This window comes from Anopheles moucheti, chromosome 2 (genome assembly GCF_943734755.1).
Source record: "Anopheles moucheti chromosome 2, idAnoMoucSN_F20_07, whole genome shotgun sequence".
NCBI classification, from domain to species: Eukaryota; Metazoa; Arthropoda; class Insecta; order Diptera; family Culicidae; genus Anopheles; species Anopheles moucheti.
The window spans coordinates 59,203,325-59,330,955 of NC_069140.1; the positions used below are offsets into that span (position 1 = coordinate 59,203,325).

Sequence of the window (127,631 nt, forward strand, 5' to 3'; positions counted from 1 at the left end):
TCTTTTAGGGCCGATTTCGATCCACAACGGGTAATTGAAACTTGGCACTGAATGAGGAACAAAAAAATGAGTTCAACCAAATTTCATTTTCCTAACGTTAAATTCATGTGAGAATATTTGCCTTGCGACCTGATCGGTTTAGCCATGCATCCAACGACTTCCAACGAGATCGTACGGGCGTCGTCGAGTTGCTCATCCCTGTGCTACATGATCACTTCATTACCGAAAAGCAACCAGCGGCACCCGCAGCGACAACGCTCTCCTGCAGTGTTTTGAACTCTCGTTTCTACATTTCGCACCCACACGCACACACATCGGTTGGTTTGCGAGCGCGACTCCCAGATTGTATCGGAATGTGTGCTGCCGCCTCCATGCCGACTTAGCACATTGCCAGTTTGAGCGAACCGAACGCAGTGCGAGCACGAGATTCCGGGAGTGAGCGAACGAATCTCAACTCATCATCAACTGATCGATCGCGTCAATCTTGTATTGTTTAACACAATTAATCGTCATCTGGCAGTGCCATAGTTAGATAGTGCGTCAGTGCGGTGAATTTCGTGTCGTGTCTTTAATTATTCGACGCAACGTCAACTTCTAGATAGCTTTAAGCCTGCCTGTGCTGTTAGTTAATCGGTTCGCCAAGCCATATCCTGGTACTGTTCCTGAATGCACTGCCGTGGTATTAGCAAGTGTTGTACCAAACATAGATTTGTTTTCGCGCATGGTGTAGTCGTACTTTGAGCAAAACCCTGGAGCGAGAGTTTATGTGTTCGGGGTTGCGCATTGCTCTAGGTTACCGTTAGTGATGCCATTTAACCGACGGCTTTCGACCGAGTGTCAAGTGTTGCACATATGTGACATCAACGGTATTTTTTGTGAAAACTACGATCGTGAATGAAACAAGTGAGCACCTCGCTGTATCATAAAGTGCAGAGCATCGCTCAAAAGTTGCTGGCAAAACCTGCCAGTGAAATGTGCCATACTGAGTGGTGCATCCGAATGAGTTGCCATGGTGCTTAAACGACCAAGTTTTGGACAAATCTTCTAGAGAGTGATTGTGTGCAAAAGGTGAAACTAGATTGGTTCTCAAGCGGTTACAATTGTTTTGTTTGACAAACGCTTCGAGATCAGTGCGCGTATTATCAATTATCGATTCTTCATGGGGGCAATAGTATCACAGTGGAAAAGGAAGAAAAAATTGAACCCCAAGTGATTGAGTGCCGACTAGGCTAGAGGGCTGCAAAAGGTTACGAGAAGGCCAGAAAAGTAACGTGAATCTGTCGTGTTACTAGCTGCTGGTACTGCGTACAAAGCAGTACTGATTTACAATGCCGGAAAAAGAAACTTTCCACGAGCATATGCAAGTGCACCCGTTCCACCATCCAGGCCACTCCTTAGCAGCACATCATGCGCACCATCATCCACAGGCAGGACTGGCAGCACACGGGTTAAGTGCAGCTGCTGCAGCAGCGGCGGCCGCGGCAGCAGCCGCAGCCAATGGGGCTGGGCCCGCCGGAAATGGTGCGTATGGGCCGCTGCAAATCCCGTCGGCATTTGTAGCATTCCACACGCAACTGCCTGCTGCAGCTGGGCTCGACCAGCGAGCGCCCCATGATGGTCGTTACCTGTGGGATCCTACAGGATCCCCTTCTGCACCATCTTTTCATCATCCTCATCACACATCTCCGCATGGGTAAGTGGCTAAATCACTCCTGTTGTATCCAACCAATCAATCAATCCCAACATAATCTAAAATCCGTACAGCCATTTTTGCGCTAATGTATTTTTAAAGAACTACACCTAATGAGAACAAACGTTTTACAAGTTTGACATGTTTCTTCTATTGATCGTCGAGTTTGCATCCATCTTTCATAATCCTACGCTGACCCGAAACGCGTGTCGATGCGCACGGTGCGGCGCAGTGGCGATAGTGAAGGGCACTGTGATTAGAATGAATTGATCACGAAATGTTAGAATCGATGGAAAGGGCAAAACAACACATGTAAACAAATTTCCTAAACAAGGCGATCGGAGAAAACCGTCGACTGGCAATAGGATGCGAGGGTCTTATATTTATAAATAAAATAGACAGTTTTTATGATGCCCGCTATGCAGCATTGTAACTCCATTTATTTACCATTGACTCTGGTGCATCAGAGCCATTTGTTTTATTAAAGCCGAAGGAAATGTTCCGAGACACCCATTTTTCAAACCGAGAGGAACATTCCGTCTTGCTGGACGGAGCGATGAGTGGTGAGGTTAGGGAAAGTGCATATGCACATGCACATATGCATACTCATTAGCAAAGATGCACCGTTTTTTAACGAGCTTGTATTAAACCTCATTTGTAAGGTTCCCTCTTACCTCGTTACAGAATCGTTAGGTCTTGTAGATAAAGTTTATGTAAACACAGGTTCCACTGACCAGTGCCCATTCAATGCAGTTGATTTCGAAGATTGAGCACGATGAAAGATAACGCAAAAAAGTTATTTAGATCGTAAAATGCCTTTTATATTTAATAAATTCACATTTGTGAACCAAACAAGGAATGCAATTAAATACGATTTTTCGACAAGGTATATGGAGTCTGTTATATATGTTCTGGTGTAGCAGAAAGGCACATCATAACGACCATAACGTTTAAATCATAACAAGTGACCTTTTTCAGTTAAAATGTACAAACTTTTTTCAGCCAAATTTGTTCTATGCTGTGAATCAGATATTGATTAGATTGTGATATTTTTCCAAAAGTGTAGTTGGAAGAAAAGTACCACACATCGAAGGGTTGCATTTGTTTTAACTTCAGCGCAATGCTTTCTGCATGCACTATGGTGATTGCACCATAACAATTTGTGTGAAATAAAATCTTGATTCATCGTCACACCCCGAACTGTCAGTGAGGTGATTATGTTCCAAAAACACTGAAATTGGAGATGTTTCAGCGCTACGGTTCCGTGAAGCGAAAGCGTGGGTGCTTTTAGCGTTTGACATATCTATGAAAGCAGGTAGCTTGCGTAGTAGAATTGAGGGACCAGGAATCATTTCTTTACGCGTGAGCACAAAAAGGCGTCTATCAGAAGAGAAAAAGGTGCTAAGATACTTCCGACAACCCCTGCGTATCTTTGGTTTGTTGCTTTGTCGTTTCGTACCGACGAAAACCGGACCCTATTGTAGGGTCGGTTCGTTTAAAGCGTACAGTGGTAACGCTACGCGTACTGACGTGACAGAAAAACTTGGTTCTAGCTATCCCATCTCCTGCTGATTTTGGAGGAAAGGATCGAAATTTAAAACAGGGAAAAAACATGTTCCGACTCCCTGCAGCGCTGAAAGACCTGCCACACTTTCTTCAACCTTTATTTTTCACTTTATTTTTCCTCCAAGATTATTGTCCATCCACTGTCATTCACTGCGTGATCGGAATAGCAGGATCGTACACACAGAAGTGCACACGTACGAAGCGTTCCGAAGGATTATAGAACAAAATTGAACTTCTCCGATTGGTCCTATTTGCATCGATCCTAACAAGGGTGCGGCTGTAAGCCTGTCTGCTGTCTGAGACGAAGATCCTGGCGCACTGTTTGCTAGTTTTGCTACGTTTTATAATCATTTCCGTTTGGACACAACCCAATTGCACAATCCTCATACACAGTCTATGGATTTCTGAGAAGGATGTCCTTGCCATGGGGTATAATTGTTCTTGTATGTTCCAAGTTTTTTTACCAACTGACGTGATCAAGAACCATCCCAATCTTGCAGAATAGGTTTCGCTGTGGTTCAGGACCTTAATCTGTAGGCAGTGCCATGCACATTTCGGTAAAAGTCTTTTGACATTTGACACCCCATGTCGCGCCTTCAACTGTACGGCGGTAAATGTCCAGAACGAAGTAGGAAAATCATGTCATTAAGTTGCTACAGCCAGAAAAAAATGAAACATTTTTTTTCTGTGACACATAAACGTAGTATAAGTCTACGCGTAAGGCACCACATTACAGTCAGTTTTGGGTCATTTGGATGCAACCGAAATATGATAAATATTGTAAAACGAAGTTTTTTTGGTTTCGCAAACACCGTACGACCGCCATTAGCATCATTTTGTGTTAGTGAGCCCAAAACGCTTTTCGACAATCTATTTTTTTTGAAAATACATTTAGGTGTAGTTTCGGTTTGGCTGTCCGGTGTCCTATAGATGAGAACGACGAAATATAACACTTCGTTCAATGCTTTCTTCTCAGGGGTTTCTCTTCTTTTAGCGTTGTTAAAGACATGTCATCTTGGTTCGTGCCGGAACTGACACATCACTCTCACTCGCTTTACACGCTAATCGCGGCTGTAGAAATCACGCGTTTGTAAATTAATGTTGTAACATTTTCCTTTTCCGGTACCAAAATGGAGACCAACGCACACATCATCCATTCATCCGTAATTCATTTCAAAGAGCACTAGAATATTTGTAAAATACGCTATAAATGGCGTCGTGCACTAGTATATTCCAAAATACACTACGCACACTACGTTGGTACAGCATACACTGATGAATCTCTTGAAATGTCAGAGATATGTGAGAAGAATAATGTGACTGTTGTTTGCTGAATGTGATCTAAAATGGTCACACGATTGGTTTGAAAATGGTCTAATAGAAATTAACACATCTCTGTCAGAGTCAAACAGAACATGCAATGGAAGAATGGTTTTTTTTCGTGATGATACTACAAAAAGCTGTGCGAAGGAACAAGCATGTCCAGTAGGTACTACCTTCATTTTTTCTCGGAATCTATCTATGAAAAGAACAAAGCAACATCGATACTGTTATTGTTTGCACAATTCTAATCTCTTCGTGTATCGGATCCTTTTTCCACTGTGTCGTCGGGATCCTTCTCTTGGACCATGATATAAAGGGCAAATTCAAAAGTCATGTTTCAAATGCTGCTGCATGCTGCCGTGGGTTAACCTTGTCGGTCTTCATAATGATCCGAAATTGCTTGCTGGAAAAAGGTTCAGATGTAAAAAGCACGATTTTAAAAAGAAACTGCAGTCCTTCTATTTTTTTGTTGCCGTATCTTTTCTTTTCGGTCCTTTTCTTCGGCTCTGACCGGTTTAAGAAAATGTATTATCTTGGAAGTATGTGTCGTGCGTTTTACCATTCTGTAGAATGCGGAGTGATCCTTCCAGGAGATGGTATAAGATGCTAAAAGTTTTGCAACGCAAACTTACAAACAGTAAACACAAAGAATATGGCAATACAAAGGCATATTTACAAGAGACGTACTAGTTTGACGAAAAATTGAAACTATCGATACTTGGTGTTATTTGTACAGATAAAAAACAAACCAACAATTTGGTTTGTAGAAGTACAAGTGCAACAAAAAAACCCTACAAGAATAACTCACGAAGAAAAAATTCTTCCAGCAGGAAAAACAACTCTGCATGTTTTAAAACACAGAGCAGCTCAATATACTAAGGATTCGTTTTTGTGTTACTTGTTTTTAACTTTTCACCTAATCTTTGCTTTGCATCTTTGCTTATGTTTGTTTGTATCATTTTTCGGGAACTAAAGTTTTGTAATTTGAATACATGCACAGTTTATAATACAGATGTTTCAACAAAATAAAAGCAAATTATAACGGTAAACTCTACTTCTCCGGTTACGTGTACCGGTGGACATTAAATCAAAATAAAAAAACTGCGTCACAAAGAAGGAGTAGGAAAAAATAACGAATAACAACTTGATTATCATCAGTACCAGCCGGTTTGATAGTTCGTTCCCAGTAAACCTTCCTCTTTTTACCGTCCAAACATAACTAATCTTTCACACCATCGTGAGTAAACTTCTTTTTATGGCTAACAGTGGCACTCCATAATGCACTGTTCTGTTGTAGCCAGTATAGCGCCCAAGAAGTGCGTTCGCTTAGGTTTTTACACAAGAAATAAGAACACCCAGTTGACAAGTTTCAAATATGGCGATCAGTGCGGTCACTGTACCGTATGTTGAAGCAGATAGAAAAACCATGTGCGAGATAAAAAAGCAGAAAAAGCTATAAAAAGTGATGATCGTAACAACGATCGGTTAATTATCCATACTTGTGCAAGATGCAACATTTCAATTACTGCACTTAAAACACCTAAACTACTTCTTTTTGTCCAAGAGTTCGTGCCATCATCGCGAATATGTTACATCCCCACTGTCCCCTGCAGTTGTCGGAATCACAGTGCAATCGCTGTGTTTGTGTGCTGCGAAAATCTCTACAACCTGATACAAAGCCCTGCCCAGTTGGGCGAAACGTGGCGGTGGTATAAAAAAAATCCCCGGTGATTCCACCAGGCTAGTTGATCAACTAATTCAGGTTGCTTGTTTGGGTGCACTGAAAAAGAGCGACCATCCTGCCATCGTCGTATCTTTCCGATATGGACGGAATAGGGTAAAGTCGGGAGCCGTGGTGCACAAAACGTCTTGTTCGCCATCTAAGAAGAGGCTACGTGATCTTGAAGCGCGTGGAAATCGAAATGCCTAAAAAGAAACGATTGAGCCAACAAAAGAATGGACGAACGAACGTGCGAAAGCGAGGATCGAAGAAAACAATCATGGCCGCCAATCCCTTCGACGAGCGCGGCAGCACGACGGAGATGATGGTTTGTAGTGCCTTTCGAAACGGCGTTCCCGCAGTGCTGCAGTGCTCCATCTGAGCAAGAAATGGGAGCTTCTCGAAAGCTTTTGGAGGACCATGTGACGACGGCCACGACGAAAACTGCCACGAAGCGAGATGGAATGCTGGCCGCCTCAAGGCTCCAATGCGCCTATCAAGCGCAGGCTTGGAAGATATCCGCTTTGTGAAAGGCAGGCCAGAGAAATATAACGAGATGAAAATACGCCATGGACGATGACGACGTCTAAGACCAAAATGACAGTGCAAGGAAGTAAGGAGGAAGTGCGCCCAGAGCAGATAGAAGAAATGATGACCGAACGAACAGTGTGTGCAACACACAACCCAAAAAAGGACCGGTACTGAATGGAGAACAGAACGAGAAAGAACTGAAAAAAGTGCTAACCAGTTGCCGAGATCTCACGAGATACGCGATCGTGAAGCTTTTCTGTTTTTCTCGGAACAGACAATTGCAGCCCTTTTTTGTACTTGTCGTCCACGAGGGACGGGTGGTGTGTTTTGGGTCCATTGGGTGTGCTGGACGCTGAAGTATAGAGAACAGTAAACCCTATAAATAAGTCCCTAGTGGAGCCTGGCAACCAACAACAAACAGAACCTTGGAGAGAAAGAGAAAGATGCCGCAATATGACCATCGTAAAAAAGGATCAAATGAAACTACAGAAAAACAAAACAAAAATCACATACAGAGTGTGTGCAGATCAACACATTATACGAAGAAAAACACATTTTACTACACATCAACCGCGATGCGTTTGTGTCGAGTCAGCAAGCGTATGCATTTAAATGTAAACATTGGAGAAAACACCCAATCTTTACACTTTCTTTGTATGATTCAGCTATGATTCGAAAACTGGCGTACTCTATTCATACTAAGCTTTGCAATTGTGCGATTATCTTCGTTCACGGTAAATTATGTTAAACATTTCGTTATTAGATGTAACGTCTAATAAACATAAGGCGTAGCAGTGTTAAGAACCCAACAGAAGGGGCATCTCTAGGCGAGACCAAAGTGAGATAGAAACCCCGAACGAAACCCCAACGCAAATAGGCATAAGGACACAATGTGCCTTTGGTCAAACATTAACAAAGAAAGGCAAAATGGACTGACGAAGGACGTGTTACTTTCTAAATATTGTTTGTGCAAATACGCGACACCATCCTTTGAGGGCAGTCGACGAAATCGGTGAAGCAAAACCGAAAGAATCCAATGCATGCAAGGCATGTATGTGTGTGTGTGTATGCTAGAATGTGTACAAAACTACGCAGGCAGCAAATGACGAAAAAACTGAGGGCAGTGGATGCGCCTGTGCGTTCACATTTCACACATCATACTGTTTGTTTATTGTTATATTTTTGTGTGAGTTAATATTTGATTTCCAGCTGCCTTTCGATTGCTGATCTGGCTTCTGGTAGTGGCTGGTGTTTTTACTACTGGAACTGTTGTATTTGTCACACCCATTCAACACCATTTAGCTCCGAGGGTATGCGGGAGCATTCGGGAATGTGTAGGGGTTTGTTGAGATTTATAGACGAGACGAGCATACCCGAAATCGCGCGTTTTCCAGCGCTTTTGTTTTGTTTGGACGTGCTCATAAGGGTGTTAAATTTGACAACGCATATCACATCGCTGCCTGAAGCCATCCAGCAGAGCGAGTGTTTGGTAGCTTTACTTCACATTTTGACAGCTTTCTCGTGTCTTTTGGGAACAATTAGCATGAGAAAGAATATCGCATCCTTCCAAGCGTTAATATGTTTCGTGCCAACCGAGCACGCTAGCTCGGTCGAAAATGGACAGTGCTGAGATACTGGTTAGCTATTTTTCTAGTTTGAAAACTTTTTTGGTGCCAATTCCATCACTTGTTCACACTTCAACACCCTCAACGCGTTATTGCTTCCAACGGATATTTGACTCGTGTTTTCTTTCGGATGTATCAAATATCACCGCACTAGCGGATAAGCCAGTGGCCAGTGTGTGCATGAGAGTGTGCGTGTGTTTGTTTCTCCCATGCAATAATGTAACCGCAATCGGTGGCAAACCGCCATGGTTGGTGGTATGACGCTGATGCCAAACGAGATGAATGGGGAATAATTCGATTGAAATTGTATCTCCCAGCGGCTTGCACCGAAAGTTCTCTCCATCCCAATGGACTTTGGGCACGCGAAGATTGCGATCGAAGCAAAATGAATGATAACAAGTCAATCACAGTCTGTCAGCTAGCGGGTACGGGGTTGATGCGTCAGGCACGATCTGTCGCTGCCGAAATAATGCAGTCATTCAAGGTGATTAACGCCGCTGTCGTAGCGACCTGCCTTTACTACATAGTCTGCGCTGGTGCGAGAGAACAAATGAATCCACCAAAACGAAAATGTGGCGTGAACACTTATTACGCTACTCAAAGACGAATCAATGCAGACAAATTCGGAAGACTGGCAACCGATAGTCGTTAAATTGAGCATGGAATTCGCGACGGAATGTTGAACGATCATTAATTTGCACCGGTACGAAGTGAATGTTATTTTATTTTTTGTTTTTTGCGTTGGATAATATATGGTGCATGAGTATAAAAACGATTGCTTACAATTTTATATCATTCGAATGTTTTTCAAATGATTTAATGTCCGTATATTCGATTACTTGTTCCTTTCTGCAGAATAGAACTACAAGCTTACAATTGATTGTAACAAAACAATTGCACGAAATGCATTATATTACTATATTCTTGTTTATCATGTTTCATTTTATTTGGCATTATTACAAAATTAAAATAATTATAAACCAAAATCCAATTCAACAAAAAATTGTAGCAAGTTTTACGATAAAATCGTTCGTCATAACACTGCTTTGTTCAATATCGAGTTTTCTAGGTTCGCTTATCTTCCATACCTTTTAAAAAAAAAAATTCTCTACTGATTCAATTCAGTATAGCGTCGGTGATGCTGTGATACAGACATTTGCTTGAGCCTCGTCTAGGGATATTTTTCTCTGTTATCTTTGTTCTCTTTTACCGACCGTTCCAGTCTTGAGATGCGCACCTTTCTGTCATACCCATTCGAACAGGTCTATTCTATTCATTTTTCTTGAATTAAGATGAAATGCACTTCATCCCAACCGAGCGACGGGTCCTACTTAGCAGAGAAACGATGCCGTATACCTGGAACCTTTTTCCGTACGTCTGTGCTTCGTCGGTGCTACGCAGTTGCTTGAGTTTTGTTTGAAACGAACGGCACAAATGTTAGGTTTGGTGTTCAAATTCAGAAAAAATCGAAGCATGCAACGGGAGATAAATTTAAAATTGTAATGTCTTTGTCAGGTCCAAAATAGGAAGAATGTTTTTGAAGCTATTCACGCAGAAAAGTACAGGTAGATCATTCCTTCCTGTCGCTTACGCCTTGTGCTTGCATTGAAGTGTTATTTGCGCCATGTTTATATTCTGAAAATCTGCCCTTGAAGGGTACGAATGCTTTACGTAAACTTTTTTACCATTCGTTCTTTCTTAATTGTGCAACATACCGGTATAATTGTGGACTTAGGATGGACTGATCCAGATCGTGCAGCGTGCAATTCGGTTCGGCCCATCAAATCAATCGACCCATTTTTTTTAAATGAAGACATTACACAGCGCGTCTGTGAGCATCAACATTTAGGTTTGATGAAATCAAACAAGAGTAGATGAAACAAGAATATGGTATTCTGACTGTTCTTAATCGAGTATCTTGCGATGTATGTAAAACAAAAATTACTTGAAACAATTCTATCAACACTGTTGGATTCTTGGATTGGTCCTACGTGGCAATATTGGTATACGAATGAACTGTAAATACGATGTAGTAAGTTTTTAATATGGTTTTGCCTATAGATTACTTACGAACACATTTCGTGACAAGGGCAGCATATATAAACATGATCTTTCAATAATTATTTATGCGATGCTAATCAACAGTGTACATGCCTTCATGCCATGCGTAGAAAAATTGACAAATTATGAAAATTGTGATGAGTTAAGCCAAAGCAATCCTCCTCCGAAATGCAGTGGCCTCACTTTTTCCAGCTAATCGATCGGTTAAACATGAATAACATGTAATTGATGTGGTTAGACTACGATTATCAGGTTCGTCGCTGAACAATGTAATCTTTTGTTATTTCCGTCTTGGTGTCCAAATTGGCTTTAAAGCTCAGCTGAACGCTGAAGGGAAAGACACGAGAGAAGTTACGAGTGGTCCGAGAATGAGTCCGACGAAAGAAGCTATCCGCATAACAATCAACAACCAACAATCGACTATATTCGTCAAGCTGGAAAAGCGCTAACGAAAAGCGACAGCAAGCAAAGCAATATTTCACGATCCATCGAAAACACTAACCACCGAAGTAAACAATAAATGTGTGCATCTGCTGCCGGTGAAGCATACGATGATGGTCGGGGTTTTTCTACTGCTTATACGGATTTCGAACCGAGTATCGAGCAGTGTCCGCAACAACGGCAGACGCCCGTTACGGCTGTTGGCCGTATCGTGTTTATGTTTGCCGTTTTTGTTATCATCGGCAGAGGTTTGAGGTTTATACGCACAACCACGGAAAGAGATTTCATCTGTTAGCTGTATGCTTTCCAGCACGCTAAGCACAGCCGGACAAGCCGGAATGGAGAACAATTTGTTTAATTTATGCTGAAAATACATTTTTCTCATGGACCAATCAGCAAAGCGTGGACGGCATGGAAGGCGGAAGATAGAATGAAAAATGACTCAATTTCTAATCATAACTGCAGGTTCTGTCGGTTCCAAATAGCCTGGTCATTTAGCGACCAGCGTCCTACCTGCCCATGAGAGAGTGTTGGTGAAAGTTTTCGATTGAGTGTATATTGAAATATCGTGTCCACTTCCTCAACGGCTCATTCTTGGGACACCGTAAATCCGATAGAGAACGATCATATAGAATCTTTTCCCCGGATGACGTTTATTCGATTAGGTAAATCGATTGAATTTTATTTCTCAAGTTCGTTTTTCGTGTGCTTCGCGAAGGAAAATGTAATTTATATGTAAATGTCCAAGAGAGGTTTGTGTTTTTATATGTTCGGCGATCTTTTGCTCTTTGTTTGGCTCGTGGATGGTCGGTGAGTGTCAATCGGTTTGGTACAATGACCCGCATGGTTGAAGTTTGAAGATCGAAATATTAGGTTAGTTTACGTGTTCTCCTTTACCGCTTCACACTTATTTCAACACAAAAAACGTTCCTATACAATTGCCATGTGGAACGAGTCTTCAGGTTGCTTGCAAGGCGTTGTGTGATTTGTTCTTTGATTTATGAGAGGAATATCTTGTTCATTCCACTTGGCTGTTTTTAGTGATGCGTATATTTTATGTTGATCTTCTGCTGTGTTGCTGGTCAGGGGAAATTGTATATCTCAAATTTTACAGCTTTATAAATTTATGTTATCCGTAAGAATGCCTGAACGGAAAGGTGAATAGACAAGTGTAAATTATAAAAAATAGGTGTTGCGAAGCCGTTCATGGTGAAACACAAATGATTATTGCCTTGCCACCCTATGAAGATGCTATGAAGGAAAGACGGTTTACAGCAAATCGAAATTTTGCACAAAGCATTATGAGTTTGTGACTTAACAAACTTGATGGTTAGTAACGGAACATGTAATATTTGAATTTGAACCTGTAAATAGTAGAACATGTAAGAACAGTATGAACTTAAGTGGAAATTTATTGTAACCCAGCAATAAATCCATCGTAACAGTTTCAAATTCCATACTGAAAGCAACAGGTGTGATAAGACTGGCGCCAACGACACTCGAAAAGCTTACAGCACATTCCAGTCTCTTACCACTGGACGTTATTCGTAGAGTACGATCGTTCAATATGCTAGACGCAATTAGGCCCTTCCGATAAGGTGTATGATATCTAGGGTATAAAGGTCTAGGATCAGTACATCTTCCAACGAGCGGGACATAAAACAGTTTTATGCTAGAGTTTTCAAGTTTTCAAGGAAGTCCCTCAACCAAAATATAAGATAAGATGAACCAGTAGTTCATGTTGTCGGAACGATCCGTAGAGGTTGCTGTGATCATCTTCAGGTTGGTTTTTCGATGACTTTTGAATTGTAAGTTGATACATGTATTTCTTTGTCCTAATTGGAACGTGTCAATTGCCTGCCTGAGATGCCAAAGACTTTGTCTAACGACTTTATCCCGAGCAATGCGAGCGATGGAGGCTACAGAAGAAACCGCCTCGTACTCCATTCGCCGAGCTTCCGATGCTGAGTAACTTCTGAGTGATTCACGTTTTTCGAGCCTTATTCCGTGCAACGGCAGGTAAAAAAGTAAGGGGAGTAATAAAAAAAACCAATCGTTTGCTTCTTTCCGGTCACATTCCGGTTAAAGCGACGGGCAGTGGTAGAAGTAGTTTTGTTGGCGTTTTTCTCGGGTCGCTCTGAACCTTCCGTTTTGGGGTTGCTAATCATATAAAATAAATTTAACGAATTGGTAGCTTAGGTGCGTGTTAGCTTCTCCTCGCCTATTCCGCGATGTGACAGGAAAGTGGGAAGATCTTTCCCTCGGTGTCTCGACGGAACCGGTCAACAGCGGCAAAGCTAAATCAAATATTAACTGCTCGTAGATAAAACCGTCTTATACTCAGTTCAAAACCCGAACCTTTAGCGGAAAGATGATTGTTTCTGTCGGTCCCAAAGCACCGCGTGTTAGTTAACCTATTCTCAGGACGGTGGATGGGATTCTACGCTGTGACTGTGTGCACGTTATCTGCTTAGCATTGGTTATTATAAAGCTTTTGGTGTCGTGCTATGGATTGGTATGCTTTGACTCGAAAGCAGACCTTTCAAATCCAAAGCCATACTTTAGAAAAAGATAAAACAGTATGTTAATCAGCATTTTTTTTGACACCACACGCGGGAACACATACAAATTGCTTAATTAAAATGTTGAACGCGAGCCCACGTTTCCTACTCTTCCCTAATGGTCGTTTGGTTCTCCTCAAAAAAAGCCGTTTTTTGCTGATTTGAAAACTTGTTTGAAGAATAGCATGAATGATACTGTAACACCCCAAAGTGTAAGCTCCATTGCATGCAACAAAATCATCGGACAGCTTTGTTGCAATAAACAGCGCGTGCTGGTGATTGCTTCATCTATAGAAGTATTTTTATTATTAAACAGTGAACAAGGGTAAGTGTACCAATAGTGGTACAATTTGAAAGCATGCATACTAATGAAAGTATGTTTTAAAATCATAGAACAAACATGTAATGATGTTACCAGCAGATACGTTTTTCTTTTGAAAAACAACGCCGTCCACCATTAAACATAACGAAATCATTAAATAAAAAACATTTTTGATATTGAAGGTAAAGGTACATTTTTTAAAAGTTCTAATTATTGTAGTGCTACATTGTTTACTACTTTTTCAGTAACACTTTTTCAATAGCTCATTGCTATGAAAATTAGCCAGTTATGTCATACATCTTCTGTTAGACCTGTGTGTAGTTCTTTCCCAACTTTGGAGATCAAATTGTCGCTCAGACGGCATTGAACGTTTAATGAGCGTAAAGTTTGTCGCAAGGAAAGAGTCTAAAAAAGTACTCATAATGCTAAACCAGTTCAAAACCAACCTCTAAAGACTAGAACAATGTAAATAAGTTAAATTAATACAAACTAGCAACAGTACATGGATAGAAAAATAATTTCTTGGCAGTTCTATAGTATTTTTTCTGTCATAAGTCATTTTATTAAAAAAATGCCCAACTTGAGATAAATACAATTGATAAGTCATCAGTCTTTCCCATTCTTCCATTGCTAACGTTCACACCTGGATGAATAGGGTACTTTGCCGATTCGACTCAAAATTTAACTCTAAAATTTAATATTTCGATCAGCAGTACCGATATCTAAATCGAATAAATTAAACCAATAGGAAACCCATGAAAATGGAACCACCGACCTTCAAAAACATCTAGTGTACTTAACTTTCTTTCTTCTTAAGTTAACTTATTTTTGGGTATTGGGACTTTGTGAAATGACCTTGTATCGAGAAACAATTTTCCAAAGAAACGTGGTGAAACATGCCTACGTATACCTTAACTTATTTGGTATGTTTCGATAGAAATCCTTCTTTTTTAGCACCACAACCTGCTGCCTTTCTGGCCAATGCAATCAGTTCTGCGTGTGATGAAACGATTACTTTCGAATTTATTACCGATTTTTTTGTGTGAGACAATCCGGTGCCATTAGTACTGTGCCACAAAGTTACCTCAAAATACAAGCTTTACATACACCAAAGTTCTATATACATCAGAATTATATATATGATCGCATGCCCGGGATGAAGTACAAATACCAGTGAATATAGAAATACATACTTTACATTTACTTTACTTTACTAATACATACGGATATACTTTTACTAAGGGACTTTCACTCATGTTAACATTTTTGTTATCACAGCGCAGTTCAATCGACGCTCATGTTGTCAACGGGTAGAAACAAAATTGATTAAAATGGAAAGAAATCTAAACATTACTGCCACTTGTACGAACACTTTGCTGTTACCAAGAATTTGCAACACTGTCCAGATACCTAACCGTTGGGTCAATATGATTTGAAACACCCAACAGGTCTTTAGAGTGCCATTTCTGATTTCAAACTATGGAACTTTCTGATGTTACTTATCCATTTTATTTACTTTACTTATTTATTATTGGAAAACATTTCACCAGTAAGGGCCATTTCTCTATGTAGCGAAACCGTCGAGCCAAACTCAAAATTAAAAGCTAAAGGCTGAGGTTCCACTAATAAAGACATTTTCCGTTTGCTACTGCAACGTTTCCCATGAAGACATCATTGAATCGTTCTCAGTTCGGTAATTGTTGAGTGTGTTGCTAAACAAAGCGTCCAAGTCAATCTTATGATTTGACCAACTGAGTCCAGTTCGGTGCATACTCCGTCATCTCCGCGATATTCATTTCTTGCGTGTTGGGTTCGTTTTCTTTTTATCTGCCCACCGATGTTTTGGTAGGATCGATTGTGAACGAAGATTGCTATCTTTATGTTCCGCCAATTTCTCGTTACTTCCTTTCGAACCGATTCAGTGGTGGATGGTCGAAGTTTGTGCACATTAGCTCTCGCAAAGAGCTGTCTCATGCCAAACCTGTTTTGATTAAAATGTCCCGGACAAGTTGGGAGTATTTTTATGATAATGTGTAAAAGCATGGGTAATAATATGCTGTTGGTGGACAGGGTCCGAAGCACGAGAGGTCCTGTTAAGCGCCCGGGTGCAACCGAACGCATGTCAAACTGATGACATTTGTTCCGGTAGAGTGTTCCGTGTGCCGTGTTCGTTGTCCCCGAAACTCATTCGAGGTAGGGCAACTATCAGTTCCCAAGTCTTGAATCTTCTTCTCGTTCCTGATTCTCCGGTTGAGGATCATTCGAGCGTTCTTCACTTTCGTCTTTGCTTCGATCTAGCGGCGATGATTAATGTTTCGACTTGCGACGGACGGACGAAACCGTCCAAACTACTATTCGTACCGGTTGAAAGCGGGCTTACATCTTTGCCGCTGGTCGAGAATACGCCGCGATCGGAGCGGGGCGAACGGTGCGTCTTTTTCCACCAACAGGTCGACACGGCCCGGTGCCTGTTATTTCTGCGTGTTAGCGCAGCACAAATGGAGCGGCAAAAGTAAAAAAGATCAGCACAAGTTAACGCTTCCCGTGTACCTGGCTGACGAGCGTGTTTTCTTAGATTATTCTTACCGAATACTTCCGAAATCAGCCTCCAGCATTGGTCATATGCGCACGTTAGTGGCGGTAAGCTTAAATTGGCAGGCAAATCATCTACCAATTTCCTTTGACCTTCCACACTGTAAGGATTTTACTACGAAGGAACATGAGGAGGAATCAAGAGGTAACGGATCATCCAGGAAAACGATGATAGGTCAATTTCTCTGTATCCGCGCTATCTTCTAGTTCAATTCGATAGTTCCAATGTGACGGGAGTGTTTGTACACTCTTCGTTGTTTTTTGTTGTTATTGTTTTGTTGGATCGTGGATGCTGGCCTGGGTTGGTATATCATTATTAGACTATGCAGCTGATCCGTAGCAGATGACTCAATCAAATCGAAACATAATTAGACGTTTTCGAGGTGGCAAACTATCCTATGTGACGATTATATGACGTGAACAGGTGGCGTGCTATTAAACAATTGTTCGAAATACTCATTGGGGGAAGTAATTTACTAGTGTGCCTGTATTGCAACTCAAATTTTAATCTGGTTATACCATACCTACAAATTTTAATCAAGTTTGAACGACAAAAGCGTACTGGATTATATAGTTTTCAAACATTAGTCGGTCATACGCATTAGTCACGATTCGCCCAAGATGCTCAAGATGAATGATCGTACGTGTAAATGAACGTATTTATTTATTTACATTTTTTTCGCTAGTTCTACGACTGATACCATACTTTAAAGCAAGCTGTATGGATTAATTGCAACTTAGATTTGAAGACAAGATCGTTCAATCGCTGGATGAACTGTATTACGGCATCGTGGTACCTTGCCAAGTATGCCCGCGGCATGTCCCTCAATTGTAGGGAAGGAGTGAACGATCAATAAATTATTAATTTGACATCTGTTATTCCAGCAATTCGAAGTGATCGATCAAGTTTATCGGCCTCGGCCGTCAAAGCCACCAACGATCCGCCATACCAAGCCAGTTGCTCCACTGGCAATCTCTATTTCTCGACCCTTATGAGGAGTGTTGCCCGGGATTAAGAGCTTTTCCATCCAATCAATCTTCCCTCGGTTTAACCCAGCGAAACACATCAACCATCGACGATTGCGTTGTGATATTGCGCGCTGCGGCTGCAGGGACGACGATCTACAAGATTGTTAAAAACCCTGTTTTCCGTCGTGCTCTTTCCAACGGCATCCTGTCCTTCGGTGCGGATACTTGATTGGTATGTGAGTACGCGCGCACACGCCTTTTTCAACATTCGCTTAGCATCTTGTGCGATTCCTTCAGGTTACTTTTGATTAGGTTGCTACAGTCTCTCCCGCCCGATTAGCCACGGTCGTAGATCATGTTATGTGCCTTGGAAAGCGAGCAGAACCTGCACCTCAGTGATCCCATCATCATACGGTGAAGATAGAAATCGGTACGCCGATAACTTCGTGCTGGATGAACTATTCAAATGAAGCTGAAGAAAATTCTCAAAGCGCGGAAGTTGTCGTGATCGTGAGGGAAGAAACAGATAATCCACTTAACACACACGCCTCGTCAAACGTTCACCGTGCCCCAGGTATGAGGAGTAGTTGGTTCAAATTCAGGTTCTGATCCAGAGAAAAGACTTTCTGTTCAAGATTCAAAAATAAGGTAGATGTCATTTTACTTGATTAAGCACCTAAGGGAAAATTTAAAATATTGGTGCATAATTATCAAATCTGTTACTCGTAGCCACATTAAAAAAAAGTTTCATTCAATAAACTAAATAACATTATAACAATAATATGACAATATGACAAAAAATAACCCGACATGCTAATATAACTGGATTATTAAATGTGTACCACAATACATGAATTATTTTTACACTAGGATATGAAATTTTATTGTCCGGAAGATACATGCGTGTATTCATTATTTATCTACGATACTTAAGACTTGCTTATTTTGGAATTTCAACGCATAATGAACAATCAGGATAACATATCATTTTTTTTTTCGTTAGAACAGCCTGGCCGTATCGACATAACATATCAAATGAATGATTATTATATTTTAATGAGCATTAACCATCCCAAACAGCGCCCAGCATTATACAATTATATATTTAAAGACTATAACTTTTCCGTTACACTTTTAGCACCAGCTCACTCGGGTTTTTTTGTAAAGGTATAAATTTATTCAGTCGTTAGTGAGTAAATAATACCAAGTTATGCTAATGGTTAGGACAAGTACTACATTAATTTGCACAACAGTGGTGATCAAACAGTGCGCGGTCGTTACACAGTGGCAGTTCATACTCATTTTACACAAAATCATAATAAGCAGACGTAAAAGATGAAGTGCGTATACGTGTTGGTGTTGGTACCGAAAAAATTGATAAAAATACACAGAAAAAGTAAAATTAAGAATCGAAGAACCCCTGAGGCAGAAAAACGGTAAACAAGGTTTTCTTCGGTATTACAGTACCATTTCAACAGCGCCGTGAAAGTTCGTACTCAAGAGTAAAGGAGGATAGCAATTAATGACCGAAAAGATGCGAAAGAGGAAATGAAAGAGAACGATATCTCAATTCTCGATTCTCAACAACTTATTTAAATTGATTAACTCGTATATGTAAATTAAATCTATTCGAGAGTGCATTTATTATCTGGGTTTATTTCTTTGACTTTTTTGTTGTTAATTTCTCTACGCGCTTACTTTCGGTATTTCTTTCTTCATTGATTCCTTGTTTCGTCTCATTTTCTTATTGATATACCTTCTCTTCTGAGCTGTCGCTACATGGAATGGGGGTTTGTCTCCAGTTGGTTCTATTATATTTATATGACTTAGGAATGCTAATACATACCAAATGTTTGGTACAATTACACTCGTTTCATTTTACTTGCCTGTAACCGAATGCTCAATCCTGGCTACGGGGAAACGATCCGGAAGGGATTTGGTACATGACCTTTCGTGTGCAACCGTTGTCGCTACCAGATACACCCCCGGTACATTGTATGTTACTTATTACGAAAAAAAAACAAAAAAACGTTTTGTTGCATCTCAAATCTTTATTTTCGTTTCTCAAAAATAAAGTCTTTTCGTCCAACTGGCATTATGTTGCATTTTCGATTCACGTATTCCATCTTTCTTTTCCATCCTGGTTCATATCCCAAAACGTTTACTGAGGACCTCAGACATTACCATGCAAGTTGGGTAATACATTTCGATGAGAGTTTCAATTTCGCGATACTGACAAGCGGCTGCTACATTTAAAAGTAACTTCCGTTCCATGGCTGACTTCCATGCATTTAGTGAGTTGCTACCACTAATCATCCATTCTCTTTCGTTTCAATTTCGGGAAAATGCTCTGTTTAATGAATTGTAATTTACAATCGTTAATATAAAAATGAAATTGCATAGTTTTTTAAAGGTAAAAGTGATTTGCAAAACGAAAACTGGGAATATGATGAAGCATATTTATACACTTTTTTTATTCACCATTTGTATCATTGTTTGGTTCATGAAGGATCAAGCAAGGGAAAAAAGGAAAGAATAAATTGAATGGATAGAAATGGAATTAACTTTATCATTTGTAAAAATGATTTAGTGTACTTTAAAAAAGAAACGAAAATGCATATTTTTGTGGTTTATTGAAAAGACCCCAACAGACATACAAGACGTCACATGTTGATAAAAAAACCATTGTTGCAAGAATCAACTGGTTAGGGATCTTTCATGAAATCTTTCATTTGGTTGTGACTGTTATTGTTTGATGTTTTTGAAACGAAAACAATCCATCAGTGAATGATATACATTGACAGTGGTATGGCCAAGGGCACACGAACCCTTTCCGGAAGGATGGAAGAGTTCCAGCCGTTCGTTCGGATGCGCGTCCGGAAACCGAATACAGAACAAAACAGAACTTCTAATTGGGCGGAAAACGTAATAGGACGGCGCCGTAAAATGTGGTTGGGAGTCGTTTTCGTAGGTTGGTTGAAGGAGTTATTTTTGATTTCCGATCCATTTGACAGTGTATCTCCGTATGCGATCCGAGCCCTAATGTAAGAGGAGTAGCTTGTGACACGCCATGGGAACTGCGATGGGAACGTTATCCATCGAGACGACAGGAGCAGTTCCGTTGATCGTGAGTGTTCGATTAGCTTGTTCTCGTTGCCAGACCGTCCATCAAAAAGGTCGATAACACCGGAAGCGTGCTTTTATCAAGCAGCACATGAAAGATCAGCACACGGGAATGTATTAATGAAGTAATGTTCAAATGTCGTACTTAAAAAATCAAAGGCTTTATAACAAAAACATGTTTGTTGTTTTCAGCAATACTGCGATAATGTAAAATTATTTCTATTGGAAAGTTTCAGTGTGATAATACGTTTTGCAGTACTGGTAACACAATGCATTTTTGTTTTTATATAGCATAAACTAAATTTGCATTTTCCTGGTTTGGAAGTAAGCTGTTACGCGTACGAAGTAAATACACAAAAGAAAACCCCGAAATCATTCGTTTTGGGCCCAATAGTCGAATCATTGACGTCCGGTAAGTCTTCCTCAAGCTTTGCAGAAGCTCATCATCAATCTGAGTAATTTCGTAATGCACTATAGCGTGTAATAACTTTCTATCAGCAGTGCAATTCGGTGTGAAGATGTGTTGAAGTCTTTATGCATCTGCGTCTTTTCTGTACCCTTGTGTCGCTAGTAGTGTCCAAACGTGTATCGTGAGAAGTGCAGCACTGGCTGGGTCGAGGCACGACTAAATGAAACTGATCATATAAATCGCAATAATCATAAATCAGATAATTTCTGTTTTGGCCACATTACCACGACACTCCAGTCAACTCGCAGAGGTTCGCATCGGGATCGATGGAGCTGAACCGAGTCTCATGCAGATCTTGTCGCGAATGGGAGCGATCGTTTGGCTTTTCTCCCTTGTCCTTCTTTTCGCCAGGCAGGGACGAGGTTGAGGGCACGTTTGCAATAAATTGAACTTCTCGTGGCGTTTAGGAAGGACATGACGGAAAGGGCGTACGTCGAAGGTTGGTGGAACGGGAGTGCATGCGCGAGTGTATGTCGGCGCAGATTGAAAAAGACCGGTCTGCCGAAAGCATCGTATGATCTGGCGCGGAAGTGAGTCGTAGAACTCGCTAACCGGCTTTTACTGTTGTCTCCCGTCTTGTTGTCATACATACTAGATGGACGAGGGCGCGCTTGGCAGAAAGGCGAAATGAATTGATGTGCTCTTTATTTGCTTTCATTATTTGCATCAATTCGTGCTGCCCTGCATCACGGCTATTCGCGTTGTAACATCAACATTACAATCAGTACCGGGTGCGATGCAGAGTTTTTATATCACTTTCATACCACATCGAATTGAAGCTCATATCGCGGTCTACAAATATTTGGCTGAACTCTAGACGGAATACCTAAGTTGAATGCGTCGCTGGATTATAAGATTCATCACTTACGATAATATTACACCTCGGCAGGTCATCGTCACCAAGTGCTTGCAGATCTAATCATAGACCATCAGTCTAACTATCTGTACGTTATATGTCTGTATCTGAATGTTATAGCGGTTCGCAACACGATTTAAAGAGAAGGAATAAAACGCCATCGATGCTACAAATTCCGTGACACTTGGGGGGCTAGGGAACGAAGCATTGCTTAACACGCTCATGCTCGAGCCCAGGCGGATGAGATGGAGTGCCGCGAATTAAGAGCGCACCTAATGCGATTGTAATTAATCGATTATTGGACGGTGACCGCTAGTAGGTAACATGAACGTGGCCGATAGTGGATCATGTTCTCTGGCGTGCAGTGTGGTAAAAGCGGCAACCGAGAGTGAATAATGTGTTCAATCCCGTTCAGGAGGTCTAACTTTCACAGCCGTATGTTAGTCGCACGCGTAGAAAAACGTTACCAGAGAGGGGAAGTTGATTAAAATGTTACACACTTTCCGGGACACCAAGCGTGCTTGGTGCGTTTCTTTAGAGGTTTGGTTCGGAACCATTGAATGCTTACAAAATTAGCGGCTTTGTATTGCACTTATTGAGGCGATTTTTTATTTATCGCTTTCAGTAAAGTGATCCTACCCATGGGCTTTATCGTCATAGGCATTGAGAAAACAAACGAGCGAATTGCTACACGACAAGTGAAATTCAATCCTTCCCTCATGATGGATCATTGAAACCCTATCGGCATTGAGGTAAGGCGCATAAATAATGGGCACTGCGGGTCGGACCATGTTTCACACCTTTGCCAGCTCAGCCGGTCAGCAAATCGTCTGCGACGGTGGTTAACCGCGAAAAAGGCTGCCCAGTCCCATAAAAAGAAAGAGAGTGAGAGAGAGAGAGAGAGAGAGAGAGAGAGAAAGATGCAAGTAAGCGCCAAATAAAGACACTCATTTCAACACCTCGTTTGAACCACTTCATCGTAAATGGGGTGTGTCGATGGTGGTAACGATAGCTTGCCACCCTGCATTCCCTAGAGACACGACATGGTAAAAGACCAATGACGGTGTCGAACCGTAACCACTATTGTTTCCGTATGCTCCACTCGGACGGGAAGCCAGACGGGATAATCGGCGATTGGTAAGGCAGGGTCCTTGTGGTGTAAATAGACGACGATAATCGTGTTTCTAGGCAACGCCGTCTGCACTGTGCAATAGTTTGTGGAGGGCAGCAGCACAATCAGGCAAAACAAACACACATCTTTACCCTTCCACGTTCTTCTTGATAGATCGATTGAAAAAGGAACAGATTATTGTTTTTTCACTTTTTGCTGCTCATACTCTGGTGGCAAGAATAGCTAATAAATAATTAATTAACTGCACTGGAGTCGCACACACCATCGTCTTACTTCCCATTTTCTTCAACTATAGCACTCTCCGGTTCCAGCACTGTTGCAGAAAATATGAACATGAAGCGGCAGCGTTAAACGATTTCAACGCAAACATTAGATCACATTCGCTACTCGGTGTGGAAAATCGGCATCAAATGTATTCATGATTTTAATAATTCATTCATTGAATCATTCCCGGAGTATTGTATCGCAAAAATAGTGAAGGTTTCATAATATAAATAGGAAGCGAAGAAGAGCAAAAGAGAAGTGCTTTGCATATGGAAGGGGAAAAATGTATGCATACAGTATGAAGGAGCGGTGCAAGGAAGTATGTTTTACAAATTGACTCTTTTTCCACACGATGTGGTTTCGTTTGTGGCTTTGGTAAACTTGGTCGGCTAGGGTGCCACGAACCGATGCGGTAAGTGAATGGTCATGAATGGAGAATCAAATTACCCACCACTTTGCATCTCATCGTCAAAACTCAGCTCAAATAACGGCGATCGCCAGTTATTTATGGTAGATAGGATCGTTGATCGGTCTGCACAAGTTCGGATCGAATAAGCAGATGGGAGACGATGTTCGCTTATTAGTTAATTTGTTCCATTTGCTTGTACTAACAATTTACTTATCGTCATTGTACCGTGTCGTTGTGTGATGGTTTTCCACTATAATACAGCATCGAACCGAGCATCGTTGGAGTGTCAATTGCGCTTTGTGTGCAAGAATATTCAACAGAAGCAACGGCTCAAGATGATTCGGACGCTCTTTCCGGTCTTCCTGAACCCGGAAAGTAAACAGCAAACACCGCCTGCAAGATACAGCATAGAAACGATTCATACTACCCGTGGTATTAGGTCATTTGCATTCCGGGAAACGTCAGAACACTTTTCACCTAGCGTAAACTTCACCAATCAGCGGTGAAAAGGCAAACACAATGCCAACAATTTCTCGCATCTTAGAAAGACACTCGATCGCTGTCGACGATGTTGTCGCCGGGCGCGGATGTTGCTGCATCGCAAATGCTCTTTTATTTTCCTTACCACACATCATCGCTCTGTTCGATTGCGGTGGCCAGCAGAATATGCGAGTTTGTACAAATACACACGCACACACACATGCACACGCGCAATATGACCAGTGCAGTCGAGCAAGGCAGCAGCGACAAGCAAACGCACTCTCCAGACAATTTATTATGCGCGTCGTACGGAATGCGCACTCGGGCATGGTTTCGATACCGAGCTGGTTGACTGAAATTGTCGCCGAAGGTTTTCCTGCGCCCTTTTCGCGCACGAATCCTGCAGATTGTGGATGCCGCTGATCGACCAACATTGCATCCCCCCACACACAAAAGCCAGGTCCAATGCCGTTTGGAGGTGTAATTTATGTTCGGTTGGTAGTTTAGCGTAGTCTCGGAAAGAGTGACATATTCAACAGGAACAACCGCAAGCGTGTTCAGGCGACTGCACAAATGGCCTTGTGTGCCCTTCGATTAGAGTAAGCAGTCTGTGGAAATAAGAGCACGCAGTGGTAGCGTCATAAGCACGGCTCGCCAAATAAAATATCCATCCAAATCCAGCCTGGCGATCGTTTGTTTCACTAATTATTGTTCTTGTGCTTGCGTATGTACCATATTTTCTCGTGTTGTACACTGTGGTCTGTTATTTGGACATCTTGCAGAATAAATCATCTCTGTGTTTCGTCGCAGCAAGGTCGATTACACTCGTAACGGTTATTTGTTATTACTTTCCTGTGCCAGTCGCTTTCAATTTTATGGAAGTTAAGGAGCTTCCGTTCAGCGATCCCCTTATTTCTTTTTCAGCGGTTTCGCTAGTTGCTTGCCCGTCATGAAAAATGCTCCGCTTGCTACTTGCAGGGGATGTTAATTAAAAATTTACGAGGCTCATCATTTTTGACAGACTCCGCTGCACCTACAATAGCAACATCTTCCAATCGACATCGAAAACATACAGTGTGGGGTAGGAACTTTGCTGATTTAAAATGTCGTTTTGAAAACGGTCATCGCCATTCTACCCTGATTTTTTTTTTAATTTTGTTACATTTTTCCGACCATATTTACACACCAGCTTCTTCGTATACTATTTGGTAACAAAAGAATAGAAATTAATTCAACATTTGTTAATTGATGCTTTTACTAGTATTAGTACTAATAATTTGGACCTGTCATTTCTTTGACACAGCTGTAGTATACGATAGATTTGGGATCGATACACGATACACCACTTCAATACACCTCAACACAATAAAGTGTCGATCACTGCACATAATTCCTGAAAGAGATGAGGCACTCGTGCAAATGTTCTCTTGGAGTAAATGGCCCCTAGTTGGCAGTTCTGCACCAATAGAGCTGATTGATAACTTCATTCTCAATCTAGCGGAGTAACTAGGGAAGACCCTGGCAGCTGCTTTCGCTGGTCGTATCGAGGGATTACCTCGCAGTGGTGAAAACAGAGAATAAAAGTTCTCTCAACAACATTATCACTAAATAAGATCAACACCCGGTCTTAAACATCTCCCTCTCCCACCAGATATTTTCGCGAGCCTTGGATGTCCATTGACTCCTTTGTCCATTTTTTAGCACACTGCCAATATGTATCGTGGGTGAATACAATTGGCTGCTAAAACGTGACCTTCGGAATGTTAAAACGAGGTCATAATGCACATTGGGTGGTCAAAAATAATGTACTGTTTCAAATATCTTTATTATCAAGCAGTAGAAACACAAATGAAAGCAGAAGTGCGATACGCTAAGATTCGGACATAGGGATACTGCTACATTTGTGCACGACAACGATTATGATTGCCACGATTACTGCGGCTAGCAGACTGTTCACGAGCACCTTTCTCGCAACATTGATACAATTCCAGACCGGCGTTTGTGCTTGTCCAGTATGAGCGGATGCCGATAAATCGCTTCGTTTAGAACTTAGTACCAGCTACAGTGTGTCGACACAGTCGCATTTATCTGCATCACCCAAGCCGCTCTGGCAAACGATCGCGTGCATCATTCCGTTTTGTGGTCGAACACGATCATGCTCAGCCACGCCGAGGATCACATGCGCCTGGCTACTATTGAGATGGAAATGCATGTAATCGCCACACACGAACGTAGAGAGAATCCAAAGTTCGTGCCACTGAATCATGATCGATTCGCTCAGGTGAGATTCGTATAACCCTGTTCGAATTGATCTCGTTCGATTAACTCAGTTACTCTCACCGGTATGTGTACGATCTGAGAGAGGTGTGACTGCAAAAATGTAGTGAGTATTGTAAGTTATACATAAATCGCTCCGGTAGTGGGAGGCATCTGTCGTAGTACTGCACATTCTGCTTCCGGCTATGCGTATCTATGCATCCGAACACGGAGAAGCGTCATTTGGGGTGGGCGTGACCAGAGGATGTTCCGCGACCATGGTTTGTCCACTTATTTTTGTAGCATGTAACAGCATCAGGTTCTGAATCGTTTGTTTAACTATCCTGTTTTCTACTGAAAATAAGCTGCACATTTGCTGATTACTGACAAACTCCTTATATGCTTCGATCAATATTGAATATCTGAGTGGTGGTATTCAGTGGTGACTAGTATCTAGTAACAAGGTAATAATCGTTTTGTCCAGGTTGAGTTAACCGTTGAATATTTTGTTGGCTAGTTCAAACATAATTTTGTGTTAACTGTTTTTAAGTCTAGGATATTAAATCGTAAATTTCGCTTTATTGGAAACTTTGTGCAATACTGACACGATCTCTCCTGTACTTTTATAATGTCTTTGTTTGAACACAGTTAGAACATACCCTTTTGATAGAATACTATCATTAACCGTATTGGTTTTTCGTTGAATCGAAAACAGTTCTCTTCTATTACGGGTCCGTTTATGATACAAATGATATGGTACAATGTCCTTACCAGTAAAACAATATTTGTCAGCATTTCAATACACCACTATACCAAATACATCCGGAACTCAATGAAATGTATCGTTCGCTTTTGAAACCATTGGCTTAGAATTATGAGGCCCAATTTGAATGATGGCAAGTGAATTGTTGTTACCCGATGGTGCTGGTAGATGAAGTTTACCGCTGTGAACAAAAGAAAGATCAAATTGCAATCCAAAGTATGCTTTCCATAGTGTATACCCTGATGGTACTTTCGTCGTTAGTTATTGCAGACCACCATTCTGATAGTTTGGTTTAACACGAAGAAACGTTGCACGCTGCGCGTTTCTCAGTCTTTTGTCGAGGATGGTGAATGATGGCAAGACTGTGCGAAATTTGAGAGCTTCCTCTCTAGCCTGCTTACAGTACACGATGCAGCGTCATCGGTATGCGAATGGTCGTGAGGTTTCCTTTTACACAATTTCCAAGCCATGTTTGTGTTTCCGTTCTACCCTCAGACCTTGAACGATTCCAGTATGCTCTAAAGTGTTGCAGGCGTTTGGTTGTGTATCAAAGAAAGGGGTTTTTCGTTCTAAAGCTGTAAAATTTTCAACATGATGGTTCAAGTTTAAGACGTATACACCTAAACGACGCATCCGTATAACATAAATTAATGCTGGAAGCCGGACATTTAATGCTAGACAGCTTCCGAATTGCTATTTTGATGTCCACCCGTATTTTACACATCGTTGGCGACATTTTGAAGTATCATTCCTTCTCTTCTACTACAACCATAGTCTGCGATTTTGAAGTGCTTGTTCACTTCCTGCTGCATTCATACAAAAGTATCATTTAGAAGCCAATCATACATCCAACAATCTCAACGGTTGGTAGTTGTCGTTCCTGTGTTTAGCACGATTTTGTGAAACTCGTTCATTCTGGTGGTCTTGTAATGGGTAATTTCCGATAGATGACATCCTCCAAAGCCTTCCTCAATATAGGCAAGCCCGGATAGAAGTTACTGGCACATTTGCAGGATTCATGCACAGTTTAGCAGTTGACTCCATTGTAAAGTATCTGCAAGAGTTATATAGTTCTAACGATGCAGTGAAAGTGTTACGTGTATTCATAAAATGCAGCTCATTCAAGTGCGCACTTGTGAGGTGGTGTTGATTATCATACTTTCATGATCATTTGAAGTTAGTTGTGCGTAAGAGTTATTTAATTTGGCCAAATTCAATTATCACAGCAGAAACAAAAAAAAAGAAACTTGATTCTATTCCAGATTAATCACGATTTGTCTAGTCACCATACACCGTAGTTGTTTCTTCACTGTAGCTTTGCTTTTGCCTTCGAGATATTGATGGAAACATGTCATCGTCCGTATGGGTACTATCCGCTTTTGATGTCTCCATCCATCTTCGTTAATGCTGGCAATATGTCGTAGGTCGTGGTTCACTTTCTCGTGTTTGATCGATATCTTTTCAATTGATTTAAAACGAATCCAACGTTGGACGTCTCGAATGGTTGTTCCTTTAATTTAAATGTGCTGAACTTCCACTCTAGTCACCGTTGTGCGTTAGTAATCACGGCCCAGAAACAATGCTTCACGGTATCGGGCATGATCTTTCTGAATAAGTACAACATCAACGACCGTGTTGCAATGCGAGCAATGACATGGTTGTGGGTTCGGGAGGAAAGATGGAGGAATTATTAATATGTTCGAAAATATAGCAGCGATCATTATCGTCACATCTTTCTCGGTAACATTTCTAGCCATTAATGTTGCTGTATAAACCAACCTACACGATAGATCAGGGATTGCCGCTTTGTTGTTTTGCTCTGCTCTCACCACTCTAGTTTAGTCTATCTGTTGCAAGTCCAACACTACACATATCGCAGCATGTTAAAGATTGTGCTAAGATCGCGCCGCGGAGGATTGTACACGCGTATGCAAATGGGAAACACGTGCAGAAAAAATACGTTTGCAATCCGCTGCATAGCACAGATCAGTACAACGCTGTCGTCGTAATATGTTTTCATAATACAAGATTTTCCATCATATCTCACTTCTCTTTTATGGTTGTCTCTTTCCAGCTTGCCAAGTAATGCAAATTTTGCCGAACTACAATTTTTGAGTGCTCGACGAGCGGCCGTTGCAGCAGCCGTAGCTAGTGCTGAAGTTGCACAAGTCAGCGGGACAGTATTACCTCCCCATCCACCCGCTCCGGCGACAGTGGTTCCGCTAACGATTTCTCCGCCGGCCACATCTGGTGCATCATTAAAGGGAGACGCTGAGAGATCTTGCAGCAACGGCACGACACCGGTCGGTAACGGAACCTCACCGACAGCTGGAGGTACCGGCGCTTCCAGTCCGGGACTGCCTACGCCAAACGGTACCACCGGAACGAGTGCTGGACAGACTAACATCCCCGTACCGGTACCACATCCTAGTGACTTTCATCCTGCCTACAGAATACCGGGATACATGGAGCACCTGTACTCGTTACAACACGCTTCGGCGTCTCTCCACGGTAAGAATTTTTATGATCACAATTATTTTTAGTCCAGCAAGACCTTGTCACGCCCGATCATCTATGGTGGATGATTGGCCAACGACAAAGCTGTAACCGATCATCTATGGTCGATGTGTTAGCCGGAAGTGTCGATTGAAAAAACATTTCAAACAGTCAACAATCACCATCAGAATGTCCGTATGCGATTGAAAACGTTCGGTGCACATAAATGGTTCCATTAGCTGTTAAAAATATACCTGTGTCGAAGCGCTCCATGATTTCCCGATCTCTGTGTTTTCGTTCCTTCATCGACCTCGGCCTGTTCCCGAACGTTGTAGCGGCGCTTGAACACAACATCCGGGCTGTATGTGCGTTACGCCTTTCATAGCGTCGCATGAACAGTGGGTTGTGTACGCGGTTGGTATTTTAACCACCAAATGACTAATGTCCTCGTGTCGTTGTTATACTCCTTCCGCGTCTTAGCACCATTGATTGTCATAGAGTATCACCAGAATTATTCCTCGCTCGGAAGTAGCACATTCAACGACAGTGACTGGTCCAGATCCCGAGCAATGGGTAAAAATATTGTTTCAAAAAACTCATAAAACTCACAACTTCTTCTGCAATGCTGTACCGAGTGACGTACAAAGCGTACATTCCTTACTGCCCGACCAAGAGACCAGTGTATCGTAGACTACATTTTTCATATCCCAAGATCGTCGACAGGCAAACATTTGAATGAAATAAAAACAACAATAAAATGCAGACAAATTACTCCCAACCCTCACTCCTACGCAAGCAAGCCGCTCTCTAGGCCGCAGAGAAAGGAAATGGACCTGCGGCTACTGTTGACGATACCATCTGAGTGCTAGTATGCGAAGAAACTAGAAACGTCCCCGATCCGTGCCGTGGGCATATGCGCAAGTAAGGGAAAGACATGAAGGCACTAGAAGGGTTACCTATTTATAAGTTCGATCACGTCCATGTTCAGAGATGGAGAACGGATTCCGTCACACCCAGTGCAATGCTTAATCCATCGCTTACTAATGCTTTCTTCTTAACTATTGTACCATTATGTAGTAGGTTTACAACAAGGGTGATAATTATATGATTATGTTTTGAGCAAGAGTTTAGAACAAAACGCATCACTCATAAATCTGTTTTGGATGAGAAGTAATTAACGCTCGAAACATCATTGGTTTGTTGTTGTCGCACAATAGCGATCTGTTGAAAAAAAAATGTTGAAAACAGTTAGAACTATTATTTTTCAAGACTAAACTAAAATCAAAAAGATTATTAGTTAGTGTTGACGTATTTTAAGCTGTTCCTAATTGTTCATTGAATAATCACAGCATACAACAAACTTTGCTAAATTTGACAAAAATTATCTTACTTAGTCTACATGTTATGTACTTTTCTCCTGTACGACAGATAAACACGAGGTTATTTATTGATGACAGTAACTGACTCATGACGATGTCATGCAAGCGCAAAGTGCAGCGGAGCCATAACGACCAGAGATCAGAAACTGTTGAACACTTTTGGGACAGCTAAAACCACAAGAGCTGCTCATGTGTACATGATGCTTTGATCCCTCAGAATGCTTTGATCATTTCAGTCCGATTTTTCGTGCCATAAATAGTCAATTTTAAGAAGCATAACTTGAAATCTTTGCTAAACATTTTGGCAAAGATAGATTAAGATGCCCGATACACGCTAGAATACACGCTTCAACTAAGCGCGATCGTTATCTTTCACGTAAGTAGAATGTCAAGTATGAAACACGTACTACACCAAAGTAAGTTTGCCGGTAATACGGTACCCCGTGGGTACATGATGCTATTAACATTGGGCCTGGGGCGTCAGTAATGTGACCGGTGTTTAGTGAAGTTGTAGGTGGACCATGAAACCTGTCGAGTAACAAACTATGCCGCTCTTGATGTGCATTGGAAATTATCGTCTTGCTCAGTCCCATGCATACGACGATGGCATAATTATGCATTTTTGTTTTCTTGTTGCTATGTTCGTTTCTTTGATTTTCAATTAGATATGTACATGTTGTCACCACGAACTTATTTTTGTCACTGAACTTCGTCTACACGATTTCGTGGACTATCGACGTTTGCGAATGCACGATGGCACAGATTGGATTCGTTAGTGCACATATTCAACTGAATGTGCAGGCGTTTAACGATCGGTTATAAAATCGTAACAATAGCAACCATAAAGAGTGGAATTGCGCGATGATACGACCACCAATTTCAAGACCTTGTAAAGCATTGATGATCGTTAGCGCCGGCTACCTGGTAGGGTGTTGAATCGGAAATGAGATATCAAACGACTTCTTTTCCTAATTTGTTGCGAAATAAATATCCCACCCCGTTTGCATAAGCTATTTTCTAACATTTATTATCTTCCTTCACCCAACCATTTCGATTGCAGGTTTAGGATTGACATCGGAGTACATCAATGCCAGAAACGCAATTGCCGATCTGCATCCAGCCAGTTCCCTAGCTAGTGCGGATTTTCATTTCAGCATTGACGCAGCCAGCCGACTAAACAGTCCTCGTCCGGGTAGCATTCGTGCAAGTGTCAGCCGAAAACGTGCCCTGTCGTCATCGCCATATTCCGACTCGTTCGACATTAGTTCTATGATACGATACTCCCCAAACTCTCTAGCATCTCTAGTAAACGCGTCGCGTAGTAGTAGCACCAGCGGTTCCTATGGCCACTTATCGGCCAGTGCGCTTAGTCCTGCTTTGGGTATGCACAACGCAATGCCACCACACCTTCAACATCTACTACGTAGCAGCGGTTTTCTTCATACCCTACCTGGTCATCATACACCAACGGCTAGTATGTTTTCGTTGCCACATCATCCGCTGCATGCAGGACATTCGTTGAACAAACCACAGGTAAGCTAGTTTGGTGGAATCGAATGCTATGCCTCATGCTAATTTGTCGCTCATGTTCCTTTACAGCAAATAACTGATCTATCGAATAAAAGACAAGAACAACCGACATCCAGTTCTCAAGTGACTCGCGTCGAAGCGGACAGTGCTAGCAACTCGCAACAAAAAAAGTTACGCGTTAAGCGAGAAAGCACTGCCCATTTATATTCGCAAAAACCAAGCGCACGAGAAGACTGTACGCCGATGATAACTTCGAATCATCTACCCAGCCCTACATCGACACAAGGACCCACAAATGGAACGATTTCAACAACATCCACTACTAAAAATGGAGGGCTTAATTTGAGTCCAATGCAACGAGAAATAAGTAACGGCGGACAGGGGTTAGAACGCAGCCCAGCACTGACTGGCGGTGGGATGGACATTAGTTGTAACGGAAACGCTATGGGAGATGGTGGTATATATGGAGAGGAAAGTGGTGGTCGTGATGGGGGTACCCGTGCGGATACTACTGACCCGAAGGATGAACCAGGAGATTTCATCGAAACCAACTGCCATTGGCGTGAGTGTTCTTTGGAATTTAACACACAAGACGAATTGGTGAAGCACATCAACAACGATCATATCCATGCAAACAAAAAATCCTTCGTATGTCGCTGGGAAGATTGTTCGCGTGATGAAAAGCCTTTTAAAGCGCAATACATGCTTGTAGTGCACATGCGCCGGCACACGGGCGAAAAACCACACAAGTGTACGGTAAGTGATGAAAACAAGATGCGCAAATGTACCAAATCCTCATCAAACTATTTTTCCTTTTTTCCCTTTTTTTCCTTTTTTTATAGTTTGAAGGATGTTGCAAAGCGTATTCAAGACTGGAAAATCTTAAGACTCACCTTCGCTCACATACCGGTGAAAAACCATACACCTGCGAATATCCCGGATGCAGCAAGGCATTCAGCAATGCGTCTGATCGTGCCAAACATCAAAACCGGACGCACAGCAATGAGGTACGTTTGGTGCAATTACGAATATCCCAGTGTCGATACCAGTCATAAAAACAATATTTTCATCCTTTCCTCAATAATTTGCAGAAACCGTACGTCTGTAAAGCACCGGGATGCACGAAACGATACACAGATCCCAGCTCGTTGCGGAAACACGTGAAAACTGTCCATGGTGCGGAGTTCTACGCGAACAAAAAACACAAGGGCAACAACTACGGCGGCGGAGGCAGCAATGGCGGTGATGGCCCTGGTGAGGATGGCGAAGGATCGAACCACATGTTTGATAGTAGTCCACACAGCGAGGACAAAACCACGAGCATGAGCAGTCCTAGCATTAAGTCAGAATCAGATGCTAATTCACCCAGCCATCCACCAATCAGCAGTCCTATGTCGCTATCGGCACTTACTGCCGGACTTGGCGAAGACTTCCATGAAGGTAGTAATATGCAGCTGGGTAACATCGTTGGACTAGATGATCCGGTTTGGCCATATGTAGATGAAGATCTGGAAGTGGCCGATCTGCCGTATGTACTTCGCGAAATGGTGGATCTAGGTGGACCTACAGGAACGGCCACAGTATCGGCTCGTAACAATCCAAGGAATCGGTTTAAGAATCGTATCAACAACAAAGGTTCGCTCCTGGGCAGTAGCCCGTTGTCTAACATTCCGGAAATGAATAGCCAAAACATGCAAAACTATGGACTAGGCGACCTGAACAAAAAAATTACTGATCTCAAGATGGAACCAGGAGTTACACCACCTCCCCAACCAATCTCACACCCTTCGCCCACAATTGGTAAGACCGGACAGACTGATCCACTGCGTCCGTTGCTACCACCTGCATCCACATCTACGACCATGATGATGATGAATGCATATCTTAATCCAGCCGCAGCACAGAACCGGCGAGATAGTAATAACAGTACCACGAGCAGCTCATATTACAGCATGCGCTCGGTCGACATTAGCCGGCGGAGTAGTCAGGCATCGCAACAAAGCACAATATCAACCATGCGACCCAACTACTATAATTCCTCTTCACTCTATGATCCGATCTCGCCTGGTAGTTCGCGTCGTTCCAGTTCCATGTCAACAGCCACAACTGGTGGTCAAAGTTTACCTCCTCCGCCTTCCTCTCATCTGATATCAACGCATCTTCAGCGGTTTGGTGGAAATGGCCAGATGATTGGTTCGATGAGTGCTACAGGAGGACACTCTAGCGGAAATGGAAGTGGAGCTCGACATTCCATACCGAACAATCTGACGAACAATGGCTTTTACGGTCAGCAACAAAACGTACAATCATCTCAAATAGATCGCCGAATGTCGGAGCCAGTTGCTAGTGGTTCCAACACAATTGGTACAGGATCTATGTTGGGACGTTTGAACTCTCAGTATGCGAATCGGCGAATGGGCACAGCAAACAATGCAACAACAACACGTGGCCCGCCCACCTCAACCATTACCACCGCATCGACATGCACAGCAACTTCCGCAGTAGAACCGGGAACCTCGGTAACTAATAGCAAACATGCAACTCCTCCTACCACCAACAAATTGCATCCTAACCAGGAAGTGGTACTGGATGAAGTGGAAGAGGGAGAAATGGTAGAAAATAAGCTTGTTATACCAGATGACATGTTGCAGTATCTCAACCAGGTTGCAGATATGGCTGGAGAGACGGGACCATGTAGCAATAAGCCAGTGAATCCAACCGCATTGACAGACAGCGCTCTTACAAGCCCCAGACAAAACCCTTGGAACACTCCCCAGCACGAGGGAGGATCTAACAGCAATTTCCTGATGGGACCCACCGAAGCTTCGTCAAATATGAGAGCCAGCTTCTCTCAGCCACGAATAACGACAGCCAACATCCTGATGAGCCCCCAGTCCCAGTACAGCAATGATGAATCCAGTCTCGTGAACAATATTATGTCGCCGCAGGCACCGCAACATCAGACAATGTCCCCAATGATGCCAGAAAATGTGGTGGCTCCAGTGACACCTACCACTAACAATTATTCGACATCGTCTTCAAACATACCACCTCAACAACTTCAAACACAGTCTGCCATATCACATACTACGCATACACCGGTGCAATGCCAATTATTGCACAACGGGTTGCAGCATTTCAGCAGCGAAAACAACTTCTCTTTGGGTAACGGAGCTAGTTGTTATTCCCAACAACAGCAGCAGCAGCAGCAACAACAACAACAACAACAACAACAACAACAGCAGCAGCCGCAACCACAACAGCATCAGCAGCAGCAACAATCTTGCAACGGTCGAAATCGTCCAATTGCTTGTTCTAATTTGATCGGATACTATCACAGAACGGATCAAAGTGCTCATCATTGCTGCCTAGCTATGATGATGCAGGGGTCACTTCACATTAACCAACCAACTAATAGTGCACTCAACCAGCAAAATGCCAATGATTCTCTCCAACCTCAATCGCAAATGAATCAGTATAAGAATCCGTTCAGTCTTAACCTCGCCAGTTTTAATACGGGTAATAACGCAAATCAAAATACGGTGGTTCTGGGTAGCAATCCAGCTTCAAACATTGAGATACAATGTGGTGACATCAGTCAATCGCAAATGTCTCCTGCGATCGCAGCGATGGCTCCGACCGGAAATAATCCTTCGCTTGCCATAGAAACCCGGCAACATACAGAAAACATTGAACTAGCACCGCAAGCGTGTCAGCAACCGATGGAAAGCAGCCTACAGACACCCCCATTACCTTCTACGCCGACTGGTTTTGGAGAATCCGTTCCTGGGCCGCAACCAGCACCTTTACCAATGTCTATTACCGCTGATACCGATATGACGATGGGCCAAACAGACCACGGCAATGCCATGGGTTCGGATACGTATCAACGAACACTCGAGTATGTGCAAAATTGTCAGAATTGGAACGAATCGGCGGATACGGTCAGCAGTAGCACCCATCCTTCATCAAATCTTGTCATCAATGATATGAGCACATCGTTAAGTTCGTACTTTGAGGAGGATCGCTACCTGCAAATGATACAATAGATATTCGATTGCCATTCATGATTGAAAGCAGATTTCTCACAATATCAAGGACGCATAGTTTCTAAGAATTGTTACGCGCCGTTTCCACGCTTGAATCACAAGATTGCACATTTGAACACTCGAGGAAACGTGTAGTTAGTATTAGATATGTCGATTGGCGATAGGTGTGAATCAGTTTCGTTTACATTATTTGTGCTTATGAATGAATTTAGTTATTTTCATTTATTCTGAAAATACGCTCCTATTTTCGTTTTATTACTTTTTATGTTTTTGTTTTATTTCATTTTTTTATGTACATACACTATTAAGCTATGTACGATCGTTCTAATGGTAGGTAGTGTTGTACATGTAGATTGCAAAATAATAAAATGATCGAAAACGAAACAACTACTGCCAACGTTTTGCATATTGAACTAGTAACGTATGTAATAAGACATTTGCAGCATAATTATTGTAATTGTAAACGCTTGAAATGGGCCGATAGATATGAACTACAAGAACAGAGCATGGAAATAAATAATTCGTTAAACTTTGATGAAAACATAGTGGTTCATGAATTTTGTGCATAATCTTTGATACCGAACCAAAATGATCATCAATGTGAATGTTAATGCATTATTGCGTACATCGTTAACACGCAAATTTGTTGAAAAATGTTACTAAGTTGAAATTTTCCATTTCAAAATAATTACGTATGGAACCTAATCTTCAAGTGGAACCTAATTTAAATGTAATTACGTATACAAACAAGTAATTCTTTCATGTCTAAACTAACATTGAGCCGTATTCATGGTTTAGTGATAACGTGATAACGACGATGGAAATTCCCAATTGTGTTTAAAACCCATACATAATTATAAAGGAACGTGGAGAATGTTGGTGTGCATGTATTGTTTGTTTCATTGAGAGATAAAGTATGATCGTGATACTGCTTGAGAGAGGGTTTTGTTGAATTGTATTCAGAATCAAAATGAGTCTCACCATAAGTGGTTTACTTGTATTATGTTCTATCGCGATTGTGGGCAGCAACTGTAAGTACGCACTTTGAATACGCAGCTTGAAAAGATTTATTGTATTCGTTTTATGTTAGGGATCTTTCCGGATGCGGTGCAGTTTAATCTAAGTGCAGCGCTGAACAAAAACTGTGGCCAATCTCCATATACCGATCGTTTCAAACCAGAAGATGGAAGGGTTTTCGAAAACCCTTGGTTGGTATTGTTTCGTCATCCCGAGGAACAGGAATGGTTATGTCAAGGAACTCTGGTAACCGATCGCCATATCTTGACAACAGCCATCTGCTCGGAAGCAATCGTTGCTAATGAGTAAGCGTATTCATCATCGAATCGATTCTTATATATGATTATTTTTAAGAGACAAGATTTATAATAAGTTCACAACTTTACAGAACGATCATTATTCTTGGAGGATACAATCAAAAAGACGACACGAATTGTGGGTCGGATGATGCTTGCAGTGAAGGATCGATAATCGAACGGCTTCCCCGTAACATAATTGTTCATCCGGAATTCCAGAACGAAACGTATCAGAACGATATCGCACTGGTAACCCTGAACAGACCGATCAAGTACAGCAACAGTTCTGTATCGTTCAAATAATGAAATGTTTCGAGATTGCTTTTCGTTCATTTTTTTTTGTTTTTTTCTTTCTTTTCCTCCAGATGTGATGCCCGTCTGTTTGCCCTTAACACCAATCATCCCATCGCTGATCCATGCACCGATCGCATACAACACGTTACGGACAGATCACAGAGTACCAAAGCAGATACAGATGAAGTACATATCGCAGGACAAGTGCCAGGACCGTTTGAGAGATCTACTGCTGTTGCAAGAGGGACAAATTTGCGCCCAATATGCGAAACCCATCGATGTTCGGATTAGCAGCGGTTCTGGGTCACCGCTTGTCATCGAACATCACGATCGCACGTTTCAATTTGGAATTCTTTCAATCGGTCTTCCCGATGCTACCTACTTAGAGCCTTACGTGTATGTGAACATTTCTACACACATCAAGTGGATCCACGACACTTTGGTAGATGAATTGAAATAATAAATCACTTAATTTATTGATAGTGCATGCCATATTATGATTACATTTGCTCCGGGGCTTCCCAAGTTCAGTGAAACCATCGATGTTGTTATCGGTAACGCACGTTACATCAACGTATTAAACATGCGTTTTTCTAGATCTCCCGCAATTATTTCCGAAACCCAATTGTAGAACGGAGCTACGGGAGTTATGACGTACGGTTCGTGCAATTTTGCTGGGTAACGTGGTCCATAAGAAAGTAAACCAATTAATAAAATCCTATTGTCTTCATGCACCGTGAAAACAGGAGCGCCGCTTCCACCGCGTAGATTAGGTTCTAGTGCCACTTCGGTTGGTTGCGTGTGTCTCTCATCCAAAATTATGCAAAACATTTCATTTGCTAGCGATATGGTGTAATGGGGCATCCGGCGTTGACATTCGTATGGAGTGATGGCTTTCATAAAGTATTGCTTAGGTACCAACGATAATCCGGTTTCTCTTCGTCCGCACCAGGCTGCTACTAACAGGAAGGAACTTTGAATGTTTGAATCACGGTTTACACATATCGGTGCGACGGAGATCCCATCGATAGTAGCTGGAATCCTTAGCTTAACCAGAGCAACGTCATTCATTTGTCGAAAACTGTTATAGTCGGGATGAACAATAACTTCATCGACATGAATAGTTTGCACTATTGGGGCACATAATTCTTCTCCTGAGGTCTGCTCCTCACAATCAGATACGGTTGATGTATTATGTTCACCGACTCGTGCATATGTGCTGAGAAGTAATATTAACTGTTAGATATTATTATGCAAAAAATTACAGATATTAGTGTATACTTACAGTTGACCTAAATCGTTAAATTGAGTCACAAATACCGTGGTTAGCACGTATTTTGGGTGTATCAATAGTCCTTGAAACACATAACTCACGACTTCCTTTTGTTTGTAGCCGAATAGTACAAGCCAGGGGTGCTCATACAAGCGAGTCTTAATGGGGAAATCACTTTCATAGTAACGGTGACCACACGATTCACTGCCTGTTATCAATGCCTCAGAATTTGAACTTTCACTTCTTATTTGCTCCGAGAGTGCGCAGCATCCTGCTACAAATGCAGTCACTATCAAGAGCAACACATTAACAAGAGAACGAACCATCGTTTCAACTTGACTTACAAGTATTAAACTCAATTGGCTTGAAATGATCCATTTAATCTAAGTGCCACTATACAACGGGAATGCTGCATTTCAATAACGATTAAAGTTAAAGCTCAGATTTACCTCGTAATCAGTATTTTTATTTAACTTGATTTGAATGTATTAAATGCATTGGAGTTAATGACGACTCGAAATATATAATTTACAAAATTGTTCCGTGATTAAAATTGCAGTTATTGGAATATTAATGTTTCTCCTGGTAATTAGCTAAGTCATTGACAATGTTATTCCGTGCTATCAATAAATTTTAGCTATGGACAACAAATTCTGTTTCAAGCCCATTATGCCATTCGAGGCAGTTCTTAATTATGCGAATATTTTACTATCTACTGTAGGCAGGACATGCTATTGCTTTCATTAGCAGCGGCTTTAAGCGAATGCTTACAGCGATCTTCTTCGTCTCGACTTTGTACCATTTGGAGTGTTTACGTCAGTCAAGGCGGATGTGTGATTCGTATGGGTTGGCAATGGGCACACTTTTTGTTTACATACTAATAGGAACCCTTTGGGGTGTTAGTGGACAATGTGCGTCGCTCTTGTTTCTGACAATCATTTCTGTGTTGAGCTTATGTTACGTGTTTTGTCGATTGTTTGTTTTACTTTCAGGGATATTTCCAGACAAGTTACACATGGAATTCAGCACTGAGATCAACAAACACTGCGGGGAGATGCCATACAGTGTGCGGGATCGTCCAGCATTCGGTCGAATGTATGAAAATCCTTGGTTAGTGCTTTTACGCCACTCTGAAGACACATTGCATTTTTGCCACGGCACATTGGTCAGTAATAAATATGTGCTAACTACGGCTAATTGTGGTATAGCCGTGGTGACTAACGCGTAAGTTGATGCGCCCATTTTGACGCAATGTAGGACTAGTAATCATTTCAATCTTCACAGGAACACCACCACACAACAACAAGCAACGGAGATTATTTTGGGTGAACATGATCTCAGCACTGAGATAGATTGTATTACCCCAAGGAACTGTTCGCCACCTACTACCAGACGAACTGTAGAAAAAGTGATTGTTCATGAAAATTTTACAAGAAACTTTTGGGAAAATGATATTGCTCTGCTTCTCATGAATGGCTCTATTCAATTCGACAACAGTTGAGTACAGAGAGAGTGATGGTAAGCGCGATCGGGCTCAATGTTTCATCTTTTCCTATGATTGTAGGTATTCGTCCTATATGCTTACCGTTGGTATCGATAGTAGACAATACTGATGATCAGCAGCAAACTATATACAATACGGTCTGGTCGAAAGACAGCGTTCCAAGACAAATTTGGATGCGTAACGTGCCTACAGATGTTTGTCGAAATCAGATAAGTTATATTTTTACTCTTAGCGCCGGTCAAATATGTGCCCGAATCTTCTTTGATAAATTTTTGGACGATATGAGGGGAAGTGCCGGTTCTGCGTTGCAGGTAGATTATCATGGTCGCATATATCAGTATGGTTTGTTATCCGTAGGATTCCACGACGTTATTGGGAGGGCGCCATATGTTTATATAGACATAGCACAGTACATCAGCTGGATTCATGATTCCATAAATGTTAAACCATAATCCAAAGCGTTTGGAACATTATAAATTCTACTAATAAACCGGACAATTAGAATTATATAGTACAAAATCTATGGATTTGGCGAGAAGCAAAATTACCATATAATTCTGTCGTGCCATACGGCGTTAACGAGTGCCCTATGGCTATTTGATAGTAGTACAAGCAGCGCAGAAACACTAAACACAGTTTTAGCCAGAAGTCACGCGTTGTAGTAACATACAAGGAATGCTTTGAAGACGATGCGACAAGCAGTAATTTTTTTATCCGGAATTTCACAAAAATACAAGAGCAACACTAGCAGGGAAGTGAAGTTTGTGATAGACCGACCGTATTATTGAATAATTGAGCTAATGCAAAACTGAGGAATACTAATCCGCATACGTTGTTTATACATGCCAATGTGGTAGCTACAACCATCTGCACTCTGCAGAACCTTACCAGATCACACCCGGACTGTTCCTCCCGGATGCAGGACAGACTATAGTTGCCATGTCAGTAAAGAAATACTAGAAAATCTAAGTGTGCGAATAAAAAACAGAAAGAGTAGACTGTTCTTACCTTTTCCTATTCATATCAGCAACCACAAACTTTTCATACTTGTTGAGCTAGACTATGTGTATCGTGTAAACGGGCATGAAGTATTCAACGAATCCGGAATTCGCTCACATCGAGATAATATTGTTATTTATGTATGCGCTGTACGAATGTATCACTATACAAATACGATCGGGGAGCTGACTAGTTACGAGGAATTTGATCGAAAAAATGCGATGATTTCCCATCGCGAACAGTTTTTGATGCACGGTCGCGATGCATTTGCGATGCAAATCAACAAAGCTTCGAAACATTACATATAAACCGAGCGAAGTGACAAACGAACAAAGCACAAAACAACTACAAAAATGCAAGAAGAAGAAACGCAGTGTAAAAATTGAAAACTTTCTTTTCTGCACCAAAATAAAATCGCTTCATTGTTTCGATGCACGAAATGTGATGTGTGGTTTAGTTAATCTCTTTCTTTTGGAAAGATGAACTCTCAAATGCTGTACGAGCTAGCATGTTTTAGCGAGGAAATTGATCCGAAAATCATGAGTCATCGGCGGTGCTAGAAACGACTGAATCGTAGTGAGATCCTGTGTATTAGTGCTGTCGCCTGATGCTCTGTATTCAAACCAGTGCGTATTCATGAACCAATTGGATTGAAGATTTTGTTTATTGAATCGTTACGTTATTGATGTTTACCGATTGCAGAAAAAGGCACCAACAGGAAGCAACTAACCGAAGCATATTCCACGCTAGTGAAGAGAACGAAAGAAAAAACGCATTGTGGCGTGGTGACCGACAGAAAGGCTAGGTGTCGTTCCTGCACGTCTTATCAATAGCCTAAGCCCATAAGATACGTAAGCAAAGTCAAGGTGGAGGTGGTGTGTGAACCCACGTCCTAGCTTTAGTGTAAAATGTCCGATACGAAAGCACCAGCTGAAAGCAACGTACAGCATACCGATACTCAGTGCGAAGATTTAAACCACGAAATAGAAGTAACTCCATCACCATCGGTAGAGGAAATTCATGTCGTAGCATCCACCTCAACAACAACAACAACAACAACAACAGTAGAAGCATCCCCAGCTGCACCCATCGTTCCAACCGATATTTCAAGTACTGGTGAAAACTTGTCTATCGCTGTAGTCAACCACGAGCCGCCTACAACTGGTGGTGTAGCACCTGCGACCACGTCCAGTTCCTTCACAACACCAGCACAGGTTCGAGGACCGTGGACGTGTAGTGTAGAACGTCAGACATCTGTTAGTTCAATAGACAGTACGACCATGTCGATCGGAGCAGGTTCAAGCAGCGGCAGTGGTCCAGGAGGATTCCGCAACTCTTTGAGCAATGGAAGAATGTTTAGCAGGCTGATGTCTGTAGAGCGAGGGCGTGTGTCTAACAATCATGGAGCACCAGCACGAAGGGGATCAAACTTTAGTAACGTAGTGTTTAACGATTTTATGACCCTACTCCAACAGGCGCGACACCCTGGTAGCCTGTTCTCCTCAGAACGAACAGGGTTGTTTCTATCTTCGGAACGGTCACATGGTCCTGGAACAAGTACACCTCCCATGATGAGCAATGTTGGAACTGGTAATACAATCGTTAACACCAGCGATGTTGTGATCGATGTTGACGAAGCAAGCGGAACGAACGGCGGTGGTTCTTTGCGCTCATCCCATAACGAGTTATATCCAATTTCTAATTCACCTTCCTCGGCTACTACTAGCGTTCGTCCTTTCCTATGGATTCAATCGGGTGATGAAAGTGCTGCACCTGCAAGTTCCATTGGTGGTCGGTCGCCGCTAATGCCAAATTTTAACTACAGTCACCATCACCATCATTTCCATAATCATCAACCATTGGCGATGCATCATCAGCAGTCCTCTGCAGCCACGGCTTCGATGGCTTCACAGTCTCCTATATCGGTAGGGGGTGGAGAAGGAGGTCCCTCACTAAATGGCGATTCAGGGACGAATGGTGTTATGCTAACACCGACAACAGGAAATGCTCCTACCATTGGAGCAGGTGGAACTACACGGAGCAATAGCATTAGTTCCAATCACCAAAATGAAGACGCAACTGTGCATGAAGCTCTTAACCAGATGCCGGAAACCCGCGCCTTGTTTGAAACATTGGCACGATATATGCCATTGTTGGTGATTTTGGTGGCTAAACTGTGCTATGACCATTTGGATGGCATAATGACTCTTCTGATGCTGCTAATAATGTTCTATCACGCTAACTGGGCCGTCCGGCAAGAAATCTCGAAACAAAAGCAACGGCGCGTTATTGTACTACTCCGCGAGCTGGTCATAATCATTGTCTCTTTACTGATATTCTGGCTTGCAATTGAATGGAAAAGCATCTGCCTAGTAATACTTTTAATGCCCGATCACTTGCAACAGGAATCACTTAAAGGATTACTGTATGCCGTTTGCATAACGGACTTGATACTGAAGCTGATCACCATTGTAATCAAAATTATCGTCACCCTGATGCCACCGAGAGTAATAGATTACAAAAGTAGGGTAAGTATTACAGTTAACATGGGAGTAGCTGATAAGAAAAGACGTGAGGATCATTTATTTGGAATATTGTTTCTCTCTATGCTCTCTGTTTAGGGTAAAGTATATTTGATGATAGAATCGCTCTCCCAGCTGTATCGTGCCGCAGCTCCGATCCAACCATGGTTAATTTTTCTTTTTGAATCGTATTCTGGTTCGGAAAAGATGGTTGGCGTGATTTTATCAGCGGTTTACATCGTAGCCAAATCTACTGACTTACTTGATAGGATCAAGTTCTGCCGTCGATCATTTGTTAAGCTGCTCCAGAAAACGGTAAGCATTGATATCGGCAAAATATGGAAATATTTCAACGGACTTAGACTTTTTCAAATGTATCGTCATTGCTAATTTGGAGGCTAGGGTACACAATTTAGAAATTTTTGATTATGTCCTAAAAATATGACTAATTTAGCACGTTAGCTGCTACTAAGGATTCTCCTTGGCACAACGACTTTATGTCTTTGGCGACTTGTATTGTCGCATAATTCCTAATAATTAGCAATATAAGATATGCTAGCTCATAGAATGTTGACCTTTGTTGAGGATGTTCTTAAAGAAATTGTATTCAGTCATATTTTGTTTTGCATTTGTTGATTTTTTAAGACAATACTTGAATGAATATGTATGTGATGTTCGATCATGCTATATAAGTACTATTCGCACGATTGTCCAGCCAGTTAAGCTAGAAGTGTTGTGGGTTAGACAATAATCTCATTCTGTTGGTCATTTTGACATACATACATCTATAATATACACATGCAATACTTTGATTGTTTCCAGTTTCGAATGAACCGATTATATGTGATGAAACTTTTTTTTATTCATGAAGACCGCCTAGGCCGTATTGCTTAAATGCGAGGAAACTTACAATGATGTAACAACAGTAACAGTATCGTAACAGTAACAATCGTCTAATGGTAGTTGAACGGAAATGACCGGCGAGTGTCGACGTGTTTAATGGTCGAAAGTATTAAAGACATGTTGTGCGAACGTTTTGCAATTGTAAATGGTTGGCTTACCATATTAAATCGATTTTTATATATCAGTCAGGTTGGCGCTATTTATGGGTTGTGATGAGTTGACTAACACTAAATAAATATCTTTCTTGCAGAGTTATGGAAACGTACCAACAAAGGAACAATTGCAGGCCTGCGGTGGACAGTGCTCGATTTGTCATGACAACTTCAACTCGCCGGTATTACTGGAATGTAATCACATCTTTTGTGAACTTTGTGTCGGTACATGGTTTGATCGAGAACAAACGTGTCCTTTATGCCGTGCAAAAATCGTTGACGATCCTTCCTATAGAGATGGAACTACCACATTCTTTCTGCAGTTATACTAAAAGAACGATGGAGGAAAAGACCATAATCCCAGCTCCATTCCTAATTTTGTAATTTATGTATTTTGAAGGTTTTGGTTCCATTCAGTGAACTTGCGTTTAGAATTATGAATGGTTTTTGTGCGCAGTTGAGTAAAAAATCCAAATGCTGGTGATTTATGATACCTGCACTTCACTTTTCACCGTATTGTGCATTTTAAAGTTGATAATCAATTCAATCATAGTGGTTTGTGATTGCCGTGATTTAACTAATTCAAAAAACGATATAAATGGTTGCGGGAGTGAGGATGAAGCAGAGTACGAATGAATACTTTTTATTAATCATAAATGTATGCTAAAAACAGACGTATTTCAATTTGAAAAAAGGTATTAAAGGGATTCGTACACGCTTATCAAGCAGGTATATGTTGGCAGCCTGAGATAGCGTTTACATATTATAAAACATTAGTCATACTTTCGATATGAGACGCACTGTAAACCATGAAAAACTGTACAATAGAATTATCAGCAATTAATAAAGGGATCCATATCTTGTTTATGGATTTGTTAAACATTATAACAGAAACCTATTTCTACCACACAACAGAGCAGAAACGTATCGAAAAGTTGCTTAACAAATTAGTTTCGCCGTGCCCAAATCGAGAAATTTACATAGGTGCTGGTACTAGATAGAGCAACGAGTAAAAAAATATCGATGAAACAAATTGTAGGAATTTACTCTAGGCGAGAAAAGTGGCACATTGTATAAACCTTGACAGCTGTCCGATTGACAGTAGGCCATCATGCGCATTTTTTGCTAATCAACATTTGTTTTGATTCGGTAACGATACGCAAAGTTTAGTTTTCCATTAATGGCTGCAATAGCGCTGGTTCGTCGTTCTATTTTACTTTCTCACAAATTTACAGCTGCACGAAGCATCCACATGTCATCTGCACGCGAACGATCGGAGAAGGTTTTGGAGGAGTTGAAGGAGAAAAACCCTTACTTCGAAAAGTATGCTAGCAAAATAGCAGCCGTGCAGCATAGCTCACCGGAGGAATTTCTCTCCCGGCTCGACGGTGTAGAGAAGGAAAAGAAAAAGCCAAAATTCGGCCCTTCCGAAATGGATCGTGACTATTCTGAACTTCTTAAACCTAAAGCTCCACTTGCAACCGAAGCGACGAGAGACATTTCCCATCGCAAGCTCAGCGACATTATGCGGCTTGAATTGATCGAAGATAAATCCGCTGATGATATCAAGCATCTGTGGTTGGAATATCATAAAGACAAGGATGTCATAACGGCTGCAATTCCAGTAGCTCAATTCAATCTAATGATGGCTCGGGCTAAGCAATACCCTGTGTTTATTCTTCCAATACCCCGAAGCCAAGGGTATGAGTTTATTATGTTGCAATTTGCAGCAAATACAGTACATTTTACGCCGCTTTTGAATTACCAGGTACGTTTGGGCAGTTGAAGAATTGTGACGATTTGGGTACTAATGTTTGATGGTTTGCAGGTTCACAAAGAAAACGCACCGGAATGTTTAAACATTGCCATGTTCACCGAATGTTCCGACAAAGGAATCGTGCTAATGCGGGGAGAGTATGATACGAAAGTACTCAATGCGCAGGAAGCGCAATGTTTGGCCAATCAAGTTCAACTATACTACAGTCAGAACAATGAATCGAAAGTACACCTGCTTGAGACATTTACCAAGAGTCCAGATAAGTTCAAGCACATGGATATCATTGAGGAGCTAAATAATTTGAAGATTTAAATCAATTAGCAATAAATGTTCTTTAATGTACCATGCGGCAATCAAAATAAAGCTGCTTGTAAGTCCTGTATAGTTGGCGTCATCATCAAATCTTGCGATAAATACATTGGAGTATCTGCAAAATATGCGTTTGCAACAATCGAGTCATCTGCTGGATGATCCATTACTTGTAACTGACTGGGAAAGGAAATATTAATCGTTGGATGATCCGTTGGAATGCAGAAATCAAATTCGGGAGCTGTTGTTTCGCCATGTATGCTGAATTCCTCCTCTTCCAATAATGCATCCAATTTTTCCAACAGCGTATCGTCGGATGGCATTCGGTCCAAAAGGAAAGTGCTTTCTTCGTGCAAACAACGTGCACGACTCGAAGACATGTTTGGAGAAGGTGGCGATGCAGTCTGTAACAGAAAGACAACCATGAAAACTATTCCATGGGGGATTGAACAAGTACTTACAAGTAATATATCGTCCACCTGGCTCGATTCCATCTGCGTTGCTCGGGGACATGGTTTGAATTTGCTTTGAGAACTTGGTTCAATCAAAAATGTGACATTATTTCTTTTTTTTGGTTTCTTGAGTGTCGGGTCCTGGTCCGGCAATGGAGCATCCAGAATGACAGGGAAATGATTCGGTATTTCCGTAGGAGTTTCTAACGACATACGGTCACATGTTCGACTATTTCGAGAGTTTTGATAGTGGCTAGTCAACGAGTTATCTGTGCTATCATCGAGTGGTTCACCAATTATTTCCTTAGAAGAAGACTTAACGGGAAGAGTATCTGTACTTTTGTCAGATCGATCTTTGAAATGATCGGGAAAATTAATTTCTCCCGTTTGTAGAAGTGTATGCATTTCCTGTCGCTGATTGATCCATTCGCTGGCGCATTTGTGTTCATTTGTTACGACAGTTAAATAATCTTCGCATTTTTTCAAGAATAAATCCCAAGCACTGGATGTTGTGCTAGAAGTTGGCTGGGTAACGACAGAATTCGACTGAAGCTCTTCCGGATCGGAGAGCACTCCAGATACACCGAACGAAGCCATGCGATCAAAAGGCGTCGATGTTGCTGGTGGAACAAAATTGCTCGTTACATTACCTAAAGTTTTGTCTGCCACTTCGAATGGTAGTTTCATATGTTCCGTATCATAGAAGAAATTGCCGGGCAAATTCAGATAGTCTTCCAAGCGCGTTGGCTTCTGCGCCACATTTCGTTGCGAACGGTTGTTGCGCTGTTGATCAATCCATCTCATGAGACCTGTTTTTGATATGTGCGTTGGCTCTTGGCGAATAAAGCTTCCGTTATTTGTATTGCGTTCAAAGCGAGCATACACAGCACGGTCAAATATACCCGGTTGCTTTCGCTGCTCGGTAACGCCAGGTTTCGGTGCACATAAATTCATTCGCGCGTTATTTGGTCCGGTAGTAATGGGGATTTCACTGTTCCGCGTAAGAAAATCTCTGAACAACTGTTGCACATACACGCTGTGGTCTTGTTTGGGTTCTCTCCATCCTCGACGCTGAGGCATTTTCGATTACTACTAGCGTTTGTTCAACTGATTCGATAGAACTGATTGCAATTTAATTTGCACCGTAAACACTTGTTCGATTTATCGAAACAGTTTTGATAGATGTGACATTCCATTACCAGTCGTTAAACGATAGAACAGAACAATCTCAGCAACATTTGAATAACGGTTTCCCATATTATACACGGTGACATACACAGTTACAATACCAACACAAAATTCGTAACAAGACTTTCGACTAGAATGAGTCTCTGTACGCGATTGTACATATAAATACCTTTTAAGTACAGTAAAGGCGGCTGAGTACGGTAGTGTGGAATGAGGTACGATGAAGAAAGAGCAAAATAAAAATATACAGCAGTATGCACTATGGAAGTTGAAGAATACCATCCATTCTTTTATTTAGTCTAAAAGTACGGCTTGGGAAATGATGTTTTAAGCATTTTGCGTACGAAACCATTGCGAGGGTGATCCGAGGGTCCGACAACTCGTAGGTATATTGTCATAGTTTAATATCAGCGATTGGTTGAACCTGAGTGAATTTAGTTTCTTGCAATTCCAATACTTTTATAGATATTTATTTTTATAATACAGGCAGTACCCGAGAGACGCAGTTCCTCTTATACGCGGATTCGGAGATACGCGGGTTTTGGAAATTTGACTGATGAGCTAGTTTATAGCATAAAATCTAAGCAAAAAGGTGAAAATTAATCGAAAATATCTTTTTTTGTAACATAAAACATTTCTTTCTAACTTATTTTAACATAATCTTTCTAAAAATCGCCTGATTCGCTGAATAAATTAAGTGCAGAAAAGGAAACCAACTCTATGACTTCGAATTATAAACGAAATTGTACCAGAATTCGACCTACGCGGAAATTCGAGTTACGCGGAAGGAAGTGGACTCTGTGATTGCACCAGAATTCGACATACGCGGAAATTCGAGATCCGCGGATTTTCCCCGGTTATAGCGGTCCGCTATAATAGTGTATCTCGGGGACTGCCTGTACAACTGAATTAGTACGCAAGCTCCTTCTCAGAGACTTTCGTCATAGCCGGGTGAAAAGGGTTGATAAGCATAGAATTTAATTTTGCATCCTATTTTATTTGTACAGGCAGTCCCCGAGATACGTTATTATAACGGACCGCTATAACCGGGGAAAATCCGCGGATCTCGAATTTCCGCGTATGTCGAATTCTGGTGCAATCACAGAGTCCACTTCCTTCTCTGCATTTCATATATGCAACGAATCATTCGATTTTTAGAAAGATTACATAAAATAAGTTAAAAACAAATGTTTAATGTGACATAAAAGGTGTTTTCGTCCATTTTTTCACCATTTTGCTTAAATTTTGTGCTATAAACTAGCTCAGCTGTCAAATTTCCAAAAACCGCGTATCTCCGAATCCACGTATAACAGGAACCGCGTATCTCGGGGACTGCCTGTATATTTCAAAACCGTGGTGAATTATTACCAAGGGGCGAACAGTTGTTTAGAAGATCGTCACGCCAAGAGTATGAGAGAGAAAGAGAGTGAAAGAGAGAGAGAGAGAGAGAGAGAGAGAGAGAGAGAGAGAGAGAGAGAGAGAGAGAGAGAGAGAGAGAGAGAGAGAGAGAGATCATTATTTTCATGAATCAAAATATGTAAGATCATATATAAAAATGAAACCGCGGGCAGTGCAAGGTGATCTGTTGCGATTTTAAGGCCCTGCTATGGCAGTGATGCATGCCTGCTGTATACACTACTGCCAAGGAACTGCCCGATTTGTCGAAACGTCTACGGACTAAAAGGTCCCTACGACCTCTTGACTACTAGCGGAAAGCCGATGAGGCATTGCTTTACCAGTAGTCCTGAATAACCATTTGATAACAAAACAATCAAATCTCTCACGGCAGCGTACTATGGTAACTTGTTTAGAGGACCAGGTAAAAATATGCGACTGCATAGTTTTAGCAGTGGGCAAATACAATTAGCTTAACAGAAGCTAGTACCAACAACGAGCCCCCGAGCCCGAGCTAGGTCACCATTAGGCAAAAAGCAACCAACTTCAAAAACGCAACTTACAGGCAAAAGGCTAGAATCCGACTTTCAGTATCAGACAATTCTGCAGGACGACAGACCAGAAGCCAATCTGATGCTTCTGCTACTTCCAATCATGTGCTTTTGCGGCACGGGGGCTACATATTCCAACAGAACAAGTCGTTCGTTCTTACATGTTATATTAAAGGGTTGACTGTAGTGCACCAGCAAGCAGCGGAACCAGCACCGGAAGCCGGATTGACAGTCTGAGACGGCATACACACCATCCAACGGGCATTTTGTCCTTCTTCAGCAGCTTCGCCGCCTCTTTTACATCTACTTTGATGGAGGCTGACTGAGTGTCAACAGCCGACCCTTGCAAATACGAATGCTGCCTGATAACACGTCATGGGTTTGGTTGATACTGCAAAAGGCTAGAATTGTTAACCTTTCAACTCATCTAGTTGTGGCGAATTTCTTCCCAAGGTTTTTTCAAAATACTCCAAAAGTGGAAATGCGACTGGTAAATGGGCTCAAAAGCATCTGGCTTAAGGACGGGAGTATTTTATAATTTTTTTGTTGTATCAGCGTAGCCTGGCGAGTTTAATCCGCTGTACGTCAATGAGTCATTGGCCGTACGGCCCGAAGTGGCTCCCCTATTGTCCTTCTACACATACGGAGAAAAAAATCCTTCTGAAAATTTTCTTCTCAAACGCGACTAAGAGTGTTTCATCAGTTTTGGACAAAGTTCACATCTCAGAGACGCACGGGAGTACTAGGTCCTAGTTGCAGTTTCCCATCCATGTAGGTTTGCAATCTCCACTTCATCTGATCTAGCCAATGAATTCTCTGTTCATCCCTTTTTTGTAAATTTTAAAATTACTTTTGAAAATTACCCTTGTTACTTTTTAATCAATATTTCGAATGTAGTCTTTTAAAACGTTTCCCTTACGTACATACCAAGAAGTTTCTTCAGACTGCACAGAAACCGGTTTGCGGTTGGCAGCTAACATACTCAATATCGATTAATTTTCTCGTGTATCTCAACATCGATGCTATCCATTCACCCGAGGTAGATGAAATTTTGGACGACTTAAGCTCAACCATCTGTACGTCACCTCTGCGTAAGTTAGTAGGACCGCTGGTGGTGCCACCATCAGTTTTTGCTCGATCGCGATGATCTCGTTAATCTTCAACTCGATATTTTCCACCCACCAAACCCATGCTGTCTATGTTATCATCTTACGCCAATATCTGGTATGAGTTGTAGAAGATGGTCCTCGATCATCCTCCACGAAGTTGTCATCAGATTTTCGATTGTCCTCGAAGTTTTCACCCCCGTGTCGCGGATGGCTAATCTCTAGCGCTAGGTTGAAAAGTAGACACACAAACCCATCTCCTTGACACAAACTCTTGGTGGCAGCATAGGGCCTTGAGTATTGTGACGTCACTACATTAAAATGCGCACTCGACAATTACACATTAAAACTCGTTTATTTCACTAAATTATAATACAAAAAGGTAGCATGTAGACTTCCACAATCGATTGCGAGCTGCGGACGTACAAGCGAGAAGCAACCGCAAGTGCTGCGAGAGTGATCTGATCCCGTGCGAGCAGTTCTCGCCGCATCATATGCTGTCAGTTCCCAGACAGCATTGTGTTACGAACTGGCTGCGTACGTGACCAAGTGGCACACAACATTGATAGTTCTCCATCACCTGTTGGTCATTGTTATTCGTATTAGTCTGTTAAATTTGGTCGGGATTCTCAAACGGTTCATTGCGTCGTAAAGTTTTACCCTGGCCCTACCTTATCTAAAGGACAACATATCTCAAATAATAGTATTGGCAACATATGTATTATCAATTTACGGTTTCCACAAAACATATAAAACAACCTTACTATTCGGAAGGGTTCGGATATATTAATCATTACATAATTGTAGATTTACTGTTTTCTAGTAACGAAACAAAAGAAGAAATTATACATCAAAAACTACAATTTCAGCCAATGCAGCGGTGTGGTTTTTAAATGCAGCTCAACTATATTATATCCTTTATAATTTCCACAAACAACAACGAAATCATACACGGTTGGTTTTACATACACACTAAGCTGGAAAGATTTATTACGAATAGTGTCTTCTGTCTGAACATAACGTGAAAATTGCAGTGTGTGAACATAAAATGGCTTAAAATGGCTTAAGAGCTAAACAAAGTGTACAAGATGAAGAATTGTGTAGAGTCTAGATAAGTAAGCGGTATTAGGATTTGTTAGATGTGGTATAGTTAATTTTATTTCATTTCCGTTTCGTCCATCGATGTACTTGTAGCCACGCAAGTTCCTTAACGTAAAAGTACATGTTGCTGGTGTATTTGTGTTAGGGTGCGAGAGTTCCATAATGTATATAAATAATTATTATTATTCACTGTCGGGAGGAGCATGTTTCTTTCATCAAATAAATGCAATAAAAGGAAAATAGTGGTATAGATTTAGAAGCAGGTTACATGATGGAGCGTATGTTTGTATTGGTGGCACGATTTAATTGCTATTCACAATGCAACGAACTTTAGCCGGAACTTTGGCGAAAGGATCAAGATCATATCATTAGCTGTATTGCCGCCAGCTGGTGGTGGGATGGGAGAAACATGATGCTATGGATTACCTTTGTCCGAACTCGGGACATAATCTAGAAATTAGTCGGAAGTTGTTCATCTCGAAAATGTTGGATCCTGCCAATCAACCTGTAAAGATTCTGTTGCGTTTATTCAAACAGACTAGGTAACAGCGTCAGCAGGTTTCTGATGCACAGTATTGCAGTTTGAGTTTAGCTCTCAATTACCTCTTGTTCGTCCTGTCCAAATACTGCCGGGTTAAGGTATCCACCACGTTTGCCGAATCTGTAATATACAAATTAAAAAAAAAACATAACCGTTCCACGTTACTGAAGAAGAATGGACGCGTTCAGTGGGTGGAGTGCGCACCGGCAGATTTAAGTTAAGTTATGTTTTTCCCGATTTAAAATGATAATATATGTTATATTGGTCGTCTGTTGTCGTTGGTATCTCTAGCTGGCCGCGTGAAAACATTCGGGAAAACGGAATATAACGGAACGGGATTGTTTAGGAGAGATGGTGGGACGGAGCGATGGGATATTTTTGGTACGGATTCGGTGACAGCGGCTCACCTGGGTCTAGCGTCAGTCGAGTGTGCTCTATCGATAGCTTCTAGGATGAAATATCCAATAATTTTGTCTAGCCCCGAGTGAACACCATTTATATTGGGTGGAAGTTCACTCCGTATTAACCTACAAGGAAACACAAAACATACACAGATAGATGAGAGGAAAACTAGCACCATTAACACAAAAAAGTGCATTATTATGCTTTGTTGATTCTCATTTGAATGATGCGGTTCACCTGCGATTCAATTTCTCGAATTTAGATTTAACATGTTTTGAATAGCACCAGAAGTGCATGCACAGTTGCGACATGCGAATATAACATATGTGGCTACAGACGAATATATTGTTATAAAATCCCATGTAGTGTTTAATACATCAAAAGATCCCCTTTTCGCAGAGTTTCCTTCAGTATATGCGAGAACCTGAAGTTGTCGAGCGTTTTTGCCATATGTTCCAGACTTCATGACCAATTTTTATTATCAGAAGTTTTATTGATTTTAGTTTTATGAAAATTAATTTGATTCGAAATTAGAGAAATTCAGTTCATCATCATTGCATTCCGTATTGCATTACAGGTAAAGTGGTGTACATATCGTATTATGCATAGTGGCGGTTACCATCACAACTATTTATATTAGCAACGTACGATACAGGAAGTTGGCGAGATGCTTGGACGCTTACAATAATGACACATGCTTCCGTGTCCGTGGAACGTTTTGTGTTTTCTAGAGATTTAGACTGCCTTTCTTATCAGCTCAGCAACAAACGCTTTGCGCATGTCATAGTGTTTGATCTAAAGAAAAGTAATTTAAGCTACTGCACAAGATCGGATAGCTTTAGTTTCCAGACAGCTCGTTGAACCTTAACGGGATAGATAGTGGCAGAGTTTCTGTGTACGGTCCACGGCGTAGGTTTTCTGGTGTTAGCTTTAGTTTTTGAGTACGCCGAAACATTCGAACTGATACATAGCATCATTGAATGTACCACATTACAGTTCGATAAACGTAAATATGCGTTCGGAGGTGACAGGTTCTTCAGTGTTTACCATCGAAGGTAATAAAGTGGCGGCTGTGAAATCGGTTGCAGATCAAGAATCCAAAAGTTATACCTTCGATGAAGTGATCGATATAATAGGTAAAAATGAACAATGGAATTAGTTGTAGTACGTATTTGGCATAATAGGCACTGACGTATTGTTATCTTTTAAATGCAAATGTGGTTTAAAAGGATTCGGTCGAACTACATTGCACATATTTATAGCTTCGTCTATAATCATGATGGCAGTATTGAATGAAACTATGGGTATTTCAATCATAATCCCAGCCGCCCAGTGTGATCTTCATCTATCTGCCACGGATAAAGGCTTATTGACTGGGGTAAGCTTTGCAGGTGAGTAGTTTATGTTAACATCGCAATGTTTTGTGTTAGGATATCATAGAGTCGAAGATGGAAAAATGAAAATAACCTCGATCTAGTATGTTTGAGTATTGAGGTTGCATTATTAAATGTCCTTCGCTAATCTCTCATTGATACGAACTTCTTCCTTTGTTTGGAATAATTTATTCCTTTGTGCATTTTTCTGTTCAATGTTTTATCTTTCTTTATTTGCTAGCCACACATCATGTCCAACCATGCCCAACCGTGACACCCAGCACAGGTTGGCTGGTTGCTGCTATCAGCAGTGTGGGAATTTGTACTACCAGATATCACAACATTTATTAACAAGTTTGTTTGTCTAACCAACCAGTAGGTTTAAGAGTTCAGGGGTACTGGCGGGTGTTTGTGGTTATGCACAACAAATAGACATAAAACGTTCTGGCAGTGTTTTGTATTGTATCCGAGTCACATAAGGAATGGTTCAAATGATAAATCATTGCCACCGTCGTTACCGTTGGTCGTTGGAAAATACTATCGTTATACGTCAGTGCTATACATCATATTGATATTTTTTATTCTTCTCTCTATCTCTGGCAGATTGTTTAAATTAGCGGATATATCTATTTTACTATAAGGATCGATCTTTCGTGATCACGAAAAAATAAAAATAAAATCAGTAAATAAAATTTAATAAAATCACGAATATAGCTAAAATTCACAAATATCAAATGTTCTGCTAATGTATGTAAAAATGTTAAACCAGGTAGCAAGGCAAGAAAAACAAAGCGTAATAATACTGCAACTTTTGTCATAAACAGTCATTACATGCGCTGGAAATATAAGCGCAAAGCTTTCCTCCGTTGTTAAAAGGAAATGTTGCTGCATTTTGTGTCCCGTTCTTTGGAATTCATCAAGTTTTGCTTGTAAAAGTAGAGCCAATTTCATGGTGCGTTAATCTTGACTGCTTAATCAAGTAAAAATGAGTGGATGTCCACATCTGTAGCTATTAAAACTCATAAACTGTCCACTGACCGACGAGAAATAATGCAACCTGTTGTTTTTTCTTCTCTTTCTTCATGTTTTCCCGTACATACGCATGATGGTACCGTTCTGCAATCCAGGCATTATCGTTTCGTCACACTTCTGGGGTTATATTGCTGATACGAAAGGTCGCCGAAGGACGCTCATCGTGTCACTGATGTTGACCGCCATCTGTGCACTGGTTTCCGGTTTATCCATCAACTATACAATGATGGTGGTTATGCGTTTCCTGGTGGGAGTTTTGTAAGTGCGGATCGAGTGACTCGCAGTCCACGTGGAATGTTCTTAGTCATAAGGTTTTTTGTTACCTTTTTATTCCCATAGCATTTCTGCACCATCGGCTACCATCTTTGCTTACCTGGGAGAATTTTTCAAAACTGCTAACCGTACCGTCGTGATAACGTATGCCAGTGTAGCGGTAGGACTGTCAGCTGTTTTTACTGCAAGTTAGTTTACCGGTAGCGTAAGAGTGGCTTCATCTTTCACTGTGGTGTGATATTGTGATTTAAAGTTGTTTGTTTGTTGTATGAATATTATTTTTATCTTAATTTTCTCTTCTCATTTCTTGGGACGTATTCGCGACAGGCACTGGTTGGTATGTGCTGTCGTTCTCTTGGTCCCTAGGTGTTCCGGGGACGGAACTTGTCCTCAAACCTTGGCGTCTTTTATTTTTTGTGTACACATTGCCCACGCTCATAGGCGCAGTGTGGCTGGTGGTACTTCCGGAGAGTCCCAAGTTTTACCTTTCCCGCGGGCGTGAATCGGAAGGTTTTGCCATTCTTCTGCGACTCTACCTAGAAAACCACCCGCATGCAACCGTGGATGATTTTCCCGTAAAACACATAACCCCGGAAGCGGGACAAAAGGATCGCAGTGCAGCACCGAAAGGATCCGGAGGGTTCTGGCATGTCGCTAACAGCGTTTGGAATCAAACGGTTCCTCTTTTCCAACGACCCAATGTTGCAAATTTTACGATTTGCTGTGTGGTGCAGTTTGGACTGTTTGTAGTGTAAGGACAGTCGTGAAATCGAAATGCGGTGAAAATGGAGTTGAAAAATAATGGTTCAATATGTTACTTTTTTTCAGTTCTGCGGGAATGGGGCTATGGTTTCCAGATATCATTAACCGATTTACTACATCGAATGTTTCGAATGCTACTGTTTGTGAAGCACTGGATGTATCTATGCGCGCGGACTTCGAACATGATCTGGAATATGGAGTCATAATCGACGATGAAGCGTGCAGTGACAACATCAATGAACGAGTTTTCATGTACGCTATCACCTTGGGCGGATTGTATACGATGCTGTATCTAGCCATGTCTGTGCTGATGCGTATGTTGGGTCGCAAGTGTTTGGTTGCATTTAACTTATTCTTCTCGGGATTCTGCGGGATCGCGCTGCAGTTCGTAGTCCATCCATACATTACGATGGCACTGTTCTGCTCGTTTTTAGTATTTGCCGGCACATCTATTTCTGTTCTCAATGGAGCCACTGTATCGTTTTTTCCAACAAATGTTCGAGCGATGGCCGTTTGCTTGAGCCTAATGATGGGTCGCCTGGGAAGTGTGTTTGGGAGTAATTTAGTAGGGCTCATCATGGAAGAAAACTGTACGCTTACATTTAATCTGTTTGCCACTGGATCTATCATTTGTGCCGCTCTAACTTTAGTTTTACCCAGTTAGTGTGACGGTACTACAGGCGCACAGTAAGTTTTCATAAACTGTTTCTGCAGTAGAGTTGAATCAGCTCAATATAACCCATCGCAGCAAAGCTAAACGCTCCAATTTGATTGATGGTAAATGCAAAAAGAGTAAAAACAGTAAGCCTGTTGGATGTAGTACGTTGTAAGGAAAGTGGCACCCTTTCAAATCATTTTGAATGCCACCGTATTACATTCAAGTATTTCCAACGTTCCGACAAATTCCATTGACATCATCAAAACGAGCTGGAACAGATCAAACAACAAGTACAACGTTGTGAAATTGTTTTGTTTTGTTTTTTTCTGATGTAACGTACTTTTCTTTTCTAACTCTCAAGCTCTTTTACACTTGTTCGTTTGCTCCTTTTTTAAGTATCGTATGACCGTTCATGATAGAACCTCACATCACAACCGGATCGCGTCGCAACATGAGTAAATCATAAGGATTTTTTTAACATATTGTAGACCTGAGTTGTGTGTTTAGTTTTTTCTCTTTCCCATCGGAATGTCTATTCACTCGTACATAGCAGAAGTGGTCGTAAAAGTTGTACTGCTGAATAATGTCAGAAATATGCTATATTAGTTAAGTTCACACGCCGAAATTGAAGATAGAGGGGAATTGTAGACTTTGTTTGTAAATAAAATTTAACTGATAATGTTAATGCTACGTAGAGCTTGGTGAATCTGTAGAACGTTATACGATGAATCACAGCGTAACACGTGCACGATTACTACATGTTGTTGTTTCTTGTTTTTATGGAGACTTTGAGCTGGGCAGCTACATTCGCCTCTACTACTACATAAAGACGACTCTTTTGAATATTACACTTATATTAACAGGACAAAATGGAAGGAATTATGGTCTTTGTCGTATTGCCGAGCAAAGGCTTGACTAGGACCCTTTTTTCATTAGCAGATACGTTCTCCTACCAAAATGCCAAAATTTCAAATAATATCGTAACTTTCTGCTGCTTTGCTCTTTGAGTTTAATCGATAGTTACTGAATCAACGGAAATTGACTTCAGCAGCGTCTGTAAGAACTATGACCTGACGACGGTGCAATCAATTTTGTTGCCTTGGGTAAGAACAGAAGTTTCATTTGCGTTCTTTAAGGTATTTATGCTACACTCTAAGGAGAATCCATCCCGACCGCCTGCCAGGCTGACTCAATCGTTGATTGGTTTTATCCCGTGGAAGTATAATTTATTTCCCTAATTACTTCTTTAACAAATAAAGCTTCTTTAAATAACAAACGATGTCCTACACTTTCACTGACCGATTGCGGAATCGTGTGCCGTAATATTACGATTCAAAATAGATTTGCGAACGATTAAGTAATACGTATAGTTAAGTTGTGATTGCTCTCTCTGAATTGACAGCACTGTGTTATGTTTACCAGCGAATGAACAGTTCAAGTTCCATCTTGTGAAAGTGCAAGCAATTTGTATGTATTTGGAATAACAATAATATTAATAGAAACTACTATTCTTGATTGGCATATTATCAACAATAGCCGGTGCACTAAAGCGGTGTGCTTCCAGTGATGCGATGTGAAAAAAGGAAATTACAATCTTATAGGTCAGACTTCGCAGCCGTACAAGTGATACGCGTTTGCGAGCTGACAGCCGTGTGGTAAATAATGACCGATGGCCGATGACCGGTTTGTGGGTTATTTTAGCCAATCGTAATCGGTCGTGTCAGATTTGAAATGAGTAAATCTGAAAGAAGTATTATCGATTCACTGTTTTCGGACCTTCCATAAAATCATTCCAACAAGGTATATAACAGGTATACCGAAGGCATTGAAGGGAATCATCAGCCGCAATCGTATCGATGGTTGAAAATGAAAAGCAACGCCATGCGCAAATAGTGGAAGAAAAGGTCAATGAAATGGAAAGAATTCATTTAAAAAAAACCAGAAAAACTAGTACTCGAAAGGTACCACTGGTTGAACTCGGTTACCTAGTACACTAGTGTTCCAAGTGTTTGTTTATTTCATGTTTCCGAGAAGGACATACAGCTCCACACGAACGAAGAGGACCAGTCTCACTCCCGAAGCACGGAAGCAGCGGGGCAGAAAGATCACACGGTAACGTAATTTTCTTCACAAGGTACGGGGAATTCCCGCGAAACGTGCGCACCCTGACCTGTCATCGTTATTAATGCGAGCGAGCTTATTTACGGCTTGCCAGCCTTGACCAGAGTCAAGGATTATTCCATTCGATCGAATGTTTTTGAGGCAACGCCCTACCAACGCCAAGCAACTGCCGGCCACGCAGCTGCCGGTGGAGATTATTAAGTGCCCTAACATGACCACACTATCACGAAGAAAGCAGTAGGTGGTGGTGCATCGTTTAAGCCACACGAAGTCCCTTACCTGGGCCTAGCGTGCTGAGCATGCTTAGTCTCCAGTTCCTGCAGGTATCGAATGGCGGCTGCTACCGATGCTGCATCACTTTCCTGTGGCCGGGCTGCAGTCAGAGTGGTGAGGTCGGCGATCAGGGTGCAGATCATTAGAGCCACAAGCAGACGCTGAGTAAAAGTGCCGGACGCCATCGTGTGCAGTTCTAGCGGAGAATGATTACCCTGGAGCCTAGGATATCTGTAAGTAACAAAGAGTAAGTCCTGTTCAGTTCAAGTCCGTTGTCCGTGGGATGTAATCGCAAAAGCCACGCTTCGCATAACACCCGTGAAGAAGCATTCAAAGAAGAAAGCGACTTTCATCTTCGCAATTTATGATAATCTCGGCATAACTCATACCAAGGCTCGAAGCCAAATAACAGGTGGTAATCGACATTCTTGATTGCGAATCCAGGCAAGATTTTTTTTTGTTTTCTTAATTGCATGCTTAGCAGTGGGTAGGCATTCTGCTATGATTGAAAATGTTCTGCGGAACTAGACTGCTCTTTGCATCGCATTTGGAAATACGTATTTACTTATTTATTTTATTTAGCAACATACTGATTAAACTCCAACTCTTTAAAAGTTAAGAAAACGACAAATTTTATTACGAAATATTTAGGGGAATTATTTGTGTTACAATTATTGTAATCACACGAAAGGACAACGTTCGAATCCTTGTTGATTGATGTGTTTGTTTAAGTGCGGCGAATTAAAATAATTAAAGGTTACTTCAGCCAGGGCCAGCATCATACAACAGGCGCATGATCCATTTTACAAGAGCATTGTCTAATGGGTTGTAGAAAAACTTAACTTTTGGTCAATGAAAATGACAGAGAAAAAAATACAAGAACGTGTCTTATCTTTGATTGGAGCGCTTCACCGAAGGTATTACTTGGTACCCATGTAGGATGATACAGAAAGGTTTCACAGCACCAATGGCAACATAAGGCTTAATGAGGAGAAATCTGTAAGTGCTGAAGAGCTCCACAGCGGTCGAGGTCATACAGGATGCTTGCACTAGGCTGTTTGTTGTAAACCGTACTTTGTTTGTCTGCAGCAAACTTTTTACGCGCCGGAAGTGACCAACCAATTGTTTTGTAAAGTTTAACAAGCACAAAATTATATTCGCCAAACAAACCATGTAGCCTAGCGTAAAATCACCGCGTACGTATATTAGCGTACGTCAAAGAGTGAAGATTGGCGAACGTGTTAGCATAAGATTTGCATAACAATTTTTGGGCGAGTGTTACGAATTCCTAAGCAAATGGAATATTTTTGGAGCCGATGCGTTAATAGCTAAAGGTATAAAAATATTTCACTTAACTGGGATATGTTAAACAATGCTTCGTATAAAAACTACATCTGGATTATGATTTCGGAACTCAACATTTCTGCGCCTATTAGTCATCAAACGTTGTAACGACCTTCCCATCGACACTGAATAACTTGAGGGGAATTTCTTTTTCAAGTTTGCGGGATTGGCCCAAAGTGTGCAAATAAATATACGCTGTTTGTGTACGGCATTAAATTGTCATTAGCACTTCATGCACTGTAAATAGTTAAACATGCCCGTAATGCGTAAGAAACGATCGCTGGAGTGGATAAAGAGGCATTTGAAAAAATGGAAAAAAAAAATTTCAATCGGGCGGAACACCAAATTATATTATGAGAATACGCTGATCATTAACGTCATCGATCATGTAAAAAAAAAAGAAACGATGCTCGATCCGAGCCACGCACTGAAAGAATTTGTTTGAGTGGTCATATATGGATGAGTCGTATCTATAAACATATCAGTTTTACCACAAAAAAACCCCGCTTATCATCGAATTTATCTTCGCTAACGTTTGTGTTTGTGTTGTTTATCAATATTTGCATATTAACGAATCAAGCATTAGGCGTACGTTAGATGCAGCAGATGGTTAGACAGAGCAGTACTGAACGATTACTACCAGTGGGTAATAAATGTGGGAAATCCAATTAGAGCAGCAGTAGCGGTGTGCAAATGTGTTTTTACAACTTTTTCCAATTTTCTTTAAGTTTTATCAAACCAGAATCATATCTTCAGTGTTCTATAAAACCAGCATCATATCAAAAGAACTAATTCGAACGTCGAAAACGCCGAGAAAAACTAATGCAAATATTAAATAATCGTTGGTAGAACAAGGTCGACTGTTGGTACGCACATAATTTGGCACTTTTAATTAAACCATATAATAAATTAACTGTACAATTGGCTTACATTGCACAATTTCTTGCAAAAATGAAATCACCTTTTTGGATGATACAATATCTGTAAACTGGAGGAAAGTTTCACAAAGTACGTATTGCACCGAGATTTCACAAATTAAACAACCACTGTTTGCACCACACAATGTTCGACTCAAACGTTTATTTCGATCTAACGCCGGAAGCGCATTTGGACTGCCTTTTTATACGCGATTTTATCCTCACCGGAAGTGGTAGCAGGCGTGTTTGTGATGCTACCGGGAGCAGAACTATTGGTTGGCACTCTCTGCAAAACGTTTTGGGGTAAGGTTTGGGTATTTTTTTGCTATCCGACTGTGGGTTGATGAGAAAATGTTCTCTCACTGTATCCTGATTTTGAGCTAAACTGAAGCGACTGTTTTTTTTTGTGTTTCCCTCACGACGGCATTGATATCTCCGGCTGTTGAGCCGAGAGGGAAAGAGTTTACGCGCAGGGTTCCACGCGCTGATAAATAACTTTTGCCCTGTTGCGCTTACTAGGACGACCCAACCCAACGCCCTTCTGGCGAAGGCAGAAGATTACGGAGTCCAGAAATTTGAAGCCTAGGCGTGAAGATTATAAAAAAACGCAAGCAACCGAAAAGAGATGGCCTGTTGGTCGGTATCAAGTGCACTTGTGAGTGGTTGAAATAGCGAGCAGCATTTCGAGCCCAACTTGTTGATCGGTCGCGTGCTATCGGATTTCTAGGCGCACACTTGCATCGATTGAGAAAATTAATTAATTCGTGAAAAGACGAACGCTGCGCTATCAGTGATCTCGAGGAACTAATGGGTCAGGTCGTTCGGCCGTTGACGTAAGTTGGCCTGCTATCTGAAGAGTTTAAAGCGCGACAAAGTAAAACATATTGTAGTTTTCAAAATGAGCGCTAGAGATGACAGAAAATATAATCCCATTTTTATGCAGTTATAGTTAATGCAATAAGAGAAGTAATTGAAATAACTAACTGTGGGTGGTTTGGGGAAACATCCACATCCGGAATAAAACCGATTGGAAGATATTTTAACAGTGGCTTATCAGCTTCTGGTTGTTGGTCGTTATCTCGCGATGCTCCTGACCTATGGGAGGTGTTCGGAGTACTAGTAATTAGTCATTCATGTTCGTTAACGTGGTGGAAACTGGAATTATATCTCGGATCCGGAATGGGTGATATTGTTGTGGAATATTTACGTTTGTATAACAACAAGGGGTTGTAAATTAATTTGCGTAATCAACGATCGATAATCAGTACGCATTTCCGTTCCATTTAAGCGTACAGTTTACCAAGATGGTATGGGAAATCTGGAAAGTTGGAAAGGATTCTCCTGGATTTAGGTTATTGTTGCTAAGAGGATTATTGATGTATACAAAAGCTGTTAGTTCTGGTCGCATGAAATATATGGCGTTTTACATAATATTTTACAAGGCAACTAAATCTACCCCTTCAAAACAAAGAATGTTTGGTTCAAATTGTTGTAAAAAATATTTTATACACAGAAAGTAAAACAAAAGTAAACAATATGTTTTACATAACACGTTTGGCACAAGCCGTAATTCCATCAGTAAGAAGCGTGAGCATTAAGAAGCAGTTTAACAATAATTAACAATCCGTGACAAATCACATTTACTGGAATATCGGACAATTTTTATTACTACCTACAACAGGCAATTTGATTTCGCTTGAGCGGGGAAACCCAACCAAACTTGATAGGATAGCTAACATATTAGACATTTGTTCCGCTCATGGTTTCTAAAACTACGCGTCAGACAGAATGCACAATTTCACTGTCGCTTGCAAATCAGCCAAGAACTGTGAGTACTGTTGATATATATTATATCTTGAACAAAGAGTACAATTGCAGACGTAAAGTATGTTTGTCGATCACTGACGACCGGAAAAGTTCCACCGATATCACCGGGGTGTCTACCCACAAGGTCAGGTCAGCATGGTGAAACCAAATCAAACATATTAACGATCATGCGCCTTGCTTTCGTTTCATGATGATTGTTAGGTGCATGTGCACCATTAAGGTGGAGTGTGTCACTGCGTCAAAAGTGAGCTTTTTCCCCGTTTCATTGCACCATGCTGCCTTGGTTTTAGCACAGGCAAAGCGCCAATTGGCAACAGGACTGAAGAACATCTCTGTGTATCTTCCGTTTAGTAATTTTTCACTGGCTTTGTGACCTTTTGATGGAGAGTGGAGACGGAGGCACTGACTTAGTCGTTAGAGAATGTTACTTCCGCATACGTTCAACAATGCACTACCCATTGGGGTTTCCCACGTATCTGACCCCTTAGTCTCCTAGCGTATATGACTAGGACCAGGGCAGTAACTATTATCGTAATTACTGCATTGGCTTGCAGTTTATGATATTGCAAATCTTGTCTAAATTTATCTCGTTATCCAAAGTGTGAACTGTGACAGATGTGTGAGATTGAATTGAATTGAACATTTTTAAATAAAGAATGAGTAGTTTTACATGTTTTATCCAAAGCTCACGAGAAACGATGGGGATGAAATATCATTCAAAAAGGATGTTAGTATTTTATGAACTTTTTACGTTGTTGACGTTTAGGATTAATATCAATTTAGAAACTTGTTTATCAAACTTGTTGTTTTATCAAAAATATAGAAATTGTATTACATTACTGATTTAAGAATCAGTTAAAAAGGACAAACGTATAAACAACCAACAACTACGTTGCTATGCGACCCTTCTCAATTTAGTTTGACCCAAGACACAAGCCGTACAGAAAGTACACAAACGCAAAACCAAAAGTAGTTTAATTATACCCACATTAACATATGGCTAGCGCGTCAATCTCACCAATGACGCTATCTGACCTTCTGACGTGGTGTAGCGACTAGTGACGTCAGTGTAGTTAAGAAGTGGATTGCACTGGGAAGCTACTTTTTTGACACTTAACCACTTCTTCAAACAATTATTCAATGGTGAAGATCTCATTGACATTAGTATCATTTCTATGTGGTTCATTTGTTATGAGATAATCAATGTATCTGCAAAAGTTTCGAGAGCTGTCGTTTTATTTAAGATGCCAGAGATTCGTGTAAAGACGTACAACCCAGTCTAAAGTTGGACAAGAATGCGTAACGGATTTAAATCTATCATTGTCAAGACCATGAGCTAGGTCGATGAGTGCAGTCATCCGCATTCCAACACTAGGGCTAGGATACCGGTGATGATATTGCCGGTGAGAGAAACAAGACCTCCGTAGTGTCAAGTGCTGCATCGATCGATTTATTCTGTGGCTCCAACGGAGAGACCGCAGAACCATACATGAGCGTATAGCAACCGCAGCAGCCACGCTGCAAAAATGATCCCACGTATAGGCAGAAAAGTGGACGACTTTGATCTTCATTCGCAATTTTCACGGTCTCAGGTGCTCGTAAATCGAGAGTAAGGAGACCAACGAACAATTATGCAATGGTGCATAGGTGTCCGTGTGGAAACGTATCAAAAGCTTCCAGCAAATGCGCCGAGCAATGATGAACTCTCGTGTGTATGCGTATCCGAGGCGGGCCTCTGAGATTGCTTTGCACACTAGATCAGCAATAGCAGGTAGCAAATCATTTCGTCACCATCTTCCAGTGGCCCTTTCATTCCGACTAGGGGTGGACAACGTGCATGATCGACGTACTGGCAGGATGGCAGCGCTAGATGGCTTCCAACATGTGCGCTTGTGCACGCAAAGGGCACGTACACGCGCAGATGCACGCGACTCACGAGAGCAGGGTCAATGCAGGTGAACAGAGGGCAAGCGTAATGCTGAACTTGTTCAATGTTGATGAATTATTTATCCCCTTGAGTTATCAAGTGTTGTTTTCATACATTCAACATTGTTTGTTTGTGGTGCGCTGTACAGAGCATAGCCCGAGATTAGTTTTCAGTTTCCAATTTTTATCAATCATTCTACTACAACAACCGTTCGAAACACGAAACGAAAGTGGATCGAAAGCGTCAGAAATCAAAGACCATTTCTGTTTGCACAGCAGGTATTTGACCATTCGTTGATCGATACAAAAATGTTTACCTTATCCGCTGTAAAAGTATGAGTTTTCCATGAAATGTTTCCGCCGTGTTTCGCTACAACTGTCTGAATGTGTAAGGACGCCTGGCTTACAAGTTTCCTTTCTAATATGTGTGTGCAAAAATCCCAGACTTATTCGTTTTAAAATAGCGCTAGCAGTGTTGGTGGCAAGTGGAATGCATAGTTAAAGCAGTACAGACAAACAACTTTTTTTAATGCAGTCGATATTTTCGCTATCGAGACGGCTTTATAATTGTATTTTGGGTCTTAAGTTCTAATTACGTATTTACATTTCATTACTATCGCTTTGTGGTCTTGAACTATGTATGGGCATGCCCTCTATCCTTGAACATAGCTTAACTTTACGAATTGAATCGTCCGGTGCTATTTTCTTTATGTGTCTAAGATATTAAAGCCTAATGAGGTTGCAATATGTTCTTTAGTACAGTTACATCGTTGCACAGTTGATAAATGTAGAAATCCTGACATTTCCCCTTCTATTCTCCAGTAAACAATTTTCACAGTTATGTACATATTCACCGATAATTTAATTTTATTTCGCTTATATTGTTATTTCTTTCATTTTTATCCAGTTCTAGTATTAGATGTAAACGTACTTCATAAAGTTGCCTTATGTGCGTATCGTAGCGTAATTTCGATCATTCCAAACTTTATTTGATTATCCGTTTTCTTGAAACAGGTTCCAAAAGAAACCAAAAGGTAAGAGTGAGATTGTATTTGCCTTATTTTCCTTTTTAGTTATTTATTCACCCCTTTGATACTCGTATAACAGTATAATTAAAATAATACTTTGGTTGTCACAAATCACAAGAACGTAACAACAAAGAAATAGTATGTGCAATGAGTAATATACAATAATCTATCATGAATTGTAATGATGACGTTTATATTAATGCTATTCGTTTGTAATATCTTAGGAAGGAATGAGATATGTAAACAAACCAAGTTCACGCACGAAGCAACAAAGTTTCCTGTATTTAACTTTTTGTACAGTAGGTACGGTCGAGTTTTATTTTTTTGTTTGATTTGCATTTAACCTGATTTTTTGATTTTTTGATTTTTTTCACGAGAACGTGCGTATATAATTATTTTTACCTCATTGCCGGATAGTCAGTCCTTATCGAATAGTCATTGCTTAGACTAAACACAGTGAGGCTGAAAGTAAGAGTTACTGCAGAAGATCTCAAATCACAAAGACTGCATCGTTATTAGTATTTAGCATTAGCAGCCCTTTAACAAATTCCAAAACTGTTAAAATTGTATAGCATGGTGTTGGTAATGCAACATCGCGCGCAACTAAACCAATATTTGTATTATTTAACCTCATTGGTTAGAACAGACTTAAAAAAGAGGTTTAAGTTCGTTCACCTGTCAAACCTTGTGTCCAGAATGTTTGAAATGTGTCAATGTATTTTTGAGTTGTCATATAAATATTTTCAGAGTTGGCACTTTCACTATGTAACGCCTTCACATGCTTGTTAATCAATGATTGAAAGCGCTTTTTTTCATCATGCGTCACGCTACTTGTAACTTAAGAAACTGATGCTGACAATGCGGCTGACGGTCGAGCCTCGGTTCTTGTCGTGATCTCGTGAGAAGACGAGCGATCGTCCGAATGGGTAGACGAACGAATAACGAGTACAAGATCGATGGAAGGAAACAATCGACACATGTGTGGAGACGGTGAGAGACGCTTGAAGCAGCGTCTGGAGCTTATAAAAAGAACAGAACATACGCTGCTCCACTCCTATTTGCACTATTGCTCTCCAGCGTGTAAGTCGACTGTTGTTGGTTTCAAAATAAAGCCACTACCAGCAAAGATCCCTGGCTGGTGCAGCATGGTGTAAAAATAAAATTTCTATAAAGTGTTTAAGGTAGCTGTTTGCTGTTGCTAGCAAATTCTAGTTTAGGCAGCGATTGCAAAAATTCCAATTCCATAATTTACCAAAAAAGTTATTAGCAAAACAGTAAAAGTGATGTTTGGTGACACTGAAGCCTACATAGAATATGTGCATTAAATTTGTAAAACTGATTATCTGAATGAGAAAAAAAAACTCTCGGTGTGAATTTGTTTTTCATAGTGTACACATCTAGTGCCATAGTGAATGATGAAAAGTGAGTTTATGCATTTTTTTCTTGATAGTTAACATGATGTTCAAAAACGTTTCTTTTAGAAAGTTTTATAAAAAATATTAATATTGACAAATATACCAAATGATTGTTTTTGCTGCAATAGCTCAAAGCACGTTGTGAAGAACATTTGCTTCAATATTCAAATCTCTAATTAAATTATGACGATTCTTTCCAAAGTATACATCTCGTATATGAAATATGAGTATATGAAATAAATTCTGACTTAATAAACAGTTAGTGAAATGATAATGCTTCAGAGCTAAATCGTTGATAAAAAAATGAGCAAAAATAATTCTACTAAAACTTCATATGCGACTTGAACGCATTATGTAGTGAACTTGTCTAAGACATTGATTTTAATCAGTAATGCGATATAGAGCGGTTAATATAAATCAAATAGTGGCATGAATTATGTTAACATAGTATTTTAAAATTTGCTACAATAGCAATAGGGTATAATTTGTTATGGCAATACTATTAATTCGCGTATTAATCTAGACCAGATTTTCCGGGCTACAATCTCGATGCTGTAGACGAAGACTGGCAGTTCCTGGCTGTGGCTGTCAGATAGTTCAACCATTCATTATTTGGAAAACCAATACCAATTGAGAAGTTGGTAATATTACCGCGTTAGTACGTCTAATAGTCTACGTAGTGCGACGATACAAAATGACTACCACTCCAGCATTTACGATGGTCTCCAAGAGGAAACGTAAGTATATTTGATTTTTTTGTCTTCGTGTCCCTTGCGCTCTATGCCCTGTTTTAAATTTAATGTTTCTTCTGACACGTCAGTTTTTAAAGTCTCTTAACGGATATGTTATGATTGCTTTTAAAAGCGTTAAAACAAATTGCATGAAACCCTTTTTTTCAAGCAAAATTTAATTTAATGTACCGCTTTTTCGTGGAGTAGTAGTTGTAGTAGTTCGCTATGCAAACAAATTTGTACAATGACGCCTTTAATGAAGGTATAATGGTGTAACGTACTACGCTACGGATGTTAATCATAGGTGTTTGTTACTGTCTTCTGGGTTTCTGACCCCTGAGTACAGCTTCATGGGTATGATACGCGGAAACGTAACGTACGCGGAATATGGGAATTGTGGGAACAGTTTAGAATCAATCTGCAAAACCTTTTCATTAGTACGCGATCGTGAACGGTTGCCCTTGCCTTTATCCACGTGGCATATGTTCATGGCGACAGTAATGGTGGCCAAAGGTTAACGAAATGCAAAGCTTTGCCTCTCGGCGAGCAATGCATACTGTCTCATAATAACAAGACAAAAAGCTAGCCTTAATTACACATCCTGCAGCGGTCATCACACAAGTTCATCTTTTGAGTAGTACTATTTACTAGGAAGTATTTTTTTGTTAGTTACTTCATTGAAGAGCGCCGAGAGAGTTTGTAAAGAGTAGCATGGCGTGTAACGTTTGGTTGTTTTTATCCTCATTAGAAGATCCATCTTTATTAAAGACCAACCTCATATAGTTATAGATTTTGTTAAGATTTGATCACAACACGAGAACTTAAGTTGGAGAATTGAAATTGGAATTGCATAAAAATCCATATTTTAAAAAACATTCAACATTGACCTTGAAATTCATTGCATGCTGTCCTTACAAATCTTGTGCAATGCTACGCTTTATCCAAGTGACTTGCTGCACTCGTTTACTGCCAACAGCTTGAGAGGGTACTAAATTTCTTTCGTCTGTAGTTTAATTTCAAAAGTCTTTGGCGACTGTAAACTGTTCAACTGTTACGGGTGAGATGACATTAAATGTAGAAATAGTACTACTTCTTACCCACTATTCAGCTAATATGTTGGAAAATGGAAGTTACTTATCATTTTTATGCAATGAGCTAATTATAAATTGTGATAACTTTAACAGAATTCGCAACGTGTTTTCTTGTGGTGTACTTTTGTGCGATCTTAGCAAGAACAATGTATACTTTTTTCACGTCTAATATACGTCATACAATGATTGTTTGAACCCATTACATGCAATTAATGCAAGCGAAATACAGGGATGGATGCATTTCGTGAGAGATCAGAGCCACTATAAATTGAAATCTATGATCGGAATCGAGATATTGAGTTCGGTATTAATTAAATTTAACATATGAACGTGTTCGTCAAACGTTACTCATTACTATAAAATTAGGTAGAAAGCTTTGTCACAAACGTTTTGTATGGGGTTCATGAGTTGCAATCTGATCGGGTGCTGCTCTACCCGATCGTATTGAACAGTGGTGCATTGTAACCGCACCGTCTGGTATACACTTCTTTTATAATATTAAGTTACTTTCTTCCTTCTGAATGCTAATCTCTCATTTCCTTTCTCAATGCGTAGCAGAGCTTCCGCGTCAGGTATGCTGCCGAGAGGGTTAGAGTAGACGGCAAAAGCTATACTACCGCATTGGTCCATTGATTGCAATTTTATTCACAACGCACATTCCGCTGCTCCTCTCCTTTCGTCTTACTCGACTCAAGACGGGGCGTACGATATTCGCTCATGGTGTTGATCGTGATGTGGCACTAAGATACGTTTAAGCTTTTATCGGTGAACAGGCGAAACTACCAATTAAAAATGTGCTATAGTCTAATGAGTTCTGTTAATCCAACGCACAAGAAATCGGAGGTGCGATGGGTGCACGACGTACAGTGTTTTGTGCACGATATTCAGGGAAGGCATTTTGCCATCGATCTTGACCGTTGTGAAAGTAACCGGTTTAATAGTTCATATAGTTAAACGGCGTGTGCGACGTGCGAAAATTTTATGCCCTACGAGCCAGAGGACAGAAGCGAGCGATAAATGACCCGCTAACTTAATTCTGCCTCGATTACGGGGTTGATCACAGAAGTACGATTCACGTGCAATAACTAGTCATGTCAACGTGTTCGTCACCATCAACAACAAGGTTTGTCTCGGTTTGAGCGCCTAGCTTCAGCGAAACGTTGATCACAATTCATTGAGAAAAAGCTCAAATAGGTCACCGAGTGAAACCGATCATAAGGTCGGGTTCGTTGTCTATGATTAGCCCACGAGTGTCAGATGGGTTGCGGAAGTGGAATGATTACTTGCTGTGGCTTACATCTTGATCGGGTGGTGTAATGTGCATGAAGCATGTGGCTTATTTGAATCCAGCAGAGTTTCTCCTACTGTGATAGAACGGAAGCTGTGTGCCGCGTAATCATGCGTTAGCGAATTCCGGTAGTATTACAATAATGGCTATTTGCTGGCAATTGTGCATCCTGTTAGAGTGTTGCCCGCGGTACGGTTTCAATTACACCCATGCCTCCCATCTCACCAGATATCCTTGAGCGAGTGCGATATCTGATCGATTCTCAAAAAGGAATTAAATATGAAAGTTGACAAAATTTTTTAACGACACCGACTCGCGTCCTTCTGTGATATCTTCTTGAACTTAATCATTTGCTATTGTTTACTGAGAATGGAAACTTGAATCGAGAATGCCGGTAACTGATGTGCCTTCTTTGCTAATGTGGAGTTCCAGATGACGGTGACATGGGGCATAACAACTGCTGAAGACCCTAAGAACAGGTTTACGACACAATGCTCACTGTTTACAGTAAGAAGAGCATAGAACGGGAAGAAGAAAAAAAAACAGAAAAGCAATATAGTTCGATCTCCCCGAGCATCACGTACGTACGACCTTCACGCGATCTGTTGACTTCGTACATTCCTCGTGCGGACGGATGAAAGTGCAAGTGGGAAGGATTTATCTTGGGCATTGCAAAAAGCTAGAGGTAAACGTTCCGCAGCGTGTCGTTTACGTAATGTAACGGAGGTGAAATAGGTTTATGTCTTGCATCAACAATCGTTTGTTGTTTATATGGTTCACACATAGTCTCAAGGTTGGGCGTGCGTGAACTTGAGTTTTATGGTGCGGAGAGTAGAGCCTTGCAAAGGGTGAGGATAGTTGGGCTCATTGCAGCTGTAGCACATTGACACTGGTGTGCAACGTGACCAAGATCATCTTGGCCCTCTTCAGCATACCTGGGTTGACATGTATTCGGTTGTCTTCTGAGTTATACCGGGTTTAGTAGGGCGTTAAACCCAACAAACAAATCTTGACGAACGCTTCCTTGAACAAGGTGACATTGAACCTGCACGGGTACACCCGACATCCGGTGTATAAGTAATGAGGGTTTTTGCTTTTGGAAGGTGCGTTGGCATCAGCGTACGTTTTGCCTACTTCACATAACATTCGACAAATGTTTCAATTTTGTGTTTCTTTTCTCTTTCACGGACCGATCGCATTCAATTGCGATTCACAGGAGTCGTTAAGCTATGCTGCCTCGGAGTACTGTTTCTAACGTTAGCGTATGCAATCATTGTGATCGATCCCACCGAAGTGATTGTTGAAGATGTATGTATGCTTTTAAATCTATCGTGTTTAGCACACAAAACCTGTAAGATAAACGTACCTATTGTTCACTAATATTTCATCCTTTTGTTTTGATTTTTGTGTAGAAACTGTCCATGTATGAAGGATCCTACCTAAACCGCTTGTGGAAGAAACCGCCATTAGAGGTGTTCATCAGCATTTACGTCTTCAACGTTACTAACCCAGAGGCATTTATGCGTGGAGAGGAGCGTTTGCGCTTACAGGAAATAGGACCGTACGTGTACCAGGAGTTTTTGGAACATCGCAACTCAACCTTCAACCCGAACGGTACGCTTAGCTTTGTACCTGTTCGGCGTCAAGTGTTTGTACCAGAGCGATCCGTCGGAGATCCGATGGAAGATCGGATTATGATACCGAACATAGCCTTGCTCGGTGTGTCCAGTGCAGCCTATCGCATGTCCACTTTTGCCGCATTTGCAGTAGCTGCTGCTCTAAAACCACTCGGCATGTCACCGATTCTAAACATCACTACACACGACCTTCTCTGGGGATACGACGACCCTCTAGTGAGGATTGCCTCAACCCTATTGCCGGAATTAATACACTTTCAAAAATTGGGCATATTAGATCGAGTAAGTGAACCACAAACTGCTTTATGCATCATTAATGAATCGTTTAAATCATGTTTTAATCGAACATACTTTTCAATTGCACAAAGTCTTTGTTTCGGGGTTTAACGGAATGGTCCTTGGAATAGAGCCCTTGCGTTGGTGTTTTCACGCTTTACTCAGGAGTTTACTCGTTTTCTGGTCGTAGATGTTTGACGATGGATTCGATACGGTAACCATCAATTTGCCGGAATCAGTACGAAATCAGCAACGGGAAGCGGAGGACAGCATCATTGATGATGATGTCTCGGATGAGTTGGCAGAGAGCCTACAGGAAGAATATTACCACGACATGGTAACGAGATCGAAACCCGAAGAACCGATCCGTGACTACTCTATCGATGTGTGGAATGGATCGCCTGGTCTAGCCCATTGGGGTTATGTCGCGAAAGATCATTGGGATGCTGATAGAAGGTAACGTAAAGAGGAGCTTTTTTCTAGACATACCGACATCACATCTTTCTTTTATCTTTCTAGAAACACACCGTGCAACACACTGCAAGGATCGTACGATGGGTCCGTTTTTCCTCGAAATATATCCAAAACGGAAGTGTTTAAAGTGTATCGTAAAGCATTCTGTCGCACCTTACCAATTGCTTTCGAACGGGAAGGAGAAGTGGATGGCATCAAGGCATACTGGTTTTCGATCCAGGAAAACGCTTTCGAAAGCTCGATAAACGATCCATATACATCGTGCTATTGTAAGAACAACCAGTGCCTTCCCAAAGGGCTGGGAGATTTGAGTCCCTGCTGGTACAGTGAGTATACATCCAGGAATACCTGCAATCGACTGCGAAGAATGTTGTTTGTCTGACATGTTCGACTGGTAAATCTTTCAGACATACCCGTAGCAGTTTCCTTGCCGCATTTCTACAAAGGTGATCCAACTCTCTCGCAAGCGATTGATGGGTTGAGCCCAAACAAGGAAAAACATGACGCTGTTATCATTATGCAACCGGTTAGTGATAACCACCGTAAAGCAACCGCAAATCCGTTTGAATCAATCAATAACTATTTCATCATATTTTTGCTTCTGGCAGCAACTTGGCATTCCCATGAAGGCAAACATCCGCGTCCAAATCAGTCTTTTGACGAATGTGAGCTTCAACTCCGAGCTGAGACCGTTTCACAACACTGTCATACCGTTGATATGGGCGGAAATGGTATTGTTATAAACCTGCCGTTCAATGATTAAAGTATACGCGTTTTATTAACACACAATTTTCGTTTCTATCTTCACATCTTTCGATACAGTCGTTGGAAAAACTCACACCGGAGTTAATTTTGCTGCTTAATCTCCTGTTTGGAATTGCACCATATCTGCAGACAGGATTCGTGTGCATACTCGCATTACTGGGAGCCTCTTTGCTGGCGACAGCGGTACTATTATTGTTATGCTCTTCGGAAGTAGCTAGTTTTGAGTACGATCCACGGAAATCTATACGATACTCGACCGTTAATATGATCCCGTATCCACTAAGAAAAGAATTGGAAAAATACGGAGAAACCGAAATAATACGGCGTGAACCGCTGCTGATAGAAAACGGTGCATGATGCGTTCCTGGTGGTATATGCTAATTCTAATACAAGATGGTGTTTCCATTAGGCTCGCATAGGTGATAGGTGTTATGGAAAAGAGCAAACGGACTGACATTTTATTCTTATAGAATAACTGCACTTACAGTTCTTTCAAGTGACTAAGTACAAGTCCTCGATTCTGTTTCCACACGGTGGATCAGCTACAATACACTCATTATGTTAGAATCATTGTGATATACTATTATTAGTAAGTTAGTTTGTAAACACTGCAGTGACCATGTGGTAGGAAATTGACAACTGTTTTTCAGTATTTTCCTACCGTTGCGATCGGCTTGTTTAGGTTGAACAACTGATGCAGCTGTAGTCAAGCATAGTATGTATTCGTAAACGTAGAGTCCTGTTACACAGATGTACAAATAGTTAATATGGTGTTAAATGGTATAATGGAAACAAAATGTAAATAACAATGTTGTGAACTGGAATGGATGGAAATATTAAACTTTTAAAGAATTTCGATGTGTTTGTCCTTTCTTTTGACTACACCGGAAAGATAATCCGATTTTTGTATTTAAAACGTTTAGATAAATAACCTAAAATTGTTTCATTGTTGTGTTCATGATTTGTTTGCGTTATAAATTAACAAAAAGCTATGCAAACTAAAAAAAAAAATTTTTCTAGCCATAGTTTAGCATCTAGACAACCGGAGAGTACAACACCACATACCATAAGCATTGAGAGTAAATCCAATTTAAGTAAAGCTAGTGTCATCAATCTATATTTGCCGTTTAATTAATTTAAATATTTGTGCGCATTTTTTTATTTTCATACCAGGCTTTGCTTTTTATTTATTTAGAATTTCATGCGTTAGCAATACGTTGGCTTGGCCGTTCTTCTTGAATTAAAAAAAAATATTATGCGAATTTTTGAAAGAAAACATTAATAAAAACTGCAAGCAAATGTTTTTTTTTAACAAAATAGAAAGTATGTATGCAGCCATTTTATTCGTTTTTACCTAATTTTGTGATGTAAACTAACTTAGATGTCAAATTTCCATAAACCGCGTATAAGAGGGACCGTGCAATTCGGACTGCCTGTACAATTTTCATAATTTATACGTAGACTTATACAGCCAATACCAGACTTACGCAGTTATCGACTCACGCAGATTCAGAGATGCAGAGAGAAATTGAATTTCGAATTAGCAAATTTCAAATTAACCCAAAAATCGTATATTTTATTCCTATAAACAATACTTTTCATAAAATTTCATTGTAAATCTTTCAACAAAACCGTGGAAATATAAATTTTGAATGTGCTTCGAAGCGTGGAAATAAGAATTCGATCCTTGAATACGTCATATACACGATGATTTGAAGGAAACTCGAAAACGCATTATTCGCGTATATCTGTTATGTTATGTAAGGCAAAAATTTAATTTTACAACATTATGAAAGTGTTCATTTTATCTCACATATTATCATGATCAGAGAAAATACGGCACTGCCGTCATACTATAAATTAAATAAAAATTATCATGATCAGTGGAGGATCAATCCCCTTGGAGGCCCAGGGCGGAATTTTTCAAGGGGGGCCCATAATTTTGCTACGGCATTATCGGTGTTAGCGAGATGTACTTCAAACATGATGTAACAACACCAGCAAAGTCTCGGAAAGAAAGCTCCCTTGCGTACATCTCAGAGTTCTGTTGCGTAGCCTTGTAAACGGGCCTAGTAAGCTAGTCTCTATATATAAACGTTTGTATGCGCTAAGGAGAACCATAACGCCACTACTTGGATCGCCATTAGCTGGTACGAAATTCCATACAAAACCAGCTGTTTTCAGATTGCCGATACCAGGAGAGCATCCACAGAAGAGGTAGCACCTAGTACAGCAATTTTGGTCGAAAACCGCCGAAAGGTATGCAATGTTTAAACACTAACTTTCCCGTCGGTGGAGAAAAATTTCTTCGAAAACTACCAGTTTCTGAATGTATAGTACCAGGAGAGCATCCACGGAAGAGGTAGCTCCTGGTACTGCGCCGTAAGGTATGCAATGTTTATACACTAACTTTGCAACCAACTTGCAATGCGCCGTCAGGTATGCAATGTTTATACACTAACCTTGCAACCAACTTGCAATGCAAGTTTGATGCGAGCAAGAAACTTGCAGCAAGATGGCGCGCAAGATGGCGCCCAACTTCGTACTTGCATGCAAACTTGCATGCAAACTTGCATGCAAGTTCTTGCAAGCAAATTCTTGCATGCAAACTTGCATGCAAGTTTGCATGCAAGTTTGCATGCAAGTTTGCATGCAAGAACTTGCATGCAAGTTTGCATGCAAGCTTGCATGCAAGTTCTTGCATGCAAGTTCTTGCATGCAAACTTGCATGCAAACTTGCATACAAACTTGCATGCAAGTTTGCATGCAAGAATTTGCTTGCAAGAACTTGCATGCAAGTTTGCATGCAAGTTTGTTGCATGCAAGTACGAAGTTGGGCGCCATCTTGCGCGCCATCTTGCTGCAAGTTTCTTGCATACACCAAACTTGCATTGCAAGTTGGTTGCAAGGTTAGTGTATAAACATTGCATACCTTACGGCGCATACCTAGTGTATAAACATTGCATACCTTACGGCGCAGTACCAGGAGCTACCTCTTCCGTGCATGCTCTCCTGGTACTTTAAATTCGGAAACTGGTAGTTTTCGAAGAAATTTTTCACGACCAACGGGAAAGTTAGTGTTTAAACATTGCATACTTTTCGGCGGTTTTCGACCAATATTGCTGTACTAGGTGCTACCTCTTCCGTGGATGCTCTCCTGGTATTATACATTCGGAAACAGGTAGTTTTCGAAGAAATTTTTCTCGATCAACGGGAAAATTAGTGTCCTTGTACTGGTGCAATTTCGTTTATACTTTAAAGTCACAAAGTCGATATTCTTCTCTGCATTTAATTTATCACATAGAAACAAATGTTTTATATAACCAAGGAAGATATTTTTGATCAATTTTCTACCTTGTAAATTAATTTTTTTTGCTATAAATTAACTTTGTTGTAAAATTTTCAAAAATCGCACAATCGGCAAAATTTTTTTGGGGCCCCCAACACGGCGAGGCCCTAGGCGACCGCCTACTCCGCCTACCGTTTGATCCGCCGCTGATCATGATGAAATCATTAGGAATTCCTTATTTCTCTATTTTTTGGCCCTATAACGGTTTTCCGTTAAATGTTTGCTAGAAAATATATAGTTTTAGTTCGATTTGACTAAGATTCTTAAATAACATGAGATTATTCCTGTATAATTATTTTTCCTTCAAATTATATCGCTACCGATCAAAGCGCATGCATGCCCTACCGTACCTTATTAGGTCGTCGAGCTGTAGTATTGCGTAGAAGTTGAGAAGACACGAGATCCTTTCCTATTGAAAAATTTTCATGATAAAACGGTTTCTGAATGGTAAATCTTTGTACAGTCCCAATTCATTAAGGGACGTAGGAACAATAATTTATGGTAATTGAACGAAAATGGAAATTAAATGTTGATACACTCTAGTCGCGTTGTTCGCCCATAGTTTCGCTGTTCGAGCAGTATTTTTCAACAGAGTTTCGAGTTTCGAACAGTTGCTGAAGCTTTTTCGAAATATTCATTCAATGAAAGCTTTGTGCTATCGATTCATTACACACGTGTTTGTAAAAAAGTTGATAGTTTAAGAGAAATTGATAAAGTTTTGTTACTTAAATTAGAAATGTTTCCTCTTATGATAATCAACCGAAATTTGTAAAATACGATTTTCTTCCATTTAACCTTCTTCTTGAGCTGTGATTAAAACATATTAGCCATATTATTAAGAACAGGTTGCGGAACATGGTTACGGCGACGGTTCACAATCTGTCATCACCAGTCGATAGCATCTAGATTTTCTCATAGTTCTATAAGTTTCGTCAGTTTTCGTGGTATATTTTTTACTGGAAAATGCTTACAAAAACAAATAAAGTTTATTCCTTCTTTGTTTCAGTATTATTTTTAAAAAAGCTAATGAGGGTATGATAGAAGTTAAAATTGTTTAAATTTTTAGAAACGTTTAAAAATTTTAACCCAAATACAAATTCAAATCTCCGAAACAACAAAAACCTTTGCATTTATAAATCTATTTTATTCCAAAAATATGTTTCTCTGGGAACAATCGAACCAACAAGCTACCAATAAAAAGATCTTATGAAATGTACATAGTGTATTTTTAAACGCATACTTTTCTAAATTAATATCACAATTTAATTTGATATACACAGTTTCTAAATTAAAAAAAAAACTCGAACACGTGGCTTTTCAGGAAACAGAAGGCATCATAATTTCAGTTGTTTTGTATGGTTTCTACTATCCATTGGCGGTAGAATGAAATTTTGGTATACACATCCGGATAGTTTTTAAACGCACAACCCGATCCAAACGATGTAATTCCAACTAATATCCATGGACCCCGTTTGCTTATGCGACATTGCAATGGACCGCCAGAGTCTCCCTATGGATAATGATAAGGAAGAAAAGTTTTAAAATTGTTTGATAAAGAAGGATTACATAATTTTTAATTGAACACGCGATAATTTTTAATTAAAGCGTTTTATTACTTGTAGAGGACAACTCATATGTAGATCACATGGTCATACTTTCCATATTGTGCTTCTACATAAAGCCCTTAAAACATTTTTCGATTTTAAATGATTATGTTAAAACAAAATCGACGGGTTCATCCAAACTATGTACATACCACACATGTTCCACCGGCTCCGTCCAGGTTTCCAGCGCAAAGATGACCACGGTGTAGTTTGATGAAATCCCCATACGCTTCCTCGCACCTTACAAAAGCAATGATAAGTAAATGAATATAACAAAATATCACCTCGGCTACCAAAGTCATCAGTTCTGGGTAATTACTTCTTACTACTCTGTATCGGCGCGCGCGTTTGCAGCAAGACATCGGTTAATTCATCATCGATTGTAGATTTTCCCCAACCTGTTGCTAAGCAATCCACGTACTGGGATGTATCTGGCATCGCACTTGTAGAAGGGCCATGATCCGTCTCGACATCCGATGCGGTATTAACTGTTGGACCATTGGCTTCAGGTGATACGAGATCGATGGTGTCCTCGGTACGGTAGTTAGGTTCTTTGCGATAGTAAACTGGTGCATGGGAAAATTTATCGTTCCGTCGCCTATTGTTACCGAATTTACTGTTCAGATTCGCCCGGTGATGCTGATGCTGGGACACCACGTTGCGAGCCAAGACCATATTTCCTGCAAATGGGTGGTATATCCATCGTTTCCCATTGAGGCTCTGGCGGGGATGGGGTTTGTCTGGTTTGAACATACCCACGGTTAGCAGTCGCCTCGATGACCGACTGGAATGATTCAGTCTACCTTCACTCGCTTCGTCGGAGCTTTTGGATTCTGGTTGTTCGATCGATACATTTAGACGCGTGCGATTGGAACGAAGAGCCAGAAGTCGTTCCGCTACCAAATGGTTAATCATATACCGTGCAGTGCGTGTTCGTAAAGATCGATCATTCGTAGATGGCGTTTGTAAGGATTTTTTAAAGTGTCTTAAAAAATTGTCATCCCTCAATGGGACGGGTTCTGGAAAAGCGTCTTGGGTTTGTTCATAGAAGTTATCGGTTTGTGGTTCTTGCGGATTATCTAGATCGTCAGAGGGAGTTTTTTCGAAGAAATAGGCTGGTTTGTTTCCTGTACTCAGTTTCGATTGTTGGCCAGGCCTTGGATCAAATGTCATGCTGTTGACTTTAAAGTCTGCAAACGGAAGACATATTTTCCTTACACGAGAATTTGGTGACGTATTAGCTGACTTTCCCAGCTTCAGTAACACTGTGGAATAATATGATGTATATTAGTGTTATATTGGCTCGTTGGCTCGTATCTAAGATCACAATTACCTAGATCATGCTTGAAGTTATGATACTTCTCGTGCAAAATTATTTTATCAACCGGAATGCGCTGCTCGAAGCCAGATTCCGTTCGACGATCATATTCTCCAAGAACCACTGTCCAAAGAGCGGGAAGTGGCAGGTTGAACAAATCGCTAGTAGGGAACGTATAACTTCAGGTTAGTAAGCATATACAACCAAATTGAACTTTCGAATGGACTTCTACTCAATTGTCATACGGAATTGCTTTGGAGATTGTAGGTGCAAATCAGCATAATATTTTAAAAGGAAGCATACACACTAGAATAGCGGGAAATATATACGTACTTGTGAATACAGTGGGCTGCAGATAGTACCCAGTTTCGATCAATCAGCACTCCACCACACCAATGGCCTATAAAACCGTACGAAGGATGCAACAGCTCCAGTGATACCTGCCATGGATACTGACCTTCGACTGTGGGCGTACCGTGCATTATTTTAGGATTCCTAACGAAGGGCGTCAAGCTGGAGTGACTGTAGTTGGTAGTAGTTGGTATTTTGGTAAGGTTACTCCGTGGTTGACGACGCGATGTTCGTACTCCACAATCTAAGAAGAATTTTAAAAACATAAAAATAGGTTGGAGTTTAATGAAGATATAATTAATCTTACTAATTTTTATTTTTGGTGGCTAACTCAGAATCGGTTTGAAAATAAATAAAATTTTATAACATATTTTCTTATTTCAAAATTGATAAATGAATCTCAGCATAATAAAAGGTTTAAGGTACATCTCTACACTCTAATGAACGCTTTTGTGCTGGATAAGAGGTTTAAATCAAGATAAATCAATAATCTATTGACGGTGTTATCATTTGCTACGGGTGACTCGCTCAGCTTTAGTGCTGAAGGATACTTCTTTTCTGTCGGGAAGTCTTTCCGGTCTAATAATACACAACCATTGTTTTTAACGGTAATCGTATTACCTAGCAGTGTAATTTAATTACCGTAATTATAAGCATCGTGTAATATGGTGTACGCTTCTAGTGTTTCAACTAACTATGGATATGCTACATTATTGGCAACCGAACTATACACGCAGGCTGATGTGCTAGTTGTGCATACTTTCCCTTTGTATTATCGAATAAAAACTACTGCTGCAACAATCCCCTGTTGAATCATTGGTTGCATACACTCTTATACGAATACGTCTCCGGAGGCGTAATAAGGGACGACTTCCGGTGAAAGTCCTTATCTACAATGGTACACAGTTTTCCATAAATTAACATCACACGTGCAACCGATCGCAACTACTCGTGCAGCATCCCCTCCTGTTTTGATAATCATTAGACAATGATTGTGCTGTAGGAGAAAACAGTTCCGTTTACTTCCAATTGTGCTTTTTGTGTTCCCTACTTTGTCCACTTTTTCTTTGATTTACAAGGTTAGTATTGTTGATATACAAATCAAGCGAATCACTTCATTTACGCGATTGGACGCGTCTTGAAACTCAGTACATACCACACACAAAGTGTATGCTTATCTTAAGGGTACGCATAAGATACGTATAGTGGTGCATGCAGGAAATGAATTGGCATTCATTTCAATATTGGAAAATTGGAATACTTCATATAAGATAGGATATTCGCAAAAAAAACGGTATAAACACTATTGATACTTAAGCAAGTGTTTCAATCAAGACGCTGATTTTTTTTTTGCTGGACTGCTTGAGAGCCCACCGTGCCGGTAAATCAACTACATTTCATGTGCTCGTTAGGGCCAGCAAGATCCACGTGCATACCTGACCTACCTGTCGGAAGAGATGGAAAGAGGAAATAACAAACAAAAGCAGCAAAAAACCGGGTTTGAGTGTTGTAATCAAAGTAGCTGCAGAGTTTGTTCCAGGTTTGAAATCATCCTGCAAAGGCCGTTGAATGGATGAAAGGAAAAGTAAAGTTGTCTACAAGCGAGTGATACGTTCCGCTTGTCCCTTGTTCGAACTCGACGCGAATCATCGTGCAAGCGCAATGCTCTGTGTGAGATGCAATTGTGTATTATGTGGTGCAATTTATGTATTTTTTATACTTTCTTCAAATATATGTCCGATAACTGTTCGACAGCGGTTCAGTTCCACATACTTGACGTTCGTTCGGAAATGTTTTATGACTTATCGTTACGTAGCAATTTTTACTCAATTTCTGCTTTTCTTCCGACTGGTAACAGAAGTCCACGAATCTTGGGCAGAGTTTTTGCTGCTATTGAGGCACCGAAGCAGTTACTGCACTGCTCATATATTATGATGCAATCAAGTGCCAGCAAATGTTAATGATAGGTTACAGGCGAATAATGCAAAATGGTACACTGAAAAGTGCTCACTTTGTCTGACGTTTATGCTTAGCATAATGATCACGGATGGAAGTAACTAAATGAACGAAATTTCTTTTTCCACATAAAATCATCGTTTTAACCAAATTCGAAGGAAAAATAAGACATAAAACTAAATATTCCTTCAATTTACATAAAAATGTGTACGATCAGGGTTGATTTGGAAGAAAAGCGGGAATCTGTTTTCTACGTTCAACGGTTGATTTATCCATACATGAGCAAAATTAAATCAACACGCACTGACCTGGAGAGAATGCACAGTTGAGTTATTGATCATCATGTTTAGATATTTTTACATAACACACAATGGAGCGAAGTCCTTAAAGAATTTTTGTTTTTTTCTCAAACGCATTTTAATTATACCATCTTATTTTATTTTTCAAATTTTACTGCCTTCGTTTGACGATTATGCACGATTCGCTTAATACCAACTTCGGAATCTTTTTTAAAGGCATATGTTTGAAATGAATACCACAGGGTATTTTCATAAAGCATAAAAATAGGGTGAGTCATCAATATCGCTAATTATATAATATGAAAAATTAAACTGAATTGGCTTTTTCGTATGTCGTATAAGGATCATTTGCAACATTAAATTAGTTGACTTATTTTTAGCTTTAGTAGGTATATCATCCATCCATAATTTTATATGCATGCACATTAAACTTTGTTATATTAATACAAGGACCAATCCCATGTCATCAAATCAAATCAAATATCTCAATATTTTGTACCACTTTCCTTTTAAGTACTTCTATTTACACTAATACTAACGATGAGATATAGAAAAAATGAAATAAAATCAACAAATGAGCAAAGGAGAAAGAAAACTATGAAAACAAAAAACATCCATTCACGTGTAATACGGTCATTTGTTTGAAACTATGAAGCACACTTTCGATACATCTCATCGCCACTGATCAGTCTGAGCAGAACCACGAAATTTGTTAAGTACAGCAAAGAACAGTGGTCTTGCACTCAATTTGTCCAAAGGAAATAAATTTTCGTTTTGTTCACAGTATAATCGATTTATTAACACTCCCGTTTCGGTTGTCACTAGCGTGGCCGGCGTCACGCTAAGTTGGATATAAATGTTAATCTCCGCTTTCTGGGACTTAAGAGAAAACAACAGTTCCCCGTTTGCATTCCTATTACCTTTTGATAGTTGTTTTATGTTCAGGTTAGGCCAATCTTTTGTGCTGTTTGTGAGTTATGTTCAAAGCAAACCGTTGAAAGTACAATCATTTTTTCTGCCGAACGATGGCTCCATTGGTTCATAAAAACCGTAGAGAATAATTTCTAATTCAATGACGAGATGTTGAAAAATTAAGCAAACACAATGACAATTTTAATCCCATCATAACATTTTTCAAATTAATGAGTTTTTACTAATAATTGAGAGTCGTTTTATATAATGTTCCCGATAATTGTAAAACACAATATAGATTCACTTACATCATATATCACCCTATTATTTCATTATTTTATGGAATAAAATAAACACTATTAAGAAAAGCTTTTAGCTGATTAAATTTCTTCATAACATATTGTACCACACTCTCATAAAAAATGAGACAAAACCTAGTTGAGAGAAAAAAACAAGATCTCATCTTGGGTTGTGTTTGAGATGCTTTTCAATATCCGGCACTTATGATGTTATGTTTCTTTTTAAGGTTTACCCGTTTGTTACATGTTATTTATTCCCCACCTCCACTGCTCCCAGCTGCTGGCTGTCCGTTTTAATATTACAGCATCAGTCCGCATTTCAAGCGTATTTTAATTGCGGATGGGACTGTATCTATCAGTTCCAGTCGATCTTCCGATATGTTGGAAACGGAATTTCACTTTCATTGGGAGCAATATCATTCCCATGATTTTCCAGTTGGTATCGGTCAATACAAGGTGCGAAAGATTATGTTACCATTTCTCGGGGCAAACTATAGCCCCAAGCCCCAGTGAACAGACCTATCAAAAGCTTGTTTGAAACGATAGTTTGTGTTGTTTTTGTTTAACGTGAAACTCTAAACAAACTGTTTGCGTGCAAATTGTACTTCTGATCGGTGAGATGGCCGATCGATAATGAAGGGGGCAACGCTGTTCGCGCAAGATTTACCTGCGAGATCCATGTTGATAATGGTACAGGACAGACTCTCACTTCCTTGAGCTAAACATTACGAGTGTGCGAGATTTGAGCTGGAACCCCGGCTGAGAGGGAACATTTTATTAGCATAATATGTCGATCCGGTTTCCATTTTTCGGGCGTACTGTGCTTATTAGCCATTTTTTATTGCCCAATGCAAAAATCCGCACGGTACTTCCGTCCAAACAACGAGCAGTACCGCATGAAGACGAGCGGAAGCATCGACCAATACTTAAAGAATGGCCCATAAGGAAGAGAGGATGAATCAGTGAAAGTTTCTTGTATAGGCACCTTTTATGGAGTAACACAGTTTACATAATCGTCTGTCCGCGAATGCGAGTGGCTGGTTCGGGGCTGAGGCAATCATGTTTGGAAGGTTGTCCATCGGTTTGGTTTTACATACTCTCCCTCGAGCGCCCGGCACGACCATTCTATCCGTTCGGAATTGTTAAGCAAATGCAAGCCAGTGGAGAGAAACCGTGGGCATGGTACAGGGAGGCGTACCCGAAAGATCTTGAAAATGTTTTAATTAATATGCAGATTGTACAGACTCTCGCACCGCACGCCAGTTTCTCCGATGGCGAAAAAGCGTAAAATCGTTAGTTTAGGTGTAAAAGGAGTACAGTGTCTATACATCCATGTTTAAGGCGTTGTTAACTTCCGCGAAATCCACCAGTGTACGATGGAGCCCAGGCATCACTTTCCTCCTTATTACGTGTTTGCTGTAAATCATTGATTTGTATCAGCCCTCAATGGGTTGGTAGTCGTCCACAGGCTTTCGAATGCATAATAGCCTAATTAATTGCATATCTTTAGACGAGTCAGAGACCGTTTGGAACGCGTAAACCTGATTTACACAGGGCAGTTCATTCCATTCATCGAAAGAAAATTATATAAAATTATACCCATTTGTTGTACAGAGATAGACGTGAAGCTCCAACTGGACGCCTGTTGCATGAACAAACTAAATTGTGTAGAAAATGCGTTATTATGTGACAATAGTAACATATGTCAAATGCGTGTTTGCGCTTGGCCATACCATAATCTGAATGGTTGCAGGAATGCATAAGATAGTAAAACGAAAGGATGAACGCTAACGGAATACGAAGTGTCAGAATGATTGAGCATAAAAATTCATCTTGGTTTTTTGCAAACGCATGTGATCGTATGCACGCGATGTTCCTCAGGTGTCGTTTGCAATATGTAATCGAAAAGCTCATTTTGACAATTTTCAATGCAGATAACTGTCAATCAGCACAGGTTAGGATGATGGAGCTGGCGGTAAAGAAGCAAAAGAAAACAGTATGAATGCATAATATTTATTTGTATTCCGTTCAGTTCATTTTGTACAGCTCTAAAACAAAATCTCACTTAATGAAATCACGCTCGTATAGTCATCATTTTAGCTGTATATTTGCAAATGAAAAAGCTTAACGGCAAAAATAAAGTTTCCAACTAGCGCCATTAAGAAACAAAAAAATATTAAATTTCCGTGACGGTTACCATTCACTAAAATCAAGTTCAAATCTTCAAAGTTCAAGTTCAAATCAAAGTCTTAAATGGTCTCAACAGCAGCAAATATTCGCTCGCGAAGCTCTACATTACCCGAAATCATCGTTTGCAATGCAAATTATGCTCAAATTATTTCATAATTCACAACACAAACAGCGGCATGGAATGGCCACGATGCATCGTACGACTCATTCCACATGTATCACATCTGGTACCGTACCATCAGCGGGAGCAAGGGCTCTACTTAGAATTATTCTGCGTTGTTTGTATAAAAGGGGACAAACCCCAAAAGAAGGGAAAAACAATGCTAAACACACAGCGAGGTAATCAAGATCTTACCTGAAAAGAGCAAGTTTTCAGCACCGACGAAACCAACGATTAACAGCAAAATGGCCATACACATTGTTTGTACATTTTGCATGATTCTTTCCTCCGGTGGGGATTATTTGCTCGCTGCCGGCTATCCTTTTCTATTGCCGCGTGTTGCCACCGTGCAGGAATGATACTGCCAAATGATGCACTTTATAATCTCCTACCGCAACCGGATTTTGATTGATCCGTGGTCGAGTCGGAGAGACGGATTTTAATTTGATTATAAGTTGCATGCAACGATAAGCGGAACATAATTTTCTTTGTAATTAAAATGACCGTTAAAAGCACGATAGCAGGATGTGGAAAATGAACAGAAGTTCCTTGGAGTTTGCGTATTGTTGTTGTTATGGTGCTATGTTCGGCAGTCAATGTCCGGAATAGAAGTGAGCACAACAAGCGTTTCGACTGGTTTGGAGGTGATATAAAACTGATTCCAATTCTGTAACCGTTTGCAGCAAAAGCACATCGCTCGTATGAGTATTACTTTCTCCACATTTTTCTTGCATGTCTTGTTTGTTGTTGTTGTTCACTGTTTGCACTTCCTCTCATCGCGTTTGAACCTTGGCAACATGTTGAGCTGAAGTGATGATGTTCAACGTTCTCGTTGTTCTTCAATTCATGGCTTGGACGTAACAACCATTAGCTCCGCGCGAGTTGGTTTCCGGATTTGTAGGCTCGCATGACACTTTAACTTTTCGCATTCACGTCGTCCATTCGTGTCTTAAATTGTTATTGTTTTCATTTCACCTCATATTTAGTGTCGCGAATTTCACTTTACAGACGAACTTTAAGTTTCGGATGTCTCCCTCGAAAGACCGCCAGGCAAAGGGTCACTGTTTTGCATAAAATTTACATAACTTAAAAGAGATCTTCCGATAGCGCTGCAGCTAGATGTCGTGAGCTGCAGTTTTCGCAACCTTCAGGTGAGCCCGGACTGAAAATGGTAGCACAATGAAATTTGCGTGACGGCACCGTTTGCTTTGCTGCAGGCAATGTCAATGTGAATCTCGATGGTTCCTTGTTTTGCTTGAGTTTCGCATGTCACCTATGCCAGCTGTGGGTCACAAACATAGGCATCCGAGACACCAACGACAACCGCGATAGACGTGTTAGAAGCACCGTCCGCTGGGCAACTAGACGAACAATAACGTGTCGTAAAGATGTTGTATGTACCGAATGGCGTGCGGAAGTAATGGTAAAGTTCACTTAGATTCACTTACATTCAACACTTTATTAGCGTTATTACTGTTTCACTTCGACTGCTTATTAAGATACCGGATAACGGGAGCACGTAGAGATAAGCACATTACTCCCTTTAAACGAAGCACTGGTCTGTAATTGAAAACACATACGGTATATTAGATGTTATTGTTCACACCGTTAGTTTTGTGTAAGATTGAGCATAGTAAATTCCACGTTATGTTCTTGCATACTCTTGCGTCTCTCTACTCTTATAACGATTGATAATCGAACGAAACTAAGTCATAAGACATGTGCCTTATAGATAGCCAAAGAAATTATGTTATCTTTTCGAGCGGGAATTGACAAAATAAATTACGTAACCTTTTGGTTGAAAGACTTCTTTACAGCCATAAAATAATTAAACCGTCATATTCTTTTGACTGTACAACATTAATCTTCCCTGCAAAATTGAGGACGTGATTAGCGTACAAAGAGTAGGAAAGCTTTTGCGCCCAAAGAATAATTAAAAATAAAGATTATCTTAAGAAGCTTATACCCTTCATAGTAGATAACGTGATGGATAACTTATTCCATCTGCAAACCATTTTGTTGTTCCAAGCGATTCTTTCACGCTCACGTTCAGGATAGCGGAATACCACAGTTAACGTAGATGGCGTAGAAGACAAGCAAGTGCTATGTTACGTCCATCCGACAGTTAGCCGAAAATGTGCACTCTGATATTTTTACAAGCTAAAAGTCATACCCATCACACAATGACGGAAATGGAACGCGTCTGTTCATCCACAGTGCAGCATCATCGCAATCGAAATTTCGTGTTAGATACATGATCACGGTGCGGAATAAGTTTCCCACACATCAGGAGAATTAAACTGATAGTGAAAGCGAAAGTACCAAGCTGTGGTCGCCTCAACGAACAAAGTCGATTTATTTGAAGTACTGGACGACCCTTCTTTTCCAAGGTTACCTTAAGTAAGCGCGAAACCGTGCCGAATCATTAGACCATCTTCCAGTGGCAGGGTTAGTTACGGTTCTTTCTTTTTTTTCTTTTTTGTCTAAACTCCCCACATTACACACCTGTGGGTATGTGAGGCTACCATACATTTGTACGCTAGTCGCTACTGTAGTCACGATCGAGCACAGCAAAACATGGTGCTTTTGGACAATGTTTCTTGTATCAATTCAAATTTACAATCACCTGACGGACTCACGCAAATTGCATGTTTTTGTTGCCGACAGTAAGAAAATTGGCCTAAATATCTTCTGCTTCTTATTTCGGTGTATAACCATCACTGACTGCCCATTAAATACGCTATTTATGAAGAATATTCGCCTTCATAGCTAGTACCGTGACAGGCTACAACATATCAATTAGATCATCAGCAGTCGATGCTCAAGGCCAACCGATTCCGACATCTATTGTATTGGAACTAGGAATAATTTTTCAACATGTCTGCAGTTCTAGTTAAGATCTTATTAACGAAAGTAACTCACGCATTTATCTAGTCATACAAACATTATACAACTACAAGGAAACTTAGTCTTTCGTTATCATGCTTATTTAATATCTACCATTTAGCCGTACCTTCTGTATATTCTCCCTGCTTCGATTATAACGATGCAGCAACTTCCCATGATCCCCAATGAAAGCTAATTATTTCGTTCGAACCAGAAAAACCTGATTATAAAGATAGTCACTTTCCATTTCTATCTAGCTGGCCTGATGCACGATAATGGAAATGAGGTATTACTTAAAAAAAAACAAATATGCGTATCAATATTTGTCAAAATAGCATCATGTATACCATCTAAGTTGATATCATTAAATAGCTTTTATACATAAGCACACTTTAATAGGATATGACGATTTTATTGTCATAAAATAGCATAATCCATACCATCCCTTGATTTCCAATTGCCATACACGACGGCATATACAAAAGCCCACTTTTAAGAGTAGTAGGAGCCAAGTCTTTACACCCCAATAATTTAAAAAAACATTAACGCCAAACACGGTGTGTTGGGGACTGTCACATGTCATTGAATTATCAGTAAATTTTAATGATCCCCAAAAAAGCAGCAAAGTTAACACTTAAGCGGAAGTCACTTTATCAATAGTGTCAAACGCAGGCTCGTGCGTTGATGATGAGCATTGTTTTCTAAATTTGCTACTACGTTTCGCGCAAAATTGATGTAAAAAATGATTAGAAATGAGCAGAAATAAAAAAAAGCATATACCTGAAAGCTAAAAGGGTAGCTGTTGCGTACCGTGTCTGGAATGGAACAGAAGTGCAGAGGGCAAACGAGAAGTTAAACAAAATTGAAAGTGAAATGATCGCTTTGGATCGGAGCTAAGCACACCCTGCCCATACATTCAATAACCGATACTGAAAGGCAGACATGTGGTAGCAGTAGCAGCTAACGTTCAAATGATCACCATGTGCAGGAAAGTAACGATGGTGACGGTAATAATAACAATAATAGTAGTCACAGTAATGATGGGCTGCACTATTATACAATAGCCCATTGTTCGAGATTGATCCTGTCAGCAATAAGCGTATGTAATTAAGCAATGAACTTGAATACGCCAGACTACACCATGAATATTTGCTATTCTATGCCACAAGGAGAAGTAAGGCTGGATTTTGGTTTAAAGATTTATATCACCTTTTTACTAATAAAAATTTTAACTTTATTATCCACCAACAGTTTTCTACTTCATTCGTTTTTTATAGATATAAATAAGTCGGAATTCCTTGCTCGGTATGTTCGAATCAATGTAGAATATTATATTTTTAGAATATTAGATTTTACATATATTTGAAAATATGCTCAAGTACTTAAGTACTTGAATAAATGTTTTCTATCAAACGATGTTCAAGTTGCAAAACAAATACACATTCTTAAACGCACAAATCACTTCTTACTGGTAAATAATGTAACTGACAGTAAATGTTTAACAGGTGATCAGGATCAAGAGGAAGTTAGAGTTAGAGTTCCAAATGACTGGTACGATAATCTTTACGTTTGTCTAGATTATGATTGCATTCACCACTTAGAACCACTCAGTTTTTGCCACAATCTTGATGCGATAATTGTCACAGTAGTTGTTCACGGGATTTTCGAATAATTGTTTCACTACGTAAATGTGTAAAATTCACACACAAGTGACCATTCCATCACAAGCCGCATCTCAGTATTTAAGAACATGTATTTAAAACAAACAAACAATCAAATACACACACTGCACTCGCTTGAAATTTGGTCCCGACGTACGTCACGAACGAGTAGACTATTTAGACGAGATTGTACTAGATAAGTGATCAGCACCAGCCAACACGTGAGCGGTAACTGCTTCGCGACCGTGCATAGCTTGAAAACATATCAGAGCATATGTTTTCTGTTTGTTTTGTTGCTGACGGACGCGATCTGACTGGCAGTGCGACGGTTCGTCTTTCGATCTGCGTCGATCTCTTTGGGGTTTAGGTACCACCAGCAAAAGGTGGCGATGGCGTACGACACCAACACTCGTTTGCTTTTCCTTTTTACTCATACATTTTACAGCGGGTACGTCTCGCTTCACTCTTTGCGAACTTCCGAGCGCGCCGGTAATCGTAGCGAGAGTAAGGAAGTTGCATGCAAAAGACTGGGCTTACCTTTCTACCCAGTCATTCAGTCGTTTTACTGGAAGGGATTGAAGTTTAGCCGGACTTTCGATTGCGATTCGAAGCGGCTAGCAACGATCTTCGATCTATCTACAGTAGGATGTATAAATTTAAAACAGCAACAGCATTTGAATACTCAATGAGTATGTTTATGCTCCCTTTGTGGGATAATGTATTTGTTCTACGCTTGCAACAGTCCCATAATCTAAATTTACTAAATGTTTAGTAGTAAATTTTTGCATTTTTATGTTTTGTAATAGCGCTAACTTGTATACATTATGTGCCCTCATTATGCAGATAAATAAAAATTGCAATCATTTTAGTATGTACTTTAAAAACATAAAAAAGAATAATCATCTCAACTCATTTAGGAAGCTTGAATACGAGCAAATGAGTGTCACCGTTGAGACACTTAGGTCGGAGAAAGGTAATCAGCTTATTATGTTAGACTTCCTGCTTTACTGTCAGCTGTAGTCTAGGCTTTGGTTTTTTAATTTCGTAAGCTTAAATACATAATAAACGAGGAAGGAACATAAGAATCTTATTGGGTGAAATGTACGTTACAACAAATCGTATGTATTTACACACAAAATGTAATAGTTTTTAAATCAAATTCCTAATTTTTTTTGTTGTGTAATCTCTGCTTCATATGCAGAAGCATAAAATAAATTTAAATATTTAGAAATGACACTAAAGTAATAAAACATAAATTAGTGTAGATTCAATAGTTTGCATAACTTTATTAAACATTGAAAACTTTTATCAGCTCTGCTTAGTAAATAAATAACTTATGCTGTTACTATGGTTGCTATGCTAAAATTAAGACAATCTCATCTTCTACCTCCCAATTATAGACCCAATTATTATGGTTTAGTTTAATTTGTGTCATTAGTAATTACGAACCTTTCTTTTCACATGCAACCGGAGATCTCATGAAGCAGAGATTACACAACTTTGTTTTATTTGATTTTTTGGATTTTATTACATTTTGTGTGAAAATACATACGATATTCGCGTTTAGTTAAATTCGGGCAATAATGAACAGTTAATAATACCATCTCAAAACCAAACATCACAACAAAAGAAAATAACAATTTGTACAAAGAAAACCAATGCTTTACAAACCCAAGAGGAAGCTTTATTGCTTTCCATATTCCAGATAAAAACAGCGAAGAATGGTCGGAAGCGTAATGTGTGACAACATATAATATCGTGCGGTTTAATGTTTCTACAACCGAGCTAAAACTAAAAGCTAATATACGTTCACAAGTATATGTGTACCGAAGCGAAAGCATGTAGAATCATATACAGAGAAGCGACCACGGAAATCCGTGTAAGACGTAGTGTATTCAAAAGAGGTCCATCCGTTTTAAGAGAAGATGGTAAACTGCAGAAGAGGGTATTGATGCGATGTAAATTCGTGTCCGTGCATGTTTGCCCTTGGTGGCGAACGGTTAGTAACTGAAATTACGGAATAGGAACTAAAGCGAACAAGTACTTTCTCACTTGCGCACTTGTTTTCTCAATCGAGAAAGTATGAGAAAAGAGTGATTGTGTGAAACTAGATCGCATTACACAAGATCTAGTTTGACCTGTCTTGATTGATATAATCAAACCATGGGCAATGAAAGCAACCGTGAAGATAGCCAGGCAACTGTTTTTCATTGTACGATAATTAAAAAGGTTGCATACGAGTATCTGTGAGACGATGGTTGATAAACACACCATACCGTCGGACGTGTGGTTAACGATACAAGTTTAATCGAGCATAGCGAATCAAAGTTACGTGCGCTGATACTTGAACGATTCCGATTAAATCTAAAAGCAAGTTAATTGAGGATTTAATTTCAATATTACAAACAAAACCATTTTCTGTTTGTATTTAAAATTGCATTTAAATTCTGAGAAATTGGTTTCAAATGCTATACTTGCTATAAGCTTATTTCTATTGAAATGCCGGAATTGCTAATATGCTACATAATCTACTAAACACAGCGATACATGAGGTGTTTAGCATAAACCCTTCACAAGACAAAACCGGTCCAAAATCCTGTCTGGACCAATCCTCACAGCAAGCCAGGAATGATAGACCTAACCCTCTTCAGGTTGTTGTGCCGATAAATCAGAAAAAGGAGTGGTAAACGATCGTAAAAGTTAACATGTCCAATCCGTTCTAACGATAAAAAATGACCATACAAATATTGTTGACTCTTTTGTTTGTTTGTTTGTTTTAAAGTATGATTGTCAAATAAGTTCGTACTTACGCGTGTGAAGGTCGCGACTATCCATTACGTCTCGTTTATTTACTCATCTGTGAGAAACATTAGCCATATTTGTCTACGTTTCTATTCTATTATGTGCATTCCAAATACAAGTGCTTGTGCCAAATACAATGATGCCTAAGGGTCGTTGTTTAAAACGCATAGCTTATAATTATTTAATTTGCATTTCCCAGTCGATCTATTCACACACTTATGCAAATTGCTAAGTCTGGGATACTTTTTGACAAAAACATGCATTGCTTAGATCTTATTTTGCCTGAAGTGTTGTTCTAAATATTCAATTAGTGAAACGTTGCAACGATGGGTTTCATTTTTCATCCGACGTATATGGGTCAGTTTTACAAAGCGAAAGTTTTTAAGTGTAATTTGTGTAAAAATTAGTAAAAATAATTGCTGATCATAGAATTATTAAAACTGAATATCGAATACTGTTCGTTTGATTGCATTTTATTACACTTTTGACACGTTTGTTAATAAATTCGCTTCTGTATGGTTCAATATCCACCACGGTTGGGCAGTAGCGTTCGTCATCTATACAAATCTCTACAAGTTACGCTCTATCTATTTCCCTCTCACTTTAATATGTATGGCTATTTCGATTTAAGGGCTTTGTTATAAGTAGTTGCATCTCTGTCTTTCTTCCATTCGAGAATGCGTGATGAATATTCAATCTCACCCTCTGTAAGGCTTCAATTGATCTTCGCTACGAATAATCGCAACTCTTTCTCTCTTCGACTCAAGTTTTCCAAAGCATATTCGCGCTGAGTTCGTTAAGTCGAACACGCCGAATTTGGTTTTTAAGCCGAAAGCCTAGATATTAAGGCTCATTTAATTATTACGTCACGCAGAAAATGACAATTTGTGACCCCCTCCCCACCTATTTCCACTACTGATATTAGTGAACCAGTATCATCACTAGCAGCTGTTCATGGTTAACGCCATTTCGTCGGATACACCAATCTACTGATGAAACGATGAAGTCACTTTGCACTTGATATTCATCTTTTGTAGCAGCATATTATTCATCACATTTTTAGCAATTTTTTTTGTTAAGTGCAGATTTAAAAGATCAAAAAAATGTCGATTGAATAACTAAATTTGTTTTCGAAGTAGTTTTAGTAGCCACTATGGCTTGATAAGCATTGTGGAATTCGACACCATAAAAACAATCTATTTGTAGCTGATATTCCGACTACAAACACGGTCATACAAATACTGATCATGATGCCACACGTTACGTTATAAAAGGATGTTCCTTTATAACTCCTCTTTCCTTTTGTTTAAAGGGAAAGTCGATAAAAACGACAGAAAAAAACTAAACGGCTATAAATGAAAAAATATTGAAAAACATTCTTGAAAACCTATATTTAAAAACGCTTAGGATGTTTTAACTCAAAAACCGTCCTTTACCATTATCGCTCGTTAACTTTACCTCTTTTTCTTCTTTATGGGCACAACAACCCGAAGAGGTCTAGGTCTGCAATTTGTGTCTTTCTGTAACTTTATTTACCCGTAGGTGGATAGTCAGTCGTGCGTACGGAGGATTGGTATGGATGGGATTTTGATCCGGTCCGTTTGTTTAAAGAACGGCGACGCTACCATCATGCAACTGGACGCTCATTTATTTTACCTCTATAAATGATAAGAAGAGGTTTGAGAAGAGTGCGGTGAAACAACGAACACAAGATTTGACTCGGTATTCTGTCTTTTTCTTGGTATCTTGGCTGTTTTTAATAATGTTTATAATTATAGGTCAACTTTTTTGTTGATGGTACAGTTTTGGTTTAGATCGGTGTAAAATCATATAGACAATCACTTTCGTCACTTCAATATCGTTTTTAACACGTTCAGCGTCAAGTTAAAAACGTGTAAGGCAATTTCCATAGCGCCAATATTTGATAGCGAATCACTTGAGTCCGTTTCTATGCTCAATTATCCATTCGCAAAATAATTAAGACTTACTATATGCACCGTTAACTAACTTCTAAAGACAACTTCGTCCCTATCAAACTCATAAAAGGGAAAGGGTAGAAAGGGAAAGGGTTTTATAGTAGTGACTTTTATTCTCCAAAAACCGTTGCGATGCCTAACATATCAAAAATGCTTCAAATTTGAGGAAAACAAGCACATAGACTGTGGTCTAATCTGAGGGAGAAACTTTTAGGAGCGCGCTACTCAATTGAAAAACAAAAACGGAATCCGGGAATTTTCGTAAGAGAAGAGACCACATTATGTCACGGTAGAGTTCACAAGATTTTATTGTATTATATTTTATTACATTACTGCAATAATTTATCATCACTTTTCTGCGTTTCATTTCGGCCATTCGACACTTCTCCGGAATGTAAATTGGCAAATAGCAAAAGAGTTTTAAGATATTGTAGTCAAGTTGTATACTCATACCATAAATTATAAATTTGAAATAGGATGTTCGGAACAGTTGCAATAAAACATAGTGTCTTTGAGTATAATCTGTCTTACCCACATTAAACACTTTTTTATTATTCACCAATCATGTTTGACAGAGTTTTTGGTTTTGGCAAATCTCATAACATTCAACATTAATATATCTATAGTTGTCTTAATGTGTTAAGGTAGTGATATTAACTTCACGTCTTACTAATTCGCATAGAACCTTGCGGAATAGACATTCAATAGAGACATTCGTTCATTTTTTCCGAAATCTACTATCGTAGGTAAATCATTTTGGATCAAGGTCTGATGTACCAATAGAGGAATTGACATTTGAATGGTGTTTTAATGGGTCATCTTTGCATCTAGAAGATGTGTTCCATTAGGCAACATTTCAAACACGAACGCGATACATTTAATTGACGTCCAAGTTGTCTGTTTCGTACAGTAGACACTGCTGGTATTATGGTTTGCGTTTGCCAGAATGTGGTATTTGATTCTTGCTCTTTATTTTGTCGCAACATTTGAAATTGTTGTTTGTTTCGGTTTAATGATCTCAGCTAAGGCCGATTTCCCTGTTGAATCGTTTTCATTCACACGTTTGCACAACTGTATTGACGCTAGAGTATCGGTTTAAGATTTGTAAGCTAATGCAACAGGAACAAGAAGTAGGAAAAATAAACAGAAATGTTGGATATAGACCAAATTTTTAAAAGCAGCAACAGTAACGCTAGATTCCCTTTTGTTACGGAATGCACATGAAATAGAATAAGAGCTGTTCTCCTTCAAAACATACACATATCTTCTACATTGCTTGTAGTGGTATTGTCGATTTACGGAATTATGAAGATATATTGGGTTTCAATTTCAAAGAGAAGAGGAAAGAAATAGATTAGATAGTACAGATTTTCGTGCTTATGTCTCAAGAGAATGAAATTTTCATCGAAGTTACGTTCAAGTTTTGTTTACTTTTACCAACAAGGAATATTTCTTTAAAACAGTTACAAATTTAGCTTGTATCTCCTTCACCACTTCCATTTTTCGCAGGAAGAATCTACTACACACGTACATGTAATATTTAATATCATTATTAATCCCAGGACATTTTACTCTGGCGCCATTTCAACCATACGATTCCATTTTAGTTTCAATTGTTGGTTGTGTATGTTCGTTTAACGGCAACCCGTGTTACCTTTCTGCATATTTATGTTTTTTAATGTTCTGTTTAACCTTGTGTTAACAAGAACTGCTTGTACTTGATTGTACACAATGACAAAATCGTTGATATCTGTCATTCTTGTTTGAATGAGCGATATTCTTTTACATTAGTTGAGTATTCACTTTTCTTCTGGCTTGTCTATCTATCAAAAATATTATATGAATTGTTTTGTGGCTAACAATTTGTATAAACAAAATTAGTATATACTTTCTTCCATTTTCCTACTATAGTAACGTTCTGACAGTGGAGTGATCGAATCTTTTCGAAGCTCTAAAAAAAGTGTTTTTTTTTTTTATTTTCGTGAGAACAGCCAAGCCGTAAAACTTAAGGTTAAAACAAATGTTAATCAAAACGAAATTTGAATTTAATAAAAATGATTTGCGGATGGTTTTGTTTTTCACATTTTATATTTCACGATATGGTTTCATGATATTATTTTTGTAGAGTGTGGTACGTTAGATCAAACGCATTCATTATGCATTTTGCATATTATGCTGAGTGGTAGCAGTATTCGCAGAAAATACTTCCCGGGTAGTTTTTTTTAAACTACCAGGTTATACTATTTTTTCTAACAATGTAATGAGAGGTCATTTTCTTCTTCATGTAATTTCGGATATTCTGTTACCTGCCTGTGACACAAACAACATAAAATAGCTCTACATATAGTGATTATTTTCTTTACTTAAAAAATATTCATAAATTCGGTGTATCAGACAAAGTTTCATTGTTTGATAATTTAAACAATAAAAAAAAAAACAAATCAAGAATTGAACAAAATTAACCAAGGACAACAAATTTCAACTAAGACAGAATAATCTGATTTATTTCAACTAGTACTGTTAACCGACTAGGAAAATGATATTATAGCCTTGGACAGTTACTCAAACTTTTTTTGGTGAAACATATTTGAAAATTTTAGGATGATTTACCACAAGCACCTACGATGAGAAGTCACGGGTGTCGTTTATTTTTATCATCATTATCAGCGTCGTACTGCCTCCATTATTGGCAATTAGCGGGTTGATCATTCCTTCCTGGTCTAAGCATTAAGCCATCGGTACATTCAAGGGCTACAACTCCGTTAAAAAGATGTTTTGCCAAATATGAAGTTACCGGGTGAGGCTGGATCATCTGATGAAAAGTATTCGCGCCATAGTTCAGCAAATTGTTCTCGGTTTACTTCTACTTCGCCCTTTATTAAAAAGGATAAATAAATGCATTTCATTTAAGTAGCTTGTATGCAAACGATGAAACATTTTAGCTAAAAGGAAAAAATATGAATCGCATCAACAAACGTATACAATATGGTTTACAGCTACACTACTGTAAATGTAGTAATTAACCTAATTGATATGTTTTATAGTTTTGGAGTTATGGATTACATTACTTAAGCTTCAAATATGCCACTAGTGAGTCATATACCTTAATTCATGGTACGTTAACAGACACATTCGTTTATGAGCAAAAAAATGAAATCGATACCAGAAATGTGGCGAGTCCATTGTGTATTGCAACATAAATAGTCGAAAAAACGAAAGTAAATTATCCATTTCAATAGAACCGTTTGTTAAGAATTCAAGCGATTAAATTATCTATTTCCTCTTTCGTGAACGTCTCCAGCTACTGAACTCATACCATTGTCATGAAACATACCTTTGACATCTTCTTGAATGCCTCCTGGCACTCGTTTTTATCAACGCCGTAGCTGGAGCACACAATCGAGAATTCGTCACCGTCGATTGTTCCGTCGTGCGAGGCATCTTCAAGATCAAACATGAAATTCATGTACCTGAAAACAGTTAAAACATAGCAGAAAAAGGTTACTGAAAAGTAGTACAAAATACTTTTATGATAACTTATGACTGTTATGGACATAAGAAAACTAGATTTCACGATTGGTTTGTTGCGGCTATTTATCAGAATTGGTTTATTTTTGTTTTATCTGTTTATTTATACAACCCGTGCGATGTTTATTGAAAAATTAAGAACAAGAATCACAACAAAATCAGAACAAAGAAAGCTTAAATATATATCATGCCAAAAATGTATTACATTACGCTACGATAAACATTAAATTCATTTCTTAACTTTTCACAAGTTGAGAATAGGTCCACGATAGGACCGAGATAAAATTCCATCCGGACCGTTTTCCCGTAGCTAGCACTGACTTCTCGGCTACGTGGTAAAATAAGTCGATACGGCTTGACCGTTGTACTAAAGACAAAAACAGGTTGGAAAGTAATTCAACGGAACATGTTTCCACTTCTTTTGTTGTGATCAACAATTGGTCAACAAGGTTCGGATAGCCGTCCAACACTTCACATTACAAATGTCATAAATTATATCCTTGCCCGTGCTTGCTTAAAGTCTTATTCATTTTGAAGTGAAAGCAATGTTGAATATTGCGTTGTACATTCTTAATACTAAAGCTATTTGTGAATGAAATTACAAATTTGAAGAATGCTAATTGTTGGTTTTATGATAATACGATGTTTATTTTTATTTTATTTTTATTTATTTTTCCATTATGACGGCCAAGGGCCGTATGATCTATTACGATGTTTATGATTTAAATATTTCTTGGGATATATAATAATCTGAAATAGACTGTTCTATGTCATAAGAACAAGTCACAATCCTCGTAAAAACCTTTGAAAACTGTTTTTAATATTAGTAGAGATTGATCTACAAATGAAAACAAACAAAACGGAAATTCAAAATAATACATGAAAACCAGTCTTCCTTTTTAATATGAATTTTAATAATACATGAGTATGAAATCATGGGGTTGTAGTTGTTTCATTCGAAAGAAATCATTAGTTTTATTTTCAAAAAGCTCTTACTCTCTTTGCGTCATATGCTTCAGAGTATAAAAAAAAGATTAAAAAGATAAAAATTTACCTTAATTGCCAGTCCATGACAGTGCTGGGATCCTTGGCATAAGCATCCCACATGTTGCACCACTCGTCAACAGACACCTAAGAAAAAGAATTTGATAAATGTGCAATATATTACTTTCGTGTTCCAGTATACTGTTATATTGTATAATGCAGTTTTTATTCACGTTACAATACATTATATTATTAAGCATGTTGTATTTATTATGAATATGATTGATCCGATGTTTATCAGATTTATGTAAGGATATTAAATTGTAGATGTACGAGTGTTGTGTAAAAACGTCAACAATCAATCAGGCTAATCAATCAGTGCTAATCATTACTCCCTACTTGGCCGACATGATTACTTGGCCTGACCTAGCATATACGTATGGGCTATAAACATATTAAAAAAGAGTATATTTAGAAATAGTTAACGAATCCTCTCACACGGCATTCTGATATTTAAATAATAGACGTGTGTGAAAAATATTTGAATTCTGCGTGACTCCTATTACGGTAGCAAAGAATGCATACACGCACACGCATTGCGCAAGATTTTTCTCCCTTTTAACCAGCACATATTTGTCGCACCGCCACATTTGCACATTTTCCGAAAATGCCTCACTCTAGTCATGGCCGTATGAGTTCTATGGGTTTAATTTTCAAGCAGTAAAAGCGATGCCCTGATTTATAAACAGAACACGTACAACCGCTACGCATAGTTCTACCTTGTTTCAAAACGTGTGCTATTGGGATATCTTTGGCACGATTAATTTAATATATCTGCTGGCAATGGTCCAGTTTTGATTGTTCCGGGGTTCTTTAGGTTTATAGGCTTTGCACACATTTTGCCACCATGTTTTAAGCGATGCGTTAAAAAAACAGCATTGTGGCACCAGTACCAGCAACCACATGAATCGCTATCAATTGACAAACAACATCCACATAGATAGCTGCCCTCGATTTGTGTGGATATCTATTTCATAGATAGTGATAGTTAGTTTTGTATGCATAGAAAAATATTACAATATGTTGTTTTCGAATCTGTACAAGAATTATACTTTTTATAATTCTGACTTAAATCCCAAGTAAAAGGATGTTATCCATCATGATTTCATAAATTAACAACGAAAAAGTCTGACTTCCCAACATATAATGGATTTTGAACTCCATGTCATATCGTATAACACCGTAAAATTAAACACAATACGAATAGTGAGATTAGCTATCTCACAATATTTGAATAATTTTTGACGATCTATAGGGAACAACTATCCACAAATGTGAAATATTTGCATGATTTACAATAACTCAAGTATCTTCGAGCAACCACCAGCAACAGTATTACATCAACAGATGTAATGCATCTGTTAGATGCAACGAGTGATCGTAAGTGGTATGTTGCCTTTAGCTAATATCAGTTAAATTGTGTTACGTAGCCAATATTCTATAATATGCTAGGAAGGTTTGGCTTCCCGGTGGGATCTGATCTCACGGTGACCAAACTGCTATTCTCCCGAGTGTCGTATATGGCAACGGGGAACGAGATCAGCTCAGTTCATTCTCACATGGCAGTATTAAAAATGTACAAAAAAGATAGTGTTACCACGTAGTGTCTCGAGGGAAAATCTGTACAAAAAAGCTATAGCTATTGTTTGGTGTTACACGAATGTTACGTTTAGCTCAAAACGTGCTCTGTTTCAAAAGGCTTTTGCATGGTAGCAAAGAAATTGAAAGCTTAGATCTTGCGTACGTGTAAATAACCTCCATTTTTTATTCTTAAAGTGTGATAAGGTACCTCTTCAAAATACAAATAAACAATGTTAAAGGTAATTTGGGTCATAGACTGGGATTTTTTGTAAAAGAATTGCAAAATGGAGTATTTTGTTTAAATTTGCCAAATAGGTATATCATCCTGCCCAAGCCTATTCATGTTCTACTCCAGTTCGATAATTTATTTTGTAGTTTCAAATGTGTTCAGCTGTCAGTTATCTATATTAGCAGTTTTCCAAAACCACGTATCTTCAAATCCGCGTATAACAGGAACCGCGTATCTCAGGTGTTGCATGTATTTCAATTTTTAGAATTCGAGCAATATGATGTAACGTACAAATCTATGAAATACGTATAACAAATAGAATAGTAAGTAATTTTAAATAACGTAAAAAAATGAAAATAACGACCATGTAACCAGGACGACTCTCTTTCAAAAATAGGAAATTCGTATTGATCTCCTAAAAACTAAGTCGATCTTAACACTAGTGTAAATAATCTTTAGTTAATACTGCGTAGCTCGTTTCGAGATAGATGAATCGTTGTTTGTCTGTTATATTCTGATCACTGTGGGGTTTATTGTATTTATTTAGGCCACTATATGCAAGATGGCCTTATCAATAAATAATAATAACAATAATAATTATTAGTAATAATTAATAATAAAAATTAATAATAATAATAATAATAATAATAATAATAAAAATTATAAGAAGAAGAAAAAGAAGAAAACAATTTTTCCGTGGCACTATTCTCCCGGACTTGATTTCAAATAATTTGTCAAGGTATGTGATTCATATTTTGCGAAGAAAAGAACCATAAAAGCTGGCAAACGGGTAAAAAGGGAAACGTTGCTAGCTAGCACCAGCGATGCAATCAGATATTTTACCCTTCCTGATTCTACGGTACGATGGATATAAGCTTGTCGATTATACGAAAGGGGTGGCTAAAATGCTGACTTTCGTTTCGCATTTGGCGAATGCGTTTAATTTAAATCTGATGCAAAATTGCAAATCCTGCAAATGGAATACACAACGTTTACCGCATTCTGCATTTGCTTTCTTTGTATCTTTGTTGCCTTTGCGCAGGTAGTTATATGCCTTCATTGCAGGCAACACCGTCGAGAAAATAACAGTAAAGAAATAGTGCCGATGATTATTGCCCATTATTTACCTTCAAAGGAAGGAAGGCTGAGGTAAATCTGTAAGGATTCTACATACTTGGAAAATGTAGTCACAGTAATAAGTTTACTTATTTGAGTTATACTCAGGTAAGGTGGCTAAATGTTCAATGAAGTACACATTTATATACCTTTTCATATTGCACTTGCGGCCGAGTAAACCCGGGATAATGCTGCAAACTTATGTAAATTGTAACACAGATGAAGTGAACAATAGACAAGCAATACGGCCTAAACGTCCTTTTTGAATGAAATATATTGCATATTGCACGTGTGTCCGTCAGGGTTCTTCTCAATTTGTAGAAAGCAATTTTGAATTTTATATACATAAAACGCTTTCAACACTTTAGGATGGGGGTCCTAGCATATGAGGTTAGGTTTATGAACTAAATATGTTTATTCCCAAGTTGATTTTCATTCCATTTATCTTGAAGAAAGGAAATGGGGATGGGGATAAAATGTTATGGAACGAAATAGTTATATTTTGTTGTTTGTGTAAATTTTAAATATGATCCCATTGAATTTTCTATTAACATTGCACTAACTTTCATGTCGTTATCATCCTATAACTTTCCGATAATCAGATTGAGCAGATCTTTTACAATAATGCGAACTAAACATAAAATACTAGTTGTCATGATGAGCATGTGGTAAACAATTTTTTTTGCTGATTTGCAGGCAATCACAACATAAAGGCTGAAACAAGTGCCCTAACGTAGTAGTCATCGAATTGCACGTATTAGCTGTTATACTCCACACATTGCATTGTATAGTTGCTTTCAGTTATGCTCAAACTAATCCTCAGATCATTAATCTTCACTTGGTTCGTGATGTCGCGTTCTACAAATCAGAATGCAAAGCCTTATACATGGTAGAGCTTTACCGTCGCAAACATACGGTTTGATTCACAAGCGTAAAATCGTACCCATTTGCTGTCACTACACAGTTAGGTGTGAACCTTACCGTCGTCCTTTTTGTCGCGTTAAACCACAGAAATGCTGGGAATCAACTGATACTAAGTCCGTGACAGAGTTTTAGGCAATCATTTGGTTCAACTCCCAATTATGAGCTCCAAATTCTTAAACTACTCGGGAACTGCTTTTATTGGAGAGGAACAACTCCAATCCTCATCGTGTTTGTAACGATTTAAAACAAAACCAGGCTTTTTTATTCTACATTGTAGGAAATATACAAGTATTTTTAATACTTAAAGTATAAATTTGAACTATATCTGTACAGACGATAGCTACGATAAAATACCCAAGTGGTGATGTTTAGTAAATTTCAAGCTCATTTCTAATCCATAAATGAATCAACTTTTCTAAACTAAGCTAGAAACTTTTCCAACGCACTTGCATCCACCGCTATTTCAGTTGGTCAGTTTTGATCTGTCATGAAAATCCTTCTAGCCTTTTTTGGTCAAACCACAGCTCACTCGCAGTTCCTTTGGTTCTACCCATTCTCATGTAGTGCTTGTACGCGGGTAGGATGGATTATAAAAATGTACCCTGTTTTAAATTCAAATCAAGGCAATGAAGAAAAGTTTCTCTTACCTGTCCATCGTTATCTTTATCCGCCTTTGAGCGCAAGCCTTCCCAGATCTTGAACATGCTATCGTGCGTTTCTACATTCTTCGGATTACCTGTGGGCCACCCGCGAAGTTCACAGATTTTCTAAGCCCCCGAAAGTGTTTACATCATAAAATAAGAAATGGGTTTGGTTAACCTTCTGTATTAAAAAAAAGTGTGTATATTATTGTTTTCAGCCATATTACTCACCTCGATAGCTAATTCGAAATCCTTACGGTCGATTTCGCCGCTTTGGTTGACATCTAGTAAATGAAAGATATTATGTCTTAGGTTGATAGGTTGTAGTTATTCTTTATACGAATGTATTTCAAAAGTTATTTTTAAAGTTTTAGAAAGATATGATGGTATTAAAGTTGGATTCAAAGCATTTATATAATTAATAACATATTTACATGATGGTTAGTCTAGATATATATGGCCTATGGCAACATGTTTTAATGCTCTTACATTTTAAATCTTATTTTTTACAAATATTTTGTAACTTTAAATTCTTTCGAATTATACTGGTATACATAATAAAAAAAAAACAAGCAGAAACAAGCCGACTGGAAATCGTCCATTGCATGTATTTCATATCAAATGCCAACTCACATTATTGCTTGACTAATAACCATCAACACTACTTGTCTCAGATTGTTTCAACCTGCCAAGGGCTGTTGTTGATAAAGACAAAAACCAAACAATCATGTTTTTCATTAAATTTTCCTGGACAGTTCCTATAAAAATCAATTTAAATGTCGCGAAACCAGTAAATGTCACTGTACTGGCTAGAACGATACCATTCCATAACACTGCCAGGAAAATCTTAATATCAGAAGTGAAAGGGGCCAAACAAAATCTTCCTTTGATACATTCATTGCAATGTCAGGAAAAAGATTAGGCTGACTAGTACTACTGGTAAAAGACCAGTTTTTTTAAATCAGAATAGATTAAATTTTATGCTTTGAGGTTAGATTTTTCATTGCACCAGTTTTTTTTAATGAATTTACCCACTATTGGATAGTCTATGTAACGTATGAATTGTCTTGACATCGTATTATTTCAAATACACAAAAATGAATTGTTGCACTACACCCTATAGCCGTAATAACCTGTTATGTAAGTTTAGGAAGTGTTAACAATATTTATAATCTTTAACAATAGCTTTTGAGTACTGAGTTAGTATAGTTAATACTAACTTATATAGGGTTCTAAAAAATAATATCGATAGTGTATGAATAAATTAGAACATAGTGTAATACAAAGAACATGTTTTGTTGAAGAACACTTACCAAAGAATACATTGAATACGTACAGCAACTTCTTCTTGCGGAATTCCGAGATTGGCGACATTTTTAATTAATTCCACTAGGTTTGTTGGCTACTAGATCGAACTAAAATTAAGCATAGAAAAAAGTTTGCAGTTGTAGAAACGTAATCCTTTTACACTGGGAAAATATAATGAACGTTTCACATTTCTTCACACACTTGGCGTAAATATGTTTTTAGATGTGTTTTTGAAACATTTCGTTTGTATGAAAAATTCCACCCAAAGTAATAGGAGTTGCAAGCTTCTTTACTGACATTTCCCAATAATAATGGCACCATTAGCTTGAAGTTAACAATGCTACCAGCAGAAATATTGAGCAAAGGAGAAAATGATCATCTTGGGTTCCTTTAGAAAGAAACTGTAGTCATTATTTCTACACGACTTTTAAACCCTACTGAAAATAGGTACACTCAGTGATGTTGAAAACATAAACCGTATCGAGTACCTACTTCAAATATTTTTGCCTATACCGTTTAACGCTTTTCATAGAAGCAACTGAAGAAATATCTTAATTTCCATGGTGATCACAACGACTACAATTAAATGAACATAGGTACAATTTCAACGTTACATTGCGAAACGGTAAGCCGATAGAACGTTTGCATGTCTGTGTTTGATGTTATATTCTGTTCCTTCTTTTGTTAATGGCTACATCAAAACCATATGCCTACAAATTTCTTTTCGTATTATCATTTCATTTTTTTAGTTTACAACATGAAAAAGTTCCTAAAGATTGCAGCTTTGCAATAACCATATACAACAAGACAATATACAACAAGATGATATAGAACTATTGTACATTTAAAAGATCATGAATACTTTTTTTTAGAACAAAGTGTTTTTTTTTGGTTTCGTTATGTTTAACAATCAGTCGTTAAATTAACAATGGAGCGTCGGCTTGCTTAATGCGGTCATTTTATTTACCTATCCAATGCAATTTGTCCATGCTTAATTGATGGCAATTCAATTTACAGTATACTTTAAACAATGCACGCTGATAACAAGGTCCGTTGAGATCTCCATCATGGGATATGAATAATCATCCTTGATATAATTGATCACTCTTTGAGGCAACAGACGAGGGAATACTGGAGGATTGTTATGAGCATTCAATATTTCAATGATTAATTGATTTATGCGTACACTTCACTCACATTCTGCATTGTTTTACACATGTTCCAGTTCAGTTCATTTTCCAAAAAGGCAAAAAAGGTAAAAATTTGAGCAATATGCAGTAGCAAATACGGTCATGGCTTGTCTAGTTTGACAGTGATAAACAAAGCATTAAAGACAGTATGTTAAATAAACGTGTATACAATAAATCATTACAATTCCATCGGAAGGTAATTGCATAGAGTAATGAAATATTCATTTTTTATGATTTTAAAAGTTTTGCGCCACTCAATTAGTGGTAAAGTACGCACTGCTGTTTGAAAAACGTTTCCATTGGATCACTATGTACCTTAGGTTTCATTTACCATTTTATTGAAACACAATGACACAAAAAAATTAGTCAGTTTATTAGATTCTATTATGAATTTTGCGCTTCGGCAATTTTTTTATGATTCTTTAGATTTTTACAAGACATAAGCTTTTAGTTCAATGCTTGCACCAAAACATATTCAATGCAAATAAACGTGCAAACTTCAATTACACATTTGATGAAATGTTTGCTATTTTCAATTACTGCTTAAAAGATTAAACTTGACGAACAATTATGCGTGGAAAATAACAAACAAATCATATTTAAAGTACTTTGTCAAGCGTATCATGTGGCTTTGTATACACACATACACAAAGTTTCATCAGTATGAATAAAAATGTATCTTAATTTTGTGAAGAATAATATACCTAACTTAATACCTAAGATACCCAATTTTACCGTTGCGGTCAATGATTGGTTTGTTAGTAACATTTACTATTTTTTCCTGTTTATTTTTTCTTGAACAACCTATTCTCTTTACGATTTTGTTTACATAGCGTGATGCTGAGTCTGTAATTGCAATTGTAATATTAATTGTACTCTCTTTAAGCTGTCGTTAAATGCTTAAACACTGGAAGAGGCAAGGCAAAGTTTTAATTGCTTTCTTAATCAAAACAATCAATTGCAAATGAACACTGGCCCTTGAATTTAGACTTTTTGTAAGTTCAAATGTACTAATAATTTCGTTCGTACATTTTGTATTTTTAATGACTTTAACCATTTTTAAATATAAACGAAATATATGACAGAGAAGGATATAATACATATAAAGATACTTAAATATTTATTAAAAAATGATATTTTGAAATCAAGAGAAAATTATAACGTTAAATACCAATATCAAAACTATTGCATATCAAAAAATCTGTTGAAAAAAATGTGTATTATACATGTTATGTAGTTCAAAGTACGCTTTCTACTTTAATGCCTTAATCCAACAATAAACTACACATTCATTTGTAATTTGCGTTTTACTTGCTATTGCTCGAACTGCCACAAACGGCCGTATAAGCTGCTGGGCAATTGGCCAAATTTTCACAATATCGATTTATGAGATGATTGCTATAAGTCTAAGGCCTTTTGCCTCTATTTAATCGTATAGTACGTGAAAATTGCAGATACATTAGAAGTTCATATTAATGACAATCAGTTATCACTTTTCTAGTGAGTATTGTATTTGTGAGCAGATATGTTCACTGTTGTTGCACTCCGACGAGCAATGCGTAATTTATTTCCGTAAGAATGTGTTGTATCACGGTGTTGTACATGGTAGTATCTTAGTTATATGATTCAATCTAAACGAATTCCTAATCATTTCTCAAATCTCAGTTGAGAGCGCAATATGCATTTCATTTCAGTTGCACCATCTTGCACATTTAGCCTGACCAATTAAACGAGTTTTATTCCCGCTAGGTTTCAGCTCACCAGAAGGAATTGCACGAGCTTATCGGTTTTGTATACAGATATGCCTAGCGTAACCTACAATGCACTAATGTTATAGCCTAAGATAGCCTTTACAGGTTCTGTACGATGTCTTTACTTACACAGATTTTAATTTTAATCGGGCATGAAGATAAACATAACAATACATGTTAGTGTGCTTCGAAAGCATGTTCATAAAAAGTCGGTCTAGATTAAAGTCGAACTCACCACTACGTTATGTTAGATCAAGTACTGTGCACATTATTTTAAATTAAAGCTTTTGAAATTTTTGGTTTTGGTCCAGTTTTAGTCGAGCCGGAACGTTTTCTGTAGAGCATATGAAGTTTTTTTCAAACGAGTGCTTATAAATATACAACAAAATGGCCGCATATTCAAGGGCTACATGAAAGTTTCCTACGTATGTATCTTCTATAAAAGAGTGCAGCTTTAAAAGAACGATTCGTACAGTGAAAGTGGAATCAAATATAGCCTCTCAACCATCCGCTCTAGGCTTACCAAGCCTGTTTCAGGCCGAAATGCGAGTGATGACACCTGGCATGTAGATACATATATTTCACGACAGCGTGAAGTGTGATCCATGAAAGCATACATAGCTCAATCCATCAGCATCGATTGACGAGTTCAAACTTGGCGCCTAAAATGTGTTAAGCCGTAAAACCAGATTGACCTGATGGATAACAGTGACAGTACAAAGGAGAGATTGATGATAGTATTTGCGTTTACCTCGATCACCTTGACCACATTCTGTTAAAAAAAAAAACTGACTACGTGCAGAATCTTTTCCTCAATCATATACCGCCAACGTACCGAATATATTGTGGGTGAGCACATGGCTTGAGAATTAAGTTCGCTATCGCATGGTGAAGCACGTAATCTGCTAACAGTAGGAAACCGCCTTAACTAAGGTGTTACATATAAATTAGCACTATTCGTTTGTCATTTTACTTTATTCTGTTTGGTAAAGACTACCTCTGATAGGTTTTTTGTTTATATACAACGTTGTAATAAGGAATATAGGCATATGGTAAGGTATTGCATCTTCTAACGAACATACCTATTCGTATCATACTTATCTTATTTTTACATTCTTATCATTCAGATTTTATCATAGTTACAAGAGACTTGTGCTTCTCCACACTTTCTTCTTCGATATTTATCATCACGGGACTGTGCTTGAAAGGATTTACAATTAACGAGTTAGCAGGCTATAACGGGGACGCCCCCTTGTTCTATCTTTAGTCCTTCGCATTATCTGTTTCTTCCTTCTTTTGATCATCACAGTTCTGCTGGTGTAGACTAGTTTATTATCTGTTTAATTGAAAATTGATGCACAACGTATCTGAATGAATTTTATTTATAGAAAAGTATGAAGCAAAAACCGTACGATGTTATATTATATCAAAAGATAATATTGTAGTTGTTTCATGTTTATCTAGTAATTATAATTTAACCAACATGTTCCTGATTTTACGCTGTCCATTACGAATGGTGTTGTGAATTTTAATCCTAATAAAAAGTATAATAAGTTATAGATGTACATTAATGCAATGATCCAGTAATTTAACGGCCGTTTAGGAGTTAATCAGGTCACCGTTTTGTTTATAAAATGACCTTTTCGTCGCACTTGGAATGTTGTTTTTAAAATCCAGTCTACTCACACTCTGTTCAATATAATTTACTACCTAAAACACGACATACACGCCAATTCACTTGTTTGTTTCCTCGCATAGGCATGATCAGTTCAACTGAATTGAGAAAATATTATTTCCCAAGAATCCGCAATTTGCACTGTCACTAAATACACCTGCTCAGAGCTATATTACTAGACCAAAAAGGCAGTTCAGTAATGCACCGATCATCAATGATCTTTGTACGCTTATTAATTATCGAAATAACAATTGAACATGTTTATCACAATTAATACGATAAATGAACACACACCCCCAATCTCACATATACGCACACACACGCAATCACAAGCTATTCAAGGATATGATTGGAAACGCACCGAAACGTACCAGTGTACTCGTTGACCAACGTAGATGCACTAAGCAATGGGTTCACTGTTACCTGTCCTTAGTAGCAAAAAGCGTAGATGGTATGAACTGTTAACCAGGCACCCGACGAATACGGAAAGTTGTCGCACTGTAGGGTCGCTTTTATAGGTCCGACAACGTTAAAACCAGAGCGATAAGGAACAATGGACTCAACACTAGAGCATGTAAGAATGTAGCGTCGTTGGGGGTTAAATAACACCCATAGAGTTTAGTTCCTAATGCATTCGTGACTTCTATGAAGTGTTTAAAGAAAATTAGCATGCACAAGAAAGTTTGTTCCGCATTACACTTTAAGATAATTATCTATTATTTTGTTTATTCATGAAATTAATGGTGACAGCTTTTGCCGCATTATTTAACAAAACAAAATCTCGATTTATTAAAACATTTTACATCGCAACATTTATTATCGTAGGTAACGATTTTAGTTTGTATCCTGTTTGTGTGGATTATATTTTTGGTTTTGCTTATGGTTCTTAAATACAATTGTATTCGAGATGACATTTGACCCCAAAATGTAGGTACTATGCCATAGTTGTCGCTGTTAGTGTCGATGTTAAGGCTAGCATTCCAGGAACGGGTACACGCATGCAAGAGAGAGTCTCATGGCTTTGATCCGAAAGAATATTTGAGAGGAAGTTGGGAGCACGAGTTCAAACGAGTTCCAAACACTACGGTGAAACCCCGGGACTTGGCGCATAGGACAGTTGTAAAGGTAAGAGTATCTGCTATCCGCATACTGGCCAAATGGTTCCGAACCAAGTTCACTCTCTCCCACAGAACATACAGGGCGAGTTTCCGTAGTCACTCAGACTTATCTAGGACGAAGGTTCTCTGCAGTTGTTGGTGTTTTTTACTCATTTTTATTCTGTACTTCGTGTTTCGCATTGCCCCGACCTGGTCTTTTTGGGGCCGCACTTCGGGTTTTTGGATGCGAGTAAAATGTTTGCTGTTCGGATCCCTGTGTTAAGAGTGTTTCAAACTATCCGCAACGTAAAAAACCCAAAACCCCTGCTAAGGTGTCTCAAACAATGCATTTATGAAAAACGACCAGCGATTTAACGTCAAACTAAACCAAATTGAGCGGTTCCAAAGTCCCGCGAAGAAACGTAAACGTTTCCATTGGACCAGTTGTCGTCTGGATGACAGGATGCATATCCTGTGAAGCTTTCGTTCTCCTCACAAACTCAATTTCTCGTGCATTCCACACTGTCTTGCTCACCAACTTCCGTCTCGGTGGAGCTAAGTGCTTGTGTGAAAATGTCGATGACATATTCATGTTTGCTCCACGGGAGCTCACATCATTCAACGGTTTCATACATCGAAACCACCGGATGGGTGGTTGATTTTTTGTTCAATAAATTAAATCTGATGGTTTGGAAGTGTGTTTAGCGCGCTTTTGCAAACATGAACAACGGAACATACGGAATAAAAAATTGAAAACACGTGGTTGACGCAACGAATTAGCAATGTGGGCCAATCAATCTTATTATTTTCACTATTTTGACTTCAACTTTTTTGTGTACAAACTTCCTAATGAAATTTGTATAGTTATACTATCTTAGGACTTAGTCATAATGTAACAACTAGGTAATTTTGTAACTAGCACATTGTAGTTACATTGTGGTTACTAGTAGCAGTGCCTGTCGTCACACGACAGAATCGGCTCAAAATCCCATACAGACCAAACCCCTGTAGGAAGGACTGACTTTCCGGCTTTGTGGTGAAAAAGTCGAGTAAGCCATAAATGGCTGGCATGACCTAGTAGGTCGTTAAACCAAGTAGAGAAAGTAAGAGACTTGTAATACTCATTTAAACATAATTTATGCTGGAACCACACTCTGTAGTTTTCTATAGCATTATATGGTTTTTAATAATTCTTTTAGCCACTCCCCGAGTTTTACAAATAAATTACATTTACCATCATTCAATCACACTCATCATTATTGTGCCAAAAACTTGACATTCAATTATGACTAGAAGTAAAATGCCAGTTTTCACAATGCCGTATTGGAATGAAAATTGCTAACACTATGTGCTGTTCAATTTTAGAACCAAGGCTACAAATATTTAATGGTTTTATGGATATGAACAAGCTAATCAGCATGGACACAACGTATCGATGATTTTAGACGTTTGTTTTTTATTAAACTGCGATATGTTCAAAAATAGCCGCTATTATTCGTTGCACCTTGAAACTAATGCAAATGCAGTGCAGTGTGATTAGAAAACGTTCCGTCAATGTTCTCTACGGTTAACCGTTTACAACCATACATACACATCATTTCTTCTTTGCACATGCAATACTAACCTTAGCAGAGCATGATGCTTCAGACACTGCGGTATAGAACAAAATGAATACTTTAATTTACACACTGAAAACACTATAACGAGAAGATAGAAATGAGATTTGAATAACCCATTTCCAAGCATTTTGGTGTGCCAAAAACGCCAATTATCAAGAAATGTCTGCCACCTGCCTCCTGCCACCTGTCACCTGATGTGCCTGCTTTCCTACATGTTATGCTGTGGCCCTAGCTCAAGCTTATTTTGGCAGCACTCTGTGCCACATGTGTGCAAATTTTGCTGCAATAATCGGATTTGAATCAAGGTTGGCTTATAGTGTTAATGTGCTTTTTGCATTGGACTTCTCGCGTTGGGATATTTTTCATTTATCAATCACGAGAGAATGTTGCTCAATGAGAAGCATTTTGGGAGGATAATTTTATCTTTTATTCCCAAGGTCATGATCGTTTTTTTATTGTCCATACCAGAAATACCCTTAATCGGATACCACTTGGGTGTAGTTGATAAACACTAGAGATAAGCTTCGAAAATGATTAAAAATCTAGATGGCATGTGTAATTAATCAGAACATATAGTCCAATACATGGCAATGCCAGTTCTTTAAAGGCGATCTAGACACATTTTAAACGCATTCTGACTCACCCATGTCTAGACTATAAATTCCAACTTCTTTCCAGATTTGTAAATCTTATCGCATGCATTTATCTTTACAGCCTCTTGAAGCACATTTGTACGCATCTCGCGTCTCGTTCTATCTTATTCATTACGCAATTTATCTGCAGCAAATTGTTGCAATGCAATGTACCCTTTTCGTTTGCTTGTTAAGTAATTAGTAAATAATTTGGTTTACGTTTTGCTTTTCTGGCTACAGAATAAAAAGTTGTGCTGATGCATTGGCGGTGATGCCAACGACCCTACAACATTGTAGGTTAAATTATTTGCTATCCGATTAATATTCTGTTCATAGAACTCATTGTTACATTTTCCGTTCAGTGAACCCATGTTGAACCCATTTGTTTGAAACAGGTGAAGAACAAAAATTGTTTCTATGTAAAGCAGGACACAATAAAAATGTACTGCATCGTTATCGTGTATGGTAAGCGAGATAAGTTTGAATATTTTTTTTATTTCTTCTAGAACGGCCAGGCCGTATTGCTTTGAATAAAATATTGCACACACTTTAGGATAAGCGTAGTTAGTTAAGTAAAAGATCGTAGTTCGATTTTGATACCTTGTTTTGATAACATTGTTACCATGCATTGATTAAAACCTTTGGTTGTTGGATTTTAATTTACTCACAATACCATTCGAAAATTCTCACTTTTTTATAGTTATAATTATAGTTTTTTTAACGAGAGCATATGGAAAGCTTTTCCTGCATTTTTTTGAGTCAAATGTTGGTGTTTTGGTCAAATGTATCGCTTGGGTACGGCGATGCTGTTGGAAAAGCTGTCATTTCATTTTGTGCTTTTAAAAAGCGTTTGAAGCTTTCAATCTCATCTCATTTTCAAGGTGCTTTTATTCGCACCGTGGTCGATGTGTCAATTTTCCATCGGCCATTTTTCTTATTTATTCATTTTTCATAGGATCAACATACCTAAGAGATGGAACTTGTTATAAAAATTGTTCAATGTGTCGACGAAGGGACAACAATTGATCATAATCAAACTTAATCTAATTTAGTGTAAATACGGCCAGGCCACCATGGCTTCGCTTTTACCAGTTTTCTAATAGCTCACTTAATGAATGAAAAGAATCATAAAAATATACCTACGTAGTTCAAACAGAGTTACAATGTATGGAAACGGTATGAAAAAAAATGCGAAGTAAAAACATTTAATGTACATCAGAACCAGAATTTTTAGTCGGAATTGTATCATATAATCACGTTTTTTCAATAATAGTACACTCCTCTTTATCGTGACAAAAGATATATACAGAGAGACGAATGCAATAAATGCAAAAATTACTATGTCATGTCTGCATGGAACACAGACTAAAACAATAAACCAGTGGTAAAATTAGTAGTATAAATAACAAACTAATAGTAAAACTAACTAATATTAAACAAATTGATTATTAAGAGCATACGAATTCAAATAAAAAATAATGTTTTTGTTATTGAATAATAACAAAAATAATAAATAAATAAATAAACAAACACAACAGGTACGTACAGGTGAATCGATTAAGCTATTTGTCTTATTTCTTTTAGAGCATCTATTCAATTATTCTTGCATTATTCATTGCATAGCATTGCATCTAGGCTTTATACACTGTTCCATCACGAAATGCAATTTGGCGATGTTACAAAATCAAGGTTCACCAAAGATCAATGAATTTATAACAATTCGAAATGTTTGCTACAGCTTAACTGAAAATCATACTCATATTTTTGTTAACATTCCAATCGTCATTACTCCGTATTTGATTGTATTGTAAATAGACTGCAAACAAAAATAATTACAATTCCGTTGTCGACATCACCAGACCAAGAAACACAAAATGAAAGCAATCTTCCTAAATGAAAAAACTTAATGCACATATCTCAGAAAAGCAGCATTGTTCAAAAAAGGTTTTCAATTAAAAGTCCATTACAGCACGCAAAATTTTGGTTCCGAAGGCAGTGGTGAAATTTGTTGTCTCACACAATACTTTTGCAAAACACATGTAAAATGCAACCGTTGTTCGAGTGCCTTTTACATCACTGTTATAGTTTTTTTCTGTTTGCAGAATTTCCTGTATTTTTCATTGGCCAACATGTTTTCGTTTCGTTAACCTTGAACTTTTTTTCAACTTAAAGAAATGAAAATAATGACGGTTTCGACCAATCCGTCTTTACACGTCCTTCTACATATGGACTTGACCCGCACGTCCATACGACAATATGATGCAGATACTCACCCGCATATATGGATTGGTTCTCCATGCCTCTCCAAACTCTACCGTTTGCCTTTAGCCACGAACAGCTGGGTAAGGTGCACCAAACGCCACGCTTGTGAGATCGCACTGTGCAGCCAATTAATTTTCAGTCATTAAGAGCAATATTCTCTCCCTACAGTGACGCCAGATTTGAAGATCATTAGGTTTCCTAACAATAAACAACCCGATTTTAGCTACAAGCGTGAAAACATTGGTTTCACATGGATTAAACAGAAGAATTGAATAGTAGAAATCTGCGGAAAATTTGAATAAAACTATAGAATGTCCCGAGATAATGTATGTAAAATCAGAGCAGCAGAGCAACTAAGCAGAGCAATAACTAAATATTAGTTATTAATTTGCATTACCTTTATATTTTACGAACAATTATAATTTTTTCTTCATAAATCATAAATCTTGCAACGCAAATTGGATACTTATCATAGAGCATCACATTTATACTCGAAAAATCCTATGCTTTCACTCTGCATGCTGCATCATCATTTTGCTTAACTGAAATCAACACATTTATTACGCACGCCGATATGAATCGGTAACCTGCCCCATGGTGGGCCACACAGCTTATTTCCCCGTTTAGTTGTGTGTTATTATTTTTTCTGCCGTGTGCTGTGCATGTTCCACGAAAATTGGGGCACCGATGCGGTTGAGCAGAGATATCGCGACGACTACTGTTGGTGATGCTGAACAACTATGGCGATGAAGTAACAAAAACGCAACATTCGAACTCATCTCTATAGATATAGACAGGGAACGGGAACAATACAAATTAAGAAAACTGCCTCCCTATACATAATAACCCTAAGAATGAAGTAAACTGTAACTTTACTAATTTCATTCATTTATGGGTTTACCAAATGCTGTTCAAGACAACTAATCAACCGATAGAACCAATCTGTTGAAAGAAAATGTCTAACAATGTCCTATTATTTCATTCTACTTGTCGTCCATTATTTGTCTCTTTATCGTTGATTGCGCACTCCATGTGAGGATGTACAAGAAACACGTTCGCAATATTGTGTTTAACTCAATATTGTGTGTATTCATTTGCATATTGCAACAACAGCAGAAATCACAACACGGATTGCATTGCAGTATATTATATTTTGCTTAAAATTTTGTAAATTATTCGCAAAGCTCGATTTTTAATTCCAAAAAACTATACCAGAACATGTTTTGAACAATTGGGCTTTACCAACATTATGGAAAAAATAAACATTTGAAATATTTTTCACTGCATTTCGAAACATCAACTTGTAATTTCAATTGCAATAAAAGAGAAAATATAGACGCGGTCTGGAAGTGTATTGGTAGCGACGCCGGTCGTCACACGACACGACCAAGAAAAAATTCCATTTTAACTAAAAAAGATGAAAATTTGATTCATAAAATTACAATCACATGGCGTTTGCGCTTTCGTTAAATCGCCAAATAGAATTGCACACACCCGTCCAAGGGTAGTAAAAGGCGTTGTGGTTCTAAGGTAATAATAATACGGTGTAGCGCCGTGCTTAGCGCATGTTGACGGCTAGATGGTTAACGTGTCATTGGACTTTTACCGATATGTAACCGATATCACATTATCGGCCAACCACACAGCCAGTGCTTTGTGCAATTCATGCAGTTAGTGAAAGGTACTTTGTTCGGGCGCCGTAACCTTAAGAGGATGTACGAATGATGCCAACTTCAGTCGTACCATTTCAGGGGAAGTGTTTGTTGATAAGGACTGTTTTGATAGTTTATGTTCTTAGCCACTAGTGTTTTTTTTTTAATTTTATCAACTTTATCAAAATCACAAAAAAACGTCAATTAGTTTCACGTTGTGGTTTAAAATACATAGAATAAAGTGCCGACAATGATAGGCGACGCAACTAAAGGACGCAATTGAGCTGATTATTATGAAACATTTCAGAAATAAATGTTCCAAAACACAACAACGCTTTTTGTATTCCTTGAAAATGGAAACAAAATCAACAACGTTTCATGCGTCGCGTATAACTCTGGTATCATGCTATACATACAAATTTCATACATTATACATTCCGTTTGGTCCATTTGGTAATACCCAATAGCGGGAAGTATGGTTCCCTTTCGCTTTCACCGGTTATTTATTAATGCAGGTTGTCTCCAAAACTGTCAAAATCTTGAAACTCGTTTAGTTTTAGACTCTATTACAAGCTGAAAGAGTTTTTGTGTTATTTCTTGTGAAAGGCTAACGATTGCAATACGATTGATTTGCCTTCTTTGCTACGTACGCGCATCTGCGGAAGGTCAGATCTGCCCTATTACACGCTATACAGATATAACGAAAGCTTTTATTTGTATTGGAAACATTTGAGCGCTAAGAAAGTACTGACGAATCGTGACTCATTTAGTGCTTCACTACTAATGGGCCCTAAATTGGATTAAAACTATAAACCACGTAATACGCACGAATAATTCTATTAAAAGTTACTTTGGATTTGGAAAATCTTTTTTGTTTGAACAATTGATGAACAGTATGTAAATATTACAATGCCATTTCCAATTTGCAATCGTTCTGTTAATCTAATTAAATTATAGCTATATATTATTAGAGATAGTTTCTCAGCTACCAATCTTTCAATTATACTGCCTTTTCATCGCTAAGCACAGTTCGCTAAAACTGAGACCTGAACGATGGTAGGGGCACATAAGCATCTCGTCTGTGCGGAATGCGCCAGCTGCGAATACGCGGCGGATGCTTCGCTCACGACATTCCAGTTTCACTCGGGCACACGACCTGACACGACGTGAAGCGCTGCAATCGCAGACAAACGTGCGATCAACATCGTAGTCTTTGTTTGAGCTTTCGTAAGTGATCCATAGCAAACGAAGGGCTAAATACAAAATAAATATACACTGTACTGAGAGATTTCAATACGAGTACCAAGTTGGTCGCTGATCGCTGATCGGAATTGCCCTGACTGTGTTGTGAATGCAATGTGTTAGATTGATAGTGATAAATTTTCAGTACAGAAAAAAAATTGATGTGTTTGTTGTGTTTTGTTGTTTTGTGATTCGATTTCTTCAACAATATAGTGAAAGGCAAATTGTTGGAATGTACAGTTTTGGTGTATTTCTATTACGTCGGTAGAGTTTAGAGTTAGAGTTTTTTTTTAGTATTGTTATGCTACGTACGGATGTTTTTTAGTTATATGTACAATTTACCATTGTTGTTGATCTTCCATGTTTTGTCCCTGTGAAAATATTTTCGCAAAATAAAAACTCAAATCGAAACTTGTTTACCGTCTAACTGCCCGATTTACGACACTATAATTATAAATTGTGTCTCTTGCTTTTTTTGTCTGCGCTCCCCGCGTTTCGTTCAAAGGTGATTATGTTAATTGCACATTATTTCATAAGACTTCTACCGTCAACCATTATGCGAGTCGTAGTACGCAGATCTTATTATATTCACTTACTTTACATTCACTTACACCGATCAATGAGCAAGAAAGACAATTTCGAGCCATGGACATCGACGAGCATTGGTCAAGTATGACAACATGTGCAACCCATATGTAATGGCTTAAGCTTTACATTATTATAGCAATAACACTGCATTATTGCCGTTCACACACTTCCATGGCACTTCCACTTGATGGAAAGACGAAAGCCTACTAAACGATTAGTTTTCCATTCTTCTTTAGATTTACAATAACAATTTAACAGAAACACGAAAAGATTTTCGTAAAAGTACTTTAAAATACATGCGGCACGTTTATGAATATTATATTTCTTGGTTAGAGATTAGAATTCATGTTTTTTTTTGTTTTCCAGTGTGCCGAATTACTTTTGGAATATTGCATTTTCTTTTGTAGTTGACAGTTACAACAGCAATAATGCATGACCAAAATACTACGTTTCGAATATGGTGTATGGTGGTTCTGATTTTCATAGGCGAACCACTACAAGCACTGGCCCTACAATCATCCTACATGGAAACAGTAAAGCAATGGAACCTACTCAACTATAATTTCCCATGGGACTATCCTGTATCAAACAAAGATTATTACAATGCTGAAAACATTGTAGCTACAGGAATCGAAGTTGGGTACGATCGAATATTCCTGGCCACGCCACGACTGTTCGCGGGAGTCCCAGCGACACTATCGTCCATTCCGCGGGACAGTTATGGTGATTCACCAGCCCTGGAAGCATACCCATCTTGGAGTCACCATCGAGCAGGTACAAATCAATACAACTGCTCGGACATTGGGCTAGTGTCCGTTTACCGCATGCGGATCGATTCGTGCAATCGCCTCTGGGCATTAGATGCCGGTGTATCACGATCGCTAGAGGATTTCGAAATCACTTGCCCTCCAAAAATACTCATCTACGATCTCTACACCAACCAAGTGGTACGGAGAATCGATTTCCCTACGGAGGTGGTCCGGGGCGAATCGCTTTTTACCAATATTATCGTGGATGAAACTACGTCCAGAAAAGAGAACCATTGTGATGACGTTTTTGTCTACATTACTGATACGGTTGCACCTGGCATTGTTGTGTATGACAGTGAAAAAGATCTCACTTGGCGACTATCGCATCCTGCTATGTATCCAGATCCCGATTTCGCCGAGTCAAGGATTCTCGAACATCGTTTCACACTGATGGATGGTGTGGTGGGACTAGCATTTGACCCGGAAACAGCAATTCTTTATTTCCAACCTCTTGCGACGGATCGGTAAGTAATTTTAGGATTTAAAAAAACGTTTAATTTGATTGTATACGTTACCACACTGATCTCACAAAATAATGCCAAAATGGATATAGTTTATTCTCGATCAGTACAGCCGCTTTGCGCCAAGGACCCCTAGAATTTGGCAAAGATCTTCCCGTAAAACTGGTTGGACGTAAATCGTCGCAAGGAATTGGTCTAGCAGCAGCACCACGAGGTGGAAATATTTTTTACGCTCCGTTATCCGAAACAGCCGTAGCTTCATGGAATCCACGCACCAACGAGCACAGGTATTTCTCATAGCCATAGCAGTTTCTCATAGCATTCAGTCAATATCGAAGGGCCTTATTGGCCATTGTGATCTGGTGACGTACTATTGCGATCAAGCATTGCGTAAAACAATAATTTTTTTTTAAATTGCTCTTTATATTCCCTTGACCATTTCAGCCTGCTCGCACAAGACAAAGAAAAAATTCAGTTTGCCGCTGATCTGCGTACGCCTGAGCGGGATGATAGTGCTCTCTACATACTAACGTCCAAATTTCATCGTTTTTACTTAAAAAATCTGAATCCCAATGAATTTAACACTCGCATTTTGCGCATCGATGGCGTTGTTAAGCGCAGTGCACCTCAACAACAGACGACACTCTTCTCCAATCAGCATAGATTTGCACCTACTAGAGCAAGCTATGAGACTGTCTCCAGCAATAGCTTTTACAATTTGCCTACGTCTTCTTTAGGTTTAAAACCACTGTCAGTTAGTCCTTCCGTATCATCTGACGGCATCAAATCTTACGCTTCTTTTGTACAGAACTTTTATCGCAAACAACCTCACCCGTATAACTACGAGCCCGTCGCAGTAATCGACAAAGCTAAACCAATCAATCCCTTTTTCATATTGAACAGTGGTGAGAAAACATTTCCGCCACCTCATGTACCAAGACAACAATTTGGGCTCAATGGCGAAGTTTTCATCCAGAAAGTCAATCCTCATTTCAATGACTTCAATGGTCTACGATTTCAAAAAAGCATACATTTCAATCATTCCACTGTCCTGCACTAGTTCTGTCATATTAAGATAATTTAATAGTGATTTAATGTATTCTTGTTCTCTTTTATAACTGCTTAGATTAAAATGAATCTCCAAAACTAAATCTGCCATAAACTTTAACATAAATTGATATAAAGATTGGACTTAAAGTGATGAAAAGAAAATAGTAATGCATGTTCGTTTTAATCCTTTTAACCTTTTTTGCCTTTTCTACATTGAGTTTGGCAAGGAAGTTTTCAAATCAAATCAAGTCAAATGGAAAGTCAAATGTTTACGTAATCTTCAACTTCCCTTTCATCTGCCTTAACCACATATGTTTATACAATCTATTAATCTAATATCTCTGTGGATGTCGTTAGATGTGATTCACGCTACTAATATTTATCTAAAAAAGAGAACGTAAGATAACGCTTATAGCTTGGTTCAGTTACCAACCAGTTGTTTCTCCTGATGTTAATGAAAATATATTTTAAAATATGCGTTTTGCATCAAATATTAAAACATACAAATGCTAATATAAGTAAAATTCATTTAATAAATAACATGGCGAAACCCGGAGAACAATGCGAGGTAAACATTACAAAACTATACCAAGAAAGAGATGTGCGAAATGATACGAAGGGGATTCTTAGGGTAAGAACAGAAAACGGAAAAGAAAATTAAGGAAAGCCAGACAACGGAAAGCCAGATAAGACAACGGAATCTTTGTACATCACATCCAACCAAACCGAATTGTTATTCCTCATATTCGAAAAACTATCGTCTAACAATGGAGCGTCGATTATCCGTGCTCATCGGGACTTGACTGTTGCCGGATAGTTGGATAACACGAATAATAAGCACATATCCTATTTATGATAAAAGTATTGTCAAAGGTAGGGTTTTTAGACTATAATTCATTTTCTATGTGTGTTTTATTGTTGCAAAAGAAAGCAAGAAAGCAGAATAATTGTTTTCATTAAAAAATTGAGCTCGTTCCATCATATAGAATTGGGTCTTTCAATTCTTCCGTCAATGGTGAGGCCGGAATATGTCAAATTTCCTTTGGAACTGTCATTTTCGAGCTTCACGGATAATCAGAAACCCGGTTAAATGGCTCCCAGATAATCGGCGCTCCACTGTATTTGCAGTACCACGGCTTGTAAATAATTCAGTAAATAAGTAAAAAGCATAATTCTGCAATAATACAACCGTATTACCCAAATGCTCATTACTTGTAATTTAAGTTAATCAATGCAAATATATGCACAAGGGTACCTATAGATTACGAACGATAACTGTTCCGGAAATTTAGTTAAGAATGTTGTTAGGTGTATATCTCAGACAACAGATACGTTATAATAAACATAAATTAATAAAAAAAATAATCCTTTTTTGTCTTATGTCCTGCATAATTTTAAATCACAAACAGGTGATTTTAGTTAGTTTCTAAGTTAGTTAGTTCGTTAGTTAGTAAGTTTGTAATAACATTTTTCAGAATCTAATATATGTAAATTTATTAGTAGATTAATTAACAGACAAGAAACGCCTTATCGACGCTATGTAATGGCGCCTAATCTCTTTATTTTTCAAATTCCATATTCTATACCCAGATCGTCGCTTCTCCATCCTTTTCTTAATTTTTCTTACTTTTGAACTGCGGCACAAATGCAGCGGCACACCTGTTAAAATTCTTCTTAACATATATCTAGTTATTATAGTATGAAGACTTTTCGACGTATTGCAATCTAATGAAATCTGTGGTAATATATTTTATTATTATTATGATTGTTTTGTTATGGCCGCTCTACGTCTATAAAGTCTTCTCCGGATTGGAACGCCAAAGCCTCAAACAGAAGTCCTGTATTGGCTACCCGACAGACCACAAAACGCAGCTTATCGTGGTTAAAATGATTATTGCGTTTACCCTGAAAGTTGAAAATATTCGTCAAATATTGAAAATGTAGTTCCGTACAAACTAACTCGAATCGACAGAAGGTTCTTGTGACGTTTTTCGACATTTCCTCAAATCCTCAAAATGGCACCTACTAATATGGACAGAGAAGAGATAGAGAACGAGACAGAGAGAGAGAGAGAGAAAGAGAGAGAGAGAGAGAGAGAGAGAGAGAGAGAGAGAGAGAGAGAGAAAGAAAGAGAGATATCGAGAGTGAGAGACAGAGATAAAAAACAAATAGATCGAGAAAAAGAGAGAGAAAGAAAGTTAGAATCAAATGATTGTTGTTAATTTACAAAAATGTTCAGTCGTAATTGAACAAGTGCTCAGTAATTTTCAATCTCGAAAAGAAGAAAATGACAATCTCAGATCTAGGTTCAATTTGTTTTACTTGCTCCGTTATATGACTTTCTTTGATGAGTGTGCTATGCTCTTTATACATCGCAGTCAATTACTGATCGTAAGTATCATCGGAATAAATAAACTAACAGGCTAAAATTATAACGGCATTCAATTTATTAATAATTAACAATCATCGTTCCAAGACTATTCATTTTCCACGGCTAGCCATGCATGATCTGCAATCACTATAATATGTCGATGAAAAAAAGGTAAAGATGACAGCGCATGGCTTAGCAACTACATTACTGGAAATTTATAAATGTATCACTGAATTACTAACATCCAGCAGCTATGCTAATCACATGAAGAGTAAAAATCAAATAAGAAGAGGAAAATTACTTCCAAGAGGAAGATTAGAAGTGAAATCTCAAAATCGAGAAATCAACCGAATAAGGACCCGAAGTTCACACGAACCGAGTAAGTGTTTACGTAAAAAATACATCATAATTAATAGATCATATTCATCGAAGATGACAACCTTGACGCCAACTCAACTATTGGGGTGTCAACTATCGAGTAACCTTAACAAATCCAACCAGTGGACTATAACCAGCCAGTCTTCACACGGCAGGACCGGGACAAAATCCCATCCGGATCAATCCTCCGCATGCAGGACTGACTGTCTAGTAAAAGTAAAGTGTGGTAAATGAAGTCAAAGAAAGCCAGAAATGGTCGAACTAGACCATTTGAGGTTGTTGTGCCGATAAGGAGGTGTGAGGGATGGCTGTAAATAGAAAAATAAATAAAATAATAATCATTTCTATTATCTACGTTCTCTATGTATTCTCTAAATTCGTTGTTCCATTTGTAGTAGCTATTATTACTTATCCATAGCACGAAGTAATGGTCAAAAGTCTTCAAAATGCATTGTTATTGAACGCCGCTTAATTCATCTTTTAAATGTGTATTGTGTCTGGTTATAGAGTGAGTTTAACTTTGAAGCTTATTCAATTTCGACTTATTTAAAAACGGTAAAAAATGAATATTATTTTTAGTTCCTATAACGTTTAAGTTTCATTTCAAGAAGTATTTGTTTTCTGGAATTGTTGCAAAAAATCTCATACTATTTGTTATAATAGTATAACCCCAAATCGTTGTTTATACTCTAATGGTTATCTTATTTGTTGAGTTTGCTAACAATTCTACTAATTGAAGCATCAACGCGGTTAAAAACCTTGTTAGGAACGGTACCGTTAAAAAAGCTACAAAACGGCTATAAAATAAAATGAGGAAAAAGACACTTCTAACTGAAATCTCCACCATGGTGGTACTCTCCTAAGCAAGCCAAATATTTACACACACCAGGCGTAAAGTGAATTCCAATAGCGCTTAAATCAGACCCATCAACCCATCACTGCTTCCCAATAAAATTACCCCTACGCGGCATCGTCATCCGGCTTGTTTTTGTTGTTGTTTGTTGCTTACGCCAGTATCGGAAAATGTATGTTGATTGCCATGGTTGATGGTGCCCACACTTTACTAACAGTTATTCGTAACAGCGCATTCGATGTTGCCGTTCAATACTGATCAATTGTT

General features: G+C 39.0%; 13 protein-coding genes across 15 annotated transcripts; 8 read left to right on the forward strand and 5 right to left on the reverse strand.

Annotated features, from left to right (window-relative positions):
• Window positions 1-1,328: 1,328 nt before the first annotated feature.
• LOC128298820 (transcriptional activator cubitus interruptus) lies at window positions 1,329-37,106 on the forward strand. The gene is made up of 6 exons (XM_053034621.1): window positions 1,329-1,693; window positions 29,228-29,664; window positions 32,089-32,561; window positions 32,628-33,314; window positions 33,401-33,565; window positions 33,650-37,106. Exons 1-6 carry the CDS (start codon window positions 1,329-1,331, stop codon window positions 36,605-36,607), a joined length of 5,085 nt encoding a protein of 1,694 aa, XP_052890581.1. The 3' UTR covers window positions 36,608-37,106.
• Window positions 37,107-37,577: 471 nt separating this feature from the next.
• On the forward strand, window positions 37,578-38,674 carry LOC128310852 (CLIP domain-containing serine protease B10-like). Its single transcript, XM_053047591.1, has 4 exons — window positions 37,578-37,638; window positions 37,698-37,929; window positions 38,013-38,203; window positions 38,286-38,674. Exons 1-4 carry the CDS (start codon window positions 37,578-37,580, stop codon window positions 38,672-38,674), a joined length of 873 nt encoding a protein of 290 aa, XP_052903551.1.
• A 90-nt stretch (window positions 38,675-38,764) lies between these two features.
• On the reverse strand, window positions 38,765-39,831 carry LOC128298825 (CLIP domain-containing serine protease HP8-like). Its single transcript, XM_053034626.1, has 2 exons — window positions 39,500-39,831; window positions 38,765-39,433 (listed from the first exon to the last, which is right to left on the reverse strand). The coding sequence occupies exons 1-2, from the start codon at window positions 39,811-39,813 to the stop codon at window positions 38,779-38,781; spliced, it is 969 nt and encodes a 322-aa protein (XP_052890586.1). The 5' UTR covers window positions 39,814-39,831; the 3' UTR covers window positions 38,765-38,778.
• A 471-nt stretch (window positions 39,832-40,302) lies between these two features.
• LOC128298823 (serine protease grass-like) lies at window positions 40,303-41,973 on the forward strand. Its single transcript, XM_053034624.1, has 4 exons — window positions 40,303-40,398; window positions 40,480-40,711; window positions 40,772-40,983; window positions 41,052-41,973. Exons 1-4 carry the CDS (start codon window positions 40,317-40,319, stop codon window positions 41,441-41,443), a joined length of 918 nt encoding a protein of 305 aa, XP_052890584.1. The 5' UTR covers window positions 40,303-40,316; the 3' UTR covers window positions 41,444-41,973.
• Window positions 41,974-42,091: 118 nt separating this feature from the next.
• On the forward strand, window positions 42,092-46,451 carry LOC128298821 (RING finger and transmembrane domain-containing protein 2). Its single transcript, XM_053034622.1, has 4 exons — window positions 42,092-42,616; window positions 42,693-44,518; window positions 44,612-44,827; window positions 45,666-46,451. The coding sequence occupies exons 2-4, from the start codon at window positions 42,899-42,901 to the stop codon at window positions 45,897-45,899; spliced, it is 2,070 nt and encodes a 689-aa protein (XP_052890582.1). The 5' UTR covers window positions 42,092-42,616; window positions 42,693-42,898; the 3' UTR covers window positions 45,900-46,451.
• A 269-nt stretch (window positions 46,452-46,720) lies between these two features.
• Window positions 46,721-47,656, forward strand: LOC128298824 (ATP synthase mitochondrial F1 complex assembly factor 1). Its single transcript, XM_053034625.1, has 2 exons — window positions 46,721-47,335; window positions 47,396-47,656. The coding sequence occupies exons 1-2, from the start codon at window positions 46,748-46,750 to the stop codon at window positions 47,654-47,656; spliced, it is 849 nt and encodes a 282-aa protein (XP_052890585.1). The 5' UTR covers window positions 46,721-46,747.
• Window positions 47,657-47,697: 41 nt separating this feature from the next.
• LOC128298822 (uncharacterized) lies at window positions 47,698-49,271 on the reverse strand. Its single transcript, XM_053034623.1, has 2 exons — window positions 48,115-49,271; window positions 47,698-48,057 (listed from the first exon to the last, which is right to left on the reverse strand). Exons 1-2 carry the CDS (start codon window positions 49,183-49,185, stop codon window positions 47,698-47,700), a joined length of 1,431 nt encoding a protein of 476 aa, XP_052890583.1. The 5' UTR covers window positions 49,186-49,271.
• A 4,111-nt stretch (window positions 49,272-53,382) lies between these two features.
• On the reverse strand, window positions 53,383-63,280 carry LOC128297065 (neuropeptide F). 2 transcript variants are annotated; one of them, XM_053032625.1, is made up of 5 exons: window positions 63,187-63,280; window positions 60,888-61,112; window positions 54,395-54,514; window positions 54,050-54,107; window positions 53,383-53,962 (listed from the first exon to the last, which is right to left on the reverse strand). In XM_053032625.1, exons 2-5 carry the CDS (start codon window positions 61,064-61,066, stop codon window positions 53,897-53,899), a joined length of 423 nt encoding a protein of 140 aa, XP_052888585.1. In that variant the 5' UTR covers window positions 61,067-61,112; window positions 63,187-63,280; the 3' UTR covers window positions 53,383-53,896. The 2 variants fall into 2 exon arrangements, with proteins under 2 accessions (XP_052888585.1, XP_052888586.1); XM_053032626.1 differs by lacking the exon at window positions 54,395-54,514 and having other exon boundaries at window positions 53,383-53,951.
• LOC128297064 (synaptic vesicle glycoprotein 2A) lies at window positions 55,402-58,493 on the forward strand. Its single transcript, XM_053032624.1, has 6 exons — window positions 55,402-55,525; window positions 55,619-55,780; window positions 56,890-57,052; window positions 57,134-57,255; window positions 57,395-57,818; window positions 57,896-58,493. Exons 1-6 carry the CDS (start codon window positions 55,402-55,404, stop codon window positions 58,491-58,493), a joined length of 1,593 nt encoding a protein of 530 aa, XP_052888584.1.
• A 6,752-nt stretch (window positions 63,281-70,032) lies between the features above and the next one.
• Window positions 70,033-76,408, forward strand: LOC128297727 (scavenger receptor class B member 1). Its single transcript, XM_053033417.1, has 8 exons — window positions 70,033-70,075; window positions 73,665-73,756; window positions 73,861-74,367; window positions 74,552-74,817; window positions 74,881-75,161; window positions 75,243-75,361; window positions 75,444-75,566; window positions 75,658-76,408. The coding sequence occupies exons 1-8, from the start codon at window positions 70,033-70,035 to the stop codon at window positions 75,955-75,957; spliced, it is 1,731 nt and encodes a 576-aa protein (XP_052889377.1). The 3' UTR covers window positions 75,958-76,408.
• A 3,883-nt stretch (window positions 76,409-80,291) lies between these two features.
• On the reverse strand, window positions 80,292-88,315 carry LOC128298397 (uncharacterized). Its single transcript, XM_053034148.1, has 6 exons — window positions 88,234-88,315; window positions 82,205-82,466; window positions 81,887-82,032; window positions 80,873-81,818; window positions 80,706-80,793; window positions 80,292-80,459 (listed from the first exon to the last, which is right to left on the reverse strand). Exons 1-6 carry the CDS (start codon window positions 88,313-88,315, stop codon window positions 80,292-80,294), a joined length of 1,692 nt encoding a protein of 563 aa, XP_052890108.1.
• Window positions 88,316-99,273: 10,958 nt separating this feature from the next.
• Window positions 99,274-112,816, reverse strand: LOC128299721 (calexcitin-1). 2 transcript variants are annotated; one of them, XM_053035763.1, is made up of 7 exons: window positions 112,722-112,816; window positions 107,740-107,841; window positions 106,658-106,710; window positions 106,433-106,552; window positions 101,946-102,022; window positions 100,698-100,833; window positions 99,274-100,236 (listed from the first exon to the last, which is right to left on the reverse strand). In XM_053035763.1, exons 2-7 carry the CDS (start codon window positions 107,798-107,800, stop codon window positions 100,126-100,128), a joined length of 558 nt encoding a protein of 185 aa, XP_052891723.1. In that variant the 5' UTR covers window positions 107,801-107,841; window positions 112,722-112,816; the 3' UTR covers window positions 99,274-100,125. The 2 variants fall into 2 exon arrangements, with proteins under 2 accessions (XP_052891723.1, XP_052891725.1); XM_053035765.1 differs by having other exon boundaries at window positions 112,712-112,805.
• Window positions 112,817-120,764: 7,948 nt separating this feature from the next.
• LOC128310714 (major royal jelly protein 1-like) lies at window positions 120,765-123,772 on the forward strand. The gene is made up of 4 exons (XM_053047420.1): window positions 120,765-120,839; window positions 121,809-122,715; window positions 122,805-122,999; window positions 123,157-123,772. The coding sequence occupies exons 2-4, from the start codon at window positions 121,871-121,873 to the stop codon at window positions 123,770-123,772; spliced, it is 1,656 nt and encodes a 551-aa protein (XP_052903380.1). The 5' UTR covers window positions 120,765-120,839; window positions 121,809-121,870.
• The last annotated feature ends 3,859 nt before the right edge of the window (window positions 123,773-127,631 follow it).

Bases quoted from the DNA above. Each gene is read 5' to 3' on its own strand.
- LOC128298822 (XM_053034623.1), bottom strand. From the start codon at position 49,185: ATGCCTCAGCGTCGAGGATGGAGAGAACCCAAACAAGACCACAGCGTG. The intron at 48,058-48,114 runs GTAAGTACTTGT...TTTCTGTTACAG, and splicing joins AGGTGGACGATATATTACTT to ACTGCATCGCCACCTTCTCC.
- LOC128310852 (XM_053047591.1), top strand. From the start codon at position 37,578: ATGAGTCTCACCATAAGTGGTTTACTTGTATTATGTTCTATCGCGATT. The intron at 37,930-38,012 runs GTAAGCGTATTC...ACAACTTTACAG, and splicing joins GAAGCAATCGTTGCTAATGA to AACGATCATTATTCTTGGAG. The intron at 38,204-38,285 runs GTTCTGTATCGT...CTTTTCCTCCAG, and splicing joins ACCGATCAAGTACAGCAACA to ATGTGATGCCCGTCTGTTTG.
- LOC128298824 (XM_053034625.1), top strand. From the start codon at position 46,748: ATGGCTGCAATAGCGCTGGTTCGTCGTTCTATTTTACTTTCTCACAAA. The intron at 47,336-47,395 runs GTACGTTTGGGC...GATGGTTTGCAG, and splicing joins CGCCGCTTTTGAATTACCAG to GTTCACAAAGAAAACGCACC.
- LOC128297064 (XM_053032624.1), top strand. From the start codon at position 55,402: ATGCGTTCGGAGGTGACAGGTTCTTCAGTGTTTACCATCGAAGGTAAT. The intron at 55,526-55,618 runs GTAAAAATGAAC...GTGGTTTAAAAG, and splicing joins TGAAGTGATCGATATAATAG to GATTCGGTCGAACTACATTG. The intron at 55,781-56,889 runs GTGAGTAGTTTA...TCTGCAATCCAG, and splicing joins GACTGGGGTAAGCTTTGCAG to GCATTATCGTTTCGTCACAC.
- LOC128298820 (XM_053034621.1), top strand. From the start codon at position 1,329: ATGCCGGAAAAAGAAACTTTCCACGAGCATATGCAAGTGCACCCGTTC. The intron at 32,562-32,627 runs GTAAGCTAGTTT...GTTCCTTTACAG, and splicing joins ATTCGTTGAACAAACCACAG to CAAATAACTGATCTATCGAA. The intron at 33,315-33,400 runs GTAAGTGATGAA...CTTTTTTTATAG, and splicing joins AAAAACCACACAAGTGTACG to TTTGAAGGATGTTGCAAAGC.
- LOC128298397 (XM_053034148.1), bottom strand. From the start codon at position 88,315: ATGCAAAATGTACAAACAATGTGTATGGCCATTTTGCTGTTAATCGTT. The intron at 82,467-88,233 runs GTAAGATCTTGA...AATTCTTCTTAG, and splicing joins TGAAAACTTGCTCTTTTCAG to ATTGTGGAGTACGAACATCG. The intron at 80,794-80,872 runs GTAATTACCCAG...TGCTTTTGTAAG, and splicing joins CCGATACAGAGTAGTAAGAA to GTGCGAGGAAGCGTATGGGG.
- LOC128297727 (XM_053033417.1), top strand. From the start codon at position 70,033: ATGACTACCACTCCAGCATTTACGATGGTCTCCAAGAGGAAAC. The intron at 74,368-74,551 runs GTAAGTGAACCA...TTCTGGTCGTAG, and splicing joins AATTGGGCATATTAGATCGA to ATGTTTGACGATGGATTCGA. The intron at 74,818-74,880 runs GTAACGTAAAGA...TTATCTTTCTAG, and splicing joins CATTGGGATGCTGATAGAAG to AAACACACCGTGCAACACAC.
- LOC128298823 (XM_053034624.1), top strand. From the start codon at position 40,317: ATGTGTGATTCGTATGGGTTGGCAATGGGCACACTTTTTGTTTACATA. The intron at 40,712-40,771 runs GTAAGTTGATGC...CAATCTTCACAG, and splicing joins ATAGCCGTGGTGACTAACGC to GAACACCACCACACAACAAC. The intron at 40,984-41,051 runs GTTGAGTACAGA...CTATGATTGTAG, and splicing joins CTCTATTCAATTCGACAACA to GTATTCGTCCTATATGCTTA.
- LOC128310714 (XM_053047420.1), top strand. From the start codon at position 121,871: ATGCATGACCAAAATACTACGTTTCGAATATGGTGTATGGTGGTTCTG. The intron at 122,716-122,804 runs GTAAGTAATTTT...AAATGGATATAG, and splicing joins CAACCTCTTGCGACGGATCG to TTTATTCTCGATCAGTACAG. The intron at 123,000-123,156 runs GTATTTCTCATA...TGACCATTTCAG, and splicing joins CCACGCACCAACGAGCACAG to CCTGCTCGCACAAGACAAAG.
- LOC128298825 (XM_053034626.1), bottom strand. From the start codon at position 39,813: ATGGTTCGTTCTCTTGTTAATGTGTTGCTCTTGATAGTGACTGCATTT. The intron at 39,434-39,499 runs GTAAGTATACAC...ATTACTTCTCAG, and splicing joins TTTAACGATTTAGGTCAACT to CACATATGCACGAGTCGGTG.
- LOC128299721 (XM_053035763.1), bottom strand. From the start codon at position 107,800: ATGTCGCCAATCTCGGAATTCCGCAAGAAGAAGTTGCTGTACGTATTC. The intron at 106,553-106,657 runs GTGAGTAATATG...TCGGGGGCTTAG, and splicing joins ATTTCGAATTAGCTATCGAG to AAAATCTGTGAACTTCGCGG. The intron at 102,023-106,432 runs GTAAGAGAAACT...TCTTTTTCTTAG, and splicing joins ATAAAGATAACGATGGACAG to GTGTCTGTTGACGAGTGGTG.
- LOC128297065 (XM_053032625.1), bottom strand. From the start codon at position 61,066: ATGGCGTCCGGCACTTTTACTCAGCGTCTGCTTGTGGCTCTAATGATC. The intron at 54,108-54,394 runs GTGAGCCGCTGT...TGTATATTACAG, and splicing joins TCGACTGACGCTAGACCCAG to ATTCGGCAAACGTGGTGGAT. The intron at 53,963-54,049 runs GTAATTGAGAGC...TAAACGCAACAG, and splicing joins TTGGACAGGACGAACAAGAG to AATCTTTACAGGTTGATTGG.
- LOC128298821 (XM_053034622.1), top strand. From the start codon at position 42,899: ATGTCCGATACGAAAGCACCAGCTGAAAGCAACGTACAGCATACCGAT. The intron at 44,519-44,611 runs GTAAGTATTACA...CTCTCTGTTTAG, and splicing joins TAATAGATTACAAAAGTAGG to GGTAAAGTATATTTGATGAT. The intron at 44,828-45,665 runs GTAAGCATTGAT...TCTTTCTTGCAG, and splicing joins TTAAGCTGCTCCAGAAAACG to AGTTATGGAAACGTACCAAC.